This window comes from Plectropomus leopardus, chromosome 17 (assembly GCF_008729295.1).
Source record: "Plectropomus leopardus isolate mb chromosome 17, YSFRI_Pleo_2.0, whole genome shotgun sequence".
Classification (NCBI taxonomy): Eukaryota; Metazoa; Chordata; class Actinopteri; order Perciformes; family Serranidae; genus Plectropomus; species Plectropomus leopardus.
Genome location: NC_056479.1, coordinates 3,588,239 through 3,732,417, shown reverse-complemented (window position 1 = coordinate 3,732,417; position 144,179 = coordinate 3,588,239). Strand labels below are relative to the sequence as shown.

The 144,179-nt window shown below is 39.3% G+C and overlaps 5 protein-coding genes and 1 long non-coding RNA gene across 12 annotated transcripts; 4 read left to right on the top strand and 2 right to left on the bottom strand.

Moving 5' to 3' along the window:
• Positions 1–15,980: 15,980 nt before the first annotated feature.
• atp5mc1 (ATP synthase membrane subunit c locus 1) lies at positions 15,981–23,562 on the top strand. Its single transcript, XM_042504598.1, has 5 exons — positions 15,981–16,080; positions 18,066–18,113; positions 18,923–19,003; positions 20,516–20,694; positions 23,128–23,562. The coding sequence occupies exons 2-5, from the start codon at positions 18,075–18,077 to the stop codon at positions 23,240–23,242; spliced, it is 414 nt and encodes a 137-aa protein (XP_042360532.1). The 5' UTR covers positions 15,981–16,080; positions 18,066–18,074; the 3' UTR covers positions 23,243–23,562.
• A 2,415-nt stretch (positions 23,563–25,977) lies between these two features.
• Positions 25,978–37,835, top strand: ube2z (ubiquitin-conjugating enzyme E2Z). Its single transcript, XM_042504548.1, has 8 exons — positions 25,978–26,303; positions 26,392–26,859; positions 28,490–28,562; positions 30,491–30,678; positions 30,855–30,966; positions 32,089–32,201; positions 32,903–32,993; positions 34,021–37,835. The coding sequence occupies exons 2-8, from the start codon at positions 26,402–26,404 to the stop codon at positions 34,201–34,203; spliced, it is 1,218 nt and encodes a 405-aa protein (XP_042360482.1). The 5' UTR covers positions 25,978–26,303; positions 26,392–26,401; the 3' UTR covers positions 34,204–37,835.
• Positions 37,836–39,054: 1,219 nt separating this feature from the next.
• LOC121956339 (NACHT, LRR and PYD domains-containing protein 12-like) lies at positions 39,055–55,999 on the bottom strand. 2 transcript variants are annotated; one of them, XM_042504496.1, is made up of 10 exons: positions 55,894–55,999; positions 53,608–53,893; positions 53,442–53,534; positions 49,009–50,875; positions 47,286–47,459; positions 46,078–46,251; positions 44,360–44,533; positions 43,657–43,830; positions 43,485–43,531; positions 39,055–41,233 (listed from the first exon to the last, which is right to left on the bottom strand). In XM_042504496.1, the coding sequence occupies exons 2-10, from the start codon at positions 53,885–53,887 to the stop codon at positions 40,701–40,703; spliced, it is 3,516 nt and encodes a 1,171-aa protein (XP_042360430.1). In that variant the 5' UTR covers positions 53,888–53,893; positions 55,894–55,999; the 3' UTR covers positions 39,055–40,700. The 2 variants fall into 2 exon arrangements, with proteins under 2 accessions (XP_042360430.1, XP_042360431.1); XM_042504497.1 differs by lacking the exons at positions 43,657–43,830; positions 44,360–44,533; positions 46,078–46,251.
• Positions 56,000–59,383: 3,384 nt separating this feature from the next.
• On the top strand, positions 59,384–85,180 carry LOC121956458 (oxysterol-binding protein-related protein 6-like). 6 transcript variants are annotated; one of them, XM_042504680.1, is made up of 24 exons: positions 59,384–59,490; positions 68,996–69,215; positions 70,040–70,183; positions 71,710–71,763; positions 71,909–72,022; positions 72,751–72,918; positions 73,250–73,391; positions 73,605–73,723; positions 74,128–74,217; positions 74,347–74,497; positions 75,445–75,578; positions 77,096–77,188; positions 77,594–77,774; positions 77,867–77,941; positions 79,079–79,293; positions 79,389–79,526; positions 79,937–80,000; positions 80,092–80,170; positions 80,285–80,429; positions 80,606–80,756; positions 81,465–81,591; positions 81,737–81,859; positions 84,033–84,183; positions 84,399–85,180. In XM_042504680.1, exons 2-23 carry the CDS (start codon positions 69,048–69,050, stop codon positions 84,139–84,141), a joined length of 2,784 nt encoding a protein of 927 aa, XP_042360614.1. In that variant the 5' UTR covers positions 59,384–59,490; positions 68,996–69,047; the 3' UTR covers positions 84,142–84,183; positions 84,399–85,180. The 6 variants fall into 6 exon arrangements, with proteins under 6 accessions (XP_042360614.1, XP_042360613.1, XP_042360616.1 ...); XM_042504681.1 differs by adding an exon at positions 67,243–67,373 and having other exon boundaries at positions 59,385–59,490; positions 84,033–85,180; XM_042504679.1 differs by having other exon boundaries at positions 84,033–85,180.
• Positions 85,181–94,446: 9,266 nt separating this feature from the next.
• Positions 94,447–122,757, bottom strand: LOC121956088 (TANK-binding kinase 1-binding protein 1-like). The gene is made up of 13 exons (XM_042504184.1): positions 122,705–122,757; positions 105,095–105,338; positions 104,783–104,914; positions 102,573–102,677; positions 102,052–102,202; positions 100,703–100,896; positions 100,071–100,138; positions 99,874–99,980; positions 99,104–99,294; positions 98,732–99,013; positions 98,015–98,095; positions 97,671–97,898; positions 94,447–95,437 (listed from the first exon to the last, which is right to left on the bottom strand). Exons 2-13 carry the CDS (start codon positions 105,329–105,331, stop codon positions 95,309–95,311), a joined length of 1,905 nt encoding a protein of 634 aa, XP_042360118.1. The 5' UTR covers positions 105,332–105,338; positions 122,705–122,757; the 3' UTR covers positions 94,447–95,308.
• On the top strand, positions 108,162–108,499 carry LOC121956089. Its single transcript, XR_006106668.1, has 2 exons — positions 108,162–108,229; positions 108,308–108,499. It is a non-coding gene; the product is annotated as an uncharacterized LOC121956089 (long non-coding RNA).
• Positions 122,758–144,179: the final 21,422 nt, after the last annotated feature.

Genomic DNA, 144,179 nt, shown 5'->3' with positions numbered 1-144,179 from the left:
TGGCTTTCACCACATAAATCACATGATAGTCGTTTGGCTCCTCCAAAAGCTGGCTTCAGAGATCAAACATCACATCTTATAGCTCAAAGCAGTAGAAAACCTTGTTGATCGGTAGTGCATGTTGTAATGTTTATTTGATTTCCAACAGAGGGTCTATTGTGAAATTATTTGTCATTGCAATAATGATGCATTAGAAAGATTTTGTTTCTCTTACACTGGAAGATAAAAACACTCTTTTAGTAAGATCAAGTCCAAACCAAATAACACAACACTACAATTTTCTAACATATCAAATGTTTTACTGCGCTCCTCACCAGATGTGGATTGGATATACCGAGCCTTTACCTTCTTTTATAGTCAGACCACAAAAATTGCAAGAGAACGCTGATGCACGTTTCAAAGACGGGCCTTGAACTTTAATGGCAGTAAAAGTTGGAGAACGAACAAATAAGAATATGAACAATAAAACTGTGTGTTCATTGTGAAGGTTTTTACAATGCATCAGTTATGCTTCATTGACAAATCAATAGGAGGTTTATAGATTCAAAACAAAGCTGTAACTGAAGCATATGATCTCCGCCGATGTTTTGTGAGGTAATCCATTTCCTTTAGCGGAATGAATTCCAGATAGTTGTAATGTTGTGAATATATTTCTGAAAATATGCCAGTGAGCCCCGGAGTGTTTGAGAGATGAAACAACAGCAAAGTCCTGTCCTCTCTGCTGATTCCAGGCCGGCAAGTGTGCCTTTAAAGCCCAGACACTCTGTGCAGATTTCCAGCTCACCTGGACAGGTGTTCACCACAACAGCCATACTTGTGCAGGCTGAAACCAGGAGCATCTTGACAAATGCTGTGTGTAATAATGTAGGACATGAACAGAAGGGTTAATTACAGGTGAGTGTGTCTGAAGAGAGATTAGCACGGCGGGACACACAGAGGGTACCGAGAGGATAATAATGTGGTATAATCATGTGAGGCTGTAAATAGAGGGGGGAGACAGAGTGGCCTGTCTGAGCAGCTCAGGTGGGATGTAGAGAGGTAAGTGGTGAATAAAGGGCTTTCATGTGACATTATTTACTGTCTGATGGCCATGTTGGAGGTCCTCAGCTCAAGCAGCTGGTTGTTCTAGTGTCCATCTTAACAGAGTTGAGCAGACATGGTTTTGTCTCTTTCTGACTGAGAACTAAATAATTTTACTGCTAAATGTCTTGTTTTTGAAGCAACTGTTTCCCACGAAAAAAAAAAACGTTCTCATTGTACATTTCTGTAAAGCACAGATATGTTACATTTGTGGATACATTGATACTTTATGTTTCCCAATAACATTGTAGTGAAGGTGTGTTAGGTTTAGGCACAAAACCCACTGGGTAATGAAAAAAAACATCTTTGGCAGGGACAGGTGTGTGGAAAACACTCAGGTTCACTGGGCAGGTTTCCATTAACCCTTAAACTGTGCAAACTGAAACTGTTAATACAAAAATATGCCTTATGGAAACATGTCAATTTGCTCAGTGTTTCCTCCATTCAGTTGCCACATTGTCATTGTCGCCACAGTGTGCTCAAGCTCTCCAAACTTTTCTTCACGTTTGATTTCCTGCTTTTTGGCTCTGCTTGGCTTTATGGACTTTGTTTCTTGTGTGCTTTCCCTGAACTGATTCTTCTGCCTTCTCTGACTGCCTCCATGTGTCCCCCCCGATCACTACTGTAAAGATTTAGATTTGAAAAACTCTAAACATTTAGTTACACACCAGATCAACAGTTTAACTATCACCAGCAGAAAAGAGAAGACGTGTGGCTGAGTTCCTGGGCGACAGAAAGCAAGAATGAGAGAGATTGTCTGTTTATGTTTATGCTGGTGAGCTTCTCAAACTCGATCCTGGACACAAAAATATGAAACCGACATGTCAGGATGTCCCACAAGAAATGAGGAACATCTGGCATGTTGTGGAGGTTTTTGTCCAGAGCTACAAAATAAAATGTGCTTTAAGGGTGTTAACCTCTTCATTCTCCTCTTCTAATTCCTCACTAACTGCTGGTTTAGGCAACAGAATCACATGGTTATTGTTAAGAAAAAGATCATGTTTTGTCTTATTTGGTTTTAGGGCCACAATCTCCACTGGAAAAGCAGGGATGAGTCAGTTAAAAAAAACAAATAAACAAAAAAATGTTTTCTGAACCACTTTCCCAAGAGGAGATGCAGTGATGTCAAAGTTTTAAAAACTAAACTGTCTTGGCAGGAAATGGGGTAGAAATGTAGTGATTTTTTAGTGTAAAAAGCAAACAAAAAAACCCCAAAGCATTCAGTCCTATGTCTTGGCAGAAAATACAATGATGTCTTATTAAATAAATAAAAATAAAATTGATACCTGTTTCAATATCTTGACAGAAATGCAATGATGTCTTAGTATTTTTTAAAGGTCTTTGTGCCTCTATCTTGGCAGGAAATGCAGCAATGTCCTATTTAAAAAAAAAAAAAAGAATAATAAATAAATAAAAACAGTATTCATGTCACTATCTTGGCAGAAAATGCAACAGTCTCTCAATAAGAGGCTAGGCTACTATCCCAGCAGGAAAAATCAAGATGTCTCAGTGGAAAAATTATCTTCAAAGAAAATGCATTAGTTAAATACATCTGATTTTCAGGCCACTATCTGGGCAGGAAAAGTAGCAATGTCTTGGGAAAAAACCAACCACTTTTCCAGTCTAAAATGCTGATCGGACACTTAAGACAGGATGCTACAAATTAAGCAGGCTTGCTGTTTTTGATCTCAAACAGTAGTCTGCAGCTGGGTAGGCAGATCACCTATGTCTCAATCAATCCACCATCCCCTTCACTTCCCAATGACAAAGCCTGCGCATATATCACATCAATAAAGAAATTGTTTTATGATACATATGAAATGTAACATGGTTTAAAGAAACGTTTAATGCCAATAATTACCTCTGGGCTGGCAGTGCAAGTGTGTCACACTTTATGCACTCATAACGTATGGACAGTTATCATTCTGTCCTCAGATCAGCAGACAGACGGATCTTCTGTCTCTGTAGGAGTGAGGGATGTGCCTCTTTTAACCAATGAGGAAACTCCTCAGCAGAGATAAGCCCCGCCCTCCCCTGGCAACATCCCCGAACAGATTCACTTCACACTGTATCCTAATATATCTGTACTGCCACCTGTTGTTTACTAGGCTGTACTGCACCCGGTCACCACTGTGGATGACCTTTCATGATTTGAAAACACATCCACTTACGTCTTTCAAAATTCACCAAGTCAGCATTTTCTCACTTAAACTCACCACCAAATATGTTGTACACATTAATTTACTATTTGAAAAACAGTTACACTAACACAAACTCTGAATATTACTTTAAGTGTCGCTTTTAGAATTTGTTTTGGTTCTCTGCTATGTATTGTGTAGAATATAGGTTACCCAGTAAAATATTTTAGAAACTTTGGATCTTCAAACATATCGAGAACCGCCACATCACTTTGCCAACGTGTTTTGGTAAAAGGGACAGTGATGCTTTCTTGTTTTTCATATGGTTAAATCTACTGATCAAATCAGTCACTCATTTATCAAATCAGTGATGTAACTTGTGGTTATTTATTAAAAAAGGCTGGCTTGCTTTTCTGCCATGATTATTCTCTTGCTGCCTGTTTCTTTGGGTATTCATATTGTCTCTAATGGACATGCATGTAACAGTTATGGGTAATTCTGAACTCTTGCCGCTGACATAGACTAACTGCATCATCATCTTTTAAGTGACAAGAAATACAGAAAACATCTGAAATGTCACAGAGTGGCACACAATAGCAATAACATTGCACTAACATGTGTACATTTGTAAAGAGCCCAAGTTGAAACACCTTATTTGTCCCATTTTACCTGATCTCCCACATAACCTGACTTCACCCTAACATTACATTGCTGAACATTATTCATGCATAAACAAAGAATACATTAAAGCTGATCTGAAGTCACTTGTGCAATGCTACCACTGTTTACAGGTGTCTTGTTGGGAGCCAGTGTTTAGGTACAAGAATTGAACCTGAGGTGTGTGTATGTGTGTGTGTTTGTGTGTGAAATGTGAGTTACCAATAGTTAGTCAGCCGTCTGCTTTACTTCCACTTAAAACCTATTTTGGCGTCAGTTTTTTCTTGTGCTGAACAAGGTGTTTGACCCCTTGAAACCCAAGCAAATTGGTTTGATTTCTTTCAGAAACATGGAGAAAAAAGGCAATTACCAACATGGCAAGAAATTTTCCTAATATTTATAATCATTTTTAGGTAATTTTCTTGTTTATTTTTGTTTGTTTGTTTGTTTTACTTTTATTTATTTATTTATTCACTTATTTATTTTCAGGTATTTCTGTTAAAGGTTTCTTTTTGGGATAAAGATTGCGTGAGGGATTTTTCTACAGACTGGCATAAGTCACCACTTCATTATTCTGCACAGAGGAAATGTGAACATCGTGTTCAGGTTGTCCTGGCTTATCAAACTGTGAACGAGCTGTTGGTCAGAGGACTGATCTCAGTGATTGAGTGTACTGTTTCCCAAATACTGTTGTCACAGTGCAGCTTCAGTTTAAGTCAGAAATAAACACTGTGGTGTTTTGGTGCTAATTACTGCAGCAATGAAGGTCAAATGAAGCAAGAAGAGAATTTTATTGGAAGTGTAGCTCGTGATAGAGACGGCTGCAAACCACGAAGCCACATGAAGGAACTGTAAACACTCACATCTCATATAAAACTCACACACAACCAACACATGTTTATTTTAACTAATAAAGCTGCACCAGTGAAGGAGTGAACTGCTTGATGAAAAGATTAGAAGGATTAATGAACAACAGGACTTGTGCTAAACGGTACAGTTTAATGCAAGAGTCTGTGAAGGGATGTTGGCTCTTTCAAGCTTTAAGTTTCTACGAAACACTAAATTTCATCCACATCCACTGCGTTAGGGTAGAGGCAAAAATACCAAAGATGAATATCTCTGAAACTGCTTGGTTATAGGTCCCACAAGGATGGTGTGAATTATGCTCTTTTTGTGGTTTGGAAGAATTGACTATTGAATTTACAATAATACTGACTTGATTTGGTGTGCAAATTATTTATGAAATAAAATTTGTATGATTAACCCTTTGAAACCTGAGCAAATTGCTGTGGTTTCTTCCAATAAGGCAATGAACAACTAAACAGACAGTTCTAACAAGAAAATTACCTTAAAAGAATAATAATGATAATATTGATAATAATTCATTTATCTATCTATCTATCTATCTATCTATCTATCTATCTATCTATCTATCTATCTATCTATCTATCTATCTATCTATCTACCAATCTAATGTGTATATATGTGTGTGTGTGTGTGTGTGTGTGTGTGTGTGTGTGTATATATAACATATATCCTGTAAAATATTTTAAATGTATAATTCTGATAATAATTTCTGGACATTTCCTTCCCTCCTTTCTTTATTTTTTTTAAAGTCTAATATTTTCCTTTCTCGCTCTCTCCCTCAGAGAATTAAACATTTTGACTCAGGTTTCTAAGTTTTAAATACTTATGAAAGGTGTCAATCCATGTTTCAAAAAGGTTAATATTTGAATAGAATGGTGAACATGTACAATGATGTGATGCTTTGATAAAACTGATGTATTTTTTAATTTTAGAGGTTTTCATTTTGCATGTGTTGTGCATTGTTTGCTTTAAATTAGTGAATGCAGCATTTTGTGTTTAGAATACCCCCAAAACTAGCAAAAACCACCCAAAATCCTGTAAATACTTTAATTTCAGGCCTAACCCTGCCACCAGTCTTAGACATTACTTCAAATTTGCTGTCCGAAAAAAGGGCATGTTGTGGTTAAAGTGGCATGCACACTTTTACAATCTTCCCTTTTGCATATATTTTCCTAATGTTTTACATTTAACTTTCACATTCCCTTGACAGTAAATTGCACATTAAGGCCTACTTGGCATGAAAACATTCTAATTCTGATTTTGAAATAACGTTTTACATTTTCATATGTTGTACTCATCTGTATGTATATATATATATATATATATATATATATATATATATATATATATATATATATACACCATATATAAACCAGGAGTAAAACCTTTGAGATAGCCACTTTAATTAATGACTCAAACAGTTAATACATGATCAAAATTGTTTTTGAATATTTTAATAGTTATCCAGAGAAACAAGGGCATGGTTTCTGAAATACTTGACATCAGGAGGTCACTTGGAATTTTTTTCATTTTGTGATTTACAACCAGTTGAGTCACCCCCTGTTGGCCATTAGGAGGGAAAAAAATCAGGTTTAAAGAGCTTCTGCATTGCCTTGTCTTTTCAGACCTGCAGAAAAAACCCTTAGGAGGCTAGCCCCCAAACACCCAGCAAAGTTTAATCTTGGTGTCTAAAAACCTGTATGCAAATGAAATTCCAAAAGCTTATGAACTCTGGGATATCTCAATTCCAGGTAAAGAAAACTAAAATTATAGGTCGGTGAAGCCCCACTGCACAAAAAACCTGCCAACATCTGGCTTTTTAAAAAAAAATTTCAATGAGTCTGCAGTAATTACAGGTATTTATCAGCTCCAGCTCCAATCAGCATTAATGGAAACACAGCACCTGGGTGAGCGCACAAATTTCAGCCCCCTTACCAGTGAGATGCAATGAAATGCCACCAAGCTGCGCTTAAACATCGATCCAAATCAGTCTGTGCTGATTTTGAAATGGAGACTGAATAAGTAGGAGCATCACATTCTCATCCCATCTCGTCACATGGTGCCACTCTGTCAGTGACCTTCTGCGTCTATTTATGATGTTTAAAGTATACTTCTGCATCAGCTGTTTACGCTCCAGGATGCTGTTACAGTGATGTCTTCAAATGCACATGGTGGGATGAAGCAGCACAGTCCTTATGTTTACACAGCAGCACATGGCAACAATTGCGGACCATCATGATGGTTGGGATTAGGCAACAAAGTCACGGATGGTTAAGTTTAGGCAACAGGGACAAATGGTAAGCAAACTCCAGACTTCCGATCAAAAGTCGGTTGTTGTGGGCCCTTCTACCTCCCCACCTACCTGCCCTGTAAGCACACTCACACATCTTCTATTACATGGTTACCAGCAGTGTTATTACCTGACGCTGTCCTTCAGAGTTTCATGTGCCATTAGTTCCATCAGGCTGCATTTTCAAGTCACACTCTAACGCCAAAAGTACTGACAGAGCGGACATATTTGACAAGTTTGGAATGCAACAAAAGAAGAAATGAACCTGAAAATTGGAAAACAAACAAACAAAAAAACCCAACCAGAACAAAAAGACACTTAAAAGACATGCCCCAACAACATAAAACATACAATAAAAAAAATGCATTTAATGTAAAACGTATTAAATAGGTTTCAGTGATACAAATTTGAGAAGATATAATTTAAAACAGAGAAGTAATGCTATTGAACCATATTATTTGTTGCAAAATACAAGTTGCTTTTAATGTTGGTGATGTAAGAAAGTAAAGCTCTTCTGATTAATTGTATATCTGGATGACAGAATGCGAATGAATACTGTATGAGTCTGGGGTCTCTCTTTAGTCTCAGACTCCAACCACAATTAAACTAATGTCTCCCCTCCACCTCCCCACCTCCCCACCCCACTACAGCTTCCTCATAAACTGAGCCGGAGAGAACTCAATACCAAACCACCCGGCCCGTATCATTCACATGGCGCTCTGTGTGTGTGTGTGTGTGTGTGTGTGTGTGTGTGTGTGTGTGTGTGTGTGTGTGTGTGTGTGTGTCTCTTTCTTTGCTCTGGTAGAGTAGTAAAAGTAGGTGTGCACCACACAAAGCAGTAATGTGTATGTGTGTGTGTGTGTGTGTTCCGCTCTTTCTTCACTGTGGTAGGGTAGTAAAAGTAGGTGTGCACCACACAAAGCAGTAAAGAGATTGCTTGTAAAACTCCCTCACAGCCACCACACACATACACACACACACACACACCTCTCTCACACACACACACACACACACACACACACACATACAGAGGATGTGTAATAAGCACCACATGAACACACACATTCATGTGCACACAGACACAAATGCTAACCCTGGCAATGTTAATGCACTGACACAGAAATACATACAAATGACAAAACCTTGATCCCTTTTTGTTTATTTATTTATTTATTTGTACTAACCAAAAAAATAGCAATTGTATTAAAAATTAAAAATGGGCCAGCTCATCTTCTACTCTTTAACCCTTTGAAAACCGAGCAAATTGGCGACAAGCAACTTTAAATAGAAGTCGCCCAAAATTTTGTAAGAACTTAGTAAGCCGTTACCAGAAAATGATGTGAAAATAGGCACCGATTTATTTATTTTTTTCAATAAATGAGCAGAGATTTTTTTAAAAAAAAAAGAAAATAAGCCAAACAAAATTTGAAAGAAATCAATTAAAATTTTAAGAAAATTCACATTTTAAAAAAAGAAGAAAATTACCTTAAACGTGTTTTCCCCATAACATAGTTTTACATATATAGTATGAAGAATTATAAATCTAGTTTTTTTGTATTTTTCCCTGTTTCTTGATACTTGAGGGTCTAATGCTTACATTAACAAATGAAAGTGAAATGTCATTTCCTGGATACCCCATAGCTCACTTGGTAGAGCGCAATACCCATGATTCGATTCCAACTCCTTGCTGCAACGCTCCTCTCTCTCTCCCTTCTCTCCTATTTGTATTATCAGAGAGAGGCTTAAAGGCTTAAAAACACAATCTTCCAATAAAGAAATGTCATATTTCCATCATTTTATCCACATGGCTTCCATTGTTTGAGCTTTGACTAGAACTTCTCCTAATATCTGTATTACAGTAGTGTATGGAAACAAACACTGATTCCCATTTTATTTTCCAACATGCCTATGTAAAGATGTCATGTGTCAAAAAAAAAAGAAAAAAAAAACAGTACTGTCTGATATTCCTCAAAGTGGGTACCAACAAAAGTTTGGCTTTGGAGTGATTAATGTTGAAACAACAGTCATAGAGAAATACGTTCAATGGAGATGATCTCATGGTGGGCACAAAATGTGTTAGAATAATGTTCCAGCAACATGAAAACAATGCCAATGAAAAGTCACAAATAAACGTACCGTCTTTGCATAGCTAAGTCCATAAAGTCACATATGTTGACTTTTGGCTCCACAAGGGACACAAACAGCGATCTAAATGAAAGTCCATGTTTGTTTGATTAATCCAACACCCCTATCAGATTGTTTTACTTATTATATTGTGTCAACAACAGATGTTTCTCACTCTCTATGTTAGACATTGTTTTTCAGCACATAATTTTAACATTTTGAACCCACCACCACTGTGTTGTTCGGAGGTCGTGTCTATTTCACGTATTTCTGTGAGACCGGGCCGATGGGAAAGGTGAATATTGGGATCAGTATTGAATTTTTAACATGATATACAGCCTTAGGCAAAGTGCATGTGTGAAAGTAATAACATTAATGTTGGCTGTGTTCCATAGATGTTCCACTGAGCCATGCAGGGAGCCAGCAAGCATCACACCACTGGATTGTCTCACTGGGACTGTAATGTGCTGTCTACAAAACAAAAACTTATTCCATCAGAGTAATTTGAAATGCGTCCATCACAGACCAGAGCCTGATTAATAACTCAATACGCCCTGAACCATTACATCACAACAGCAGCCGGTCTTTTTCTGTCATGCTCAGAGCAGCTGTATCACTGAACTGAATCACACACAGTTATGGATGATTGCATGAAATGAACTGCAATGATGTGACGAAAACAATTTCCACAGTTTCATTTAATTATGCATCCTGTGACTGTGACATTTTTCATTAAGATTATAGCAATCAAGAAATTCTACTTAAATGTCAATTTCTCATTCACAGACTTTGTGTGAGCTCAGATACATTCGATTAACCCTTTAAAACCTAAGAAAATTGTCTTGATTTCTGTCAAAAACATGGGGAAAAGGCAGCGAGCAAGTGACCCAAAATTTGCAAGAAATTTGTACAGTGAAAAACAATTACCTGAAAATCGATTAAAAAAATAAATAAACAAATCAATAAATAAATGAAAGGAAATAAAAAAAGGTAAACAAGACATAGAAAAAGTACTTAAAAACTAACAATTCCATGACTTAAAATAATAAAAAAAAGTTACATTTAAAATTATAATATAGTTTTTTCCTAGCTTTTTTTCTTTTCTCCCTAAAAGTTTTCCCCAATGTTTTTTTTTAAAGAATTATTTATATATTTTTAAATCTTCTACTTTCTTGCAAATTTTGGAACATTTCTTGCCAAGCTGCTCTTTCCCCTTTTTTTCCATGTTTTTGAAAGAAATCGCACCAATTTGCCTGCAATTCAAAGGTTTAATATCTTCAGAGTCCAAGTTTCCGGGCTGATAATTAGACTATTTGGGTGTGTCTTATTAGCACAGTTTATAAGACACTGATATTCTGTGTCACAGCCTCTGGTGACATCAGAGGCCGACAGCTTCCCAACAAAGAGTTTATTAGAACACACACACACACACACACACACACACACACACACACACACACGAAAAAGGACACACGTGAATGCAGAAAAGGCACAGTGAACTTGTCATAGTTCATATAATGATAATGGAATTGAAACAGACACGTTTAAGTTGGCAAAAGGAAAAGTACAGTAGAAACACAACGCAAAGCAAAAAGTCAAGTCAAGTAAAGTCAAGTTTATGTATAAAGCCCATTATTGCAAAATATGGTTTGCCTCAGAGAGCTTTACAGCATACAACATCCCTCTGCCCTTAGACCCTCACATCGCCTCAGGAAAAACTCCCCAAAAAGAACCCCTGCTGCAATAAGTTACCTCACTTGTTACTGTGTTTACTTATTATTTGACATAAAAAACAAACTGTATGGCTTTGCTAACAGAAACAGGAGAGGATATCTGAAAGAATAGTTTGACATTTTGTGTAATAAGTGTAAAAAACATGCTGTGGTTTTACTGGGAGATGTGCCGGACAGAAGGCGTAGTTTTTTACTGGAGTCCCTGCTGGTTGTCTGGCAACCTCATGCCAACAGCAAGACTGTAGGAGGGGAGTTATTCAGGCCGGTTGCCTTATTTCCTAAAATGTCAAACTATTTTTCAGAAAGGGGAAATATTGCGGCCAGGGTTAAATCATCTAATTTAATATGTTTACTTTATTAAGATTTACCCACAACCTGTTCTCATTCCCAGGTTATCAACTCTTTGTAATGCATATGTAATAGCATCTCATAGTGATGCATAGGGCATCCTTTTGTTTGTGTGTGTGTGTGTGTGTGTGTGTGTGTGTTTACAGATTTACACAGTGCGAAAACACAATACATGCCTATTATTTTGTGAAAATTAAAGACATTTTACACACCATCTTGTCACAGTGACAAGATGGACAAGACAAGTAGGACGGGACTGAACAGAAAAGACAGGAGAGGACCAAAGAGACAAGACAGAGGCAGACATTGTGATGTCTTGTAGCTTTGTTACCAAAAAGAAAGAAGTGATGTGAGACATATATGAGGGGCCATTTTTGGAAACAAAGAGGAATCACTGATAAAGGAATCGCAAAAAGGGGGACCAGTTGCTCTCACAGGATGTGATGTTATTTTTTAAAGATGCACAGGGCATCTTTCAGCGTATCTTTGTGGCGCACTGCTGAAATACACTGTTAGACATGGTTTAAGGAACAAAACTACTTGGTTAGGTTTAGAAAAAAGATTATCTTTGGGGTTAAAATAATTATTTAGTGTTAACAGTGCATTACATTGTGATATCATGACACGACTACCAAACCTAAATAGCCCAAAAGTCAATGAGCGTCTGTGATTTTAATGGCAGTGGGAAAGAGCTGATCAGCCATTTGTCCCTCTTCAAACATGTTGAAACATGTCGGTCATTGATGCGCTTCTACCTGAAGTCACAGGCTGCAGTCTCTTCTAGCAAGGTTCAATATGACATCTAAACACCCGCTTGGAGGTAGATCAGAATCTCATTACCCAGCATGCCTGTTAATAGAAACAATGAAACAAATGAACATACAGTGTGTGCAACTTTGGTGAACTGGAAACCTGCCTTTTACCCATTGCATTCTGGGATAGGCTCCCAAACCCCGTCACCATAAACAGAGGAAGAAGTGCTATAGATCTCTCTCAAACACACACCCTGCTATCAGTCTTGTAAAAACATTATTAATTGCAGTGTGGATGCAGCTATCCATCTCCCTGAGCAAGACCAGAGCGGCAGGATGAAGGGGGGTGTGTGTGTGTGTGTGTGTGTGTGTGTGTGTGTGTGTGTGTGTGGGCACGCTAACCAGGCTCATCTGTCTCCAGTCTATTGATCCCACTGAGGTTGGTCATTATTACTAGGCTACTGTGAAGTGGAATGCTGAGGTGTGTGTGTGTGTGTGTGTGTGTACATGTCTGCTTCCCTTCTGCTTGCCAATAAATCCAGAGGCCACATTGGCACTCAGCACTAATGAAGATGGCAGTCTCTCTCAGTGTGTGTGTGTGTGTGTCTTGCCTGGATATGTCTGGATGGTAAAAGAAGAATTTTCTTGCTTGCTGACATACATTCAGTTTTGATTTATTATCGTATATTGACAGCACAGCCCTAAGATTCATACTGTAATTTGATGTGTGCACAACAAACCGCCATCATTTCAATTCCAGCATTCAAACAGGCAGCTAACCAACACTGAGATGCATTCAGACACAGCTGCTATTTTGCCCCAGTGGCAAACTGCAGCACCTTTGCCTTACGTTACTTCAAAAGTTACACTCACACTTACTCTGCACCACTCACTCTGTGCGTTGCTTTTTTTATTTATCTGTACGTTACTCCCCACATTACTTAAATTATTCTGTGCGTTACTCCATACATTACTCCACACCACTTAGCCCACTCCATGCACTATTTACTCTGTATGCTACATTACTCTGTAGGTTACTCTGTTGTACTTCATTCTGTATGTTACTCTTTACATTACTCCATATGTTACTTTATATGTTACTCTGTGCTGAGGTCACAAAACTACCTATTTTAACTAGTTACACTGATAATCCCATATGTATTTATTGATTTCAGCATCCTGGTCTGATAGGTTATCAATTTAACCAGTGATGTGCTGCAAGGTTAAAGGCTGTAAATAAAATACAGCATCTCCCAAATCATAGTTGACTTTGTTGCAGATGACACTGAAATTAGTAAAATGTACAAGAAAATTACCTGAAAATGGGATAAAACACACACACACACAAACAAATAACCTGAGAAATGTGCTCAAAAACTGTAATTTTTGTAACTTAATTTTAGATTAAATAATTATGATAATTATAAATATAGTTTTCCCAAGTTTTTTGTTTAAATTTCTCTATAATTTTCTAAATCTAATAATTTCTTGCAATTTGTGGAACTTTTCTTACAAAGCTGCACATTGCCTTTTTTTCTTGTGTTTTTGAAAGACACAGCACCAATTTGCTCAGGTTTCAAAGTTTTAAATACTTGCAAAGGGATAGAAAACTGTTGTCGCCCCAGGTTTCAAAGGGTTAAATGAATTCAAATCTCTGTCCATGTTGTTGCATTGAACCCAAAGGCGGTGTATTTCTCCTGAAGTTCGACCTTTTGCTCAATCTTTCTCCATCCTGTTTTCTGTTTAAGTCTGTGACTGAGGCGAGAATCACCTTCAGCTCATGTGTAGGAGGACATCTGGTGGACGGCTGGAGGACAGTTTGAAGGCGACAGCTGAAGGCAGCATGGGGGCTAAAGTCAACGTCATTATGGAGAAACCTGTCAACTCAGCAAACTGGGCATTTGTGGAGTTCCTGCTTTTACCAAATTATCTACAGAAGCACAGAGATACATAAAAAGACAACTAATAATTAGCATTTGCAGTAGAGACATTTAATTTAATTTGCACTAATTTAATTATTTTCAGGTATACTCTCTACATTTTTATATGCCCCGCCACGTATCACCTGAGATGCCAAAGACCTTATGATATGTTTTTTGTCTTTGCACGTTTACCTTCATTAGATAGTAACAGTATGCAAGACCAACAGGAATGTAGGGGGGAGAGAGATTAACCCTTTTAAACCTAGGCGTAATGGCTTGATTTATTTCGAAAACATGGAAAGAGGACAATGAGCACCTTAAGAAAAAAGATCCAAAGACTAGAGAGAATAATAGTACTACAATAATAAGAGGAAAATACAACCCTGTAGAAATTATCTTTGTAAGTTGCTAAACTGTTTTCTTAATCACATTGTTGTGGCAATTTAATTGTTGGATTGAGTTGAGAGGCATCATTTCTTTCTGGTAATAAAACACTACATTCATGTCCCCTGTAGACTTTGTAAGGATGGGGAGGATGGCAGGCATATAAAATGCCTAAAAAGTAAGGTGCCTAAGAGTCAATGCAAGCAGGAGTCTTTAAACTATTGGGAGACAGCAACATCCATTATTTTATGATTCCACTCAAGTCACAATGTCAGCCCTCTTCACAGACGGACAGTGTACTTTCTATCTGTGTGACGAGCCAGATTCAAAGAAAAAAACATGAGCACATTTACAAAAATAGGAAAGCTTTTCTTTGCTTTATGTTTCCAGTTTTTGTTACACAGCGTCTATCTACAGAAATAAGGAACTCCTGCTCCTGTAGGTTATTTTGACATGAAACCAAATGTTTAAGTCGGCCTAGCCTAGAAAGGTAGTCTATACACATACTCCCACACAAAAAAAAACAAGAAGGTATATGTTATAGAAAATTATTATTTTATACGATTAAATGTCAATGGAAGCACGAACAGACTCCTTCACTGTCTCCAGTGTGTTAGTGCATGTGTTGTTCCAAAAGCTTCTCTGATCAGATTTGTGTAATAAATAAATAAATATCAAAATGAGGACCTCCCAAGAGGACAAGAATCTCTGAAACAATTTGGCATTGTCAGCAGGATACCAACAGAGACAGACACTGAGTAAGTAAATAAGGAACTCTTTTCTTGTCTTGCCTGTGTTTCACTTGTAGGGATTATAGAACAAGAGTTGTCTCTCACAAGAGAGTCGATTGTTCTAAACTGAATATGTAACAAGTAAAAGTGAATCAAAAAAGTGCTGTAAAGTGGGCTGTTAAAGAGGCAAAAGGAAATAGCAAAATAATATGGAATAACATCAATAAATTAAGACTGAAAAACAGTATCGTGGAATGGGAAATGAATTCAAAATACAAGGAGTCTTAACTACAGATCCTGGTAAAATTGCCTCCTCTTTCAACAATGACTTTATTGATTCAGTACAAAATCTAACATCTACATTTGGTATACCAGAATAAAAAACACACTGACTCCAGATCCCAACAAAACGGTTTTCAACATAGGTGAGGTCCCTCAGGAAAACATCTGTAAAGTCCTGTGCTCTCTGAAGACCTCTAAGGCGAAAGATGTTTTCCAGTGGGACTCACTTTTTTCTCGACTGTAGTATGCAATATGCCGTTTCGAACACAGCCATAATCTTTTTCTGGCATACTAAATAGTACGGTAGTATGGGTATTGGAACGCAGGGAGTATTTGCCTCTGGATTTATAACCATGGATCTAGTTTATAACAGTGAGGGGTATAAAAAGGTGGGACTTCCCATGGACCAACCAATAGGTACATAGGACACTGGATGTGCTTTAAAAGGTCGCTCATAGTAAATTCGTCATTCCCGGCAACATTGTCCAATCAAATTAATGAAAGTTCCTTTGGTCCCGCCCTTTTAAACCTCCGGGCCAGTGATGAACATTGTAGTTCAGAAACGCTGCATACAATAGGCTAGAGTGATGGACGTCACATGGTGACAAGCCAATTATGAATGAAGGAGGGTTCCCTCCGGCCAATGGGCGTTTAGGACGTATACGCTGAGCTTATAAATGACAAGGTGACAGTTTCTCTCATCCTACACTCATTGACTGCCGCTGTGCGCGAGAGCAGCTAATCCCGGACCCTCCGAAACCGTAACAAACCGGTAATACTTGCCTTTCATTGCTCCTACACTCCATATACATTCACTGTGGTTCGTGTTTTAAATGCATGTTCGTCTCAAATTAAATCATACCGTTTTAAGTCGTCGGGAAAGGTTTTTTAAGCTAGCTGTCATTGCTAACATTCGGTAGCTATCAAGCTAGGTCGGCCATTCAATGACTTGGTTCCTGGGAGTGACTGAAGAGGCGACTAGTATGTGTGCCCCTGGTTAACCTGTGCGACAGGTACAGGAGCAGTAGTCACACGGGGAGGGTGTTTCGGTCGCCCGCTGTGGTTGTCCTGCTGGAGCCAGCAGAGGCTCATACCCATAGCACAGCGCGGCCAGCAGCCCTGTCAGACAGAATGTAAAATGTCTGACGCTCTGGGCCTACCGTGCTCCGAGTCAGTCCGCTGCTACAAGGACATCCCTGACGGAGATCGTGGGTGTCATGTCACCCCTTGTCATTGCACTACAGCACAGTTAGGCTGTATTGTAGCAGAGGGTGCACTGGCCGTCTCTCCAGGCCCAATGTGACCGTCTGTGGCTCGTTTTTGACCTTCAAGTCTGCAGACTGGTTAGCTTAGCAACTTAGCTTAGCTCCGGCGCTTCCCCTCTGCTGCGAGGACGGTCAGGTTTTAACAGGTGACCCAGTCGTGCGAGCTAGCTTTCCATTTGGTTTTGTGAGATTTCAATTCGCATTGGAGTTTCTTTCAAAATATGTACCAAACTCAACATCATGCTAAACAGCTTCTAAGCAGAAATGCCCTCGAGGTTTCAGCTAATGGCGTCTCATTGTGGGAGTGTTAGAGCCATTCATCCTGCAGCATGTGTGGATATTTAGCGGTTTATCTAGAGTTGATCCTTGAAGTAGTCTATGCAATTGGATTAGCCTTCTGGATGAGCGTCAGGACCAATAGACAGGAATTGATCTCCTGTCAACTGGTTGCCAAACTTGACCTATGCATACTCTTAAGTATTTCTCGCTTTTACCAGGGTATTTATCGTGAAATTGTTTTATGTTATATGTTGGAGTTGTATGCATTGCGGACATACCTACATGTGTGTGTACTTTGACCCTGTGAACCTAGGGTAATGTGTCTTTACAGTAGAGCTGTCAAAGCTGCAGGTCAGTAAAGAACAAACTGGCACAGAGCTGCAACTTATTTTTATATTCACAGATACTTCAGACAATATGCAAAATACACTGGGAAGTTACAAACCTGAAATCCATTTGTCCTTGGGAAATGGATAGATTATTACTGACATCTTGCCGTCAAGATTAACCTCACTAAGAATTTTAAGTATCTAACATGTATTTTGGACAAGTATCTGTCCTATCAACTTGTGTCTTAAAGCTATTGGTGGCTTAATGGCTGTAGTGTTTACTTTAAAGTTTCCAGGTTTGTTCTCTGAAACAGGCTTTAAAACCTTAGCAACTTAGTTTAATTTCTGTCATGGGAAGATGGCAATGAGCAACTCAACAAGACATGGCCAAAAAATTAGTTTTTTAAAAAATGACAATCACCTGAAAATAAGCAAAAAAGGTGAAAAACAAACATGAAAATGACAGAAAAAGTACTTATGAAATAAATATTTATTCAACAAATTTTTCTGTAACACAATTTTAGATATAAAATTGTTTTATAAATAGAATTTTTAGGACATCTCCCCATATTTATTTGTTACATTTCTATTAATCCATCCAGGTTTTTAACTAATTTCTTGCAGTTTGTGGGATATGACTGCTCAGTTTGTCATTGCGTAATGTTCTCCATGTTTTTTTAAAAGAAATCAAACTAAGTTGCCCGGGGTTCAAAGAGTCAAAAAACTTGTGAAAGGTGTCAAAATGCAGCACAAGAAAACTTTCAGTTCAGGTTATAAAGGGTTAACAAGTGAACCTGAATCAGTGAATCTGCTACTTGGTCAACCAGAAGTGACTGTGCACGAGACCACTGACCACACATGTTAACAGTTTCTTCTCTCTCCAGCTTCCAGCCATGTATGCCTGCGCCAAGTTCATCACTTCTCCCGCTGTGGTACGTCAGCTTTCAGAAAATACTCATATGAGGTGTACAAGAAGTGATGGGAGCTTTTTGGATCCTTTTTTGTTTTCAAGGACACAGTAGATACAAATTCCAGCCATGTTTTGTCCATGCTCTTTATGACTGTTGCATGTTACATGTCAGCTGGCCCTGCAGCATGCAAGGCATGTCGGTCATGGGGGGTGTCATGCAGGACAGAGTTCCATATTTACATGGGACACTGTGTTCAGCAGGTCAAGCTGAACATCATATGTAGACATATTGACCTGCTGTGCTTAGAGCTAAAACTACCTGTATGGGACTTTGACACGTTGGGTATCTCATCATAGTCTTAATTGTATTGTACTGATTAAGTGCAAGTACAATTTGTTGTGTCCACTCATCATATTTACAGAATTCAGTGTGTAAATCTGTTACGGAGTGTTGTGTAAGTTTTTGCTTAAATTATAGTTAGACATTTTACTAGATTTCATTTGGTAAATTGTGAAAATGGAAAACAAAATTATATTTGTGCACCTCCTTATATAAAGTTTACATTGTAGCTGAGCCCTTTCCAAAAATGACACAATGGTTTAATGTAATGGTATAATTTCAGGTAATTAGTATGCAGTAAAAGGGAAACATTAATATTGTTAGTTTTTTTTTTTTTTCCTTTTAATTAGTTTTTTGTATGTTTTTTTTTTGTCTTTGCAATTGCAAAGTGAAAAATTGTTAAAAGATTTCAAACCTATTTTGGTTTTTGTTGTGTTTTGTGTGTGTGTGTGTGTGTGTGTGTGTGTGTGTGTGTGTGTGTGTGTTTGCAGCTGCGTGGGGGGTCCAGAGTCCTCGCCCGGCCAGTCTCAGTCTCCCTCTTCAACAGACCTGAAGCCACAGTGGAGCAGCAGGTCAGTTCTTTGAACTTAAGCGATCCTGCACCGCTGTTTGTTTGTAAATAGCTTTAGCCTTCTTGATGCTACATCTGACAAACACTGAGATATGCACAGGGATGTTGATCATTTCTGTCACACTGTATTGCTTATATCAGTGTTGACAATGTACATGAGCAACAATTTTCGGTGTTTAAAGAGGACCTACACCCATTTTCATACAATTCATACATTTTATTATTCCCATGGTGTAAGTCAGTCCAAAAATATTAGTAAACTGGAACTCTCCCACAATAAAAACCTAGAGTGCTAAAACTCAAATTTGTGATGTCTTAGGCTATAAAGTCTGGATCTGCTCAGTGAAATGGGAAAGATATTATGGATAGTGAGAGCAGCCAGGGGAAGGTTCTCAGTATATGGGTACATTTTCTGTTTTTAGTATTAATATTATACTGATAGTATTATCAGTATACTATAAATGTAAATGGTGGAACATCTGACTGAAGTATTATGGTTTCACATCAATCAGGGATAACTAGGCATGTAACATCTCTGGGCACATATCTAGTGGTTTATTAAAGATGACCAATTTTGCACATTTTCAGTTTCATACTCAGATTTAATGTTCCTCCTAGAACATATTTACATGGTTTACTGGTCCAGAAACACTTAATTTTCCTCATAGTGTCTGTGCTGAAACACCTGTACTCACCCTCTGTCTGAGACACTATTTTAGGACCTGTCTCTGTAAGCAGAAAGCCCAGCCTGCTGTGATTGGTCAGTGTTTTCTGGTCTTTTGTATCTCAGCGTCTCTGCACCCTCATTTTAGCTGGGTAAAGACTGTATGAAAGCATTTACTAGACATGTTTTGACAGGAATCTGATCCAAAGTCAGAAATCAACAACCAAGTTTACATGTTTTCCTGATGTTAGCATGTAGCTTTGTTAGCAGTGTTGGTAGCAGCATGCGTGGAGCAGTTGAAATAAATAAAAACAGAAAGTAGAAAGTTGAAAAGTTGAGTTGAAAGAAATCCAGCACACTATGACAAACTGTTGCCACAGTAGAAAAACGGGGTGTTCAGAACGGTAGCAACCTGCGGATGTTCTCACAGGGATTACTTTTACATATGTCATTATTTGAAACTTTTGCCACACTTAAATATCAACAGCTTTTATTGCAACACTATATGTAAGACACAGAGTAAGAAAAAGCATAAAAGGTCCCATTTAATGGTTTGTAGCATTAGAGTTTATCTGCCAGGTTACCTGTAAACTGTATTTGCTGATTAGGGGTATTAAGTTTTGCCAGCACACAGTTTTGGTATGTGCAGGCACCCCTCACATCTTGGTCGAAATATTACTGTAAATGTCTGTTGCACATGTGTACTATGGCTGACTTAAATGGCTTATATGGCTGAGTTAAATTAACATGAATTAAATGCTATGAACAACTCTAAAAATCAGCTTAGCTCTTGACTGATGCGATAGTGGCATGTGCTGTAGTTGTTTTCTCCTCTCCCTCCTCTCACAGGCCCTGTTGCCAGTCAGCCAGTCTGCAGTCCTGACCCGGTCCTTCCAGACCAGCGCTGTCTCCCGGGACGTCGACACTGCCGCCAAGTTCATTGGTGCTGGTGCTGCAACAGTGGGTGTGGCCGGCTCAGGAGCTGGAATCGGAACAGTGTTCGGCAGCCTCATCATTGGCTATGCCAGGTAAAGTTTCTACCCATCAGCCATTTGGATCATTATATCCAGTGTCTTAAAGTGTTGCTTAGAGTTTACATCAGTGACCATCCCTTTATGCCACTGTCATTTATGTTTTACAACAGTCCATTCAGAGGCAGCCCCTGACAAATTGTTTTTTAACGAAATGGACACAGACGTCAGCATGAAAGGCTTTCCAAACCTTTACCTGAGATGCCAAACATGTTTACACAGGACATCCTGCTTCCTGCAACACCTACAGCCACTAACACCCTGAATGCCCCCCTCAAACTATTCAGATAAGAACTGCTTTGTTTTTTGTCTCCTTTTGTGAGGCACACACTTTCTTTAATTTGGGGGGCCCTGTCTGCAGCCATGTTTTGATTTTCTATTTTTGGAGCTGTATAGTCTATTAGGTGTGCTTTTGGAATATGTATACGGTTCAGTTATTCATTGCACCACAATCTGGCAGTGTAAAGCGCACTGTGGTCACAGACGAGGCAGAACAGTGAAAGTAAGAGGGCACACAAGCTATATCAAGGCATCAGAACGCTCTGTGGAGGTCACTGCTCCAGTTAGCTGCAATAAAGTTTTTGGGTTTTTTTTCCAGGCTACTGATTGGTCAGTATTTTCTTCTTTCTTTGGCTTTATTTTTAACACATATATTTCCACTTGTTGATTTTATATGCTCTTGAAGGTGCCTCAATTGTAATGCATTTTCATTTGGACAGTTTTGTTGTTGTTTTTTTTGGGGGGTTTTTTTTAGGACAAATATCGATGCCTATGTGGACTAGGCCATGGACAGATGTCACATTTTAGAAATCCAGTAATTTCAAACAAATGAACATCTACAGTATGTGCCTAACTTCCAGTTGGATTAAATTAAAGGAATTGTAGGAATTGTTTGACATTGTGGGAAGCACACTTAATTGCTTCCTTGCAGTGAGTTGGGTGAGTAGATTGATATGCTCATATGTGCACCAAAGTGTAAAAACAACAGTTCTGTTTCACGGTGGGCTTTGCTGGGCTCTTTCTTGGCTGGGCCTAGTAACTTCTTGCCGTCTCAAAGTGCATTTTGTTACCTTTGGACTGAGCCAGGCTAGCTGTCTAGAGTGTTAATGCTAAGTTAAGCTAACAAGCTGCTGGCTCTAAATAACATATTCACTGTACAAATAGAGCTTTACATTCAATATGAAGGCGGTGTCGCCTTGTGCATTCCCCAAAATGTCAGAATCTTCCTATATCTTAAAACAAAATATTTTAGAGCGAATGCATTTTGGTAGAACTTCAGGCCACTTTGTTAACAAGTAGACACATTTTATTTCAATCAGTGTAGAAGTCATTTTGGACCTGATCCAAAAGCAGACCCAAATGGAAGGAACACAAAAAAGTGGCTAGGTGGTATGTAATATTTCATCCCTCCCTGAAAATTCACTGGGATGTGCAGTATATGACAGAGCTAACTCCCTCCCCACAAAGTGCTTCAGACTAATAAATAGAATAGAAGAATATAGAATATATCTTTATTGTCCACCAGGGTGGACATTTGTCTTCAGCCCATCAAACACAGAAGACAGAACAAAAGAGGAAAAAAAGTGAAAGTAAAATTCTCACAGCTATTTTTCTTATATACAATGAGTTTAAAACAAAGAGGAATGCCTGTATATGATGTGCCTGTATGCCTGGTATACTTTACTACCGTGACAGCGACTAACCCTTTGAAACCTGAGCAAACTGGCTAGATTTCTTTCAAAAACATAGGAGCAAGTTACAAGGCAAATTACCTGAAATTTAAAGCCCCCAAAAAAGAAAGTAGAAATAAATATGTGCATGAAATACTTTATTTATAACAATTATAATAAAAATATAGTTTTCTGGACATTTCCCCCTATTTCTTAAAATTATTTTTGACTGTTTAATAATTCCTCTCCCTCTTTCTCTTTTCAGAAAATAATTTCAGTTTTTTTCTACCTTTTTCTAATTTCTCGCAATTTGTGGGACACCTACCAAGTTGCTCACTGCTTTTTGAACACAAGTCAAATCATTTTGCTGAGATTTTTATAGGTTTAAATGCTTGTGATAGGCATCTGAATGCAGCATGAGAAAGCTAATGTCATTCCAGATTTTAAAGGGTTATTGCATTCACATGTAAATGGCTTTGTATTAATGTTATGAAGCTCTTTTTAAGCTTAGGACATGAGCCGCACCTATCCATTGAGGTGTTTTAGCTCATTTGGTCCTGATAATGCAGAGTGATGTCACTGGGGCTTTCAGTGTCTGCACAAAGATCTGTCTGACATTTTTGGGATCATTTTTAATGTCTGTTTCTTGTTGAAGAGCAGAAGCTTTGCGTCAACCCTTCAAGATTGTTTTGCTGCTGCCTGTCTTTGTTTCCAGTGGAATGAACATGTGCTGTGTATTTACCTCTGCCCCCTTCTACAGGAACCCCTCCCTGAAGCAGCAGCTCTTCTCCTACGCCATCCTGGGTTTCGCTCTGTCTGAGGCTATGGGTCTCTTCTGTCTGATGGTGGCGTTCCTCATCCTCTTCGCCATGTAAACCCGAAAAAAACACACCCACAGCTCCGGCTCCCTTCACTTCCCCCTTCTTCCCCGTCTCATTTCCTTCCTTTGCTCCCTTCTCCCTCCCTCCCTTCCATCCGGAGGGGGGTTTCCAGGATGGGAACTCTGAATGAGCTGATAGGCCATTCCAATCAGAAAAATATAAATGGAAAGAATATCTACATCTGAGGTTAATAAACCTCCAATCCTACATTTTTATGTTCCTGCGCTTATTTTTGTTTTTCAGGAGTTTTATGTAAGACCTCACTTCGGTTAAAATAATCTGTCCAAAATAAATGGTTGGGATAACTAAAAAAACAGTCTGCAGTGTTTTTAATTTTTTAAATTTCTAAGAAAGTGAAGCATTGCATATGGACTATGAAAAATATATAATGGGTAGTTATTTAAAAATTTAATGTGGATCACTCTTCATATAAATGACACAAGTTGGCACTGAAGTATTTAATGTTGTCTTGTAAACAAAGTTTCCCCTTTGACCTATGAAATAATTTGCAATCATTTTTTTTTTATGGCTGCTATTTAAATGAGCTGAAAGTTGTAATGAGAACCAAAAAGTCCTGCTTAACTAAATGTCCTGTTACCCTCAAAAATGTAATTAGTAGATTCATCAAATAAGAGCTAAGAAATTAATCTAGTAACTCTTTGAAGCCTAAAGTGACTTCACCTGTACTGCTTTGAGATGTCTGACAAGTATTTAAATCTTTGAAACCTGAGCCAATTAGTGTGTTTTCTTTCAAAAACATGGGACATTGCATGAACAACTTTGTAAGACATGTTCCACAAATTACAAGAAACTAGTACATTTATTTAAAAAAAAAAAAAAAGCTATACTATATAACTATCATAATAACATATGTAAAATAATATAACAGAATTATATTTTAAGCATTTTTCCAAGTGATGTTTGCCTTATTTATTTTCTTTTTTACATTTCCAGATGTCATTTCTAAAAGTAAAAATGGTTCAAATGTACTGTGGCATCTTACATGTGTATTTTTATGTTTAAGTATGTTTACTAAAAATGACTATTTTTTTTTCCTCTTCATTCTACTGGCAGCCTTTGGTTTCCTTTCTTTCAATATACTATGAAAAAAACGCTTATTTAACTACAGTATTATGCTAATACTGGCAGTTTAGTACAAGGTTCCCAAAGTCATGGAAAACCTGGAAAAATCATGTAATATCACAATCAGGTTTTACAGGCCTGTTGAAGTCACGGAATAAGTTAACTTTGAGTCAAGTTTTGGAAAAGTCATGGACTTTTGTTGAGTGTCATAAAGTTCTTAAAGTAATCTTCCACCTAATGTGACATGACAAAATTTATTTTCCCAAAATTTAATCCATTTTCTCCCACGTTCTATCTCTCCCTTTTTGTTTGCCAGCTAAATGGAATTATGTTTGAACAGAGTTTGAGTCTGATGTGCTTAAACAATGGCAGCATTGCAGCAAGACAAAAAAGTTTATGGGTACTTGAAAAGTCATGGAAAAGCTTTGAAACTGAAAAATTTTAAATCTATGGAAATCTTTTTGACCCCAAAAGACTCCAAAAAAAGTAAAAACAACAAAAACTGTTTCTCAGGATATATGCAGTAAATAAACTTAACACACAGTGCAGTGACAAACTCTTAAGAAAATTAACAACATAAATTATGACTGTGTTACTGCTCTTGTATGTTTTGTAAAACCTGTTAAAGGGATAGTACTTTTTTCCATTGTCAGTGTATTACATATAGTAGATGTCAGTCCCACCAAAAAACAAAACAAAACAAAAAATCAGTATGAGCTTAACTGCATGCTATATGAAGAGTATTTTCAATGCTTTACCTTTCCGTCAGCACATTCTGACAGGGAAGCCATTCACGACTTCAATTCTCTATCTATGAGCTCGTCAAAGCCACCAGACTCCATTGAAAAGCAAGATGTTTTCTCTTGCTGAATATGGAAGCAGCTGGTTTGATCAGTTAAGTACAGTCAATTTGTGTTATCTTATGACTTTGGTGAATCTGAAGTAACCCTTTCAAATGCTAAATTCACACAATGACACGAAAACAAAGCTACTGTTAGAGGCTGTGGTGGACCAGCAGCTTCTGTATGAAGTGATGATAAATCACTGTTTTTATCAATGAAGTCACGTTTTGAAAAGCGATTTAATTGTTCATTTTCCCACTGGAAATCATAACAGAAAGGTAAAGCATAAATACTCTCAATAAAGCATGCATATATTTATATAGTTATATATTTTTATATTTTGTTTTTTTTTTTTTGTTGGGGGTTTTTTGGGGGGGGGGGTTGTTTTTTTTGTAGTTTAACATTTTTTAGGTGGCTAAAATACGTTTTGCTGCTGGCCCCCACTCACAACAGTAGATTGCTGAGCTTTCAGACTCCTGCCTGCTTCTCCAAATAGGGTGTCCCGACGGACATCTCGTTTATATACTGTCTAGGGATAAGTAACCCATAAAACCCTAATTATAAAAAAAATTCTGAACTGTCCCTTTAAATTCACTGAAAAATGGCTGTTATGGGTGATAAAAAGAATAATTCAGCGTGATTTAAATTTATCACCAATTTTTCCATAAACACTTTGATTTAATAATTAATCACTTAAGTTTTCACCATGCCAGTTTAGATATACTTATTGCTGACACACAGATGTGTTTTACTTTGAAGTTCCCACCGGATATCCCGTGTCAGTGCAACTTGACTGGTGGAGAGAAATCAGATCCTGAAGTTGCGTTACGTTAATGGAGTAGTGGGGATGTGGTCGCTTCAAAACCCAAATATTCTGACACCGTATTTCTTCAAACCGACAACAACCGGACAGTGAGCAGCGTCACAAGCCACAGCAAGGTGGACGGGCGAATTTCGCTGACGACTTGATACTTTTTTGAGGGCCTGGGGGAAAACATACAACGTTGAGCTAACGATAAGTAGCCACCATGTCGTGGGAAGAAATGCCTTGTTTTGTGGCCTCGCCTGTGTGCTCGCCTGTCCCCCGCTCGCCTGTTCTCTGAGCCCACTGGACAACAACACAAGCACAGGTAGTTAACTTCGCACTCAGCTGTCAATGCAGCTAACAGTTAGTATCATAAATTAGTCGACACCGACGGTTTTACTCTTGCTTGTTAGCTCGCGAGCCATGGCGGACAGCTTTGGAGAGCAGTCCAGCGGCGGTGCCCTTGGCTTAGGCGTTACCGGACAGGGTAGCGGAGCTTCGCTGCTGCCTACTTTGGCCAACTCTCTGCCGGGGGGACACTCAGCAGCCAGTGGTGCTCACTCCGTCTCTAACCCGGCCTCCCCTCCTCCCGCCGCGGCCGCGCAGAGTGGCCTAACCGCTCTCGTGGCTCCCCTGTCCGCTGTCACTGCTACGCCAGCCAGTTTCGGGAGCACATTCACCCCCGGCTCCTCGCCACCGGTCGTGGCCGTGTCTCCGACCGTACACGCCTCCTCGCCTCTCCCCGGTGTTGGGTTAGGGGTCGGCGGGGTGGCAGGAGCGGGCCTTCTGTCTCAAATCCACGCCACTTCCTGGGACCCGACCCTCAGCACGGACTGGGACAACGAGAAGGCTTCCCAGCAGTGCATCCTGAGGATAAAGAGGTAAGAAAAACAATGATTCTCACAGCTGTACGTGTTTTTTTTTGTTTTGTTTTGTTTTGTTTTTTTGCCAAGTGAAGACCTAAAATTTCATTGTTGAGTAAAAATCGAAAGTGAAAGTTTTCCGTAAAGTTCTGCTATTACTGTAAACCTCATGATATGATCTGGAATTTCAGGAAACTTGAGCACTTAATTTAAGGCAACAACACACAGACCACATGCTGAACCTGAAAGCTGACAGGCTCATTAGTTTAGTTTGGCTTAACCAACACTTTTTAATCAGTGAAATGTATTTAAAGGGTCAATTCACCCAAATTACAAAAATACATATTTTAATTCCCCTTTGTGCTATGTCACCTGGTATATTTTTGTATTTACCTGCTGCTCATACAGTTGATGTTGGTGGGATTTTAACTGAAACATGACAACAGAAATCATGACAGTGGGTCTGCACCATTTCAACGCTGGCATACGCCTGCAGTGCATTAAGTGGGCTGAGCCTGCACACCATTTGACGTGTATTGTAGCTGGCAGATACCCTGGATCTGCTTCTAAATTTGAGCCTCGAGTGGTTTGTATGTCACCATGACCACATGTCCAAAACGAACAAAAACAAGTCAAGAGAAATGAATAAAACAGAAAACTGTTAAATATCGTTCAGGATTAAATGAAACTAAATTGTGAACATTACTTTCCATTTATTTGTCAACCATGACAGCTACCAGGGCTTTTGTCCTGTAGGCTGACATTGTTGTTTGTTCTGTCAGCTGACAATTATGTGGTTGCTGCCGGTGGCTGACAGATTTCACTCCATCTAAACCGCTTTCTTAGCCCTCGCTTTAACATTACATGTTAAGTGATATACCAGCTCACTGAAATGGAAAACACCCAGTGTGTCGAGCAGTGTCACAAGTTTTAAGGCTCATACACATCAAACCAACATCAGAGAACTGCTGCTTTGTCACACCTTGCTGTGTCTCAGCCAAAAAGTTGCACATGAAAAAAGCAAAACAAGGGCCAACTTGCATGTACATTCTGAAAGGAAATAACCCTCCATACCAGCAGATGGCGGTCGTCTGCAATCGTCATTCAGAAGGGGAAACCATAAAACCGTGCACCAAGTGAACAACAACACAAACCATGTGGAAACATTTCTGCTAAATAGCTCAATGGCGTAAGAAAAATAATCTCAACTTATATAACAAGTTTATGTTGAGCTCATTTCCTCTTGACTTTAACTCTTTGTTTACATTCCTCACCTGCCAATCAGGGCAATTTCATTCAGTGACGAGCTAAGTCGTCACCACCGATTCCACATGCTGAATCACTGGGAAAAAGGCTGATTACCGCCTACCAGGGCCAACAAAGCAGGACACACCACATTGATGAGCCCAACATTAACCAACAGCTGTATGTCGGCTTGGTGTGTCAGTGTGTAAAGATAAACCTCAGAATTCACTGTGGACAGTTTTCTCTGGAACTACCTCCTCCCAAAGAAATAGTTCCTGTTAAATTTGTTTCGAACCAGGTTGTGTCCAGTCCAGGGACGGATATCTCTGTAATAGCTCTATCTAAGATTGTGTTGTCCTGTCAGGAACCTCATCTGTCTTCCTGTCTCTGTCTGTCTCTGCAGGGATATCATGTCCATCTACAAGGAACCTCCACCAGGGATGTTTGTTGTCCCCGATCCTCAAGACATGACTAAGGTAAATGGCCAGGTCCCCTGGAACAATGTTGTGATCCCTTTTACACTCATCATGTCTGGATACAATCCAGAGCCTCATTCCCACTGCACAAAAAACCTGCTAACACCCAACTCTTTAATGTAATGAGAATGACTCTGCAGTAGACATGGGTTTTTATCGCCCCCAGCGCCGATCGGCATTGATGGGAGTACAACGCCAGGGTGAACACTGTAATTTCAGCTCCTTAACTGGCGAGATGCAACAACGCGCTAAAGCAGCGCTTAAATCCAGATCCAGATACACCTGCATTGAGTTTGAAAGTGGGACTTAACAAGTAAGAAATATAAAAAGAAGAAACCACAGAAAAGTAAAAAAAAACAAAAAAACAACTTTGTTTGTTCTGCTCTCTACCTTTACTCCTGCCTGTCTGTGACGTCACACGGACACACCAACGAAACAATGCATACACACACACATACACACCAGCTGACAGAAAGGCTGACTCACTCTTAAGCGGTGAGTTCAGTGACAGTGGGAATGAAGCCAGTCACTCATATTAAGCAGCTTTGTGTTTAAAAAAAAAAAACCCTTGTGCACATGCAAATTTTAGTGAGAAAGGGGTAAATATGACATTTAATTCAGTTAGCCACATATATGCCTCTCCATGCCTAATCTTTGTTTTCCCTACATGTAAATCAGAGTCTGCTCAGTTTCAGTCCACAAGGTCTGCTCCTGAAGCTGCTGGGTTAGAGCTAAAAACACCAGACACAACAACTTTAACACATCAAGTAGCCACAAAGTCAAACACATGGATGAATTGCATTTATAGACTACACGTGAGGCAATATTGTCAGTAAACTTAACTTAAAACAAAAAAATTATTGTATTTGTGTGTTTTCCCTCCATAAAGTCAGACAATTTTGTGTGTCCATGTATGCAGCGCACATGGAACTGGTGATTTCTTTTTTCCCTTAGCAGCACATTGATCTGTGAATTTGAAAAAAAAAAAAAAAAATCAATACATGGTTGCAGATATTTTAATCGTTATGCGCTGCCACAAATAAATGATTGTTTGGGAATCCCCATATAAACACCACAGCAGCTCTGTTCACCTTTGTTAAATCACAGAAGCTTTCTGCCCGTTGTTTAGGGGGAACAACCACTTATTTTAATTCACGTTGAGCTGCTGTGATCACAGGGTACTTACATTTGGAAAGAATTGCGATCTGATTTCCATCTAACTTCTTGGATGCATTTACACTTGGCTGTTTTGATATCCAGTAGCTGTCCTATCTGGGCCAAGATGCATGACGTGACAGAGTAAATGGGATCTCTGACCACTTTGATTATTGCTTTGTTCTGTTCTGATAGTGGCCTGCATCTGCAGAGTTTCAGCTAAATGGTATTAATACTGACCTGGGTTCGCTTTTACTAAATTGACAGTGTGATAGGGACTGTTGTATCCAGCTATCAACTAAAGGATAATTCTGATTTATTACAACGTGGACTGCCCCCCCCCCCCCCCCCCAAAAAAAAAAAATTAGATGTTATTATTATTTTTTATTATTAATCATGCACAATGCTGGACCTACCTTTGTTTCATTTTTAGCTTAAATATATTTTCTTGTGAATGTTGTTGTATGGTGTGCATGTTTGGCAGTATCAGGGTGTTTTCCAGCATGAGTCACACTTTGACGCAGGGTTTCCAGTTCAATCACACTGGAAACCACCCATTAACAAACAGGGAAGGAGTGAAGTTTTTAGGTCACACAATAACTGAAACTTGATGTTCCATCATTTGTACATTTCTCCCTCACAGCGGGTCTCATGTCGATGTCGTCAGTTTTTTTCTAGGTCAGATTTTCTGCTCTGTGGTCCCTTCATCCACAGCACCCCTCTCTCCCTTTGTACATCTCTCATGATCTCTCTAAACATTCTCTTTCTCTCAGATCCATGCCCTGATCACAGGGCCATTCGACACACCGTACGAGGGCGGCTTCTTCCTCTTCTTGTTCCGCTGCCCCCCTGATTACCCCATCCATCCGCCACGGGTCAAGCTCATCACCACCGGACACAACACGGTCCGCTTCAACCCCAACTTTTATCGCAACGGCAAAGTCTGCCTCAGTATCCTGGGGTGAGTCGGATTTCATTCTTTTCAAACTTTGTATTTGTCTCCTCTGGAATACATCAAGGACGGTCTGTTTTTGTGAGAAACAGCATGTTCGAAAACATACATGTGTTTTTTTTTCTTACAACTTAGAGTAAATGCAGCGTAAACTATGGTGCTATAAGCTTTATATTTGTGTGTAGGACATGGACAGGCCCGGCATGGAGCCCAGCCCAGAGCATCTCCTCTGTCCTCATCTCCATCCAGTCTCTGATGACAGAGAACCCCTATCACAACGAACCTGGCTTTGAACAGGTACTCTGTGTGTGTGTGTGTGTGTGTGTGTGTGTGTGTGTTTATCACCATGCACACCGAAGCGTGCAGATACTCATGGATAAGAGGCCTGTGCTTGTGACAGCATGAGATGTAAACATTTATGGCCCCCTCCTCGGCTGAGCTGGCTAACTTTAACTAGCTCAGTGGTGCTAGGTTAGCTCGCAGTAGTTGCACGCTTCCTTCTGCACAGTGATATGGTTGGCAGGTGTAGTTTGGTAAACAGAAAAAAGTTCCTACCCCAACTCCTCTGATGCTGTGCAAAAGGTAAATAAAAACAGAATGCAATGATTTGCATTTTTATCCTATATTCAGTTAAGTACAGGAAAAAGTAAATTTACAGTCATTCTGAATTTGATGCTAACAACACATTGCAAATAGTTGGGACAGGAGAATGTCAACTACTGTGTGACATCACCTTCTCTTTAACAACACACAGTAAGGATTTTGGAACTGAGGACATTAGTTGATAAAGTTTTGAAAGTGAAATTCTTTCCTTTCATGCTTAATATACAACTTCTCTTATGTGACAGTCCGGGGTCTCTATGCCGGTATTTTGCACTTCATGTGTGCCACATATTTTCAGTGAGAGACAGGACTGGATTGTTGGCAGGTCAGTCCATGACCCACACTGTCTTATACAAAACCACACTATTGGAACGCATGCAGAATGCAGCTTAGAAGTGTCTTGCTGGAATAAGCAGAGAGGTCCCTGAAAAAGACGGTGTCTGAATGGCAACATATGTTGCTCCATAACCAGTATGTATCTTTCAGCATTATTGGTGTCACCACAGAAATCCAAGTTACCCATGATGCCATGGGCAATAACACTCCCCCATAACGTCACTGATGCTGACTTTTGAACTTTGCACTGGTAACAGTCTGGGTGGTCCTTTTCCTTATAGCCCAGGGGACACTTCCTAATGTGATATCAAAAGCCGGAGAAATCTTCATGAAAATGACAATAAAGTTACTGTTAATTCTAAAGGTGTCACGATACTAAATCACAGTCACAGTCAGAATGAATTGCAGGTCATCTTTTGTTTTAATACACTGTCATTCACATTTCTCTAAAAGGCTACGGTCTGTCTGTGTGTCTCTCAGGAGCGCCACCCAGGGGACAGTAAGAACTACAACGAGTGTATCCGCCATGAAACTATGAGGGTGGCTGTGTGTGACATGCTGGAGGGCAAAGTCCCCTGTCCTGAAGCTCTGTGGTGAGACTAACATAACTGTCTTAGTGTTTCTCAAGGGAGAGGTAGAAATAGTTTTAAAATTTTTAAAAAGGGGGACGTTGAGGTGTTCTCGGGGGATGTTTTTTTGTGTCTCCATGTTTGACGTTTCCAGATTTTATGGTTAGGCCTGCTTTTACAAACATCTGCTGAATTTTTTTTTTCCAACAGAGAGTTCCAAACATGGCTCTGTGTCTCTCAGAAGATCTGAAGGGAAAACTAGACTATAGGACATAACCATTTTTACAAAAATATTATGACTTCATTCTCTACTTCTCAAAAATCTCAGATGGGTGGGCTAGTTTTGAATGTGCAGACCAATTTTATTATAAGCAGAAAAGTTGCTGCAACACATGTGAGTTAAAGTCCAGGGATTTATAAATGAATTATAATGAATTAATGTGCCATTGATGTGAATAGGTGCAATATGCACATTTAAAGAGGTGACTTGCCCAAACAAAAGATACAAATGTGTATATAGATATAGATATAGATAGATAGATGATATAGATAGATATTTGTATACATACTGATCTAACTAATCTTTGATTTGCCCCTTTTTTTCCATTTGTCTTCAACATCTTTTCTCTGCACTCCTAACCTGTCCTTGTCACCTCCTCTCTCCTTTATATTCACTCTCTCCTCTTTGTGCCTCTCAGCTGATTGATGTGTGCATTTGTTTTTAGGAGTGTGATGGAAAAGTCCTTCCTAGAATACTATGATTTCTACGAGGGCGTCTGCAAAGAGAGACTGCATCTACAGGGCCAGAACATGCAGGTGAACATACAGTATTTCTTAATTATATTAATCCACTCACATTAACTCTCCATTTGTAGGTGTACATGCCAACATGTGTTTGGTGACTATGTAAGCAACTCCTGTGAGTGGAATATTCACCATGCAAAGATTTACTAATATACGCATACATCAAAGGTATGAAACAGTACCATATATCTTAGGAGTCATTAAAATCGAATTTAAAATGTTTGGGCTCACCTTTCAGCAATAGCGATTCACTCTGAGTCAGTACAGTTCAGGAGCAATTGCACCATCTAAATTTTAGATTTTCAAATGCTCCATCCTTATTACAGGAAAGCTGTATATTCTAACATATTAAGAACAAAAAAAATCTTTTTAGAATCCCAATAACACAAATGTAGCATTGTGATGAAGTTAAATAAACCACCAGAGCAGGGGTCATCAACCTCTTTGAGACTAAGAGCTACCTAAAGGGTGAAGTAATATGGAAGGCTGCTTTTTTGAAACAGATAAGGTCAGCAGTGAAACAGGCTGGTTTATAACCTTTGGAAAAATGTTGTGCTTCATGGGCTTCATGCCACCAGACGGCACTCTCTGTTCAACAAAAGGTCGAAACGCACTAAATTGCTATTCCTTGCATATCTAATAACATAAACCGTGTCTAGAGCCAGCGTATGTCCACATCTGACTGCGTCAGTAAAGGGTTTATTTCAACCAAACCAGAGTTGTCACTGTTAGCCCAGCAGTTTTGCTGCTGTTGGCTTCAGCGGTCGGTCTCACTCAGTACTGAACCAATTTCGAAAATAGTTGTTCCCATAAGACTCTTAGAAAGGAACACATTGGAAAATAGGGCCCAGGTTGAAAAACGCAGAAGTTATTTTAAACGCTGAAAATGAATATACAGATCTTTTCTTGATAAAAGCGGATACAGATGTTACGCCTCCACTAGTGAGGACTCATTAGGACAAATACACACACCATTACAAGCTTTATTTAAGTGACATACTTAACATGCCTGAATTTAGCTGTCTGTTGCTTTACCCAGGACCCATTTGGTGAGAAGCGTGGGCGCTTCGACTACCAGGGCCTGCTGGCTCGCCTCAGCGCCACCCACAGGCGAATACGCGAGAAAAGCTTGGCGGAGGACGACCACAACGACGACGATTCAGACTCAGACACCAGCTCCTCAGGGACAGACCCCGACAGCCAGGGCAGCTCCCAGCCCTGACTCCCTGGACAGTGCTGGACTCAAAACCAGGCTGAGAACTAAAGACAAAGGGACACCTTTTTTGTTTTTGTTTGCAGTGGAGGAACAAAATCACAGAAGAGAATGCCACGCCTACGTCAACGTTTAGTGAGTCCAGGGTTCAGGGTTTGAGTCAAGCGTCTGTTGAATAGATGATTCAGAGAGAGAGAGAGGAGTTGGTTGTGCTCTCCTCACATTAAAAAGTGAACACCATCCGCTAGTCAAAAGCAGGCAAATCTGGCCCAGTGTATTGTGCTACTACTGTAGCTAACCAGCTGTCATTTTGATATCCTGTTTGATTCTAGAATTTGTCGGCTGCCTAAATGCCCGGTAGATGATGAGATTAACCAGCCGCTGTTGCTTGCGGATACAAAAGGCTAGTTTCATGGCTCAAACCTTTGAAAGTATATATGCAGATAATGCAGCACTCTAAGGTGGTAGTTCCACTTTGACTCACAAGCCCAAACAGACGGCCAGTCAATTTTTTATACTCTTAACCTAGGAGAGACTGTCCTAGGGAATCGACAAGGAGAAGGCTTGAAGCTCACTGGCTTGGAAGTCGGGGCAGGTTTGGGCCAGGCGAAGGGACCTGATACTGTGATAGTTGGGGTGATTGACTGGAGTCAGCTGGAGCAGTGGAAGGTGATGGTACTCCTTCAAAGTAGCTCTGTTGTCTTTGGATACGAGGTAAGAAGCAATGATGGACCTTTAACAAATGGAGAATTGCCGAGGCTTTACAAGTCTCCTTCGGCCCTGGTGAGGCCAAGCCGCAGCTCTTTCAGACTGAACGTCAGCCGCCTCTGTGACCAGGCCACATAAAACATCAGCAACTCTCGAGCCTGAGTAGTGATTCCTGTGTATTGTACAAAAAGTTCTGCTTAGCTTTCAGTTCTACTAGTGCTGTGGGAAATGACAGTAAATCTGTTTACCAGAAAATAAGCCGTTAGAGATATGTCACTTTCACTGACATCCACCTTTCTACCCTTTTGTTAAGCTGTTTTCTCATTGTCGTGCGGAAACTAACGCTAATTTGCAGTGTGTAGGGTGTTTATTTGGAAACCCTGCTGTTCTTTGGGTTGCTAGCTCTTTCGATTAACCTTTCAAGATTAAACTGACCTGTAATTTAGATCCAGCTAGGTCCACCAGGGGCTCAGGGGAACTAATGGATGCAAGCAAAGGTACCTTTCCATGTGTTCACACTGCAAGTATCTCAGTCACCCTGTTGTGTCTATATGAGGGGCCCAATCAAAGGATTTGGTTGAATCTGAGCAGAGGTATACACAGAGGGAACTTTACTGCTTTGGAATCAGTTACTAAGATTTGATGTAATACTTTGAGATATTGCCTAAGTAGCTTGTTGGGTTTGATGTTACAAAATCACATTATAATGGGAAGTAAGGGAGTGAAGAAATCTGATTAGCCTACCCTTTTTCTTTAGTTTGCTTTGTCAGAGTGCACCTTAAGTTTCACTCATTAGCTGCGCAGGAAATGAATGGACTTGTTGATGACATCACTTGCAGTGTGATCATAGTGAAAGGTGTTCTGCAGGGAGAAGAAGAGAGGGGAGCAGAATTTGTAGGGTGTTATGAGTGATGAAATTACTCAAAGATTACTCAAAGAGAAAAGGGTTCAGAAAGACTTCCATCCAAGTCCATCTTAAAACCATACTCACATGCCTTACCCATGTTGCACCTGTTACTCCACCTGTTCAGTAACTCTTCCAAAGTACATACAGGATGTGAGCTTTGCAGAGAGGCTAATTAGATTGATGCCATTCTCATGTCTGTCTGATAAATATGAAGCTGCAGCCAGTTAGCTTATTAGTTTTTTTTTATTTATTTATTTTTTCCTGATAAAGTGAATTTGTACAAAACATCAAGCCTAAGTTGAAGTATTTCATGTCTCCATCAGCTGGTGTGCCATCACGATTATAGTACACATAATATAATGTTAATCTCACAGAAGAGGCTTGATGATCACTAAAATTAGGTGCATATATTTATCAGTATTGGTCATGGGTCCATTGAGTTGTAATATATCAGCATATCGGATATCGGAAAAAAAATCCAATAGTGTGCATCCCTTCTCCAAAGCTCACTCATACACATACATCATTAGCTGAATCTGTGCTAAACCAGCTGTACAAATGACAATTTGGCATTATACAGGGGGATTATGTGCCCGGAAATAATCCTGTATATAATCAAGTATAAACTTTATTTGTAGACTTTGGTTTTTGTACAAAATAAACAAGAAATAACATTTTATTGTGAGCATCAGGCCTGATGGTACAATGGGTTTTGTTTTGTTACTTTTGCAAAGAGGCAAGCCAGCTGTTTTCTTTGTGCTGAGCTAATATAGCTGCTGGCTGTAGCATGTGGGTATAGAGTGCCCCAGGGATGATGTTTTTGTTTTTTTTTTTTGTGTAGGCTGACCCCGAGGCATCACCCTAGTTTCCACGTCAAAAAGCTTAGGGGTGTATTCCATTGGATCTTGGGTACAAAAATTTATGATACTTTAATGTTCTATTCAGCAAGATGATCTCCTCAAATGAGCACTGCTGCCAGTGAGAACACCACAAGCACGAAACATGCTGCGCACAAGCAAGCTGCATGACTTACCCACCAGCAGTCCACCGTCAGCTCCCTTTGCCTCTTGGTCCAGATGAGAAAAACCCCCAAAAAAATCTATGTTAGCATTTAGATAGCTATGAAATGTGGCGTGAAAAGTGAGGGGGTTGAGGTAAATCAAAGTAAATGGATCGATTATTGCTACAATTGGTCCTATGTTTAGTCCGTACAAGCAGCATTGTAGCAGAGTTCAGCTAACCGTGGAGTTTGTGTGTTTGTCTTGTACCAGCAGTGGTCACGGTTTGCAGTGGGCATGTCATGTAGGCTTTGAACTATACATATTTTGTTTTTGGTTTTTTTTAGATTATTTTTGGGCTTTTGCCTTAATCAGGTAAAGGGGGGGTCCTAGCCTCTGTACATTGGAAGCCTGCTCCACTCACTGAGTTACTGAGTGCCCCAGCTATACGTGTTCTGGCTGCAGCCACATATTTACCTCATATGAGAGCGGTATCAATCTTAACATCAGACTCTCTGCTAGACATGGAACAAGTATTTTTTTCAAAAATATTGAATTACACCTTCAATCCAAATACGAACTCTTAAAATTCAGCATACCACCCTTTTTAAATCCTGTTTTAAGAAGCTTTTCAACAATGGTGTGCTTGTAATATTTCCTTTCTGCCTTCCACTGTCCTCCAGTGTCTCTACAGCCATGTTGATGGAGAGGAGAGCAGAAGCAAGGTCCCTAAAGATTGAAACGGGATTACTTATACAGGGCATTCCTTTTTATTATGTTATAGAATGGTTATATGAGAATCAGCTCCTTGCAGATTAAATGTGATTGCCAAAATGTTGATTGCAGCACTTCTTGAGGTGGAAGTAAAGAGATCATATCCCTGTTCAGCTGTGTTGTGTTGTGCTTAAAGCAGGGTTCTTCTGTGGCTCTATAAAGACCGGATCACTGACTCAAGTGATCATTTCCTGGTCCACAAAATGTTGGTATTGTACAGAAGATCTGGAATAAAATGTTGTTCAGTCCTGAAACACATGACAAGTCTTTTATTTTTGCATTATTTTGTAAATGTACCTCTCCTGTCAATGCGAACAGACTGATGATTGCTTTGAGCGGTAAATTCAGATAGAACGTGCAACTATATGGACGTTAGCTGTTTCACTGTGTTTTACCCCCAGTGACTTTATTGCACTCAGCTTTTAAAACTTTGCAGGACATCAATATCATCTAACATCTTTTTATTTCAAACAAAATTAAACATTTTCTTTAGCAAAAGGAAATAGCAGCATCATTTTGCTTAAGCCACTTTCAGATGCCTTCACAAGTATTTAAACCTGAAAACCTGGTGCAGAAAAAACTATAATAATCACAATTCCATATTTAAAATCGTGTTACAGAATTATTGTGTCTGTACTGTTTGAGTAACTGTTGTTAAAACTACAGTGTCCAGCAGTTTTAAGAAATGACTGAGCCATGTTTTTGTTTTAAGGCAATATCCACAAATTCATTTTAAAACTATTGCTACATTTATGCCTAGTGTCCAGCATTTTCAAGCTACTAAAACTGAGAACTTTGACAACTCTGCTGACCACATTTCAGTTAGAAAACTTCTGTGTGGCCTCATAGTGTTGGCGTGCAAACACAGACTTTTTAAAATAATGACACAGCCATCCATGGTTTTATCGAACACAACTTGTTAAGCGAAAACATAGCTTGACCTACGTACTTTGATCCTTCTTTTGTTGGCAACGTTACGTCTTTCCCATCGCCATGACTTCTTCTGTCTGATTTGTCACTATATTCATGAATGAGTCTCAATCTGTTTACCGCTACTTGACCTTCTCATTGTTGGTCAAATCAAAGAAATAACTTGTCTTACTTTTTTGCCATCTCTGTACTATCTTCTGTAACTAAGCAACCAATCGCAGAGTAGACGATTTGCTTCCTGTTTGCCAGTATGTTCATGTCCCATGTACATGAATGGCCATGTGCCATGTATTTTTTTGTATTTTTCCATGTTGTGGATTATTACTGTGGTAAAATGCTTGTGTGTACGGTGATGATTTTCATAGGTATTTTTTTTAAAGATTTATCAGTGTATATGTGGTCTGAGACACAGACTGACATACTGTTGGTTTCAATCTTTTCGGGAGATTTGGTGAGAATTCTCCAACTGGCAATTAGACATTTGAAAACCAAAATTCCGTAGGTTGAGAGTTTGACATTGAAAAAAAGACACCAAAGAAATGGTTCATGAGAAAGATATTCAAATCTGTCAATCATATTCAGACATACGACTTGAGTCGTTTTATTTTCAACGTATGCTTAAATAACGTTTTGCATCATATCCTACGAATCAGCGCCACACAAATTATATTAAGTACTAACACAAAGTTAAACACTTAACGCAAAGTTATGGATTTTAGGTTTAGGCTAGTAAAGTTACTGTGGTTATGTGTAGGAAAAGAAATATGGTGGTGACATACCTTAAAATGACTCATAATTCACCAAAAGTTCAAACAGTTCCAAACACTGGCAAAAGTTCAGGGTGAAAGTCCTGTGTTTTGTGATCCACTAAACACTCCAACCTATCTCCAAACAAAACTGCACACTTCCCTTGTATTCCCACTTCCCTCTTTATTCTTTACTCCCATCAGCATATTGGTAATGTGATCGCAGCTTTCCAAAATACATGGATCAGGCACAATTTACTTGTCCATAATTACATAGGATATATACAAACTATTACTTTTTGTAGGAAAATTAGTGTATGAGCACAGCCTGGTTATTTTATAACCCTGTTAAGTTCCCCCCATGTACAGTACATTAATAAACACTGTTCTTGCCTACTCCCCTTTCTCAAGTCTCTGCTTGAAAATTTCCTTTATTTAGGGTACATTCCAGCAACTACAAGGCCCATATGAATAATCAAAGTCTTTAACTAAACATAAATGGGAGATGAACTGGAGAGCTATAAGTATCGGTGTAGATGCTACTGGGTCAGATTTAATGAAGGAACATGACAGAATAAAAGGACATTTTTTGTCCTTGCCTAAAAAGACATTGCAGTTTTAGAGTGAATACATCTTTGAAATAATAAAGCATTTGCCCAAAAGCTCCACTGAACCATAAAACAACATCTGAAAGTCACTGGTACAGAGATAGACACTTATAAAATGATGTATGACACAATAGATGAGCTCTTGATACTGGCATTTTTAGATACATTTGTTCACCCTATTCGGCTCAAAGATCACATCAAAACTCATTTGATGTCACTTCAACTTATTAAACCCATCTAAAAACAACAGTTTGGGGCTTTATTTTGAAAAATCAGACCTCTTTATGTTTCAGTTCATAGGAGACCACAGTAAATGCACTGAATGGGCCTTTAATTGGGTCAGTAGGCCATAATATGCTGATACATATCTTTTTTGTGGTACTGACTCATTCAGCTAGCAGATGGTGATATAGACCATGGAAAAACTATAGGGAAAAACACAGAATTTCTCGACAAATTTCCAGGATGTAACTGCCCCATTGTTTCTTCTTCCAGCCATTTAAACCCATGTATACCTCTAGACGCCATGTTTCCATGGACTGAGAAAGGCAAAGAAGTGTCAGTTACAAATGCTCTAGCAGTTTTATGTGACCAGACACAAATTTTGACCAAATTGTGGTTAAGGTGGAAGTGGCTGAGCCAGATGGCTTGATGAGGTCTATTGGAAAAAATGCCTTAGGTGAGAGGTCTTAGGCGAGAGCTACATTGGCTGTCATCATTGCATTGTGACATGAAAATACACAAACTGCACACCATTTTTGTGTGTGTGGTCTTGTACAGTCTTGTTTCAGCAATAGCGATCGTCTACAGGAGGCAACTCTTTCTCCTGCATCTTTCACAGAATAACTCTAGAGTTAAACCTAACGACATACTCAAACCCAAATGCAGGATAGAGGGGTTCGGTGAATGTGCAGTGGAAGGTGTAGAGGTGGATCAGTGTATCAGAGGAGACTCTGTAGAAGGACAGAGTGCCGGCAGGCCAGTCCAGATACACTGCTACTCTGTCACATATACGGCTGGTCGTGCATATGGCTGCAATTCTGTTGTTGTGTAAGGAAGAGTAAGGGCTCCGAGAGCAGCACATGCTCCAGGATGTGTCACTAAACCCGAGGCAGCAGTCAGCACCTTTGCCTTTTCTTCCGATTCCTCTGTAAGTCACTCCTATAGACACCCACCCTATCTTCTCCACCTCCCAGTAACAGCGGCCAGTCAGACCATTGGTACACAGAACCTGCTTCCAGTGGTCGAATCTCTCTGGGTGATGAGGATGTGGCTGCTCTGCTCTCACCAGTGTCACTGTTCTGTTTTCCTCTGACAAAGAGAGGTATCTGTTTGCTGTGTTTGGGTCCAAGGTGACTTGACAGGCATCTGATGGAGAGAACAAGACACAGTTTTAAAGGTATCCAACGGCCTTATCATTAACCGTGATTTATTGCATGTTGAGACCAAACTGCTTTCCTTTGTTTGATACATAGATAAATGATGAATGGATGGATAGCTGAGGGACAGACATAGACAGGTAAGCAATCAGTCTCTGGCTGATCAGTCTCACAAACTGGAACAAATACTTGAATATTCATATTGAATAGCCAAGGCTGATGCGACTGACATAATTCTAGGGCTTGTGCAACGTGTCGATGTAATCAACGTAATCGATTACGTGAATACGTCGATTCACGTAATGTGTGTCGACGCGTCGCTGCGTTTCACACAGCACGCGTAATAAGAGCGTGAGCAGCGCCGGGCATGTTGTTTTTTTGGTTCGGCGCTGGTGTATCTGGTTACAGCGTGCACACTGCTCGCCTGAGCAGTGCTCCTCAGGCACTGCAGCACAACTAGAGAAACGGTGGCTTGCCGTTTTTTAACATGTGATGCTCGCGTTTGTTGACTCTATACCACTTTATACTTCAGTCTAATACAAAGATGTTTGTTTTACCTCAACTTCCTTGCTTCCCTTTCAAAACAAAAGCTATCTGACTGTGTCTCTGTGGACAGAATGCTATCAGTTGCCGATACAATGCATTTTATTTTGAAACATTTACAGGACGGGGTTGTCAGCTGTGCAGGAGCTCTAATAACTTCATAAATGAGTGGAATATGTGCTTATAAATATGAAAATACAGCACTCATATCAGCAGGCCAAGTTAGGCTGGTCTATTTTGATGCAGAAAGAATGGACAAGTTATAATTATTTCTGTTTTCTGAGAAAAAATAGAGTGTTATTCAAATTGCACTAATTTTACTGTAAGATGTTTTGTTGGAGTGCTAGATTTGAGGTTTGTTACTTCAACAAAGAGTTGTAACAAAACTGTTTTGGTAAGTGACTTGAGTTTTACATTGTTTTATTTATTTTGCTGTGGGATTGCTAAATGTAGATTACACTGCATTCCTTTTACTTGAATGGAACAAGCTCTTGCATTAATTTTATTTTTGGAGAGACTTTATATCAGACTGTAAAACACAGATTACCGGTTAAGACTGGGCTATTTTTGTTGGAGAATAATGCCCTGCAGAGTATGACAAGTTTTAAAATGTTATTTTCTGTAAATTTGTTGTTATATTAATCGAGTAATAAAAAAATAGTTAGATCATTTTTTAAAAAATTTGATAGATTAATCAATTAATTGAAAAAATAATCGATAGATTAATGGATAAAAAGATAATTGTTAGGTGCAGCCCTACATAATTCTGAGTCAGGTACAGCCTTAGGAAAAAAAGCAATGTTTTGGGTTAAATAACATGTCACTAATGTAACTTAGGATAGACATAAGTTACATAAGATTCTGTTAAAACAACATTGATTTTATGATAAAACGACACTGGCTTTTGGTTTCATATGAGGGTTTCCCACACCTTCCTTTATTTGTGGCGGCCTGCCACGATTAAAACATCTGCTGCCTCAAATAGATTTTCTGTTTTTGGAGCTGAGCTGTTTATTACAAGGTACAAGGTAAGTTTATTGTCATTTTTCTTATGAAATATGTTTACCGTTATCACTGTTATATGGTTATTTGTAGCACCACACAGATAGAGCAGCAGAATACCAAGTGCTTTAAAAGTGAAACTTAACCTTTCATTCTGCTGGGTCTAAAAGTTTGCATTAACTTGCGGCAGCTGCTTCTCTCGTATAATAATCTGATGTGATCAGATCTTAATGGCTCGACAGATCAATTACACACCCCTTGAGTCTGTTAAGGGAAAGAACTGCATTCACTGACCATTAAAAAACTCACATATTAGAGAGCTGACAGAGAAGGACATTAGGGGGACAAACACACATTAAAAGAAAAAAAGACTAGATGAAAATTTGCTGTCAATGTACTCATATACCATTGTACATGAGGTTCATCTCATTCTAAAATTGTCATTGTTTATTTAACTAAATTCTGTGTTATATGACAAGTGTTAAATGGTCTGTATAGGGTCTTATTCCTGCTAGCAGATAAAAGATTTCCATTTTTTTCCACATTCAAACTTGAATAAAAAGTGACAGCCCTGACAGGCCCAAACCCTATGTCCCAAAGGTATCATAGGGTTGAATTCAAACAGAATCTCTATCCATCATCGAATGCACAGGAAGATTCTGTCATTTTTTGAGTCAAACTGAACACATACTTACACTTCCTGAGACCAGATTTCAACCAGCACATTCCAATATGGTCCAAACTGGAGATATAAAGAAGACATATTTTCTTTTCAGTAGCAATATCAGTCCTAACTTTGTCAATATGAGAAAATACCTCTCAGCTTGTCAGTGTGACTTAGAAAATGTGTTAAGTTTGAAGCTGTACCTGAGAGTTTCCAGTCTCCACTGTGGATCCTTGAGTCCAGCAGAGAGCAGCTTCACCCCTGAGTCTCCTGGATGGTTGTAGCTCAGGTCCAGCTCTCTCAGATGGGACGGGTTGGAGCTCAGAGCTGAGGCCAAAGACGCACAGCCTTCCTCTGTGACCAGGCAGCCTGACAGCCTACACACACGAGACAGGGCCACAGTCTCACTCCAAACTGTTGTTGTATGTGTGGTGTTGTTATGTTTTAGACAAAATCAAATTGCAATCTCTGCTGTATAATTTTTCTTCTGCCTGTATTTGCTCCATTTGGTAGTTCTTGAATAAGCTTGTTGGATAGCCTAATCATTTTAAAATGTAATTTAGGTCTCAACCATGGACTGTATAGAAAGATGGACATGACAGCTTCCCCTAATTGTAGCTTTTTAATTTGGATTGCCCCCTGGTATCTGACTGCAGTATAGGTCATAAAGCTTGCCCCTCCACGATAGTGAATAGATATAAGCCAATCTAAACCTCAAAGTAAAGGCAACATACATTTTTCCCAAGGATGGTTTCTGTCACTGAAGGCAGTGCTCTCTAATTAATAAAAACTATACTGATAATATGCAGAATGTAATTCAGACAGTAGATTGCTGTTTAGATTAATTCCCTGCCACAAAGCTTTACATAAAGCAAGATATAAATAGACAAAGTGAAGATTCCTGACTTGAGACTTTCAAGTCGACAGAGTGGGCTCTCTAGTCCAGTGGAGAGAAGCTTCACTCCTGAATCCTGCAGGTCATTGTTACTCAGGTCCAGCTCTCTCAGACTGGAGGACTGGCAGCTGAGATCTGAGGCCAGAGCTTCACAGCTTCTCTCTGACAGGTTGCACAAATTCAACCTGAAAAATGTAGAATAAACAAGGCTAATATGACACATCTGAAACCATAAAACAACACTTAACAGTGACTTGTGCAGTAATAGATGCTTATAAAGTGAAGCAGGATACAATGTGAGCATATTAAGTAAAGAAATGTTTAGGTGAGATCTTGAAATTGGAATTTTAAAGTACATTTGTGCACTCTACTTGGCTCCCAGATAACAGTAAAACTCATTTGATGTCACTTAGATGTCATTAGAAGTGTTAAACCCATCTAAAAACAACTATTTTTTGCTTTATTAAAAAAATCACTTGATCAGACCTCTATTCATGTTTCAACTCATAGAAAACCATGTAAAGTTGGCCGTTTCTAGGTTTTTAGGACGTTTTTAGGATTTTAGAACATTTCTCCCATTTCAGGACGTTTTTAGAATTTTAGGACGTTTCTGGGATTTTAGGACATTTCTAGGATTTTGGGGTGATTCTAAGTTTTTAGGGAGTTTCTGAGGTTTAAGGACACTAGGGGCTTAGCTAGAACCTCTGTCAGGGGGCGTAGGGGAAATGGTTGGGGGGTATCAGGCATCCTATCAGGGGCCAGATTTGGCCCGCGGGCCGTAAGTTGAGTATTACTGACCTATAGCCTACAAACATGACACGAAAAGGTTTCCCCCCTTTTTTAAACAAGCCCACATAGTAGCAGTTATGTACTATTTCCAGAAGTTTTACATTTAAATTTACATTTGTTGAACTGTATTGCATCGTACATAGGTGTTCCCGCTTGCATTTAGCACTCATTTCTATAACTGGGATTTACAAAATCTAGAGGTTAAAAACCTGGTGGTGTCTCACTGAAAACATGAACATGCCTATTTACATCAGTTAAGAATGTTAGAGTTTCACATTATGTGGTTGTTTGTTTAGTTTTTCTTCTAATTGAAAGACATTTTTATTCATCCTTGCTTGTTGTCCCCTACTTGTACTAACACATGGCTGAAATAGTTTTGGATCCAGTATTTACCAAGCTTCAGTTCATGTCCTTTTAGTCAGTGTTGGTTGATGTTACGTTAATGCAAATAATGTGTCAAGACAATTCTTGTGGATTGTCAGAAACATGCTAACTTCTGCTCAGGTGACATATATGCCTCTGTGGCAGAAAACCTTTATAAACTAGCATATGAGTATTATTTTCTCCTGCATGATAAAGGCTGTTAGTGCATATTAGATATTCCCAAAATGTAAAGTTCACTCATACTATGTGTTTTTCTGTATCAGATAAATAAAGGGTTTGGTGGTGTCAATAGAAAAAAATGAAATGGTTAAGTTATACTTGCTATAAACACTTTGGCACGTGTTGCCAGGTCCTGAAAACAAAAAAAAATCCTACAAAGACCCCAGAATTATCATATTTATTAGTTCATGTTAACATCCTAATGTGAAACTGAATTTTAATCACCTTCTATTCAGTGCCCTAACATTCCTCCTCTACCCTCTTGCCTTATAGTATTTTAACAATTAAAACTCATTCAGAACTCACAATTAAACTGCACAATGTCATGAATGTTAACCTGATTGTTTCCAGTTTACAGCAGGGACTCTTCAGTCCAGTACAGACCAGCTCCACTCCTGGATCCTGCAGGTCATTGTTACTCAGGTCCAGTTTTCTCAGACTGGAGAACTGGGAGCTGAGAACTGACGCCAGAGTTTCACAGCTTCTCGGGGTCAGTATGCAGCCGCTCAGTCTGCAAAGGAATCAGAAACTCAATTGGCTCACAATAAACTTATCTTTAAAACTCTACCTCCATAACAGCAAACACACAAATACATTATGTGTCTTTGATGTAGTAAAACACTATATGATTTTAACCTGCTTTGACCCGATTTTTTAACCTCATTTGTAGAGTCAGGACAAATTTTAGCTTTGTGGGGCGTTGTTTGCTGTGCAGTGTACTGGGGAGAGCGAGGACCAATCATCTGCTCTGGAACAGCCGTTGGATGTAAGGATAAATTTCTGACATCAGAAATTTTGGTTTGCCAATGCAGCCTCTCAGAACAGCTGAAGCAGAGGCACGAGTCATTTCCCCCAACGTCAATGCCTTTTTTTCTCACTGCGCCAAGTGGCAAACAGAGCATCTGAAAACGCCATGGCAACACGATGCTGGATGTTCCCTGATAAAACTAATGTTAGCAACAAGTAATCATACCATTTATGGCTGGTAGCAACTGCACAACAAGAAGCATCAGCTGTCAAGTTAACAACAGTAAAAATAGCTTACCTCCAGTTCTTTCTGTAAAATAGACAAGACGTGCACATTGTGCAAGCCATCTGCAAGTCCATATGTGCCGGCGGCTCTTTTTCTTGGAGGTTTTGGCACAGATTATCATGCTTCTGCCTGTTGCTAATACCTGCCTAAGAGCTGAACTAATCTTTATTGACAATTGTCAATAGCCAGGATGGGTCACAGGGACCGACGGGCCATTTTTACACATACAGTGTGAACTTTCAGGCCTTGCTTCACAATGAGACCGCATAGTGTGAGCACATTAATTGTGAGTTTTGGCTTTACATCACAGATTATGTACTAGTATGAGTTGGAATTAACTCAGCAACATTAATACAGCAACAGCAACGTTTCTAAAATCGTACAGTGTATGCCCACTTTAAGGTATTGCTACAAAAGAGACTAAAGCAGATCATGAAGATGAAACATGTAAAAGTGAATTACAAATAGCAAATGGTTATTGTATTGACAACTGGAAACTGAGCTGAGCTGACCTGAGAGTTTCCAGCCTGCAGTGTGGACTCTGCAGTCCCACAGAGAGTAGCTTCACTCCTGAATCGTGCAGGTTGTTGTTACTCAGGTCCAGCTCTCTCAGACTGGAGCACTGGGTGCTGAGCTGTGAGGCCAGAGCTTCACAGCTCCTCTCTGACAGGTTACAGCCGTTCAGTCTAAACAAGAATTATGACAAAGTTAACATAAGCACTAAAACACAACAGACCTGCTTTCACAGCAGACATCTCACCATATCATTGCAGGAAGAGCACAGGTGTAAATGAAGGTTCTATTGTGCATACTGGCTTTTAGTCATAGGTACAAGGTAGATTTAAGGTAGGTAGATAAGTCATTTTTAAAAATTACGTCTAAAAAATAAAATCTGTTTTTTTTCCATAGCTAACTAAGACCAGAGCTTTTGTTTGGGGCACATTTTTATTTTACTCCCAGCTATTTGGAATCAGTAGTTTTTGAAAAAAAAGTCCTCATATGGGGATATTAGGTCTATTTTAAAATAAATTATTTTCAATAGGCACAAGTGTTAAATAAGGTATAAAACTTTATTTTGATGCCTACAACTTGTGCAAAAAACAAAATTGCAAAGAACAGCAATTTGTTCAGTGTTTTGTAATTCTATTGGTTTTGGGTTACTGTTAGACTCTAAAACTGCTTAAGTCTGTTCGTTTTGATACCTGCTTGTGGCTGTGCAAAAGCAAATTTAAAAATAATGCAGCATCTACAAGCCTTGTGATTTGATTATTTTGTAACTTCATATGAATTTTCTGTGTTCCATATTCCAAGCTAGGAATGTCCTCTTGATTTGTAGAAACAGTCTGCACCTAATTTGCCTGTGTGAATTGCTGCAATATCAATCATAAAGTCCCCATGTCCTCAAATGAGTACTTCCTATTTAACAGTATCTTAGCTCGTTACTATTGACAGAATTGTTCAAATTCATATGACATATCAGGCTACAAATGTTGCCAAGCACCAAGAAACAACTCTACAATTTGATCAAGTTTTGTGCCTTGTAACCTTTTGTGTCGGGAACTCTATAGACTGACCTGGCAGAGATGGCTGCAATAACAACAGATGTAAGTTAAGCTATTAACTAAGGCACAGCAATCGCATAATGTAATGTCCTCATATGAGGGTGCAGGGTTGCATGAGAATATCTTGGGGGCTGTGTCCACCAAAGAAAGCAAAGGAAATGCTCAGCTGGCAGCATGTAAGAGCGCATTTGAGGCACAGCATTTTTTCAACAGAGACACTTTGGCTGAGCCTGGTTGCTATGGTACGGAATATCTGCATATATGAATATGTCGGCACCAAGGAAAACATAGATTATATTATATTTTCTTTGATCAAAACACAGTAGAGTACTTATTTTGGATGAGGGGAAGGCTGAAGCCATGCAGGGATAGAGGACTGACCTTCTGGTCTGTGTACCTTCATGAGGTACACAAAAAAAAAAACGCTTTGGTGGACACAGTCCCTTATTGAGACACCAGATGGAACTGAGCCGTTTTTAATGAAATATGTCTCACCTTTCTGAGAAAGTTCTATGAGCTGTCTGTGATCTGTGATGATATTAGTATTGTGATGGCCCATTAGTATTGTATTTAAACATTACAGGCTTAAAAAGAGATCAAATGAATTTGTAAAATCACCATCTTCTGTCAGAAACTCATTTCATAAAGTTATATATTATGCCTTTACACCTACATGAAGACATCTGAGTTCTTCACCACTGGCAGCAGCCTCAGGAGACCTTTCTCTGAAGCAGAGTACTTCCTGAGGTCAAACACATCCAGGTCTTTTCCCGATGACTGTAAGATGAAGACCAGAGCTGACCACTGAGCAGGAGAGAGTTTGAATGAGGACAGGCTTCCTGAACTCAAGTACTGCTGGATCTCATCCACTAGGGAATGATCATTGAGCTCATTCAGACAGTGAAATAGGTTGATGCATCTTTCTGGAGAAGGATTCTCACGGATCTTTTTTTTGATGTACAGCGCTGTTTCCTGATTGGCCTCTGAAGTACTAATCGTCTGTCTCAGCAGGCCTTGTAAGCTATCCTGACTGGTCTCTAGGGAGAGACCTAGGAGGAAGCGGAGGAACACATCCAGGTGTCCATCTGGACTCTTTAAGGCCCTGTCAATAGCCATTCTTTGGACCTCTGCCATGGATGCTTTTTTGAAAAGTGTTTGAACACTTTGGAACATGAGTTGTTGCGCCAGTACATTTTTGTTTTTGTTAATGAGTGACTGTACCACATAAACAGCAGCCAAGAACTCTTGAATACTCAGATGGACAAAGCTGAACATTTTATCCTCATCCATGTCCTTCTTCCAGCGGTGTTCCTTTTTAAAGATCTGCGTGAACACACCCGAGTACACCGAGGCTTCGTGGAAATCAATTCCACTCTCTTTGAGATCTTTCTCATAGAAGATCAGGTTCCCCTTTTTCAGTTGGTGAAAAGCAAGTTTTGCAAGTGACTGAATGTACTGAATGCTCCTCTCTGTGCCGTACTTCTCTTTTGTCTGTCTGATCTGAAACAACAAGAATTCTGTGTATAACTCTGTTAGGGTTTTCGGCAGCTCTTCTTTGTCACTGGTTGTCAACACGTCCTCCAGAACTGTAGCAGTTATCCAGCAGAAGACCGGGATGTGGCACATGATGTGGAGGCTTTGGGATATCTTGACATGAGAGAGGATTCTGTCACAAAGGCTCTTATCTCTGAATCTCTTCCTGAAGTACTCTTCCTTGTGTGCATCAGTGAACCCTCTGACTTCTGTCATAATGTCAACAACGTTAAGAGGGATCTGATTGGCCGCTGCTGGTCGTGTGGTTATCCAGAGGCGAGCAGAGGGCAGAAGATCCCCCTTGATGAGGCTAGTCAACAGGACATCTATTCCAACTGCCTGTGTCAAATCAATGGTGGGATAATTGTCAGGAGTGAAGTCAAGTTGAAGGCGGCTTTCATCCAGCCCATCGAGCACAAAAAGAAGTTTGAATTTACTCTTGTCATAGTTGGTGTTTCCCGAAGCCTGTAGTTTTTTGAAGATGTCATTAAGATCCTCCTCTTTGATGTCTTTGGTTTCCCTGATACATCTGTGAATGAGCTCAGCGAAACGAAAACTTCTGCCCTTCAGTAAATTCAGCTGGCGAAAGGTGAAGGGGAATGCAAGATGCACATCTTGATTGGCTCTTCCTTCAGCCCAATCCAGAATGAATTTGTGTACAAGGAACGTTTTGCCAATTCCTGCGATCCCACTCGTCAGCACTGTTCTTACAGGTGTGTTTTTTCCAGAAGGGTGTGTGAAGATATCACTGGGATGGACTGGTTGCTCTATTTCCCTTAGTTCTCTTGATGCCATCTCAATCTGCCTGACCTCATGCTGCCTGTTGATATTCACACAACTCCCACTGGTGATGTAGAGCTCTACGTAGACGTCATCTAGGAGTTTTTTATCCATCCTTTCCGTCCACCCTTCTTGTGCACACATAAACCTGTTCTGGAGGTGTGATTGGAGTGTGCAACGGTTAATTGCAATGAGTTCTGGAGGGTGAGGTTGTGGTTCCAGCAAATCTATGCAAAACAAATAAACATGCATTAAAAACAAGGCATCAGTTTGTAAACAGATTCTGTTGTGTACATGAGGCAGTGTGACAACAAGAGAAGGACCCCAATGCAAACAGTCAAGGCAGCAGGATGAATTCAGTGGTTTATTGTACTCAAGGTATGGACTGACATACGGGCAGACAAAAGCAAGAGTCTAAATTAGGTGGTAGGCAAGATAGGTGGGTATCAGGCAGGCATCAGTTAACAAGTAACAGAGGCCAAAACAAGCTGATTTAGCATCTTGGCTCTCACATGATAATGTTCCAGTCTGGACAGGTGTCTTTCTTACTTGCCTTGGAAATAATGCTAGGTTACTACTTTTGATAAGATAATTAGCCAGGCAAGCTAATGTTAGCAGGCCAGATTCTAAACACTCTCAAGCAATTCTTAGGCCGCACTGTATTAAAAACTGACATGATTGTATACAGGTTTGCTGCTGCAAATGCATGTTAAGACTCTACCATGCGAAGTGAAAACCATATATCAACAACATCCAGAAACACCACCAACTTCTCTGGGCCTGAGCTTATCTGAGATGATCTGACACAAAGTGGAAAAGTGTGCTGTGGTCTGACAAGTCCAAATTTCAAATTTTGGGGGGAAATCAAGGACATTATGTCCTTTGTACTGAAGAGAAAAAGGACCATCCAGAGTCTTATCAGTATGGTATGGGGGGATGTGAGTGCCCATGGCATTGCCAACTTGCACATCTGTGAAGGCACCATGAATGCTGAAGGTTCATACAGGTTTTGGAGCAACATATGCTGCCATCCAGACAACGTCCTTTTCAAAGATGATTCTGATTATTCTAGCTAGACAATGGCAATCCAAACTCTGCTTGTATTACAAGAGTGTGGCTTTACTGTCCAAGAGAGCAGTTACTAGACCGCCCTTCCTGCAGTCCAAACCTTTGTCCCATTGAAAATGCATGTTGCATGATGAAGGATAAAATATGACAACTGAGAATTCAGACTATTGAGTTACTGAAATTGTATATCAAACAAAAGAAAAGGTGATGTCACACAGTGGTAAACATGACCCTGTTCCAACTTCTTTGGAATATGTTGCAAGCATCAAATTCAGAGCAAGTTTATATCTAATAAAATATTTTTCTCAAGCCATAACAAAACACAGACTAAAATATCCAATTACTCAGCACATAACATACTTAAAATCTGGAGAAGAATGTGTAAAGAAGCTTAAGTCATACAACAAGAAATCATCTCCCTCACAGAAATAGCCCAGGACCCTGACTTTACTTCCAACAGTATTGACAATGTCTTTAAGACATGGAAATGTAAGGGGCTCACAAGATTTTGTCAACTTTACGATGATGAAGGAGAAGACTCTTTTCAAATATAGCAAATAAATCTGGCCTTCCTAGTAGTCATTTCCATCGATATCTGCAAGTGAGAAGCTACCTGAGAGAAAAGTTCAAAATTAGAAATCTTGGAGACCCCCATCCCCTTTTGAAATTCATAGTAAAAACACAATTAAGTCATAGCCTCAAAAACAAATCTATAAATTATTCCAGGAAAACAGTAATGAGGAAACCTATCATATCAAAGATAAATGGGAGAGGGAATTGAAAATAATTTTATCAGAAGATGAGTGGAGTGAGAGTTTCAGAGATATTTTTCTTTGTGTTAAATCACCTCTTTGGCAGGAAAATGCTTGGAAGATAAATATAAGGTATTTTAAAACACCACTGATCATATCTAACTATGCACAGGAAACATCCAGTTGTTGGAAGGAATGCGGAGAAGGCAAAGCATACCATACTCACGTTTTCTTTACATGTAGAAAAATAAAGCATATTGGTCAAATATCTGAAGTCTTCTAGAAAGGATATTTGGGAAAGTGGGGATATTTGAGAAACATAATTTATTGCTGGGAATATGTCCTAAAAGTCTACAAAAAGAAGGACAGTATTTATTTTGTATTCTCAGGCTTACAGCACTCACATAACGAGAAATTGGAACTTCCAAAACCTCCCAAAGTAAATAAGTGGTTAGAAATGGTAGAGAACATATAGAATGGAAGAGGTAACTTAAATTATGTAAATATTAATTATGTGTATGGGATGAAATATCAAATTTTCAGCTTTTTTTAAATCTATCTATCTATCTATATATATTTTTAAATTTATTTTTTAAACTTTCTTTCATCTGTTAAATATAATGTTACATTGAAGCACTGTGTTTTTATGCATGAGGAAAAAAGTTTTAAAAAAAGGAAAGTTTGTGTGAGAATCTATAGATAACTGTAAATATACTTATGATTTGTTAAATACTGACACAATAAAATATTAAAATTTATACATATATTTAATAAAATTTAAAAAACTACAATCAAGTTTATCAGTTTGAACTAATATCCTGTCCTTTAATTGTATTTCATTCAAGTTTATTTGAAAAAAGTTTTCACAAAATCTCCCAAGTTTTATTAATCAGAGGTGTATATGTTTTAGATTAATTAAATTAGCAGGCTTGGTAAAAAGACAGACAGGAAGAGAAACTAAGAGAGACTTTACCTTTAGTCTGACTGCCGTGGATAGGAGGGGGAGGGGGAGAAGCATAAGATGCTTCACTGCTTCCTGAAATTCCTCCAACGTCCTGCAAAATCTCTGAGAGACATAAAAGATTCATATTGTACAAGCCAAAACTTTCATTTTTGACATAGTAGATGTGATGACTTACGTTTGGGTCCCGAACTGATGTGGGACAAACTCTGCACCAGATCATACCTGTTGATCTTTGTCAGCACCTTTTTGGTCACCTCCACAGACTGGTCATTGTAGGTCTGCACTATCAGGTCCAGTGTGTCCAGCTTGTCAGCCTTTTCCACACGGCTCTTTGGGATGGCAGGGAAATCCTCCAGGATATCAGCATGCTGTAGGACCCACTTGAAAGTTTTAAGTTCATCCTCTCCCAGATCATCCAGTGTATCCAAAAGCAGCTGTGTAACTGCTGCCATCATTGGTTCCTGGTAAAACAAAGGATGTTTGCAAAGGTCATGTTTCACACTGGAAGGCCAAAGGTACGCTATGAAGGACTTGCAGGGATTGGACCTGCTGATTGTTATTGTAGGGTGAAGTGAAGATTAAGACTTTCCTCTCTTAGCTTCAGCCAAAGAAGTGACAGTGGTTTTCAGTCTCAACTTTCCGTCATCATTTTGGGGTGGAGAGGAGGGGCAGGGTGTGAGGAGAGTGCAATTTACATATAATCTGCATAGAGTGCTCCAGAAAGTATGTTTTTCTATAAGCCGACACTGAATTCGGCATTGTCCTGGTTCCCTCCTTCTGTTTATGATACTTATATGTTTTGTTCAGCAAGGTAATCTTCACAAATGAACACATCTTGTATGACTTTTGAAGCCTAACTTCAATCAGCACAAGACAAAACCTAATGTAAGGCAATTAACAAACGACACCATGATCACATGACTTAATATCCTTACCAAAACAAGGTCGTAAAGCGGTGTTCAGCAACCACCTTTTTAAGACACATAGAAGCTTCAAAGTTTGTGAGTGGTATATTTACTGGTGTTTTTTATGTTGTAGGACCAAACATGAAAGTCTCTTATGTTTGTGTTAAACACAGACCTTATTTCAGGCTTCTAACCAAAAACCCACCTAAAAACCTACTGAGTTCAAGACAAGGAAACCGGGAGTGCTAAAATGTTAACTTATTTCTGGGTTTTAAGACTTATTCCTGGGGTTCTCGATATAAGCAGGCATTGCTCCAGGCATTGGGGGTTATGTAATATTTCACACCTTCATTCCTTCCTGAAATTTCAGCGGGGCATACACATAATGATGGTATAAGTGTGCGGAACTACTCCCCCCAGTCTTTTCAGGCTAATAAATACACAATAGAAACCCCCAAACTGTTAAGAAAAGTAATATTGTCACACCCATTTTTCATACTATACGCAGAAATACAATTATAAACCTTTTGAATTCAACTTTCACTTTTGTTCACAGAAGACTTAACTGCCTCGTTAACTCATCATAAAACAAACTTCATTTATTTAAGCAGAAACAAAACAAAACTCACCCAAACTATCTTGGTTACCCTTACTAGTAATCTAGTAAGGAAGTCCACTGTTGTAAGAATTTACCAGCTCCAGTTTGGTCAAAAGCAATCAATAATTCACCAAGTTAGATATATTTTAGGATTTCCAAATACCCTGGTATTCTGCGATACCGCCAAATTGTCCTGATAAGATAATCCATAGCTTTTTCTTTTCCCCACACTCAGAACATATGAAATGCTTGAACAGGTCTCTAGTTTTGTAAAGTACTTATAAGTATGTAATACGTAATTTCTAATAAATGAAAAACAAAATCTCCGGTACTTCTCCTTTTAAGTTTCAGTTCTGTCAGAGGTTACATTTGGGGAAATAGAATATAGGGAACTGAAGTCACTATTACAGTATTTGGACTAAAACATTTCCGTCAGTAGATTTCACACTGTCTCACATAGGTTTAAACAGGTTTTGAGGCAATGTTCAAGATAACATACACTTTCAAACAATCACCACATTCTTGCTGTTGCCACACCTTAACATTCCCAAATTGTCGACCGCATTTTTGTAAGTCAACTCAAGTCAAGTCAGTTTTATTTATAAAGCCCATTATCACAAAACAGGGTTTGCCTCAGAGAGCTTTACAACATACAACACCCCTCTGCCCTTAGACCCTCACATCACCCAAGGAAAAACTCCCCAAAAAGAAAACCCCAATAATAAACCCCATGAAGAGTGGCATAGGATGATGAGAGATCCCTCTTCCACGACGGACAGACGTGCAATAGATGTTGTAACAATTGAATTACAATAACAACATGCAAAAGGCATTCAAAAAAGTCCCCCAAATCACAACTCAAGTGAATATTCAGATATACAACTGTCCTTGCGGCCATCCTTATACATAATTTTAGAGTAAATGGCAATAATTTGTGCACTTAACATGAACAACTCACATCCCCATGGAGAGATTTTATTCTTCATCTGTAGAGGAAATTCGGTTGATTGTGTCTCAGTCGTCTGTATTAATTTTATGTGATTCGGCTGTCATATCCTCAAAGCTCTCCGCTTCAAACCCAAATAGGAATGTGTGACAAACTGCAAATCTGAGGTGGGAAATATTTGAACATATTTCTGCCCTGAGTAAAACCTTCCAGGCAGTATTTCCTTGCTCGCTGATTGCAAGTCTTGCCTTGTAAACCTGCCGTTCAGTATGACTGGCAGGCATTCTAACACTAATGAGTTAAAGCCTGAACTTAACCATCTGCTATATTAAATATTTCATTACTATTTATCACGGTTTACTATTATTATTTTGCTGGAAGCACAGAGAGGAACATCGCCTGAGAGGCTGAGCTCAGGCAGAGAATAGCACCCACGATAAAGTTTTAGTTTTTTAGTTTTACTTTTTGTCCTCTAGATGGAGAGCTTTTTCTAAATATTTTCTAAATGTGCATGTAGCTTTCCTTTCATCACTGGTGGTGGACTTGGGGTCAGCTCCTCGTGGTGGTGGAATAAATGATCAAATGACTATTCTAAAAACTTGGGGGTTTTTTTTGTTTATTTTATGAGGTGAAATCTATTTTCAGATTTTTATTATATAACATTGAAAACTTTTTTTAACCATACACTTTAAACAGTTTTTTAATTTTATTATTTTTTTTTTCTCTCTTTGTTTTAATTTTTTTCTAAATTATTGTGTACATTTATTGTATGAGGTTACTTTGATTTTCAGATTTCTATTACATTAAAATGTCTTTTGCACTTCTTACAATGCTTTACACTGAGAGAGAAAAAAAAACAATAAATTGATGTATTTTGTGGTCTAAAATATATATATATTATAGGCATTTCTTAGTGTGACCGATAAAGGGTTAAAGCATATTTAAATAAATAAATGGTATAATTAACGTGGTGTAATGTCTAGAAGCCTTATATTTATTTTTTGTTTAATGGTAATATCCCATGAGGCCTCTAGGGGGCGTATTGTACCGGCAATTAACAGTAAACACATTAACATAAACATAAACATAAACATTAACAGTCGCTGATTGAGGGGAGGAAACCGTTTCCGATTGTGCTCAGATGTTTTTGTCTGGCCGGATTTATTTTAATAACTATGAAACTTATTGGAAGTTGCACGGACACGCTGTCTCTGCGGGAAAAGAAACAAACACATTGTATTCGTCCAGACAAGTCAACAATTCAGCCATTCAAATATCAAAGACACATAACCCAAGCAGGAAGGGTTTATTTTTCCTGCTGAGAACAAGAAATACTTTGGTCAAAACTTGAAGTTTGTGAAGAACTCATATTTCTTCTCTGCTAGCAACAATAAAATAAAATAAAATAAAATACAATGCAAGACGAGACGAGACGAGACGAGACGAGACAATAAACATTTCAATTTGTCCCGAATCATTCTTATTGAGTGGAAGTGAGTGAGTTTACCATGTAAAAGTAAATCGTTACTTTCTGAGGATATTTATAAATAAATAAATAAGTAGATTTAAAAAACGTTGGAGATGGAGCAAAGTTGGTCTGTGTATCATCAGTTCATTGAATTATTCAATTCCATCTGGAAAACTAAAAAACATTATAATACAATGAAATGAAATAAAATAAAATAAACATTTTAATATGTCTTGAGTCTGGCATTCTTATCGCCTGAAAGTGAGTTTACCTTCTAAAATTAAATTATTTTGTGAGGATATTAGTTTAAAAAAAAAAAAAACTGAAAAAAACTTTTAGCACAATGGAGCAAAGTTGGTTGGTGTAGCATCACTTCATTTAATTATTTTATTCTATCTAAAAAACTAAAAAAAACAACAAAATTAATGAGAATTTCAGGTGCCTCTTGAGAATTTGGTTTGTTTTTCTGTATAAACCAAATACCAAAAAAAAAATACTTGACAGGAAAAATGAAATACATAAGCAAACACAAAATAACAAGTAAAATTTACGTTGTTCTTTATTTGTTATTTATTAGATTTCTTATGTCCTATGTAGTCATTTTGCTGCACATCCGCAAAGCATGGAGCCACAGCAGAATGACACCATTGGAAATAAGAAATTAAATAAAAAGAATATTGTAGGCTATTACATAATATGTTTTTGTTTTAAAGTTTTGTCTTTGCTGATGTGTTAGTTTATGTAATGTAGCCTTAGTGGTGGAAGAAGTTATTAAAATTGTTTACTTATGAAAAGGTAGGTTAGATATCATGCATGCAAAATTTTATTCGAATAAAAGTACAAAAGTATCAGTATCAAAAATACTTTCATGGTAAAAATGCTTATTATGTGGAATGGCCCTTTAAAATAATTCCTATTATTGAATGAAAATTATTGATGCATCACTTCCATGTCACAACCCAGGCCCCCAAGAAGTGTGCCACATTCTGATGCAAAATTTACATCATGGCTGAAAGTAGAATTACACCGTCACGTGATGCACACTGGCCCAGAAAGACTTTTCCTCATTTGCTAAACATTGGGAAAGAGACCTTCTTAAATCACTGGATTTAAAAAAAAATCTTTTTTTGACACATTAACTTTTAGGAATGTATTTTTGAATTTAATTTCTTGCCGGGTCACTCTGTCGATTAAGCTGATGGTTTCGGACAGATGTGAAGAGGAAAGTGAACATGATTTCATTTTTTTTTTTTTCACGGACCATCTGGCTTATATGATACTGTGTCTGTGTAGTTACAGTTTCAGCAAATATAACACAAAATCGTTGTTTTTTTGAAGTTACTCCTCTGTGAAAGCTCTCTGTTTAGTGGCTCCTGTGATGATAAGCAGTACCTGCAGTGTGTGTACTGCAGACTAAGTTTTGAAACCAGGCTAGTGAATTTAGTTTGTGGTTTATCAGACATCCAGCTCCTAATACTGCAACTGCGCGGGCTTTCATTGGTGGACCACAGGCTCAGTTAGCATTACGTTCACCTCATTCAGTGAGAGATGGTGACCTTCATATCTATGAAAATCTTTGATATCTGCTTTGATTTGAACTTTTATCACTTTATAGTCATAAAGGCTTTCAAGACTCAGTCTTCCAACATACACAGTAATTATAGTTTATTGCCATAGGTGACCCCAAACCTTTGTTATTGTCATTTTAAACATTTTTATTTAATATTAACAACTAGCCTATTAGGGCATTTTTACGGGGATAAAATAGGATTTTCTTTTATTTAAATGTACCTTTCTGAAAGTGTAGTGAAATATCTACTTTATCAACTTTATCATTGTAATGGTCAAATAAATCATATGCAAAATATAAATGAAAGTATAATTATTTGATCAAAAATATCCCAATCCTACTAAAAGGTTTCTGACAACACAAACTGAAGGTTTAATCCAGAAAAAAAGAAAAAAAAAAGTTTTCCCGTGATGCACCTGTGCTGCCGCTGCACCTGCAAAACTGTAATCTGTGCCACGCGCGCTCAGAGACATCAGAGCAGAGCGCGCGCGGCTCCACGCAGGTTTGAGGAGGTGTTTCATCAGTTCAGCCGGTGGTTTGCAGTCCGGACGCCACTTCACAATTAACACCGGTGAGTTTAGAAAAATGCTAAAAAATTGTATCTAAATGTTTGATAGCAAACTGTCTTTTTAAGCGGAAGAAACTTTTAAATTGTGTTTGATTGGACTGGGGCTTTTGTGTTCACGCGCGTTGTGACGCTTCTTTTCGGCTGCAAGGGAAAGTAAGATGGCGCATGTTTTTTTAACTTTATATTTATCTTTTTAAAAATGACAAGCTGTCACATAAACGACGTATTAAGACATTTAGGCTTGTCCTGTTTTCGTTGTTTTTCTGTATGAAATTCAACAATACAAAATATCTAAAGGTAAGAAAAATCTAAAATGTTTTTGTTTTTTTGTCGCTCAAATTAACTGCGTTATAGAGTTTTCTCACACAGTTCTTGTGGCGGTTCTTGGGGTGTTGTTCACGTGAACCAAACCTGTTTCTAAGTCTCCTACCTGTTCCCATCACTCACACACACACACACACACACACACCCTCCCTCCTGTCTGACTGCCTGTGTGCTCTTCAGGAGTAATTTGGGTGTGTTGTCTTTTTTGGTGGATTTCTACACTGTGTTTGCTGCTTAACTCACACTGAAAAGTGCTCTGTTATTAAAACGTTTTATTAATTTGTTCTGCTTAACATATGTACCTCAGTTACATTAGAATCACAAAGCTAAGCATCTCTTTTCACAAACAATACTTGGTGATTTTTCAAAAACCCAGATTGCGGTTCACTCCGGCTACTTTAATTTCCAGAAACCTCAAAACCTTTTGCTATTAAAATGAAGACATGGTCCGTCTCTTGTACAGAATTAAATTAATTTCTAATCCAGCTGGTTTGAAATTGGACATTTTTTTGTAAAACTTAAGCTAAGTAGACTACCATAAGACTTCCAGGCGATTATACTTATATCGCTGAACTCTTATATATTTGGGACAGAGGTCTATATATGAAGGGCTTTTAATTCCTTTCATGCACAACTTGCAGATGAAGATGGAAAGATGGAAATACTATCAAATTACTTATTTAGCCTTTAAAGACCTGGGTTTTTTACAATTCAAGAACATGAGCAACAGAAGATGAAATGACTCAGAGGTTACCAAGAAATCCATAAGAAAGTACAAGAAAATTTGCCCAGAAAAACACACAAACAAATGATGAGGCTAAAAAAATTACATTAAAGCATTAAATGATTCAGCATGTCCATATTGACAAAAGTTCAACATACACATTGTATGTGTGATCTAAGCAGCTAACTAATGTTAACTCAAGTAGCCAACAATCTGGTTTTATATACTTTATAAACTTTAACTGTATAAAAGTGAACTGCATGGTAATATGACCAGTAGAAGTGCCTGGGCATTTAATTGTGAGAGGCTTATTTTTTTCAGTTTAACGGTACATGTTTTTTTTTAAGGCAAAATGTATAAAATTGGCTCAAGACCTCAGTGTAGCCTTATACACAACTAGGACTGCACCTGAATTTTATTTTTTTATTGAATAATCTATCAATTATTTTTTGGATTAATCAATTCATCTTTGATTTTTTTAAATTTCAGTTGATCTATCTATTATTTTCTTATTACTCGATTAATATAACAACAAATTTACCGAAAATTACATTTAAAACTTGTCATTTATTTTTCAGTATTTTATTCAATCATGTTCAGTCATGACAGAGTATGCACTGCAGGGCATTATTCTCCAACAAAAAATAGCCCAGTCTTAACTGGTAATCTGTTTTACAGTCTGATATAAAGTCTCTCTAAAATAAAAACTTGTTCCATTCAAGTAAAAGGAATGCAGTGAAATCTACATTTAGCAATCCAACAGCAAAATAAATAAAACAATGTAAAATACAAGTCACTTTTAGGAGGAGTAACAAAACAGTTACTCTTTGTTGAAGTAACAAACCTCAAATCTAGCAGTTCAACAAAACATCTAACAGTCAGATTAGTGCAATTTTCAAAACACTATAACTTTTCAGAGATAATTATAACTAGTTCATTCTTTCTGCATCAAAATAGACCAGCCTAACTGGGCCTTAGGCCTGTTTCACACAGCGTGCATCATGAGAACGTGAGCAGGTTGAGCGTGTTGTTTTTTGTTTTGGCGCCCATGTTATCAAATGAGAGCGTGCACACTGACTGCTTGAGCAGCGCTTGTCAGCTGCAGGACATCTACAGAAACGGTGACTTGTCAATTTTTTGCACATGACGTGCACATTTGGCAGCAGAAATAGACTGAGAAGATGATGTTTTGATGATTATATTGACTCTTTACCACTTTTTACTGCAGTTTAAAAATCGTTCTGTCACAGAGATGAGGAAATACAAAGACGGCTGTTTTACTCCAATGTCCCGCTTCCCTTTTAAAGCAAAAGCCATCTGACAGCACCTCTGTGGACAGAATCCCATCAGTTGCTGATACAATGCATTTTATTTTGAAACATTTACAGGACCAGATTGTTGGCTGTGCAGGAGCTGGCACGACTTCATAAATGAGTGGAATATGTGCTTTTAAATACAGAAATACAGCAGTCATATCAGCAGGCAGCAACGGCGAGGCTGACATCTTGCGCTCATGCGCTGAGTGAAACGGACCTTACATCCTCCTTGCGACGTGTCGCCGCACATTACGTGAACTGCAGTTTTTCGGTAATCGATTGCGTCAACACGTCGCCCCAGCCCAATAAACAACATTGTTCACATTGTACAATTTCAGAAAGGACATATGTCATTTGCCATGTTTGTTTGGATATAGAAAAAGAGGTGCAGCTTGAGCTGAGAAACTCTTTTTACTGTGCAACAGATGGAATACATTTTCCTCAGGACGGTCAGAGGCAGGGTTCTGATTTTTTTATTTTTAAGTTTTTTTTATCCACTTGCCACTGTGAGTGGTGGATTCCAAAATCTACCACCTACTTAATAGATTACCATTATTGTTTTTGGCTGGTGAGTTTAGCAAATTTGGCAGCCACTTGCATGTTTTACCAGTAACTGGCTAGTGGCTGGTGCTGATTTCCAACCCTGCAACACACACTCTCCCTAAAAAAGAGCATATTTGCAAGTTGTACTTGGTCTTTGAGTTAGGATATTTGGTCACACTGTCTCCAAAAATGATTGCATATTGCTGCTAAATACTCGCAGTCTGGCGCCCTACATTTAGATATTAATTATATTATAGGCTTCTAGAGGTTTATTTTGTGGAGAAGGAGGTCTTGATGCCTGGTAGGGCTGGGTGTTGTTTAAGTTTTATTACTAGTGCAAATAAAATACTTGTGTTCATCACCAATACAATACCTTTTTCAGTACTTATTTTAAAAATGACAGCCATCATGGAAAAAAAAACCCAAAACATTGTAAGAAATGTATCAAAAGAAGTTCTCTTATGTTTACTCAGTGGTCTAAATTAAATAGTCAAAATTTTCCACATTTTTATTTATATCAGGACTATCCAATTTGGTTGTGAAAAAATTTGTGAATTAGTCAATTGACAGAAAATAAATATACGAGAATTTGGGTAGTCAACTAATTGGTTAAGGGCAGTTATCAAGCAAAAATCTCAACATTTGATTCCAGCTTCTCAGATGTGAGCATTTAGTCTTTTTTTCTGTTGTGTATTATTGTATTTTTGTGGTGAAATTGTTGGTCAGACAAAACAAAGCATTTGAACCCATGACCTTGGGCTCTTGTTGTCATAAGCATTTTTACTGTTTAAGACAAATTATACACTAAATGATTTTACTTAACTAATTTGAAAAAAGAAAATCTGTCAAATTAATTGATAATGGAAGTAGTAGAACTCACCTTTTTGCATGTGGGTGTAAGCACAGTTTTGGAAAAGTAAAGAAAATCAGTCACATGTGGCCGCACAGCCTGAGCATGTTGCTCTGGCACATTCCTGGGAGAAGGGAGGGAGTGAAGCTGGAGATGGAGAGCGAAAGAGAACCGGTCTGATCAGGTTTTAGAGGTGACATCACCTAGACATGAATGTGAAAGAACAGATTGTTCGTGACAGCAATTCCCTTAAAGAACATACCATGATACCATCTGCCTCTGTTTTAAATCTGATATTTGGTTTAGTCAGGTTGTACCATTCTTTATCTGCTATGTTTGGTGACTTTCTGCAAGTGTTGCTGTAGATCTGGCGTTCCTCTTGTTTTTTTTGCCTTGTGTCATGGTTCCTTTGGTGACCTAGTCTGGTCTGCCATCATGCAGGATGTTTCAGCTGGTTTCTGCAGGGCTCCTGGAGGAGTCGTAAGCAAGTCATTCTATACATGAGACCGTCCTTTTGAGGACACCATTGTTTGACAGTGTTTCAAACTGAAGGATTTGAAGTGGAGCATCTTGTTCCTGACAACATCTTGAAACCGGCAGTGAGCTATAGGAAACCTATTGTTGAATGAGTTCCCAGAATTCAAACGGTAAATTCTTTAGCTGACACATGGCCTTGTTTTGTGCTCCAGGCATACAGCTTTGGAGGTGCTTGTTAAATTGTGCTCTCAACGCTTATCTCAGTCCCTGCCATCATTCTGGTCTACTGGTCAGACCACATACCTCTCATGGTTGTTCCAAACTTCTTCCCCGGTCCTTAATAATGACTCAACAGAAGTGTCTTGTGCTATGACTTCAAATGGAGGTCAGTTAGGGCACATTGCTTGCAGTGTCTGAAATTGTTTTGACTCACTGGTCACTGTGGCTGGTAGATTTTAAAAAATCCACCGGCCAAGCATGCTTTTTTTTTTTTTTTTTTTCCTGACCTAAATGATGAATTGTCGTTTTTGTTTCTCATACACCTTTGTTTCAGTATGTTCCATTTGAATATTATATGTATGTATTATGTTGAATACAAACTGAAATAAACGACTAAGCAAAATTATTTAAACATATTGAACAACTGAATTTTACAGATTGAATATTATCTGGGATAATTACCAACACACTTATCAATCAGCTGTGATATAACAGCAGTGTAAAAACAGACATAAGTGGTGACTGTATGGTATGATTGGAAGTAGTTATAGGCCATTTAATGTGAAATTAACATCATCCTGATTAAACATATATAGTGACCTGTTCATTTATATTGTGATCTGTGGTTTTATAGAAGCTTCTTTTAAAGCCACTGTGGAAAAATTGACCACAAAACACCACAGACACATTGAGTAGTTCAGTGAGAGCCACAACCAGGCGAATAAGTTAAAAAATATTCTGTCTCAGAGTTTCTGCATCACTGATAAACTGTGGGCTCCTGTGGGGAAACATTTTTTTTGCAGTGCTTAGAAATATACTGGAAATGCTTGATGTTGTTAGGAGGCGTTGATGTAACATTACAGCACAAAAAGTTGTATCAAGTGTATTTATAATGCTTTCAGCTCATGTGCTGACACTGATTATCGAGTGACGCTCCTCAAAGATGCTGAAACTCAGAATATAACCTGCTCCTGACCGGGTTAAGTTTGCCACATAAGTTACCGTGGCTTTAGACTCAACACACCTCGCTGAGGCACTACTCTTGCTCGGTGGTACACCCCCATGTTTTCTGTGACATCATGTATGCTGCCTTCAGGCACAGCACAGTGGCACGCAGAGAATTATATTTAACAAGATTTAAGCTCTATGTTTTTTTGTTCGATTGCAATATGATAGCTCATCTTATTTTTTTGTTTGTAATGCGTACCGAGCCAAAAGCATCGCACCGAATGATTCAAAACAAATACATGCATTGTTACACCCTACAAACAGATACTGTATCTAAGGACCCAAAATATGTGCAAGGTGTGATACCAACAAGGGTAAATTTAAAAAAAAAAAAAAGAAAGATTATTTAGCTAAACCAAATTTTGAGCCATAACTTTACAGGAACTTTACAGTATTATTGAAAGGAGCCGTTGTGTCTTTAATTTACATAACAAAACAGATCAAATATTTGAGCAAACGGAGCATGTCAGTGATCTTCGTACGGGTGTACATCAACAATACAACAATGCTCATCATTCCATGTTAGGAATGTTTTAGTGCGTGAGTAACCACGATGTAATCACATGGTGATGTGCAGTGCAAAGCATCTAGCGAATGTTTTGGCCCTCTCTCTGCTCCTCCTCCTTTTTCGGCTCTAACAGTAAGGAGAACTCCCTCCAAGAACCAACCAGTTTTCTGGATGTTTGGCAACTAGGAATTAATTCCAGATGTTTCATAACCGTGGCTCTGATTGAAAGCGCATACCATCATTCCTTTCATACTAAGTGTGACGTAAAATTAAGCACTTGGTGCGTTCCAGCTGCATAATATGCGGGCAGGAAATGCCCGGATGTAAACTAGAAAAGCAAGAATTTCTGAGTATAAGACATGAGCTTACTGGACAAACTCACCCACCACAAAATGCATTGTGGCTCCTCAATCTGCCCAATGGTGGACTGTGACGAAGAGGGTTCAAATAACTAACTGTTGGATAAAATAAGTAACGCTGAGGTAGAGTTAGGAGGAAGAAAGTGGGAGCTCTGGTCACAGCTTTGTGTGTTCTGTCTTGTTGCATTTAGTTGGGTCAGACCACATGCAGATCTCAGAAGAGCCTGCGGTTACTGAGAGTAAGAGAGTTGGGTTGTGTTCAAACACAGCCCAACTCTCTAAAGTGCTACTGTCCAAAGATGTAGAGGTCAAACAAATTGCTGAATCACCAGCATTAGAAGTAGCAAAGATATCAATGGTCAGGTCACAGTAACTATTTAAGGATTGTTTTCATATCAGTGAAATAATTAACACATAGATGGAAGGGAAGCTGTTGTTTTTTTTTCAATGAATTCATGGTATTTTGAAACAAACCCCTCCAGACAGCTTGCAGAGCACACTTTCTCCTTCTACCTGCACCATGACAATGGGAATACCTGGCATGATTGGGATTTTACAAATTTGCATGTTTTTGTTTTCTGGCTACCAAAGCCCGTGAAAAGCCCCAAACCAAAAGTTGTTCGGTCTGTCAATATTTTCTAATTTTCCTGCCCTGTGTTAGATCCCAAGCTATAGCCTACATGCTCATAAACAAATGTGTAGTTTCATTTTTTAAAAAATGTTTCATTTTTTAAAAAATGAAACCACAAACTACAGTTCAGATCAAACAGGTACTGGTGAATTTGTTGGGGACTTTTTTTCAGCAGCAGTTTAATCCACTCTTGGGGACTCTTGTTGGATTGAATCCAAATAAACTGTGTGTTAATGACACTATGAAATGGAGGAAAAATATATTTTAGACTTTGTATACACACAATACTTGTTAGTAGTCTGCAATGAAAATATATGTTGAATATCACTAGACTTATGCCTAAACCTTTGTTTCTTTGTAACTTTCCTAACAAAAGTAGTTTTACTGTAATATAAAATGTTTATTGTTGATGGTATTTAAAATAGTGTGATTTAGTCTTTGACCTTTTTAAAGCACCCTCACAGCTAAATTTGCTACTTTTTGCCTTTTGTGGGGCTCTTATTTTTCAAATGCAGCCAGCATCTGCTGAAAACACATCTGTTTGAGATCTTGTCATCTGCTGAAAACAGATCTGAACCAGATCTTGCCGTCCTTGTGATGACAGAGCTGGCAGGCCTGTTTGGTCAGGTAGAGAGAGTGCTGCTCCTCCAGCCCCGCCCAGATACCCGCTGGCTTTGATATGCACCAGTCTGACAAGTGCATCAACAGTCAGGTGTGACTTTGCTCTCAGTGTAACACAGTTTCTCGGAGGATTTTGATGCTGAAGGAATGTTACCTGGAACTTTTCTTTTTGCAGTGTGTTTTTTCTGTTGAACAGGAACTGTGAGGGGAATTTTTGTGGCTCTACAATTGGTCTCAAGGGAAATTTAAAAGCAGTTTCCTCTGGACTACTGAGGGAGCAGCTTGTTAGACACCAGGCCAACACAGGTGTGTTTTCTTTGTTATTGTGTCACCAAAACTTTTATAATTTAAACTTCTGCCATCAGGTGGCTTATTATGATTATGCTATGGTCATCAATAATACCACTTTCTGTAGTTGTGCACTCTGTTTTATGTTAAGTGTTGGAGTAGGCCATACAGATATATAATCTTCTCTATGAAATTTAACCTCAAGTTAGATCTATAAATATATGTATGTGAGTGTGTAGTGATATTGTAAATTTGAGCAACATTGACTGCAATTCCCTAATTAACTTAGAGATATTGCAGTGTAAATGGTGAAGTACAGTTGGCAAATTCACATTTATGTTGTCATAATGTCCATATCTAGTTAAGGGCAGCAGGTCAGTATCATGTGATCATGGCTGCCAGCCATCAACAGTATGCTGCCACGACACGAGAATCTGGTCAGACTTCTTGAGATGTTCCACTGGACTTTACCATTAAATACTTCCCCTTACTGACTCTTTCCACCTGCTGAATGAGAAAAGGAAAGGCCAGCAAGGGGGAGTAGTGAGGGGGTTACTTTATTGTTCCAGAGGAGCAGGAAAAGCCACTGGATTTTCAATGGGCCATCTGTTGATCTGTTGACTTTGGTTTCATGCTAATGATGCATTTCATTGTCTGTCTGTCTGCTTGTAGGAAGTCTGAATTTCTAACTTCCTATATCAGCACTGACTAAAGTTAAAATTGAGTTTTTGTGTAGTTGTTAACTTTTATGAAAATACCTTTCTTTCTCCATCTTTTCTGAAACTATAGCCACACAGCACTAAATGAGATGGACTGTTTGGGAAAAAAATCACTCCTCAGCCCCATTGTATTGCTTCTAATGGCATACCCGCACATGAACAAAAACAACCAATCAGAGCTGAGGGCTCTCCAACACAGTTGTCAATCATGTCAGGAACTGCAGGTAGACAGTCAAACTTTAAGTGCATTGTTTAGCTGTAAAATGACAATGTGGGTCTGGCCTTGCTTGGAACTTTGCTTGTCTGTTTTCAACATGGCAGCCGGAGTCACAAACTTTCTCATTTGACAGCTGAACATTACACTAAAATATGTTTCTGAAAACATTTGAGTTGAGGAAAAAGCAATGCAGTAGCAGAATGTTGATTTATATTTGTATTTGATAGTTTGACTGTGGTTTACTTTCTATGATTGACAGCTGCGTTGGAGACGGATCGGCTCAGATTGTTTTTTAACTGTGAGCCGTGGTAGATGCTAGTAAATGCCATTAGAAGCAATAGGAGGACTATCTGTTTCATTAATGTAGTGACAGTTTCATCAGTTATGATGAAAAGTTACTTTCCGGAAGGTTACCAACTGAAGCCAATATACAATGACCAAGCTTTAGAACTTAAGACAAATAAAGTGCCTTAATAAAGGCCTTATCATTTGTTGAGTGCATCCATCAAGGCACATCTCATATGATGCAAACAGCTGAGTAAGAAAATGGTTTTAAAAATGTATTTATTTACTTGCTTTATTTATCGTAAGATGGCTGATAACATCATCAGCAAGGTGTCAAAATACCCTAGACTGTTGTTTTTAATTCTCAATGTCTTTATGATTATCGTTGTCCTGACCCTTTTTGTTGACTCTGTCCTCAGTGCTTTGTACTTTGAGATGAGAGACAACCTGTCCTGAAGGTCCTCTCACTCCATGCAACGCTATCCTTATCCCATTGTACCAATGGACCCTCAGGTGTGTCCGCCACCTCTAAGCAGCAGCCAATCAGTGATCAGCGGTCTCGACAAATCCCCAGCTAGCACATTCAAACCTGGCCACTCACGGAGCAGCAGTACCGGCTCCTCCAAACATTCAAAACAGGTAGACCCACAGTTGCACAGCCTGACTGGACTGTGGTGGTTTCTAAAATTAAGTTCATGATTAACAATCTACTGGGTGCTAAAACCTGAGCAAACTGGCTTGATTTCATTCAAATACATGAGAAGAAAGCAATGAACAACCTACGAAAAAATGACCTAAAAAGTTTGCAAGAAATTAGTAAAAAGTACAAGAAAATTGCCTGAAAATAAGTAAAAAAAACAAAACGAGGTTTATAAAAAGAGGCAAACAAAACTTAAAAAAAAAAATGTTCTAATAATTCTGTAACATAATTTAAAAAATGTAATTGTTATATCTAGCTCCCCCCATTCTTTCATTTTGTCGATCGTGTCTTCACAAGTTGCTTATTGCCTTTATTTTTCATGTTTTTGAGAAAAATCCCACTAATAGGCTCAGCTTTCAAAGGGTTAATCTCTATTTGATCTATTGTGTTTTGTATCATTCTACAGTGACATTCTACAGTACACTGGTGACAGATCTATTCTGTCACCAGTGATTCCTCAGTTTTTTAGGTCCATTCCCATTAGAAAAATGTTTCCTTTCAGTCTGCCTGCTAAAGTTTTGATAATGTTTAAATAGAGCTTTGCCATATGTCAACTCCACATGTTCACACAATGAGAAAAAAGGGACACTGTATATACTTTCTTTGTCTTAACTTCAGCCTAGCATGAAATGCTGTTAAACATCACAAAAATGGATATTCATTTTCTTTTGATGCCAAATTCACATACATTGGAAGTAAAATCTCCAACTGCTCATCGCTAAATTTCTTAAAAATTAAAGTGTTTCCTCATTGTCTTTGTCAGTCTCGTAACTGGGAGGTGATGGATGACTTGCAGCAGCTGGACATGTATTCGGTTCCGGGCTCCACTCTGGACCTCAGTATCCCTGGGATCTGTGAGGGCTACTTGATGAAGAAGAGGAAGTACCCGCTCAAAGGCTGGCACAAGGTGAGCACAGCTCAAAATGAACATTTTATCTTTTCTGCTCTGTTTACTCTGGATTCTAGTGTTATTACAGGAAATCATGGTTATTCAACATGTAAATAATTTCTGTTTAACCTAAGTTAAACTGTAGCGGAGATGTTTTACCTCTTTAACCAATCAGCGTTATGCAATTCCAGTCTACACTGCATCTTTTTTTTTATTTTTTAAATTCCTCAGCACCGACTGTTGCTGGTGAGGCCAGAGCAATATGCTTTCAGGCTGTCTGTCCATCCCATTTTCATCAACACACTATCTGGGAAACGCTTTCAGGGTGCTTCTTCAAATTTGGCAAACATTTGGACTTCAGGATGAACACATTTTCCCACGAATTACACCATTAATGACAAATTTCATACAAATGTCTAATAGAGTAAAAATATGAGGTGATGACTTTTTTTTTAATACAAAAGGTCAAAGGTCAACTTCACTGTGACATATTGTTCTCCAAAACCTTTATATTTATTATTTACTGTCACATCTCTGTAACAAGCTAATCTGGGGCATCCACCTTGAAACTGTGGGTCTGCGGGGTTTTCTGAACCTTGTTGGTATAGAGGGGTAATGTATTGTTTCTTGATTAACAACTTGAAATTGCGACATTCACCATGTTTTCTTAGTTGAATAGTGTACAAAGTATTATGACCCTTTCTTTATAACAAGTAACAAAACTATACTATTAGTACATTGATGTCCCAGTAGTTAACTAGCTAGCATGCTAATATTAACTTGTTTCTGCTGACACTCCAATATTTTGACATATTTTCTTGTCACTCTCCACCACCTCCATTTGTTGACATGTGATGCCTGAAATGTGAAATGACCTAAATGATGTCGAGCAGTGAAGTTGCTGCACTTGTTTCTGCTCCTCTAAAATCTGACAGCGGCAGGGTGGGAGCCTGGTAATGGTGCAGTGTTCATTTTATCTGATGACCTGTTTGATTGATGGATAGCATGCAACTTGAGATGTGAGCAAATCACAAGTGTCCATGCTTTTCTGTCTCCATCAGATAACTGGTAAATATCATCGTGGTAATACCACTGATACCATAGATGTGTCCTTATGTAAACGCCATCGATGTCTACTGACATGACAGGTTGTCCCATTTCATAGGAGAAGATTTCAACTTGTTAGTTGGTTTAAAGGGGTAAAGGATCATTCAAAAACAAGGGTGGAGGTAAAAATAAGAGGGATTTGGGTTCAATACATTTTTAAAGTCTAACTACATGTATTACACGAGTCTGAACAGACATGGATGTAAACTGCAATTTTACTAGCTGGTGCGGCAAACAACCACAAGGCCATGATTTTGGATTTACAATAGTTTGGGCATTGCTGCTTTTGTTTGTGACAGTTAGAGACAGACAGGAAAGGCAAGAGAGGGTGAGGGGATGACTGGAAGCAAAGGGGCCCAGTTTGTACCCCACTCGTACCCTAACGGGGCACCCCTTTGTTTTCTTTCTGACATCTCACTGTTATTGTTCCTTTTCAGAGATACTTCCTGTTGGAGAAAGGAATTCTGAAGTACTCAAAGACGCAACAAGATGTAAGTCATAAACAAAAATGTAGCTGCCACATAGTGCAGTGACGGAGCCGTCTGCTGTGTTCTGTTGATTCTAGTGTGGTCTGTTTGAATTGATTAAATAGGTAATAAAATTCTGTTTGAAACATGCTTTGTGGTTGTGTTTCAGATTCAGAGAGGGAAGCTCCATGGCTCCCTGGACGTCAGCTTGGCTGTAATGTCCATCAACAAGAAGTCCAAAGGCATAGACCTGGATGCTGGAGACAACCTTTACCACCTCAAGGTACCCTACACAACATTGTTCAGAGCAGTTTCAGGACCTCTGAGGTGATTAACCCTTTAAAACCTTGGTCGTCATCACTTTTCTTGTGCTGCTCTCAGATGTCTTTTGTAAGTAATTAAACATTTTTAATCTGAGCAAATTTATTAATCGTAGTAGTATAGTTATATATATATATTCAAAGCAATGGAAAATTGTCCAGAGACCTATATTTATATTTTTTAGAATAAGATATTTAAACATATTGTACAGAATTGTTATAACTTTAAGGAGATTTCAGGTCATTTTCTTTTTTTTAAATTTAAATTTTTTTTTTCAACTTTCCCATTTTTGTTTGTTTTGGTATCTTGCTCATTTGTAGGTAGTTTTCTTGCATTTTTTAAAATGTATTTTATTGTTATTATTATTATTATTATTACTCATTGTCTTCTTCCTATGTTTTTTAAAGGAATCAAGCCAATTTGCCCAGGTTTTAAAATGTTAACAACATTCAAGGCATGCTGCAGCAGGTTGTCATACGCACAACTAAACTTCAGAAGAATATAGTTACTCATGCTTCACTTTCAGTAAAATCTAGAGTGTCCCAATGAGGTTAACAAGCAGACATCTGGGTATTCTTCAGCCAGCAGTAAACTTCATATTTATTGCTTTCCCCCTATTCTTCATTCTCGATTGTATTGTCCTCTTTTTAATTTATTTTGTTGTTTTCTCTCTCTTCTCCTCCCTGTTAGGCAAAGAGCCATGACATCTTCTACATATGGTTGACCAAGCTGTGTGCCCACCGTGTATTTAGGAAAAATGAGGCAATGAGTGTCCATCATGGTGTTCTTCACGCTCTCTCCATGGGCCCGAGCACCATGCCAGCCATGGCCACTCTCGCCCAGACCAACAGAGCTATGGTCAGTAAAGAATCCCACTCAAGTTAATGTCGCACATTATTAAAAATGGTAACAACCACTTAGCACAAATCATAGTGTGATATGCTCGATTGTTTAATGGCAATAGCTCTTTAACACCATTATATGTTAGGCTTAAATTGAATATCACCTAACTCTGACGAAATATTTTTTGATTGGTTAGTGAGTGAGGAACCATTCCAGCATTATTTATTGTATTACCCACAATAATAGTTGTGTGATCGCTGTTTAGAAGAAAAACAGACGTAAATGAGAATTGATTTTTCTGTCATTGGTTTAAATATGACTAACTGTAGCCTGTTTGATTGCTCAGCCTGCTCACTATGCAAGCTCAGCTTCAGTGTACCACCCAGAGATGGGAAGCCCCGCCCCTGCCTTCAGCACCAACCCAGCAGTGACGAGCAAGGTGTCAGCCTGGCTGCAGCAGACCCACGACATCGATGCAACCTCCAATGGTGAGAAGCATCTTTAGCACTGAGCCACAGAGTGAATCCTGGCTGAGAGCCCTATTTAATCAGATTTAACAGTGTCAGACTCCATACATACTAGATATTAAAAAACAGAAATATGTGTTGACTCGATTTTTTTTTTTTTAGCTGTTGATGAAACAGATACAAACTTTATTTTTAAATTTACTTATTCACTAAATTTTGACGTTTGACCCTCAGAGCTGGTACGTTGTCAGACGGAGCTGACAGAACTTGCGCAGCTCATCCAGCGCCTCAATTGGCTGGAAGGTGGCCTGCCAATCACAAACACAGACCTGGAGATGCGAATCAGCATGCAGGTCAGTAGTCTGGTAACATCTGTCAATGTGTGTAATTCTTCAAATATTATTTCACTGGGACAATAATAGTAGGTTGAGTCTTTGTTAAATGTAATCTAATTAATTTTAAGGCTTTTTAAAATTAACTGACAATGTTGATTAAAATAAGATAATATAATACTCAGTAGATCCTCAGGCACAAGAAGAACTTGATTAGAGATAGGGAAAGATAATAGTTTGAGTAAAAAGATTACTTTAAGCATGGAACATGAAATCTTGCAGGACTCAATCACTTTTCAAAGCAACATTAATGCAAACTGACATCCCCAGATAAAATGTATTGATGGCATCAAAGGCAGATGATATATTTATTTTTACCTCCTAGTTTTGTAGATGAGCTCTGATCCTGTTGGTCTCTGTTTTAGAATCTCTCCCTGGAGAAACCCAAGAGGAGGGTGGGGAAAGGGTTTGGTCACTCCAGGACTTTGTCCCGTGTTGAAGCCATGGGGGGGGTGGTAAGACTGACTTTAACTTCATATGCACTGATGCTATTAATTGCATTTTGTTGCATCCTATGTGCAACAAATGAAATCTTTCAGGCAGATATTATACCATTCCTCTTCTCTCTGTTTTGTCATTTATAGTTCACTTCCAGTCACCTGAGTGGCAACTGCAATTCATCAGCGTCTGTTCAGTCCATCCCGGACTACGTCTACTCTCAGCTGTCCAACCCTCAGGTCACCTCACCTGAAGCTAAGAAGCTTCACCAGGACATTTGCGCTGCTTCTCAGAGGGGTACGGCCCTCCCACCTCACAGCTGTCCTTCTCTCAATAGGTTCAGTTGAGTTAGTTTTAAATGACAGTTGGCTGTTTTCAAGACGGGGCTCGATACCATGACATTTGTCCGAATAAATTTCTTAAATTGTCAGTTATATAAATTATGAATGTAAGCTAAAGAAACTGTCAAAATCGGCCATTTCTAAATGTCTTTAGGTTCTAGATACTTTAACCCTTTGAAACCTGGATCAACATCAGTTGTATTGTGCTGCATTCAGATGCCTTTTACAAGATTTTTGACCCTTTGTGACCTGAGAAAATAGGTTAGATTTCTTTTGAATACATGGGGGGAAAAGGCAATGTCTAACTTGGCAAGAAATGTCCCATAGACTGCAAAAAAAGTAAAATGTTTACCTACAAATTAGCTTTTAAAAAGAGCAGAGCTTATTAGAAAACTACCATAAGTAGGGGAAAATGTCCTGAAAACTGTATTAGTAAAAGTATTAATTAAAAGTTAATAATGTTATATTTAAAATGATCATAGAAGAATTACAATAAAATATATGAGTAAAACCCCCCTTTTTTCATGTTTTCAGGTCATTTTCTTGCTTGTTTTTGTTTTTTACTTTCATTTATTTTATTTTTTGCTGATCTTCAGCTAGTATCTTTTTGAATCATTTTCTTGCTCATTTTTGGGCCATGTCTTGATAAGTTGCTTGCTGCTTGCTGCATTCTCCCCATGTTTTTTATAAGAAATCAAACAAAATTGCTCTGGTTTCAAAGGCTTAAATTAAGATCAGTTTTTTTTCTTTTACATTTTACTAAATCAAACAAATTTGAAAGTAAAAAAAAAAAAAAAAAAATCCTACCCTAATACCCACTACTCTGCAGCTTTCATGTTTGGTTGCATCATCAGCTGGACTTTGTCTTTGTAATTCATCAAGTTTCTGATTGTTGTGTTACAGTTCACGCTTCTCTCAAGTCCATTCATGAGGTTTTGACCTTGGAGAGAGAGAGACTGAGGCAGGCCTGGACCAGCCCAGACCTGAGGCACAACACCTCACAGCAGCTCGCTTCACTCTGCAGTACACTGTCTGAGGTAACACACACACACGCACACGCACACGCACACGCACACACACAAACACACACACACACACACACACACACACACACACACACACACACACACACACACGGAGGGGAGATGGGCAACATAGAAACAAAACTGAAAAGGACTGTTGTTCTTCTTAAAGTTATAAATCCGATGAGAAAAGACAACCATGCAGTAGTGTTTATGCTTAACTCTTTCTTTTACTGAGGCTCCCAGAGTTAAAAAACTGATTATTGGTACAAAACATAAGTATCGGCCTGCAAAAACACAATGGAGGCCAAGCCCTCGCTGTCTGTTGGTGAGGTGCTGTGTGAAACTGTTGAGCAGGTTTGGGCTGTTTCTAGGTAAGACAGGCACAAGTTACCACAGGTGCTTCCTGAAGAAACACACCTCAAATCTAGCTCTCCCTATTTCCACACACACAAAAACACAAATGACATGATCACCCAGTGAAACAGTGCAGACTTGTCAGTTAAGGGGGTGGTTAATTCCTGCTGTCAAATTGACGGCACCCTGTAACCCTTCTTGTTTGGTGTGGCATGAGGTGTCTTCTTAGGTGCCTGCTTGGTGTCTGTCCATGCTGCATGTGACTGTCTTTTTCAGCCATTGGGACATCAGTTGCTGTGACTGTTTTTTTTTATTTTGTTGTTGGTTGCCTAGCAGGTGGCTGTCACTCCACATTCTCACAGTGAGCAACACAGGAAACATGTAATCCCTTACAATTTCTGTATTTAGAAGAGAAGGAAGGAATATCTTTTACATGACAACAGAAAAAAATTTTTTTTTTAAAGGAGCGCTCCACCAATTTTCTCTTGCCTGTTTACTGTTAGCTCTGTTTGTTGTCATGAATATGTTGTACACAAAGTTACTAGTTAACAGTTTGCAAGGCTGGTGTCGAGATGCCTGCCCGAAAGTCATGGCGACCTTTTTAAGAAGGTGGTAGAAGGAATGTAAGAGGGAGGCTGTGTTTGCACGGTTGAACGAGTCCGCTGTGCAACATTTTGAAAAAACCTTATTTTGATGCAAAGAAACAAAATAGCACAAGCACCTCCAGACGTTCCATTTTTCCATATTTTGATACAATAAGTGACACATTAGGGTGTGTTAATTTCAGTATGCACGGCTGCATGCAAACAGTAATATTAGTGAAATATTCATTTTCAGTAGCCATGTAAATAGCTTAGTGGAACTATTGCTTTTTTCAGAATGAGGATACAAAAGGGACAATTTTGTGCATTTATTCTTAGTCAGTAACACATTTAGATACAATAGTAGGGGTAGATAATAGTAATAGTGGCAACATAGATGCAGTTTGGTCATCCGGCCCTGCTAGCAGTTGGACAATCAAGTAACGCATTGATCAACGCGACGTGCTGTGTGAATGCTCGGGAGTCTGCATAACATTCTGACTGTTTATTTTTATCTTCTGTGTTTTCCATTTCCTGTGTCTTGCATGGCTGGTCTGTGAATGTGTGCATGTGCATGTGCATGTGCATGTTTAGCTTGACATACAGTCACGTCTGACCAAAGTCCACTCGCTTTCCCTGTCCTCTGACTCTTCTGAAGAATCCTTCTGCACCGTCCGTCCTGACCAGGTGTGTACTGCGTTGTGTGTGACAGACAGTTTGTATTTTTGTGCTTGTCGACTTCATTATCTCGCTGTCTCTCATTTGCATTCATTTTTGTGTTATACATGAAATTCAGTAAAAACGGTGGGGAAAATGTTGACAATGTTGACAAAGTGACTCTTCCCTCACTCTGTTAAAAATCCAAATGAATGACAGCATCTTGTGGTTAGTGTGGCTCTGGCTAGTCACTTTACGCTCTTCACACATCTGTAAGAGCGAAACAGCGCATGTAGACATTTCGTGCAGGTAACAAAAGTAGCATGTTTCTTTGTGGCTGATACTCCTCATCATACTCTTACTATGTACAAACTGTTCACTTGAAAAACAAATATATCATTTGAACCACAAATTCCTCCCCGCGCTCCCCGACAGAGGACACCATCTATGGGTCGTCACAGCCACCGCGCACCCTCAGTGGCAGATTCCATGGCAGAGTATTTTGATGCCAGTGAGGTGATTGTGTGCGAGAGCTCATCAGAGGCTGAGGCATCGGATGAGTCAGGCCTCAGTGACATCACCACCACCAGCAACTCAGAGCCCGAGGAGGGACACAGTGAGTTTGTGCCTACCATCCAGTAGCACTGAGACCACATCACCCAAACACCAGTCCCAAGATGAACTGACTTTCTCCTCTCTCCTCCTCAGCCACTGCGACCCTCAATTACCGGGCCAGTCTGAACAACGCTCCTGACAGACCCAGCCCTGTGCCCGCAAATACTGGTAACACCATCTTTGCGTTGTCTCCCATCATATGTTGAATGAGTGCAGTAATGTCTGCTGTGTATCCAGGCCACCACTTTGGTCTGGCCTCCTCAGTTGTGATTTTAGATCATAGATGCAGAATGCTGCTTCCTGATGGCACAGTGAGAGGACACGCTCAGCAGTGCTAATGGTTGACATTTATAAACAGTTAACACTTTTGTTGTACAAGCAAAATAATTTAGGCTATTAAGCTATTTGGTGTCACTTTCAGTTTTAGGCAAGCTTTTGATTGTAATTAATTTAAACACAATCAAGTCTTTGTCATCCAGGTTGCAAACAGGGCTCAAATAATTGCTGATTTCTGCATATTTTTGTTTCTATCTGATGCTAAGGAATATCAGGGTAGGTATCACTGATTTCCAACAGGTATATAGTATTTGCAGTAGCCAAATGCATGTCATTAAACTGCTTTAATCTCTTTTGCATATGAGTTTTGATTCAGTGCTAATTTTGTAATTCTATTCCCTGTTTGAAGTGTTAGAGAAAATATTGTTGACTATGAATTTATGTATTTCATTTTAGTATGGACCCCAGTAAGAGTATTTGGGATCCAAATAAATAAATAATAATCATAAACACGCACAACAGTATAATGTAGGAGTCTTCTAATATTATCGGTTGCATGTGGTAAATAATAAATAAACTTCATACACTTCATGTGCCAGATCTGATCTGAATAATTAGAAAGCTGAATAGCAACTTCATTAAAACAGCATTACAAAGTGAGACACAGAGTTGAATAGAAAAAGTTTTTATGAGTATCAGTCTGCCCAAAGAAAGCATGGAAATACAGAATAGCGATGATATAAAGTTTGCAAGAATGACTGTAAACTATCAAGTGCAGTGCTGTTCAAGTACAAATTTAAATGTAAGGCTCTCCTGGTTCAGAAACATTGGGGAACTGCTACCATAGACTATGCTTCTAAAAAAAGCAGCTCAGTTAATAAATCTTAGGCATGACATGTTATATTCCCATATTGTTTCTGTTTATGTGATTTTACGTTGAGCTTCCTCTATGCATTGTTGACCTATGCAAAGCCTTTCGGGATGTTCCGATGTCCTTTCATTAATCTGATTTGTCTTGCTGCGATCCAGGTCGTCGCACTACCCTCCCCGCCCCAGGAACAGACAACAGCCACATTGGCATCATGACCATCCTGTACAACAACATCGGTAAGGACCTGTCCAGAGTCTCCATGCCAGTCGCTCTCAATGAGCCAGTGTGTTTGCTGCAGAGACTCAGTGAAGAGCTGGAGTACTCTGAGCTGCTGGACATCGCAAACCACATTGATGATCCATTTGAGAGAATGGTGAGTTGGTTTACTTAAATTCTCAGCCAGCTGGAGCTGAGATACAGTTGACTTCAGTGGCAAGGTCACCAATAAGAAACTATCTGTGTTCCCAGGTTTACGTGGCAGTGTTCTCCATCTCTGGATATGCCTGGGCATCTTGGAGGTATCGCTACAAACCCTTCAACCCTGTTCTGGGAGAAACATACGAGAATCACAGAGAGGAGCGAGGCTTCCATTACGTCAGTGAGCAGGTAACCAGCACACGGATATACAGACATCACAACCAAATCTTAACCCCTTAACACAAGAGCAAATTGGCTTGATTTCTGTCAAAGGCATTAACAGAAGAAGGCAATGAGCAACTTGGCAAAAAATGGCCCAAAAATTATCAGGAAATTTACAAAAAGTTATGAGAAAATTAACTGAAAATAAGCAACAAAAAAGAAAAGTTTAAAAAAAAAGACGCAAGAAAATGACCTAAAGAACGTGGTTAAAAAAAGAAAAATGTTGAAATTATGCCGAAAATATGTTTGCTTTTGTAGAATAATTCTAGAAGTACAATGATCAGATTTCCGAATGAAATTTTCTTCACATTTATCCCTTGATTTTTCATAATATCACATAATATACTGGAATACTGTGTAATAATTTGTGCTTTCAGGTCAGCCATCACCCACCCATCTCTGCCTGCCATGCAGAGTCCGAAAACTTCACTTTCTGGCAAGGTAGGAGCTGTGTCCTCAGAGAGGCGTGCTATATCCATCTGCACTATATGAGTGGAGTCAGCTAATGGTCTGCTGTTCTGTCTGCTCTCAGATCAGAGATGGAAGAACAAGTTTTGGGGGAAGTCGGTGGAGATTATCTCCTCTGGAATGGTCAATGTCATGCTGCCCAAGTGAGACCCAACTTCATTTAACAACAGTTTAAACTCTGTAAAGCCTAAAAACATGTGGAAATATACAAAATATATAAGTGAAGTTAAATTTTCTTGTGTCAATTGTGTTTGTAGGTACGGGGATCATTACGAATGGAACAAGGCAGTGACATGTATCCACAACGTGCTGAGTCAGGACCGCTGGTTGGAGCACTATGGTGAGGTGGTCATCAAAAACACAAAGAATGATGCCTGCACCTGCAAGATCACCTTTGTCAAGGTCAGTGCACACGCACACATGCACGCACACACGCATACTCACACCCTCATTTAAGCAGTTCTCCAGTCCTGATTGTATCTGTTACTGCTAGTTCAGTTAAAGTCAGAGTAATGCATATGGACTTTTCTTGCCCTCTTCTCCCATTAACCACTAGGACCTTTCCCTCTCTATTCCAGTCTCGCTACTGGAGCTCAGACAACAGTAAGAACGAGGTGCAGGGTGTGGTTCTGGACCAGGCTGGAGAGGTGGTTCATCGTTTCGGAGGCCTCTGGCACGAGGGCATTTTCTGTGATACCTTGTCCACACCAAAGTGTATCTGGAAGCCCAGTGAGTAACATCCCCCCCAGTCTCAGCACTGGAGAGAAAACATGATTGAATTCCTGATTCAAATGTTTCAACAGCAACCCCTACAGAGCAGACAAGAGGGAGAAGCCTGTGTGAAGTGAATAGAATAAACATTGACATTACATTGGTCCAATGATCATTTTCAGATTACATTTACAGTTCCACCACTGTATTGTACACGAGCACAATAAAAGCAATAGATTCATACCGTAGCATAGAACAGAAGTTCTAACAGTTATGACAGAAATTATACAATTTGCAAACTCCTTTTCATGCCACACAAACAATCATAGGCCTTTTCAACAGAGAACAAATTTCTTTTTTTTTTCTTTCAGATTTACATTTCCAATATTTTTAACTAGCGCCTTGTGTTAGGGATTATGGTAGCATGTGCATGTGGTGGCCCAACATGCTGCTGCACCCGGGACTGGATCCCAGTTTTGGCAACAGACTGCCACACAGGCTGTAGCTGCACATTTTGCAAACACAAGATCCATCCAGAGCCTGCAGTGACTGTTTTTGCGAGATCATGCAAGCAGCTGATTTACTGCTTAATTATTTTTAACGCAAGAAAGGTAACATAAGTAGCTAAAAAAGTGTAAAAACATGGCTCCCTGGGTTTGTCGTCCTCTTGTCCTCCCCAATTTTTTGAATCCACCGCTGACATGCATGATGTAATTTCCTGTTTAGATGTGCAGCCTGATGACCACGCTCAGTTCTACGGCTTCTCCAGTTATGCCAGAGAGCTAAACGAGCTGACGCCTGAGCTGCAGGCAGTCCTTCCACCTACAGATACACGCTTCAGACCAGACCAGAGGTACAAACCTTATTTTTATTTGCTGAGACTGACATATTTGTTACAATATTTAATATTTCGTTACATTTATCTATAATAGTAATGTTTCAGCCCAGTTTCTGTGGCGATCAGTTGTTTAATTTTCTGCCTGTCTTCTCTCCATCAGGCTCCTGGAAGAGGGGAAGGTAGCAGAAGCAGATAAAAGGAAGGATGAGGTGGAGGAGAAGCAAAGGGAGAGAAGAAAGGAGATGGCCAAGAGAGGGGAGGAGCACATCCCAAGGTTCTTCAGGTGAGGAGCTCTACTTAAGAAGCGTTGGAAAGGAAGATTTAACATTTAAATGCAACCAAATGTTGCCTCATCCCTTATCAGTGACATTTTACAGGATAACTCAAGTGATAAGGGACTCTCAAGAGACAGATAAAAAACTAATCACAATAAAAACAGAGATATCCTGACCTTTAATGCCTGATACGATTTAAGATGCAGACAGTTTAGAAAGATCTTGGAAAAAAAACACAAAAGACGTAGTACATTTTAAGAAATATTTTGTTGTTTGAAACTTGTCAGAGACATTCCAAAATTGAACTTAGATTTTTATTTGTGATTTTTAATGTGATTCCAAAAAAGCTGGGCCAAAAAAAAAAAAAATCAGGGCCATGTTTACCACCGTGTGACATTTTTTTCTTTTAAAACTCAGTTTTGGGAACTGAGGACACTCAGCCAGTATTTTTGCTCATATTTAATAAAACCCATAATATTTTTATGTTTTGATTATGTAATCAATAAATACATTAAAATAAAGAACAGATCATCTGTTTCATATATGAAAATTCATTCTATTCTAGCTTCTAACATTCCTTTTTTATCAACACCTGAATTTGTGCACTTTCATCAAAATAACATTTCGGACAAAGAGTGGAGAAAATTGCATTTTTTTGAAAGAACGTCACTTTCAAGAGCGAAATCAATTTATTTTATCCTCTTTTTTTCTCATGTCAACTTGAACTGCACAAAAATGAATACTGAAAATAATATTCAGTTTAAGTAGTGGAACTTTACCAAAACTCTGCATATTTACATATTGTCTAGCTTGTTGGGAGTTGGCAGGAATCAATTATTTAGATATCGGTATATTCTTTAGGGAGGTTAAGCTGACAGTTGCTGACAGTGGTGTTCTGCAGTTACTGTGAGCAGCGAGCATGAGAATAAATGACGATATATTTGTCCCTAGTTCCCTGATGATCTGAATAAGTCGCTAAATGTGTCTTTTGTTGCTTTGTAAAATAACATCGCTGTGAGGCCGTGAAAAGCCGCTAATTAAGCAATATCACACGAGAGGGAGTGATGTTTTGCTGTATATCATCACGGCTGTGATTCGGTCTTAGAAAATAACCACAGCTGTGATGATATACAGCACAGCACACAACCTCGGGTGTGATATTGCTTTAATACAACAGTTCTACAAGCGCCTTTAATTTGTTAATATTAACAAGCGACAACAGATTATGTTTTTTTTGGCTCCGCCGACACAAATAGTTCTGCAATCGCTGGATGTGACAGCTGTTGCCTAGCAGCGCATAAACATTTTCCTGCACGCTGCTTGCTAATCTGTTAGCTCGGTCTTCATGTTCTGCACAGAGCAGATGTTTAGTATCATGAGCATTTATCTCTGTGTTTTCAGTGAAATCACAATCTGTTAACCGACACTTTGTGAGGTTCAGATGAGATGGTTTGATCAGACAGTTCGTTGCTCCAGTGTGTGTCCACTCACTGCCGTGATCTCCGTCACCTCGAGTCCCGTATCAGACAGCGTGTGTGTGTGTGTCAGTGTCTCTCAGGCTGTGGATAGTGTCAGACGAGTGTGCCCTGTCTCACTGCACATCCTTGTAACATCTGTAACAGCTGGTTTACTCCCAGTGACCAGTTTACCGAAACCCGTCTGTCACAGCTGCCCCCTCCTGGGCCTCCTCATAACTTTTAGTAACTCCAGTGCATGTACAGTCAGCTCAAACCACACTTTAATAATAATTTACACTAATTAACAGATTTTGAATGGCTACGAAAAGGAGTGATACATGCAGAGTTAAAAGTTAACAGTCCCAGTGATGTTGTACTCCTATAGCACTTGTGGAATGCCTCTCGACCAATCAAATTGCTTGGTCAGAACTAACTGTTGTATAAATAGCAATAAAGTCAGAAAGTTAGTAATCATCTCTTTCTGTTACCCTGGGATCATCTAGTGCATTTTTTTTGGACAGGGAAATGTTGTTATTTGAACAATATCAATAACAGCCCCCCCGCCTCTTGTATAACAGTGAAAACATGGATTGACAGAATATCCCGTCGACGGCGGGGAAGGTTTGTGCGGTGATTGACGGAAAATCTCATCAGTTGCAGGAAAAGTGAACATTTTCCCAAATATTGCTCAATAGTCACAGTTTTCTTTTGTTCATTTCTTCAGGAAATCTGTGGATGAGGCGGGCAGAGAGGTGTGGCTGAGCAATGGCACCTACTGGAAGCTCCGCAAAGACCCAGGCTTCGCCAACACTGAGAACCTGGACCTGTGGTAGAACACAGCACCAAGCTCTGCACTGAGGAGTGAAACCAGCAAGGTGCTAAACACTTAGTATATCATAAAGGGAAATAATACACCCCTCAGTTAGTAAAAATGATGAATTGTTCCCATGTTAGTCCAATAACCTGTGCATAGATATACTGTAGTAACTCGCCAAAGGAGATCTAGTTTACTGCTTTCATTACTGCGAGCATGTCGAGGAGCGTTTGAAGGCACACATGAACCTCTTACTGGTTTTTTTGTGCCATGCAGAGGTGAGGTGCCACTATGGAACAAATGAAGACTGAATCTGATGAAGCCGGATGTCCTTTCAGCCTTCGGCCTACCTCTGAACCGTGACAGAGACCTTAAATATAATCAATCATGATTCAAAAGCAAATCTGAACTTGAAATCCACTTTTTTAAACTCTTTATCGCAGCCCTTGAGAAGAGTTTTTCAGGACTGAGGGCTCTCTGTATGTAGTGTTTTGTATCATATTGGCGGGATAAATGTTATATAATCTGTTATACTTTTGTTAGTTTTAACATGTCGATATTAATATTTTTAGTAACTTTTTATGACAGTTATGATAAGTTCAGAAGCTTGCTTCCTGCAGAGGGATCCAGAACACACAGAGGGCTACTCTAGTCCTTGTGGGGTGTATTACAGGTGAACTGGTGCTGTCCTGCTTTCTTTCTCAGTGGGTCTTACTGTATAAACTTGTGTTCATTTGTAAAGCTGGTGGTATTTTGTTTTCTTTCTTTTGTTAGTCTTGACACATTGGTGGTAAATAGTTTTTCTAAAGTATCCTTTTGCTGTCATGTAAGCGTAACCTTCTCCAACTCTCGCCGGTATGATTTGTTGATGCTTAAAATGAGCTGACAGGCGAGGATTGTGCCTCCTGGACCTTTACTCTATCAGTTGATGCAATGAAGTATTTTTATTGATGTTTCAACAATGGATTTTAATAAGGAAAAGAGACAACTGTTAAAACCCTGTGAAATGTTTTTTTTTTCTTAATGGTTTTGTTTCAAATAAAAGGTTCTATAATCAATTATGTTTTTCCTCCTTTTCAACAGAGAGATTCTGTAAAAGCTTAGCAGAGCAATGGATTTCTGCTCATAATGTTCCTGCCTGACCATTTACAAGTTGAGGTGGTTTCAGTGTAAACTACTGTACAGGAAAAGATCGCTCAGAGTACACTGTAACACACTGACAATTTCCTCATATTTGTTTAACATTCTTTTGGCAGTAACTTTTTCACTCGTATTTGGCAATTTAGTGTCCTAATGAAAAATAATTTATCCAAACTTGAACTGGAATACATTCATCTTAAATGCACTGTGCATTAGTCCCATCTAGACAATTCCTTACAGTCCCTAACAAGACCTTTGTCTCTTTGGATGTTGACACACCGCTGGCACTGTTAGACATTAGCTAGTGACACTTTATATAAGGAAGTTTTTTTTTGTTTTTTCCTTTTATATATTCAGGGTGTATATAGGGTCTTAAAAACCATTGAATCTTGGACAAAAAACACTTGAAACCCATAAAAAGAATTTAAAATTCTCACCATTTTACAATGCACGATGTTCAGTAGCTTGTTTAATTTGTTTAAAGAGGTTAAATGTCATTGTGTAGGCGCTTAGCTGGATTCTGTGGTTTAAAAACCACCATCCTATCCAGGCTTGCAGCTAGCACTGGCTCCACCCTCTTGTCCAAATATGGTCTCATTTGGCTCCAAAAATCCAGTTGTGGAAAATAAGTGCATTTATTAAAATACTGTACTTAATTGCAGGTAACTGTACTTAAGTATTTCCTTTTCGTGCCACGTTGTCCTCTTACATCACCCCGTTTCAGAAGAAAATATTGTACTTGTTACTTCACAACATTTGTCTGAATGCTTTATTTACTTTACAATTTGGATTTTTGCAAAAAAACGAGTTCATATAATATGTTTTGTAATACATTAAATCAACAGTTTATACAATCACAGCTCCAATGATTAATTGATTAATCTCTCAGTTCACAGAAAAAAAAATCCAACTATTCTGATAAACTAGGTTTTTTTCTCTCCATTTTTTGTTGAGTTTTTTGGGTGTGTTTTTTGTAAAATAATAAAATAATTCAGTGTTTTGGATGTTTTTTCCTGCTACTTTTTATGATTTTTTGGGGGGTGATATATATATATCACCCCCCAAATAATCATATATATATATATATATATATATATATATATATATATATATATATATATATATATATTACCTGTAGAGCTTTGGGAGAATTCTTTTTTTCATTTTCTATTTTTTTTTAGGACTTTTTAGGTCTTTTCTACTTTTAATCAGTTTTTGTTTTGTCTAAATTTTATTTTTTGTCTTTTTAAAAAAATGTTTTAAGTTTTGGTGTTTGTTTTTTCTTAAAAGTATTTTATAGGTTTGGGGGTGTTTTTGTTATTTGTTGGTTAATTTTGGGGGGTTTCTTGTTCGTTTGTTTTTTTTTTTTTTAAATAATCTTTCTGCATTGGGTAAATTTAATTTTAACACTTTAAGAATATTTTTCTGTTTACGGAGTATTTTCACGGGTGGTATTAGTACTTTTACGTTAGTAATGGATTTGCATACTTTCACTGCTGCAAAAATCCAAGTCCGCGATGACCGATGCTTCAAAACGGAAGTCAGCAAAACCAGCAGATGACTTCATGGGGTCTACCGCCAATGACAGCCTATAATTTAGAAGTGGTTATTGATTTACGGTCAGCAGTCTTTTCAGCAATAGCCAATCAATGCATTTCCATTATGATGATCTCTCTATAAAGTAAAGCTCATTGTTGGTGCGTGCTGGATTTAAATTGCCCTCAGGATTGACAGGAAATATAACCCAGTATTACTGTTTGTAATTTAACTTTAATAAATAAACAAACTTTATCCTTATCCTGGGTGGATTAAGTTAGTCATTCAGTTGGGTTAACCAGTGTTAACCTAATATTTACAACTGCTCCTTCACATTAAAAGCACGTAAGCAGCAAAACAGAACGGCGACTTTTATTGTGAAGCAATCACAGGAAACACATGTGTTAGCAGTGGCAGCAGTGGATTATTCAAAATGTGTCATGAAAACGAGTCAGTGGTCATTTTTGGTCGTTTTGTTGTCAGTGGATCAGTGTGAAACAGGTCAGTAGTTGATGGATGAGAGGAGCCACAGTGATGAGAACACTGGACCAACCAGACTGGAATCAACAAGCATCAGGCCGAGAAGGAAGACGATGACCGAGTGAGTGTTTCTGTCAGCTCACGCTGTGTTTTGGCAAACAAAGTAACAGCTTTTGGCTGTGGTGGTGATACACAGCTGCAAGGTTTTGTAAAGCATGTTCGTTGTTGTTACCGCTACAGTGGAGACGCCAAACTCCACGTGCTGGGCAGGTTTAAGGAGTTTTTTGGTGTTGAGTGCAAGGAGCTCAGTGCAACCCTACCTGGACAAATTGGCCTGATTTGTTAATGCATGGGATGAAGGCGATGAGCAAGAAGAGGAAATGACCCGGAAATAAACAAGAAATTGTTAAATAAAAAACAAACAACCAAAACAAAATAACCAGAAAAAATCATAAGAATAATATTTTTCTGTGAAATAATTTTAAATATATAATTATGATAACTGGAAATATACAGTGGCTTTCTAGAATTTTTTCCCTTGCTTTTTTTAAAAAATAATTTTCTAAATTTACTAATTTCTTGCAGTTTGCTGGAAATTTCTCTCCGAGTTGCTCATTGACTTTTTTTTTTTTTTTTTTTAAATCAAACTGATTTGCTCCATAATCAAAGGTTTAAATACTTGTGAATGCAAGCAGTGAATGTGATCCAGGTTTCAATGGGTTAACACACAGGTCACACAGCCTTTTCCTTTGACCTGACATTTTTCCTCAGCCGCTGGGCAGCTGTTTGGGTCAGAATGTGCTGTTTGTGACTGTTATACGATCCACTTGAAATGAAACGTCATGTTGAAAACACTCAATACAGCGTCCACGTAGACTGATATTGTATTTTTTAGTTAAGCCTTTCTAAAGTGACTAAAATACGTTTTGATATGAAGGCCTCTGTAGAGCAGAGTAATGCTGAGCTGTGACTGTTTCTGCAAAGCGGGAGTGTGCTGACTGCCAGCTACTGTATGTAATACACCGACTGTACATAATAAATCTCATACAGCCCGACTTCAAAATTCCCAAACTATCACTTCAACTTTAAGACTTGAGACTTGACTTTGGACTCGAGCGCAAAGACTTGAAACAATGACTTGGTCCCACGTCTGCCAACTTTTTTTTTTTTAACTAAAGCAACCTTAGTTTGTTTGGCTGCACTGTAAACTGATACTCCAGCTGCTCCTCTGTTGTATTTCTCACCATGACCACCTGACCAAGGTACACTTCAGGTGGGTTTCCATTAACCCTCAAATTGCGCAAATTGAAAATGTTAATGGAAACGCCTCAGTTTTGAAAAAACTCCCATTTATTGCAACAAAGATCTTACGCTTGCAATGAGCTGGTGTTTCAGGTGATTGGAAAATCGAGGACTATCACCTCCCAGAAATCCCTCATATGTGGCCGCTCCCGAGTATAAGGGGCTCGCCTTTCCATTATGGCTCCATAACACGCCTACGTGGCCTTGGATTGGAAATAATGACAGCTTGTGCAGTGGCTGCAATAGAAATAAAGCTGATGAAGTTTTGAACATCCATCACCATGAAGTTGCATAACATCCCTCAGTGGAAATGCAGTCATCTCACAGTTGTGTTTTATCGATAATAAAAAAATATTGCTTAACTTTTGCTCAAGTCTTTAATGGAAATGTGCCTACTGCTTGCTAAAGTATGACTTCCTGTTACCACCAAGTCACCAGAACTAAATTCTTTAGGATTATATCTTAGACGCTCCATATAAGGCCTGCTGTTTCTTACCATTACACATAGTGTGAATCCTGGAAAGAACTAACATGCTGAATGCATGTCCCTCCTCATAAATATTTGCAAAGCAGATTTTTCCTACATTATTAATGTACATGTACTGTACTTGCTGGCAACCTCTCCTTCTCCTCTTCTTGTGCTGCCCATGTTGGCCATGTTTCTTGGTGCGCTGTCGCCAACAACTACTAATAGAATCAGTAGAAGACTAAAACTGTCAGCAGGACTGTGTTGCAAGACAAAACAAAACAGTGACCATAAAAACATTTCTCAATAACCGAAGGGCAAGGCGCAATGAATTAAACAAATGTGGGTAACAGCATTCATGATGTTTCACTCAGTTGTTGACATGGCCTTCACACATCTGGACAATTATTGCATTAGGTTATAAAAGCTGTTATAAAAAACGTTGGATGCAGCCCACCCAACATCAGATTTTTGGGGATTGGGTTTTAGACACTTACAGGTGCCTTTAGGGCTGAGCCAACATTTGTATGTGGGGCCCATAAAGGAAGTAAATGAGCTGAAAAATGGGCCCTAAATGGGATTGTCCATAGGTTCCAAAATGGCCCCATGCCAGTTTCCCACATGGCTGGTTTTACTGTGGACCTCTGGAATTTTGTATGTCATGTGAGCTGATGTTGTGACGAACAAGCAGTGTGTCTGTGTTGATTATTGATTTGTGTGGTGATAGTGTAATTAATGCAATGTATGCTCTTAAGTGAATTTTTATTTTTATTTTTTAGTGTCTACATATTTTTGGCGAGGGATTACTGTAACCCCCACAGGCATGTGGGCGTTTTTGCTGCTAGATGTTGAAATGACGACGTTCGGCTGTTGCCATATTAAAGGTGGAGTGTTGGTGCGGCGCTGTCCACGGCTCTGAAACAGTATGGCGCTATAGATGGACAGACGACATTTAGCCTGCACGCTGTTCTAAATCGAAAATTCGGCCCTTATTCCTAAATTAGAAGTAAAAAGAAGTTATGAGAGAAAGCGGCAAACTGTCAGCATGCGTCTCATCCTGCTGATTTTGAGTGAACAAATACTCTGATTAATAAATCTATATAAATATTGCTCTGTTTGTGAAGACAGTGTTGTATAGGTTTGTTCGGCTAGCATCCCATGCAGTCCAATATGATGCATACACTTTGGATTTTGATGCTTTCCGTGATCAATTAGCAAGAAATTAGAAAAAAGTAGAAGAAAATTACTTTCTTCATTGAAAATGTGTCCAAAAAAAGATAAAAAACAAACAAGGCAGACAATACTTTTAAGAAAGTGCGTAAAAATGATAATAATTTTATAAAATAATTTAAAATATATAATTTTGATATTTTTCTTAATTTTTTTTTAACATCTACTATTTTCTTGCGTTTGTGGAACATTTCTTACTAAGCTTCAGCACCACAGGTTTAAAAGGGTTAATAATAAAACTGTAGCCCCCAAACTAGATTCTGAGATCTGGGAACATTGCAAAAACAGTTCAACGGGGAAATCACGTCAGTGAGTACAATAGTATGAAAACGGAAAAAAAAAAAAACAATGGCTGAAGCTCCAAAAACAACAACAGCAACAAAAAACATGTCGAAATAAATCAGGTATGTTTTAATGCAGATTCTAAGTCATTCACTTCACATTCACTCATTTCGTTAAAAGAGAGGCAGCTACATAACACACAAAATAACCGAGCCAACTGCTGACTCTTTAACATTAGCCTACTAGAAAAAAAGAGGTTTTTCAGAGAGTTTAAAGTGACAAAGAGTCAAACATTTTGGAGAAACACATCAATAAAAAGGTCTCCTGAAATAATTCCTCAAGTTATAGCCCTAACCTAGTATTTGTACTGTATGTACAATGTAGCAGTGTAATATTGTACATACATGTTACTTTGTACACCAGTGCTCCTACACTTCAAATCAAAATGTCCACATTTTCAGTTTGGGACAACACTTATCAGTAGAGTAACTCCACTGTGTTACTGAAAACTTAAAATAATGTGAGTATGAGTTCTCATCAATACGCAGAACAGCAAATGTGATCTGTTTAACACAGAGAGACACGTTGAGAGAAAATCCGATGCAGCAGCACATCCAGCTGTGTTTGTCTCTGCAGATGTTTTAATCCCTCCACCAGACACAGATCACCACACTGAGGCTCATGAAGTGCAAAGCATCCAAACAGCCACCGAACATCTGTGACAAGGTTTTGTTTTTGAAGAAGTTTGTGTGGCTTTATTCACACAGTCATGTTAGCTTACGACCTAGAATAAGCTCAATATTCTAGGTAAATATTTTGTAATAGCTGTCTCAGAGATTTCTGCCTCCACCCCGATACAGTGAAAATGACAGGAAAAACACATCAACAATTTCCCCACCAAAAAAGCATGTCCTTGTTGCTCTGAATAATCAGCAGAACACTCCGTCTTGTTTTTGGGCGGCTTGTTGTTATGAACGGAAAAAAATGTTAGTTGTATGTTTCTGCAAACCATGGATACATTACATTTATACATTATTTTGTAGTGGGTGCTTTTCAGCAATGCTTGGTGCATATGTGGTTATATTTAGGCACAACACCCTGCTTGGTTATGGTTATGAAAAGTTCATATTTTGGCGAGGAATACCCATGTTTGATGGCACAAAAGTCCATGGAAAAACATGGACTGGTTGATGTAAAACACCCAGATTCAGTGGCTTGAATAGTGCTGAAATGTGTTGTTTAAAAGCACCCAGGTTGATGACTCAAACGCTGCTGGGACACCATAATGTATTGTTAAAAAAGAATGCTGCTGGAAAATGTTGCACTGTGTCGGGGAATAACACCCACTTCATTGCCAATCCTGGGAAATGCCATGATGTGACAGTTAAAATTGTCCAGGTTTAATGACTCAAACAACGTTAGGAAATGCTGCGATTTGAAGGTTAAAAATCGCCCAGGTTCATTGACGCAAATGCTGCAGAGACGTTGCGCTGTGTTGGTAAAAAGCACCCAAGTTTAGTGGCTAACATGCAGCTGAAAAATATGCTGTGTTGGTGATGCTCAGGTTTGGTGGCTAAGATTATCGGGAAACGCCATGATCTGTCAGTCAAAATTACCCAAGTCTGGTGTCATAATGGTACTGGTAGAGGTCGCAGTGTGTTGGTGAATAATGCACAGGTTTGGTGGCTCAAACAATACTGGGAAATGTCACCATGTGTCGGCTAAAAGAGCCCAGATTTGGTGGCTCAAATGCTGCTGGAAAACACAGTAATAAGTCAGTTAAACTTGCCCAGGTTCAGTGACTTGCAGAGATCTGTTGATTAAAATTGCCTGGGTTCAGTGACTCAAATGACGCCGTGGAATGTTACGAGCTGTTGTTAAAGACCCAGGTTCAGTGACTGGAGAGGTGCTGGAAAGTGCCACGATCTGTCGATGAAAATCGTCATCAAAATCATCAGTTTGGTGATTTAGACATCACTGGGAAACCTTATGATCGCTCGGTAAAAATCGCCCAGGTTGACACAAACACATTGTTAACTGGTCTCAGTGATCTGCAGCTCAGCAGCTGTCTGGCTTAGGTGTCCATCCCCATCACCCTCTCCACCCCCCAAAGATAAAATCAGCTCATATGCTATGCCACTATGAAATGTTGATATGCTATGCATGGAATATCCAAATGCAAGGTATTTGTGGTTTGCAAAAACGTATGATGCCAACATTTTCTTCTGGTGAAAGGGCTTGTTAGCATTTAACTCAAGGCAGCCTGACAGTTACGACGGGTTTACATGCTGCCTTTGAATGATTACTAAGGTGGAGGCCACAATCTCGGAGACAAAAATCCTCAAACAAATTAAATCATCCACTTACAATGTTATTATGGGTCTTTAATACATATCACATGGTCTTCATCTGCAGATCGAGTTAGCAAAATCCATCCATCGTATGACGCAATCTGGAATCTGATATGGTTGAAAGCTCTGGAGAGAGCTAAAAATTAAACCATTTAATATTTATATATATTTTTCTGGAGTCAGCTTTGCTCTCCCGTAGCTTTCTATTGGCTTCATGGAAAAAAGTGCCTCGGCTTGATTTTCCAACAGCCAGTGTGCATCCAGCCAAGTGTTCCGGTGAAGTGTCCTTGAGCAAGACAGCGATCCCTTCACCTGTAAATCCATTTTTTTGCTTCAATAGTTTGGCTTTCATCCTTGTAACAGTGACAGCTCAGAAAATCAGTTTCAGTCAGTTAAAGATCTGTCCCCTAGTTTCTCAAGATGATCCAGGTTTTTTTAAGCAAGGTAGCTCAGATGCAACAGAAGTGCTAAGTTATGACGAGTGTCATACTTCTCGTGGTTTTGCTGTCATGTTAGTACCATGGGAAACCTGTGGAGCTGCATTTCTTAAATAAAATAAAATACATAAACTCATGAGTGTGGAATGTTTCAGGGGTAAGATGTCAGGTCAGACTGGAATGTAAAACATTGTATGCCTTATGTTGTCATTTCCTGCAAATGTCCTTAAAGATCCACACAAGTCAAAAGGCTGGATTTTAGAATTTCGGACTCATTTATAAATTACATGTGATAAAATGCCAGTAGCGTTATGAAATATTAAGTCAAAATTATAAGTTACATCAACTGTTCTATATGTGATAAAATATTTTTTTTTCTTGTAGGTCACATTTTGTTATCCATATTTATGAGGTACTAAGTGATAACTTTAAGACATTACATCACAACAATTATTAAATATTGCCACATGATTAAAAATACTATGTCATAATTACTGGATAAGTCATAAATTACAAGTTAAGAAATAAAATTTCCCATAGACCCAAAAGGAATCTGCAAATTATTATTATTATTATTTTTTTTTTTATTATTATTATTATTATTATTTAGTTTTCAGCAGTTATTCATAAAGAAAATCTGATGAATGTTTGTTACTTGTAATGTCATCATTTTTTCTTAATTTTCTTTTCAAATCTATGGAAAAACTGCGTCAGAATGCTGAGGTCAGAGATTGTGTGTGGGCTTGACTGGGATACTGTGTCATTATTACAATTTTCAAAAATTGTACAATTATAAGAAACTTTCCCATGATTATGAGATACTAAATCATTAATTATTGTGAGATAATTAGTAACAATTATGAGGTGTGAAACCTTTCACAATTTAAAAAAAACCCAATGGAAACGGGATTCCATGGATGCCTGCAATTTCAAAATAAAGGTTGTGATGTAACCAAGGCACTTTCATTACCACACCAAGAGATGGCAGTAGGTGCGTTTTTGCTGTAGCTCTTATTTTTTTAAATAATAACTGTGGGAGCATTTCACACTTGAGTTTACATGTAGTTTGGTTTGGAACTCCAGTAGCCTGTAGACTCTCACTGTTTCACTCTCATCACTGTCCTGACTTGTTTGCTGTATCCTTTAAATGATCCTTTCAACCATATATGGTGCCTGTGTCATATATTTAGGAACTAGCTATTAGACCATATAGTGTTCATCTTATCATCACATCCAAACAAAACTAAATCAGGCTGCCTCTGCAGATTATTCTGACTGTTATCAAACTTCTGAATCATTTTACCTCACTATAGTTTATTGCAGGTCTGGAAATACTTGAAAATAATCACTTTGATCCTTCAGAATCCCACATGAGAGCAATTACATCTAGGTGGTTTGTTGCTTGAAGGGACAATGAAAAATAGATGCTCCTGACATTGCATGTGTCAGATGTTTTTGAATACTGCTTCTGACGTCCAGGGCTGTTCTCAGACCAGCATACATGATGTTAAAAATGACATGTATCCTATCTGTAACCTGCTTTTCCTTTAGCACTCAGGTCTCTTTGTATAGTTTTGTTGTGGAAGGAAAAAAGAAATTCAGATATGGAGCTTTGTGATGTTAGGAAATGTACATATGCCCATAGTGAACATAAATTAAGAAATATACAACCTGGAAATGGAATGTTGAACTCTTAGCATTGAGTCTAAAAAAAGCAATCTTGTTCTTTAACAGAAATGTCGCTGGTTAGATTCCACAATCCGGATGGAAGGGCAGAGGGAAGTGCCCCTTGAGCAAGGCCTGTACCTCCTGTACCAGAAGACTGTGGCTGTAATGGGCAGGTTCCATAGAAAGAAGCATGCGGGCTCATCAAATCATTCCTGGACAAAGCCTAAACAGAAAAGAATTGAGACGATCTGGTGTCTGTCTCAGGTGATGGGTGTAAAGTGCTTGATAAAATAGTCAGATCTTGCTGTTCTCCAAGTGGGAGTCGATATGTTTGATAAGGGCGTCGTCGGGGTAACCGGTCGGGAAGGTCAGCTGACACAGAGGGCAGCTCCGAACAGCGCTCTCTTCTGACTCCATCCATAACTACCGACAGAGAAAGACACAGGCGTCAAAATACTGAACCTCAAGTTATGACAAAATAAGAGATTCTGATCCTATTTTTCAAAACCGATTCTTTTACAGCTGTATTAACCCTTAGGGCCAACTATAATATTACACACACTTGCATCACTCTGTGCACAAAATGCGCTTTTCAAAATCAAGCTTTAAAAAATCACATACAATAATATTATTGTCCACTGTCATTGGGTTCAGTTTTTAACGAACATCAGCCCTAATCATAAATATCAAATATTCATTCATTTTCTGAATTTTAACCCTTTAAGTGCCAGTTTTTTGTCATGATGCCACTATCTTTTCTAGTTTTTTTCATGGTTTCAGGTTACTGACATACACCATACATTTACCATATAAATACACTCACCAGCCACTTTATTAGGTACACCTGTTCAACTGCTTGTTAACACAAAAAGCTAAAAACTCAGTGCATTTAGGCATCTAGACATGCTGAAGTTCAAACCTAGCATCAGAATGGGGAAGAAAGGTGATTTAAGTGACTTTGAATATGGGATGGTTGTTGGTGCCAGATGGGCTGGTCTGAGTATTTCAGAAACTGCTAAACTACTGGGATTTTCACACACAACCATCTCTAGGGTTTACAGAGAATGGTCCAAAAAAGAGAAAATATCCAGTGAGCAGCAGTTTTCAAGGCAAAAATGCCTTGTTGATGCCAGAGGTCAGAGGAGAATGGCCAGACTCGGTCAAGATGATTGAAGGGTAAGAGTAACTCAAATAAACATTCGTTACAAACAAGGTATGTAGAAGACCCTCTCTGACCGCACAGCACGTCGAACCTTGAAACTGATGGGCAGCAGAAGACCACACCGGGTGCCACTCCTGTCAGCTAAGAACGGGAAACTGAAGCTACAATTCACACAGGCTCACCAAAATTGGACAACAGAAGACTGGAAAAAACGTTGCCTGGTCTGATGAGTCTCGATTTCTGCTGCGACATTCAGATGGTAGCGTCAGAATTTGGGATAAACAACATGAAAGCATGGATCCATCCTGCCTTGTATCAACAATTCAGGCTGGTGGTGGTGTAGTAGTATGGGGGATATTTTCTTGGCACTTTTTGGGCCCCTTAATACCAATTGAACATTGTTTAAACACCACAGTCTACCTGCGTATTGTTGCTGACCATGTCCATCCCTTTATGACCACGGTGTACCTCTCTTCTGATGGCTACTTCCAGCAGGATCGCGTGCCATGTCACAAAGCTCATATCATCTCAAACTGGTTTCATGAACATGACAATGAGTTCACTGGACTCCAGTGGACTCCACAGTCACCAGATCTCAATCCAATAGAGCACCCTTGGGATGTGGTGGAAGATTCGCCTCATGGATGTGCAGCCAACATATCTGAAGCAACTGTGTGATGCTATCATGTCAATATGGACCAAAATCTCAGAGGAAAGTTTCCAGCACCTTGTTGAATCTATGGCACAAAGAATTAAGGCAGTTCTGAGGGCAAAAGGGTGTCCAACCTGGTACTAGCAAGATGGCCAGTAGGTGTATATTGAATTACAATTCTTAACATTCATCTGTCAGTGATCAGAAAAACAACTATAAATAAAAGCTATGTTGTCAAGTGCATATGTAAACAGTTATTTGATAATTTGTTGTCAGCTTAGAATTATATGGTTCTATATAATATAAGTTATTCATTTAGTCTAATGCTGTGAACAGTTATTAACATGATGTGAGGTTTTTTTTGAGTTATATGCCTTTTTGGAATTTTTATTGAGAAAACTAAAAGGTTCATATTATGTAAGCTATTGCTATTAGCCTCAAGGTGGCGATGTTTGTTTTGACATCATAAGGTGATAATACAGTATGTCAGTGTTGTGTGAACACATGGGTCAGCCCCAGCTAAAGGAATTCACTTCCTTTTTTTTTAAACTGCCCACTCTAATTTATGTATTTAGTTTGACATGGATATTTTACACATTTATTTCTTATTTTTACTGACACAAAATAAGTTTTTTTCTCTACTTATGGTAGTATGCTATATACCTTCTTTAATCTTAAATTGATTTTTTTAAAAACTTTTAATTATACATTTCTGCTTGCAGAGCAATAGTGTTTGGTCCTCTGGTATGAATTGTCTTTTTGGCACTCTAAACTTTTTTACATATATTGTGAATCTATAAGCTGCTTTATATAATTATCATCATTGTTTTTTTTTTACTCACGTTAATGGAGGGCCATGACTGAGCATGCTCAGTGTTCATGTAGGGAGGCAGATGGCAGGAGAGGGTGGTTGGGCCCTCGGGGGATGAGAAAGAGGGATGGTGGGGCTGTTTCCTAGGAGACGGGAAAGAGGGGTGCAGGGGCTGTTCCCTTGGCGACGATGAGCCAATCCCAACTGCGCCAAGCGTCCGAGGCGGGCTGGCAGCCGGCGACAGATATGTACATACATCCTGTAAATTTACAACAAAAACCTCTTCATTTTGAATAAACCCAGTGTTACAGCCATGAAAAAAGCCAAGCACATTGTTATTATCATCATTGTCATCATCATCATCACCATCATCACCTCTTCGTCATCAGAGGACTGTGGTGGCGTCACCAGTGGGGTGGGCTCAGGTGGGTTGTCAAGGCGACGGAAGTGATGTACCTGAATGAGAGGAGGGGCAGGGGAAAGAATAGTGATAATGGTTCAAAGGATTATAGAATAGTATGTATGACATATTGAATGCAGTGTGTGTTTCTGCACATGTTGGGTCCTGTTGTGGTCAGATGTAAATGGTCCCCCCTATAAACCCCTGCTAACATATTTTTAATGAAATGGAAATGGTTGTAATCAGTATCCAGACCCAGTCACATGACTCTGCAGTAGTCTTGGGTATTTATCAGCTCTGGCTCCGCTCGTAAGTAATGGAAGCACAACACCCTGTTTAACACCGGTTTCCTGTTTGAATGCGATTTTTTTTTACACCTTACCATGTACCTTCTTCCCCTAACCCCAACCATCTATGCCAGCATGTGCGTTTGTTGACGTCTCTGTGTTGGTTGCCATGTGCTGCTGTTGCCAAAACATAACCACGTGCAGCGTCATCCCACCATGTGCTTGTGTTGACATGACGGTGGCAGCATCACAGAATGTAAAGAGCAGATGCAGAAGGATACCTTAAACGTAATGTAGATGTAGATGAAGGAGGTGGCTGCAAAGCGGCAATAAATGATGACATGGGACGAGAATGTGTTGGACGTCCCTGACTTAATAAAAGTAAATTAAAGCTCTCGATCTCACCTCAGGGGTCAGAGGGAAGCCCAGATCCAGAGCCGACTGATGCGGACTGCTGCTCAGACTGCTCCCACCACCTCTCTCTCCTCCCCCACCTCCTCCTCTCTCCCCTCCAGCTCCATGAGCCGAGGCCGGTCTGACCAGGCCCACCAAGGAGGTACGGAGCTGAGGTTTGGTTTGGCCGTAACCCTGCATCTCCCCCAGGAGAGGCCTGGGCTTAGGGAGGGTGGATACTGAATCTCTCATCAGCCGAGCCGGAGGCCTGTGGAGGCCTGACGGGTCAGATACCTGAGACAAGGCATGGAGGTCAAAAGGTCAAAGGAATAGTCATTGTAAGACATCTACTTTTCACTGAACACCAAAACTTTCCAGCCTCACCTCTGAGTAACTTCGGCGACCCTGGAACTTTGCTCGTAGACGGCTGCAGGTTGGCTGATGGGAGTAGGAAGCGGGGCCGTCGCTTGGAGACAGAGGAGGAGAGGGGGTGGGGAGAAGCCTGTCAGGAGAGAGTGAGGGGTGCTGGGGGGAGGTGGGGGAGAGACGCTGAGGTGCAGGAGTAGGACGAGAGACTGGAGGAGAAAGAGAGAGAATGTTAAAAGGATGTAGGTCCTGCTAGAAGAAATATTTTGTTTTATGCACTCTGGCACCTCATGTACACTAAAAATACAAAATAACTTCCCATTACAGTTCAATTTATTTTCATTGTGAGCTAGAAAATGGTTGAGGGACTACCAGACAGTCTGTCGGATTGGCCCGGGAGCTGTATGTTCAGTATTGCTGGTCTAATGTGTAGGATTTGGGTGGACATAATGGCAGAAGTGGTGTATAATCTGTTTTTGTGTGAGAATAGTCACCTGAATATAAGAATTGTTGTGCTTTCACTACTTTAGAATGAGACGTTAATATCTGAATATGGAGTGGGACTCATCCATGTTTTTTACAGTAGCCCAGACAGATAACTCAAACACTGGCTGTGTTTTTGCTTTGGCCACCATAGTTCTCTTACACGCGTGGCACACAGGAGAAGTTTTAGTTGATTGCAATCTGCAAAATCATTACTAGATGCCACTAAATACTACACACTGGACCTTTAAAATATCATGTGATACCATGAAGTCCTTAAATTACAAAGCCACTCATGTTCCTACCAGGCTCCTGCGAGACTTGTCGCAGAAGGTCACTCTGTTTCACAGCCAGATTGCGAACACGACCCAACTCCTCAGTCAGCTCAGTGTAGGCTAATGCCAGGTTCACCCTGCAACACAAAGACAGTCACTAAATAAATAAATACATACGTTTGTACAAATAACAAACTGACATAGACTGGCTTCGAAATAAGACTCACTGTTCGTCCCCAGCTTTCTTTATCCACTCCACGTTACAGTGCTCACAGTGTGAGGACAGCTCCTGGGACTGACAGAGACACACAGCTGTGGTTTGGACTGTAGCACTGAAAAACCTGGCTGATTTGTTTTTCTACATGTGGCCCAGATATAGTGTATTTATTTTGTATTGTTTATTCTGTAGTGTATTATTCTAACATGCACAAACTGTGTGTTAGAGTCCTCTTACACGCAGTGCAAGAAGGCCCAAATAAGAAACCACTGATGAATTTCAGAATCTTTGGTTTAAGAAGAAATTTCCTTTTAAGAATGGTTGATGAAGGCATGCTGCTGCATGCATGTCCGCAACTTCAAAGAGTTGCATGAGATGCAAGAGCATTCACTCCACAGCAAAATCTGGGGACCAAAACATCTCTAGAAGTACACTGCACAGAAAAATAAGCTTGACTTGAATTAATCTCAGTCAGCTGAGGGGTCTCTCACTGATGAATGGAGTCACCACCTGTCAAAGGGCAGCCCCTAAATGTCTCTATCTTGGCCATCAAGTGTGACAAAGTGGTCACACTCTGAATAATGTAGAGATAATGAGTGTGATAGTGTAACAGGTGTGATCTCCAGTCAGCATCAGGCCTACCTGTCTCTGTGCCTCCTGTAGCTGTGCCACCTCCTGCTGCAGCCTCTGAAACTCGGCCCTCAGCTCCTTCTCCCTCTGACAGGCTCCTTCGGCCTGCTGCCGGGCCCCCTCCAGCTCGGCCTCCAGGCGCTGCAGCTTCAGGTCTGACAGGGCATCCAGACTGCGGGAACTCTGCAGCGTCGGCCCGCGGCCCTCTGAAAAAAAAAAACCACACACACAACAGCTTCAGTCTGTTTCATCTTTCCTCGTTGCTGCCAGTTTTATTTTTTTCTTTCACTAGCCTACAATGACATCAGTGGAGGAATACACATTTGTTTTGGCTTTAATCGGATTGAATATTTGTTGTTAACTCAGCATGCATTTTCCCCATTTTTATATTGATGCAAGTCAGTGAACAGAATGTCAAGTTAACAGAAACTGAAATTTGAATTGGAATTTAAGTTGTGACATTGGGTGACCAAAATTCAATTTCAGCATAACGTTAATGCCACATGAATTTGACATAGAATACTGACGACAGAATAAGCCTGCCTCACACTTAATGCATGAGCAGCATGTGATGGCAACCTTGTCGTGTTGCACGCTGGCGGTGTTCCTGCTGGCAGTGTTGTTCGTGCGACGCTTCTGCAGAGTTGCCTGCTGCTTTGAGTACTACATTTCCACAATTATAAGCAAATATTCACTCATTTATGAAGTTGCATTGTCAACAGCACGGTCTTGAAAATGTTTCACAAAAAAAAATGCCTTATGTCAACAAATGAAGGGATTCTGTTGATGGACATATTGTCAGAGGGCTTTTATTTTGAAATGGAAACAGTTCCGGGCATAAGGCAGTAGTAAGGTTTGTAGAAATAACAAAGGGTCTGCAAATTGTAATGGCGTTAATGTCAATGCAATGTGAAATTCTACCAATGTTAGAAAATTAAAGTATCATCAAGCAGATTTTCATTCCTGACGAATTTTCAAAGTCCAAAGTCTCTCTGACATCATATTAATGTCCGATGCCAGCTGGGAAGCAGCTGTATATTATGTTGCGATAAAATAGTCTGATCTTTCATTCTCTCTTATTATAATTACAACACTAGAGCTAACTAACATGATAACACAAGGAAAATGCAGTTTTTGTATGTCTGTGTTTTCTTCATGGATCAAGAGGTGAGAATAGGGACTTGACTCTTGAAAATGACTGAAACTAAGTCTCGTGGAACTGTAGGAAGAGATATTCAGGGCAATTTGGGTGACCCGATGCTTGGAGCAAGTGGTATTAATTATTATCAGAACTGCTTCTTCTATTCCGGCTAATGCCACCATGATCAAACAGAGTCTGCTGCTGATCCGGCAGCACCCACCTCTGGGTACGTCCAGGCTGGCGTGCAGTTGAGACTGATGTGCGTCTTTGCTGCGGAGTTGAGCGCTGAGTTTCTGAAGGGAACTTTCTCTCTGCCTGAGAGCCGACTCCAGGCTGCAGATCCGCTCCACATGCTGTTCTGCCAGAGTCGTCTAGCACACACACACAAACACGCGCAAGAGCTAAAACCTAAATTGCTTCTTAACCCTTTGAAATTTAAGCCATATTTTTTCAAGAAGAAGTAAAATTCATTGAACATCTTTATTATATAAGAAAAGACGCCCCCCCCCCCCCCCCCCCCCCCCCCCCCCCCCCCCCCAAGTAAAAGATTGAAATGAAAAATTTTACAAAACAATATAAAACAAGAAATGACCTGACATAAACAAAAACAAATCATTAAAATAATATAACACTGACATCTATCCAGGTTTCAGAAGATTAAGACATAGAGTATTATTACAAGTAAGTGTGTGTGTGTGTGTGTGTGTGTGTGTGTGTGTATGTGTGTGTATGCATGTTTACCATCTTGTCTAGGTCTCTCTGGACATTACTTTTCTCCATGTGAATCTTCTCATAAGCCTGTATGACCTCCTCTAGCCTCTCCTCTCGTTCCTTACTCTTCTGGAGCTGAGACAGAGAGGGAGGAGATAACCTCAGATTTTATTTTCTGAAATCTGCAAAATTACTGACATGTCTGTTGGCCCCATTTACGCTCATCATTTCTAATATCTCTCATACAAATATAATCCAGATGAGTTTAGGGACACTTTACCAAAAAAGAATCTCCTTCAAAACATGTACAAGAAAGCAAATCAGACATTTTCAAAGTGAACTGACTGTACTGAATCACCATCAGCGCTGATTCAGTCAGTAGCTTTTAGCAGTGGAGCTTCGTCAGCTCAGCTGTGACTCACCGTACGTTCTGAAAGCAGCATGATCTGATAACTCAGTTGTAAATAATGCTGCTGAGCTCTTAACCTTACAGACGCAGCCACCCAGAAATTACCATTCCCCGACCAAAGGCCTTTTTTTTTTTTTTAAAGATAATTTTTTCGGGGATATTTTCCCTTTATTGATAGGACAGCTGTAGAATGACAGGAAATGTGGGGGAGAGAGGGAGGATGACACAGCAAAGGGCCGCAGGCTGAATCGAGCCCGGGCCGCTGCAGATGCCTCAGGATATGGGGCGCACACTCTCGCAGGTGAGCTAGACGCTGCCCCAGACCAAAGACCTTTTGGCTGCCAGTCGACTGGGTACCAGCTCTTAGCTGAATTCCAGCCACTGGGAGTCTCCCCCCTCCTCCTGTTCTGACAGTGTGACTAAATATTACTGTCAGCATTCACTCAGTAGCAAGCTGTCACCATGAGAAACACAAACTAACATGTGATGGAGGTTGACCAATATGAAACTATGGTTATCGGCAAAACTTGGCCGTCATAGTGGGCGACTGGTGACATACTATACACACAGCTCCAACCATAGCTGAACAAGAATGGTTGTGTTAAATGGAGCAAAAATGACCTTGATCAGTGAGAACAGCTCCATAGAAGGACTGTGTGACTGTCTAATTTAATATCCCTCATTTTATTTGAGCATGTAGCTCGAAACATCACCTCTGTAGTAACTGTATTAAATAATATGGGCGTGCAGACTTTGTTAATTCTACACTTGAGCCGCAACAGCCTAATAGCGCTGCATCGAAAGTCCCTGAGCCTTTCCCAAACCGCACCCTACCTACTCCTACTACGTCCTGGAGTGTAACTGTTTGTATAATCACCTTTACAGCAGAATGAAGCACCCTCCATCAAGGTGTAGGTTATAAGTTAGGCTTGAGCAGTGTCACAGTATTACGGGATACCACAGTATTTAGAAATGCTGAAAGTATGTTTTTGTCATATATACAGGCGCTCCTCTTTCTATTAAACGCACTGTAGTGCGAAGCATGCACCACCAGAGCTCAGTCTCCTGTCTCTACTGGTGAAACAGACAGCTAAGCTGAAGGACACAACAACACCTAGTGGTGGAGGGAGAAGTTACAGGACTGTAAACAGTCGGCGACCAGCAGGAAGTAATGACAGTTTTTTTAAATCTAACTTGGTGAATTTAAGATTTATTTTGACCAAACCGGAGCTGGTGATTGTTGGAACAGTGGACTTACTCACTAGATTACTAGCAAGAGTAACCAAGATGGTTTGGATGAGTTTTATTTTGTTTCTGTCCATTTGAATGACGTTTGATATGATATGTTGAATGATATGTTTTTTAATGAGTTAATGAGGCAGTCAAGCCTTGTCAGTCTTCCATGACCAAGAGAAAGTTGAATTCAAAAGTTGTGCTTCTTTGTTTAATAAGGAAACTTAGTGTGAGAATATGAGTTTTTGTAATATTTTGTGGGTTTCTATTGTGTATTTATTAGTAAGAAAAGCTCAAAGTAAGTAGAAGTTGTGGTGGTGGGGGGCACACACTTCATCATATACTGTATACCCTGGTGAAATTTCAAGAAGGTATGAAGGTGTGCAATATTGCATACCGCCCATACGCATTACTCATACACTTTTCCTGTGCAATGAGGGATTATTAGCAAACCTGAGGTTTTTAAAGTTTTGGTTTTGCCTCTTTAAAAGTGCACTGTCTGCTTGGTGTCTGACTGTCAGAATGCTCGAGAATGCTGCTTTTACACTTAGCAATATCTCCATCTCCATGTTCCCAGCTTTGTGTAATCGCAGAGTACCTCCTGAGTGAGGGAGTTGATCCTCTGCTGTAGGTTGGTGGTCTCTGATTGGATCACACTGGTGTCCTTGATGATGGGTTCACAGGAGCAGCACAATATCCTCTCCTCTCCAAATTCACTGATCATCGGAAACTGAAGCAGAGAACAGGAGATAGACTTTCCAGAAAAGAATGAATTCACAAATTACAAAACTGTTATTGTATCCAACTTCTTTGTGTGTATGTGTGTGTCTGTGTGTGTGTGTGTGTGTGTGTGTGTGTGTGTGTGTGTGTGTGTGTGAGTGTGTGTGTGTTTGTGTGTGTTGCTCTCTACCTTGACCTCGTAATGTTTGAGCTTCCTCTTGATACTGCTGTTCTCTCTCTCCAGACTCGCCAGCCGTGTCTTGATGTCATGGTAGGCGGCGGCCAGGGCCAATCCCGATGCCGGGTACATGTCATCTGGCAGCCGATTTGCCGACCAGCTGATCCCAGGAACGCCCACATCATCTCTCAGCCCCTCTCCTCCTCCTCCCAGAAGCCCTAGCTCTCCTCTGCGGAATAGATCCATCATCAGTTAGCTGTAGGAGAGGGAGAGCAAGAGTTGCAGTTTATCTCTGGGAAATGTAGTGCGTGAAAAACACAACAACAACAAAAAAAAAAAGTTTAGTGTAGACAGACAGGAAGGCCAGCAGCCATGTCAGCTCAGCAAGTCACTTTGCACTCTCCACCTTGCACAGCAGGGGCACTAATGGCAATCAGTCTGCCAAGCCCCAGGTCCTGGCAGAGGTGACAGTTGCAGTGTGTGTGTGTGTGTGTGTGTGTGTGTGTGTTTCTGAATTGCAGCCAGGAGCCCACTGAGCCTCACAGGTTTGCCTTTTCCCATCTGCTGCCGTAAAGTACTTCCTCTCTTCCCTGCCCCGTCTCTCACTTGCCGTTTCCATGGTTATAGCAAAAAACTGTTCCCCAACTACACAAACGCAAGAATTTAATTTCAAAACAAATCTGCCAAAGATAACGGATTAATGGTTCCATGTTTTGTGGGGCATGGCTTTACCAGCCATTCACCATGCCAAAAGAAATGGTCAGCCAACATGTGTTTTCAGAAATTAGAGCTTCTCCCTTTCACCGCTTGTTAAAAGCCTCGGACCTCCAATATGGTCGGCATGTGTGGTGACATGAGGGTCACAGCAGACTGGATTTGTCGACAAGAACTGCAGTCACCGTCTCGCTGTTGTATGCTTCTGTAAACCAGTCAAGATTCAGTTTTAGTTTGCATCCATGAATGAAAACACAGAGGAAAACAACCCCCCAAATTTAAAGGGCCCCCCTAACAGAATCTTAACCCTTTAAACTCTTTGAAACCTGGATTGACATCACTGACATCATTGACATCATTTGGATATTTTTTCTCTATTTTATGATAATATCTTAAAATTTACACGCAGTTATATTCAAGTCAGTTTCTTATCTCCTGTTATTTATTTATTTTTATGAAATAAAACCAATTTTCTCGCATTCCAGAGGTTTATATGCTTGTGAAAGGTGCCTGAACGCAGCACAACAAAACTGATTTTGATGTTGATGGTTAAACTGCATTTAGCCCATAAGACCTCAAGCAGAACAGTCACCAATTGCTGAGCAGCACTTTGATAAGAGCAGGATGGAACATGCAGCTCTGCAGTACATTAATATTTCATACATCTGCATGAGTTCACAACAGCCATACATCTTCCTTTACAGCAGCCACACATGCATGCATGCACCAGTCATCATGTACAGTGTTTAATAATGTAAAGGAGCACATATTTTTCATAAAGCAGAATAACTTGACACTGTCTTCAGCCATAGAAAAAGAGCTTGTGTAGTTGTGCAACACAAAACCTCTAAAGCTGTCTTCTGACTGAATGTGAAGTGAATTTTGGAGGCAGTGCGGGTGTATATAATTCAAAGACGCGTGTTGACACAAATAGCTGCAAATTTGCCCTGGTGGATGCTAACTGAGGCGAAGACATGTCCACCAGAGTCAAAAATGTTTCCACTTGAGCGAGAAAATTGCTGCTTATCCCAAGGCTTTATGACTCAACTGCATAAACATACAGAGGCAAGAGGAAAAAGAGACGGCTCCAGAGGAACACTACGAGGACTGGAGTCCCTGGCAGGCTACGAGATACAGGCTGGGCTGTCACAAGGCGACTTTCCATTAACCCTCAAATTGCGCAAATTGAAATAGAGAATACAAAATATCGCAGAAAAGTTTTTACGCTCGCATGAGGTGGTATTTCAGGTGATTCGAGAAAGCTGTATTTCGCAAAAAAACTGCTATGGAAACACTTTTTTTTGCTTTTATAGATCATATGATGCAACAGCGGGCAGCAGTAATGCGACTCTATGGATGCCAACCTCCATTAAACCCAAAGTAGCAAGTCATATGACATTCGACAAGACATGGCTCCATGTGTGGACGGAGGAAGAGACCAAGATCTTCTTAACTCTTATATGAGACAAAGAAGCGATATTAGATTGGATAGAAATAAACCTGCCAATATTTTTGACATCCATCACCATGGTTACTGGAATGTTACCGACAGAGGAAAGTCATGTAAAATCTTGAGAGAAGTCACAGAACATCACTCAGTGGAAACGCAGTCATCTCGCAATTGTGTTTTATCGAAATACTGAAAATATCGCTTAAGTTTTGTGCAAATCTGTAATGGAAAACCAACTAATCACAAAAACTGCCAGCAAAATGCTGGAGGGACTAGCTTCTCTGTGCTGGCCTCCTGTGACACTTAGAACTGATTTTTAGGTCCTCCTCCTTTTATAAGCTTAATATAATATTTATAAAGCTCTAAATGGGCAAGCTACGTTGCAATAACTCCCTTTTCAACTTTTTACTTTCATGAACACTGTGATCATCTGCTGCTGGTTTATTGGAGGTTACCAGCAACAGCCAAAAGAAAATGTCACTCACACTCCAAAGCTCTGAAACACTCTACCGATAGAGAAGCCAGCTCACTAAATATTTTTATTTAAAAAAAAAAGTTAAAAACTAATTTATTTACTCTCGCCTCAGAGTGCTGCAATTCATTTGAAAAATGAAAGATTTATAGTTTTATTATTTCACATTTTAAAACTGTTTTTAAATGTCCTTGTATGCTGAATTGCCTTGCTGACCTGTTTTATGTTAATTCTTTCTGTTTTCATGTGAAGCACTCTGTATAGTGCCCTTATTGCAAAGCACTTTGCACACACACACACGCACACACACACACATATATACATACAGTACATATATTATTAAAATTACTATGATATGTCCCCTCCCACCTCACGCATCACTTCCTCTCCATTTAAGGAAGATGCCGACACCGCAACACAGACGTGCCAATTTTCACATCCGCACTTTAAATACTCCGTGGAGCGCCCATGCAATGCGCGCGGTCACAGAAAGTCTGAATTCATATTTCAGGTATGTGTAGTGTCTATGTGTATCTCATTCTGAAACTTTGCTTGTTTGTGTATTAATTCTGTCACCTGATGACGACAGGTAGGCCTACACCTACCCACATGCAGCACTGAGCGTTTGTAAAGTGGCGGATGGGGTGTCCGAGTTGAAGATGCACGTTGGGCGTTTGGAGCTGCGGGAGACGGGGGACACACACCTGTACAGGTAGGAGCTGCTGCATGTTTTTATTGAGCGTGGTATTCCCGCATATTCTGCCTTAAAATCACCATATTCTTTATGATGTTGGTGTCCTGTGGACCTGCAGTTAGCAGTGGTGTGACTAGAGGAGCAGGTATGGTTGGGTATGGACATACTAATTTGAAGACCCCCCCTGGGAGATTTGGCTTTTTTTTTCTTTTTATTGTTAGGATAGTTTGCAACTGCTTTGCCTTCAGTATGGTTTAGAATTTAGCTTTGCTTTGCCTGAAAAAGACTTTGTTCATTGTTTTGCCTAGACTTATTTTACTTGACAAAAAAAACAACAACTTTTGGCCGTTGGTTGATTCTGCCTCGTCTCATTTTGCCAGGTTAACTGTTTTGCCTATAGTTCTGATTTTCTTTGTTCTGTGTTTTCTTTTCTTTTCTTTTCTTCTTTTTTTTTACGTTACTTGTTCCTTATTTGGTACTTAGGGTATAGTGTCTAAGTTAGGGTTCGTGTGTGATTTCTAAAACGTTCTTATTCCTCCAATCACAGTGTAGGAATGACCAGCTGTTGATAAATGTGATGGCAGAAAGCCATTATCATTTGCATACCACGCCCCAGTGTATTCTGGGTTTAGAGGCCTCACCCTGAGAGTTTACCACTTGGTGAGAAATAATACCGCCAAGATAAGGAACTTTACTGAGCTAGACATGGAAACACAGACATCCCAGCTTCAGTTTAAAAGCTTATAACTGACCCAGAGCTTGGAGCAAATGTTCATGCGTATCAGGGCTGCTTTTGTAACAGGTGGCGTCAGGGGTGCACCACCTGTGTCTGGGCCGGACAAGGGGAAAAATATAACTGCCTTGGCTGCTAGTATTTAGATATTTACACTACAGAGCGTGGTTATTCCCTTTAAATGATAAATATGCTTTGATTTGTCAGTGTTTAAAGTAAAAGTTTCAGATGGATTAGAGGTGGGCAGCATCCTGCAGTCAGTCCCACAGAGTCAGGCAACTGCAAGGCATAACAGAGATCACTGCAATATCTGCCTTTACAAAATATAACATTTTATCACATTAACTATACTTTTTTTAGTAATAATATGTGGCTGCAAATACTTAAATGCCAGTCAGAATATGGTCTCATAAAAATTCTCCAACTCCTCCACATTATTAAATATTGCAGTTTCATGATATTATTCTTATTAAATTATTATTATTATTATTATTATTATTATTATCAGTCAGAGCAGAAGGTTTGGTTTAGGTTGCTCAAATATTTAATCTGTATAATTAAGACTTAACCTTGTTTTTTTTTTAATGGATGTATTTGTACAAAAAGTTTCCTGTTTGAAAATAACCCAAAAAAAAGTGAGATTCTCCACCCAATTGCACTTTTTTCTTAATATGGCAGATATACAAATGTGCACAGTTTGATAATCATCAACTTAATCCCAGTATACCTTAAAACCATGTATATCACTGCAACACAACATCACCACCGCTGCACACTGAACATGAGCTGAGACCTGATGTGAGATCTGATTGTAGCTTCCGCTCATATCCACATTGCTAAATGCCGCTCTTTGCATTGAAATGACCGTGCACGCAGTTTTCTGTCGTATGTTGGTTTCATAAATGAGGGCCAAAGATTTTTTTAATGCTGTTCCAGTGTTTTATTATTTAGAAGTCGTGCGTGGCTGGTCACTGGGTTTGCTGTGCACCTGTATGCAGATCCGTTTCTCACCACACAGAGGGGTGTCTGCAGTGTGTGTGTGTGTGTGTGTGTGTGTGTGTGTGTGTGTGTGTGTGTGTGTATGTGCATGGTTTGAGGGAAGCAAATGGCGGAAAAACACCATGCGTTATAGCTGAAAGCAAAAGATGAGACTCTCACACTAAGCTTAAACGAAATGAGTGCCTCTAACTTTGGTAAATACACTGTCTCGTACTACATTTTTGTTTATGGAGTGTGTTGTTTGGTGGCGTAGCAGAGAGGAGAGACGAGCAGCTTAGTTTAAAAGAGTTGATGAAGGCTGCGCTCTATGTTGCCGTGCATGAAAGAAAAATCATCTGTGTGACAGCTGACATAAAGGATTGCATACTCTATCAACTAAATATTCTCAATCAGTCAAAAAAAATTCCCTGATTGGCCTCTGATCTGATGTTTGAAATTGAGACATTCCCCCGATACATACTTACATACATAATGGTGGCAAAAAACTGCCCTGTTTGTTTGATGCATCCTTACTCGCTGCCACAGTAAAGTGCTCAATCTGAAGTGAGTGATTTGGTTGAGGGCAAGAGCATAGTACCATGGAATAGAGTCATAAACCTGACACTATGCTGATCATTTAACTGAAGCAACACACAAATCTAACTCTTCCTTTCTCTCCTTCAATACACTATTGCTCCTGTTCTGTGTTGTGTTGTGTGTGTGTGTGTGTGTGTGTGTGTGTGTGTGTGTGTGTGTGTGTAACCTAAAGGCAGCACTAGTAGCAGCAGAGAGGGAGGGAGGTCAAAGCATCTCTCTGCAGATAACTCCCACTCTCCCAGCCCACAGACTCGGTCTCTCATTCAGCCCACATCCAGCGTCTCTCCTCCATCTCCCCAGCTCTTCCTCTATACCTCCCTCTCATTTCTATTGACTTTTTTATCGCTGGAACTTACACACAGCGCCAGCCAAGGGCAGATCCGAGCAGGACCATATGTCTTCATCACATGGTTGTTTCATTTATTAATGGACTAACGTTCCGCTTTACCCACAAGCCCCTGCGGTCAAACAGTAAACCCAGTGGACTGTCTCATCACCATAGTGTTAGCACTGTGCAGTGAGGATGTTGATATTGACCATATAGCTCTAGTAATAATGCATCTACCAGTGTTTAATTTCATTTACTGAAAAAAATTTAAAAAGATATTTCAAAATGAAAAGTGTTTAAGATCTAGTGAGTAGGATTAAAGGGGTATATTGGCAGAAATAGTATTAGTAGTGTTTTCCCTTCGTAAACTACACTTGCTTGGGTCCCGCAAAATACAGCAGCTACAATACCTTGGACATGCCATGCACTGTATAATTTAGATCGACTTGGTAAACAAGACAGATGAAAAAAGAGGTGGTGACTTCCTACCTTTGAAACTGTAAAAAAAATCTGAATGTGTCCATTTCTTGATTTATTTATTTATCATTTGTCTGTAAGAATCAACCAATCAAAAGAATCAAAACATTTTTTTTTAAAAAATTCACCCAAGTTGTGTATGGTGAGTGTGAGTCCATGGCTAACTGTATGCTAACATGATTCATCATATGCACTGCATTAATTCCACCATAAATTACAGTATATTCTAGGATTCATGAACTGTGTTTTTGGGCATGCTTGTTTTGGTTCCCTTGCTGGCTATAAAAAGTGTTGATCTTTTCTGCGTATTTTCAACATGTTATGAGGGGAAAAAAAGACAAGCTTGCAGAATTACTCATGCCGCACAAGTTATTGAAGAAATTTTGATCTTACTTTAATCCTACTTTTGACCTGACGAAAATCCAAAAAGGATTGAAACATTTCAAAGATCTTCATTGAACTTGTGTGGCATGGCGTGAATCTGTAGACGTTACTTTTTTCCTCATGTACGCTAGTTTTGGTACCTTGTACCAACGTAACATGTAAAAGCTGTCACTTATCGCAGCATTGTCAGTGGCCTTTCATGTCTAAGTTAGGTATCCTCCTGCATCTGCTTTTGTCATTGGGAGATACTGCAACCAACACCCAGATGTGAACAAAAGCTTGTAGTTAGGTTTAGAAAAAACATCATGGTTTGGCTAGACATTTTAGTAAAGCGAACACCGGGCTCCTGGGTGAACCTCCGCACCTGCCTGCCCTATAGGGGCTTCCTGATCCTTACATGACATTGTTAGTGGCTGTGTTTCTAACTGACGCCATCAAGCAGCATAACAGACTGATGCAACAAGTGCCACCTGGCCGCCCAGTGGTGTGTCATATCGCTGTGAAAGGTAGCTTTTGGCGTCAGTGTCCATGGTTCCCAAGTTCATGGAAAACTTGGAAAATTCATAGATTTTCACTGTCACATTTTTCAGGCTTGGAAAAGTCATGGAACTGTGTGGTGTGTAGGAAATTGAAGTACATTAATGTAACATAACTATGAATATATTCATTTAGGAAAGGTTGAAAATCCTGAGTGTCTGGCACTGAAATTACTGACAGAGCAGCAGTTTGACAACTTCACAATGAGAACAGGCTGGTATTTTTGACCTTGGGAAACCCCTAATGTACAGCATGCACTCCCAGAAGGCCAGTGGGTTCTTTCACATATGTTTGCAGCCAACCCACCTCAAATTTTGAAGCCTTGTCTCTCAAAATCATGGAAATGTAACAGTCATTGTGTCATTTGACTTAGCTTGCTATTATTTGGCGTATAGAAACAGCGCTGACATCATAAGAATACTGTGTATTGTAAGATCAGTGTAAAGGATTGAGTTTTTTTTTAAAAAAAAATAGGTTTGAGGGTGATGAGCAACTTTAACAGTAATGCCCTAAAAGTTAGCAAGAAATAAGTAAAAAGTTACAAGAAAAACTGAACATGGGCAAAACAAAAAAAGTAAAGAACAAAACAGAAAGTAAGAAAATGACCTCAAGAGAGTGCTAAAAATCTTTTTTTTTCTTTTTCTGTGACACAATTTTAAATATATTCAAGAGAATTATACATATAGTCTTCTGGACATTTTCCTTGTTTGATAATGTGTTTTTTAATAATATCCAATAATGTTCCTCAATTCATTTTCAGTTTTTTTTTTCTTCAGTTTATGGGACACGTTGTTTACGTTTTTTTTCCACAACAAAACTGATGTCTATCCAGGTGTTGAAGTGTTAAATATAGGGATGCACCTAACAATTATTTTCTTTATCGGTTAATCGATCAATCTATCGATTTCTTTTATTTATTGATCTTGTATTTTCTCATCACTGTAACAGAGAGAGACTTTTAAACTGCAGTAAAAAGTGGTACAGAGTCAATATAATCATGAAAACATAACTTTTACTGTCTATTCCTGAGCCACCTGAGCCACCATTTCTATAGATGTGCTGCAGCTGACTTGCAGGTTCCCTTTCAAAACAAAAGCCCTTTGACAGTGTCTCTGTGGACAGAATCCCATCAGTTCCTAATACAATGCATTTTACTTTGAAACATTTACAGGACCAGGTTGTTGGCTGTGCAGGAGCTTGCAGGACTTTATAAATTAGTGGAATTTGTGCTTTTAAATCCAGAAACACAGCACTTAAAGAAGCAAGCAGCAATGCAGCAGCAACGTTCCAACAACGCTGTATGTGTAACCACCACATGCATGAAACATGATGCTGCTCAGCGAGGCTGACGTCTTACGCTCATGACGCACGCTGTGTGAAACGGGCCATACACCCTCTTTGCGAGGTTGCCCCAGTCTAGTTAAATATATGGCATTTGTTGTGTTATGTAAATTTCAGATCTTTCACTTCACTTTCACTTAATTTTTTTTCCCAAAAAATTTTTGCATCAGAATTTATCCAGCCTTACCAAATACAAGCTCTAATGTGTGAAAATGTTTTGTACCGTTTGTCTTTAATTCCTTGCCAATTCTTTTTGATGTGGCCTACATAAAAAACACAGTTCTTACCAAATTTAGCTGTTAGATGGACCATCAAGTCTGAGTGATCCTGCGAAATCTGATAGCATTTCACTGTGAGAAACCACTGCAGAACATGTCTAATGTAAGAGGGCAACATGAAGTGGTCATGGGTCTCACTCAATATTTTTGTACAATTATTACTGTACAAAGCCCTGACATTTCCCAGGTTCTCAGCATCGACCAATCAGCATCCAGCCTGTCTGTCACAATATATATTTTCAGTGAGCGCTTCCAGTATTTATAACTGATGTAAAGAGCTTTGAACTCAAGTTTCACTTTTGATGGCAATATCTGAAGGTGAACCTTAACACCGTATTTACATTTCGAATCAAACAGAAACATCAACATTTGAAAAGGCATTTTTGGCAGTATTGCTTTGAATCAAGATAGAAAGAATTTTTCAATCATGATAGAAGTAAAGTGGAGATAAAAAAAAAAGATGAGAGAGACAAAGAGTCCTTAAGGACATGAGAACATATCTGAGCACAGCTGAAGGCTATTTCAGTGTGTGTGGGGGGGGGCACGCGCACGCACACACACCGAGTCAGCGGTTGGCTACAAAGCAGAGAGAGAAAAGGAGAGAAGACGTAAAATGATGTGACAAAGACGCAGAGAGAGGAGGACTGAGTAGGACATAGCGAGAGATTTAGGAAAGAGGGGGAGGCAGGAAATGAAAATGAGGTCTGTCCCACAATAGTCATGGGAACTTTTCAACATCGAACACTAGAGCCTGAACAATAATGTATTTTTGGGGCCAATGCAGATACCCATATTAAAGTGTAAAAAAAATCTGTTATTTATATATCAGCTGATACTACTGTGTGTGTATAAATATGTGTATATATACTATGTGACTATGTATATATAAACATGGCATCTGTGCACCAAAACTGAGAACTTCATTGGAAAATTATTTTCTTTCTTTTCATATCATGTATATTGGACCACATATAAGCTCATACCAATAAATCTGTGGTGGACTGGTATCGGTTGATGAAATGTGCTTGACTGATGTATCGGTTTGGTTCTATGTAACGCACGTGATTATGAGAATAGGGATATCTGTCAAAAACATTTAAAGTGTGTCAAAACTTGTTCTTGGAGATGTCAATCTTCCACTTGTCATTGTGCTGGCCCACACTGATGTGTGAGCTTCTTCTAGTTCCTTATTATGTAAGAAAATTGGGCTGTCAAATTATTATTTTTTTTTAAATCACAGAATATCAAAAGTTAATCGTGATGTATCACTTTTTTCACATTTTCAAACAGTTTTGAGGTCCATTTTGACAAGGTGAAGCAATTCTTATTAGATTGTCCTAATTAATAATCAAATGACAGCAAAATGCCATGCCGTTTTTTCCTTCGCCAAAATCTTTGGAGCATTATTCTTCCCAAGAAGTTAGCAGGACATGGTTTGTACCTCTGGATTCATTAAGTCCTCTAGTTTAACATGATATCAGTATCATCACTCCAGCTGTAAAACTCAGCAGGCTGAGTTTTAAAGTCTCTTAAAGACAGCAATTTCGGACAGCGGCCAGGAAATAACACCATTAAAAAACAAACAAACACATGTTATGTATAGACCTTAATCGAATCAAGGTGAATGCCTTAACTCTGACAACCCTAGTAAAAAGATCACTTTTTCCATGTAGGCTTAACAAGATTAGGACATCTTCAGAAACAATCAAATTTAAGTGAATAAAATGCCAAGATCTTTATGTTTGGATTCTTGATAAATTGTCCGTGTATTGGGAATATTAATCAGACAATTAATCAGGCTGATGTGATACATCACAACATCAGTGGAGGAGAAAAGATAGATAGAATTTGATTCACCATCTGGGTAAGGATATAAACAAGAGAGAAAAACATCTTCCTTCATTTATTAGAAATATTTTTCTCTTAATCTGTTATTTCCCCCATTAGCTTTTTATTATGAAGACAGTTAAAGTCTGAGAGTCTGCAAAGGCACTTTTTACATCAATGATTGTCATTTCTATTCAGTCACCTGAGAGGCTGATCACTCCTGATCATCGGGTTTGAGTTACAGAATTTTAGTTTCACCTCAAACATCAAGTCTAACAAATAATTTCCAGTGTTTAAAAGGAAACATGATCGTGTTCTGGGTTATTAAATAATAAAGGACATCTCTTTTCTCTGTCGACATATCTGTAGGTGGGTTACCAGTACGGATTTGCACAAAACTTAAGCAGTATTTGCGAAATGACGATTAAAACACAACTGTGAGATGACTGTGTTTCCACAAACAGCTTTAACTTTAACCGCATGCCCCAAAACTGCAAAAAACCTTAAACGGCAGGCATAAAAGTGTTTTCAAAACTGACATGTTTCCATTAGGCATTTTGATTTATTTGCAATTTCAATTTGTGCAATTTCAGGGTTAATGGAAAAAGTTAACATCTCTCTCTCGCATTTTACGAGGGCGGAGCTAAGAAGGGAGTGAGATAGGCAAATGAGGGAAACATGAACGCAAAATTTAGACAATTGGATGAAAGGCCTGTGTCCACCAGAGAACATTAACAAGTAGGCTATCGTTTTAAATAGTGAAATTCCTCCTCAACCCATATCATAATCCAATTCCTTATTACCCAAATTGAAGAAAAAACTTGAATTATGTTTTCACAATAGCTGGTTTCAGACAGTCTACAGAAGGTTGAGCTGTAGTTGGGACACTTCTTGACCTTTTCTTAACCCCTTCATAAGTGAAACTGATATTGAATACCCCAGCTCTCAGTTTTGTAAAACTCTCCATCATATTAAAAAAGTATCAGCACAACTGATGTGAAGACTTTTTGTCCTCCAAATCCATTTGCAGCTCTTTTTGTTTTTAAGAAGCCGACTGTAACTCATTTTTTCGTTACCTGTCATCATCTCTCCTCACTATACTTTCCTACTCCATCTGAGAACCTAAAACTAGCTGGAGGTGGGTGGTCTGCTCAGTCATTCTCCTGTACAGCAGCTGGATAAAGTCCAACAGGGCCGAGAGGAGCGGAGAGCTTTGTTTCCATGTGTTTGGCTTGAACAGCAGAACTGTTTGTTGAAGAAGGTAGAGGAAGATAAAGGGGCTCGGAGAGCATATTTAAAGCTGCTGTGTGTGTGTGTACATGTGTAGGAGGAGAGGGCAGAGGATCACCTACAGCACTACAAAGTGTGTACCCAAGACCTGACTACAATACACAAAGTAAAACAAGGAGAAAAGTGTGCCTCAATTGGCCTAAAATTCACCAGTGATTGCTCCCAATGAAGCATTTAATCAGATTTCTTGACCTCAGAAATAATTCTTAGCATCACCAGTGTTTAATATTAACATGTCACCAGGGCGTCCTTGTGTGAGCTAGAAGTGCAAGGCCCTCCTCATTGATACATATTTCTATGAGTCATAGTCACACTCACAGAGCTATTCTAGTTCAACTGCATGCGTAATCTATGTTTTTAGTAGAGTAAATAATATAACACATAGTCTCAAATATGACCTTTTGCTATTATAGTTGAGGCCAGGTGACAGGATGAAATGACTGAGGGGGCTGTTAAAGACTGCAAGTGGGGAATTTTCTTCTTTTTTCTGAATAGACTTTGTGATTAAAACCGGTAAAAACACTGAATAAAGCAGTTTCACGTTACAAATCGGTGTTTTACTGAAGCAGTCATCCAGAGAGGCTGCTAACTGGCTACTTTTCCAATGAAAGTACCTACCACTAGCTGCAAAGGTTGCTAAAGGTTGTTAGATCATACCCATAGACTCCATATATAGATGGACAACATGGCTGTGTATCTGTCCATTGTTCTCTTCTGCTCAGTTTCAGGACTACGGAAACTGTCAATGGCTCTGAAACAGCAGCTTCACTTCCCTGTTGTTTCCTTTCTGTCTGTGGGTTGCCAAAATGGGGGAAATGGATTAAAGACAAAAGTTCTTTTTTATACCATGAAAAGCTAGTGGGCTGTGTATCTGTCCATTGTTCTCCTCTGCTCAGTATTAGTACCACGGACAGCACCGCGGCACAGCCATCAATCCCTCACATAATTAACAGCGCTGTCCATGGTTCTGAAATGGCAGGTAAGTGATAGTTACGTGTATCTCAGCCAATAATTTTGTTGTTTTTTTAGTTTTTTTTTCTATACATACATGACAATTAAACAGTGGTTGATGTTACAACAGTTCTGCCAACTACTACTGCACTGTGAAGGCCTAAAAACCCACAAATGTGACCCCACTTGAATCTGACTGAAACTAATTGGTTACTGCCAAATGGGGAATGCAACTCAACCCTGAAACTCAAAGCTACTACTTATGTTTTGCTTAATTTTAATGCAATTTCCAAATGATATTGATTCATAAAAAGAGGAAGTCTCATTACAGTTTCTTATTACACTTTGTAAACTGTGAAAAAATCTGACCATAATGGAGACTGCAGCTTACAAAGAGGCTACAGTGTGACACTATACTGATACCAGGGTTGCATGTTTTTCAAAAATATTTAATTAGAATCAAGATGTCATTTGTTCTAATTATTTTAGATGCAAACCATGAAAACACTGTTGAATAACTGATGTTTTGTTCATCTGATTTGCTTGAGTGACAAGCTAATGTCACAGTAGGCAAAGAGCTTTAACTTTATGCACAGTTTTGTGAGTCCAGAATGCTTTCACACAGTATTTTTCAGATGGTTTGTTGACATGGTTATCCGCTCAGTGCAACCGGCTGCTATTTCTCCATAAGCATTAGCACAAAGAACAGTTACTACTAATGAGGCATGCAGTGGGCCTGATGGAGAGTGAATTTTGCAAACGCCCCACACTCGAGTCTAAGGCACGTGGTAAGACGGTTACCTATGAACGCAAACGTTAAAAATAAGTCAGCGCTTCAGAATGCATCCACATTGGGATCCATAATTACACCTCAGTGAGCTCAAGCTCCTTTGGCAGCACGGGTGAGGTGACGGTAGCTGAATTGTGGAACATTTCAGAATTGTTTTAGGTAAAACAGTTTGACCTCATCCAACACACAGTGCACACACAGACACACACTTTGAGAAGTGGCTCAGACGGCTGAATCGATCCCATCTTTTGCAGCTGTTAGAGAATGTCTGAGAGCCTGTGACCAACAGACAGCCCATTAATCGACCTGTGTGTTTGTTTGTGTGTGTGCATGTTTGTGTGTGTGCTAATACGCCTGTTCACAAATGCATGAGCAGTATGGTTAGGAGGTCACTGCACAAAGTCATCTATCTGATTCCCAACTAATCCCATTAAACAGTGATGTGGACAGAGAGGGGAGGAGCAGGTCAGCGATGGAGTGACAGGAGGTACACAGCAGAAGGGGATACAAAAAAGAAGCTTTTTTTGTGGTCTGCAGTCCAATTTGGATAAAATTAAAATTACATCTTATTCAATTTGATAATGGTCCAATTGTTTCATTGAAAATGTATTCTATAAATACTACAGTGGTAGCCCATGTCATTGTCCCCGTTTTTTAAAAGTGAGGGGGACATGTCCGTCCTCTCTCCATGTAAATTTTCTCTGCGTTGTTGGTGCTAAAAATGATATACAAGATGAATACAGTTCTGTTGGATAATACATGAGTGTGTAGTATCAAAGAGGATCAATTTTACAGCAATAAAACACAATAATCAGAAATTAAACCCTCTGTCAGTTGGATTGCGCTGCCTGGTTTGTATATATTTTTTTTAATAAATTCCAATTTTCTGCCTCTCGTGTTGACTTCAGTGACATTTAAAGAGAACGAATAGTGAAGATACCACTCACTATGCAGTATTTGCAGTCACTGTGCAGACTGAAAAAGATACGAGTGCAGATTCACACAAAAATGTGACAATTAAATGTGATAAGTGTCCTGGAGGAACGTGTTAGAAACACAGTGTTTCAGTCTGGCAGATTGTAACACTGGCTTAGTCTGAAAACCAACCCAGCAGGGACCACGCTCGTCTGGAGGGAAACGTTTCCATGATCAGGTCAGACTTACTTAATGCTGCTTTCTGAGACAAAAGTTTTTGAAGAGAACGGAATACCAAATGTCTCATTTAACTTCTAATCTAAGTACTTTATGTAACTCCCCTCTGTTGTCTCTGTGCTAATTTATAATTCATTGTTCAAAGTTACAAACACTTGTTAAACTTTTTGGGCAAATGTAAGGTAGGAAATGTTACTCTCAGCTTGAATAATGACTGGCAGTGGCAGATCTTCTTAGACAATGTAGGTGGCTGCCTTCCCTTACAATTTTTTAAAAAATTTTTGGATATAAAAAATATGATGTAAAAATGATCCAAAGATCTACTGCTAACAGTTGAGCTGTGGTTATTTCATGTAGCCCCACCATTGTCAGTGCTGTTTTATCATAATGTTATGCAATTTATGTATGGTTGCTGCGCACTCACGTGACATATTTTTGTACGTGGTGGAAACTTTAAATCATGTGACTGTAATGTAGTTCAGTTATCAAACATGAGGGAAAAATGATCCAAATATCCACTGGTTAGCAGTGGATAGTTGGTCTGTAGTAGAGATATTGCAAAATTATTTTTTTTAATATCCTGTAGACCAATGTCAGTGTTGCTTTTGTTGTTTAAGGTCATCGCACTATGTGGTGGTAACTTTAAATCATGCTACTGCAGTGAAGTTTATTTTTAGTTTAAAAAAATCAAACATGAGGAAAAAATGACCCAAAGATCTACTGCTAAAAGTTGGTATGTATTAGGGATATTGCAAAAATTATTTTATTTATTTATGTTTTTTTTATATCCTGCAGCCTTTCCAATGTCAGTGTCGTGTTAATGTAACCTTAAGCAATTTATGTATGGTCGTTGTGCACTCACATGACATATTTATGTACGTGGTAGCAACTTTAAATCTTGCAACTGTGGTGTATTTCATATAAAGCTAACATTAGCTTTTTACTCCTGGTGATTGCATTTAGGATTCAAAAATCATACAAAAGGTGTTCACTTGTAAAGATTATCTTGCTGGACAAAACATGAAAGTATCATTAACGTTTTTTCACAACAAAGCTTTTTTCTGTTTTTTCACGAGGGAACAAAGGCGATGCTAACTTCCGCGTCGGCCTACAGAAAACCATCACACCTGAAACAGTCTGTTGATTAGGCACTGCTACAACTTCAAATTTGTAAATGGTTTGTAAAACTTCCGCTTTAGTTTGGTGTGACGATGCAAGCATTACTACAGGAGTTGTAATGTATGGAAAAAAACGCACATGTGACAGTGAGTATTAGAATGAATTTGGAAAGACCTATTGACACTGCACTTGTTTTTCTTTAGACATCTTGAGCAGTTCATCATCTGTTTTGTAAATATATGAATGTTTTCAGAATGTATCTTTTAACAAAAGGGGGGGGGGGGGGGGCATTTGGAGGTGTCATTTATCACTTTGAAACCTGTCTAGATTTTTTTTTCAGAAACATGAAAAGAATGCAATGAGCATCAAAAGAAGAAATGACCCAAAAAAATAGCAGGAAATTGGTTAAAAAAAAAAAAATACAAATACAAATACAAGAAATTACCTGAAAATTATTTTTTTTTAAAAAAAAGGAAGGGAAAAGAGAACTGGAAGTTAAAATGGACATCACCTAAACAAATATATGATTATTTTTAATATGTTGTTATAATCATTATAAATATGTTTTTCACCAAAATGTTTTTTTCCCATAGACATGTTTTCCTAGCTTTTACACAGAATTTCCCAAATCTATTAATTTTACTGCAATTTGTGTAACATTTCTTATTAAGTTACCCATTGCCCCTTTTCCACATGCTTTATACTTTACTTCTTTATACTTGTAAAAAAATAAATACATAAAAAAGGCATATTGTTGCTCCTGGTTTCTAAGGCTTATTATGCAATGGTTGTACTGCTCTGGCCAACTTGAGATGAGATTGGACTGCATGTACCCAGAAACTAAAGCGAGCTTTACACCCCAGCTTTAGCGAAACCGATGGTCACCTCTGTGACCCAAATATATGCAAACACATAGAGGCTGACGTGCATGCTCTCTCTGATGCAGCATGTATGTGTATGTCAGGGGGCTTACATGTGAGCTGCCTTTACTCTCCTTATATTGTTTGAACATTGCGTAGATGTATTCCAGAAAACCGACGACACCTGAACGCATCCATGCTCTATATTAGCGTGGTTAAAGCCTCGCTGCCCCTGAATAAAAATATTACCCTTCTGTGTGTTACAGTCAAATAATCAGAGAGAGCCTGAAGCCACTGAACACTCTGCACCGTCCATCTTCACACAAAATTCCCATAGTGCATCTGATAGGGAGGGAAAAAAAGAGTTCACATCAACCTTATCGTCATATGTTTCCTCTGCATCATCTCTCTGTATGTCAGTCTAGCTCATCTCTGCATCCTTCCAACATGCAGCCCAGCGTCACCGCTCATCCTTTACCCCGACGGCATCCGCCGCTGCGCAACCAAAACATCCAGCTGACCCGCTCGGTAACACTCCAACCTTGTTATCACCGGGAAACGATGCTAAACGGCAGTATCATCATCATCAGCAGCCACGCAATGGGAAGGTAGAAAAAGAAGAAATAGATCAGAGGAATTGGTTTACTTACGTCTCGGTAGGAAAGCCATGAAGATGACGGTGCTGATGGTGCTGAGGAGGGTCGACATGACTGGAGTCTGACATCAGCAGTGTGTGTGTGTGTTTGCGTGTGTGTGTGTGTGTGTGTCCCTCCCCCTCCCCCATTTGACCGTACAACGAGAAAGGGAGGGTGATGGAGTAGATGTAGACTTTTTTTTTTTCAGAAGAAAAAAGCAGCTCACATTTACCCTTTGTTTTTCTATTTACGCAGCCTTCCTATTCATAGAGTAACTTTATTATGTTTCAAATTGTAGTCGACATATATATTTCTTCACATTGCAAGCTAGCTTCTTGCAAATAAAAATGTAGGCTACTGATATATAGTGAAGGAAGGGTCCGTATGGGATCATTTCTGCCCCCCACCATGGATGTATTAACATTTTCCCCACCATTATATTTTTGTTAAGTTCCCAGGCAGTGCCATATTGGTCATATTTACTAATCTTTCATGACTCCAGAAATATTTTTGAGTTTTGAATATATAAATAATGGATCAGTCAGGATAAAGAAAATATCCTGCTTTCATACACAAAAAAAGTTTTAATCAAGCTTCTTCTTCTTCTTTTTTTAATCAATATCTGACTTTGTACATCAAAAAAAAAAAAAAAAAAAAAAAAACAACATTTGGAAAAAGAAGTGGAGAAAATTGCATTTTTAACGAAGAAAGTCTTTTTCAAGAGCAAAAAAGATTTTATATCTACATTGGCCTGACAGCGGCTGACAGCAGTGTTCTGCAGTAATTCAGAGCAGCAAGACTGTGAATAAATGACAATATATTTTTGCCTTCCCTGATGATCTGAATAAGTCGCTAAATGGTTCTTTTGTTGCTAAAAAGCAATGTCAGCACGTTAGTAGTCCTTTCTTCCTGTTACTCTGGGACAATGTTGTCCTATAAATCCAACATCCCTAACAGCGCCTCCTACACTACGACAGTGAAAACACACAGAATATCTCATAAATGGCAGCGAAGTGATGTTGTAAATGACAGAAAATCTGGTCAATGGCGGAGAAAGTCAAGAAAACCTGTGTGTATCCATGGAGGTGGGGTCTTGTTCATTCCAGTGAGAGCTGCTCAGTAGCACATGAAGCATCAAAACCAACAAAAAACACTATGTCTGTGGTGTGACAGACTCAGATGGTGTATTTCTACTTTAGGCCACTATGTGAAATGTGCATCAATGCCTGGCACACTTGCTGGGGGCTTACTTGCAAAAAAACAAAACAAAAACAAAAACAAAAAAATTCTGAAGAGGGCAAGAAACAACTTAACTTAAATAGCCCAAAATTTAGCAATAATTTACTAAAAATGTATTTAAAAAACACCTTGAAAATAGGCAGAAATTGAAAGAAAAAACAAGCAAACAAAAAAAACAACAAAAAAATTACCCCCAGAAAGTGCTAAAAATACATTTTCTTTTACCTGTAACAAAATTTTAAATTTATACAATTAAGAGAGACAATGCAGTATTCTGCCTTTTTTCTGTATTTTTAATCACGTCTAATATCCCTCTAGCTAATTTTTTGATCTCTCTCTCTCTTTCTCTTTTTCAGCTTGCATGACATTTCTTGCAAAGTTGCTAATGATGTTTTTTTCCTGTGTTCTTTTGAAAGACATCAAATCCCCTTTCTTAGGTTTGAGAGGTTTAAATGCAAATGAAAAATGCAGCAAAAGAAAGCTAATGTCAATTCAGGTGTTGAGGGGTTAAGAGGCAGCTAGCATGAAGGTAATGGAATGAATCTTGTGAAACTAGACAACCAAAGGCATCCACTGGTACCAGCCATGTCTGCAAAGCTTGTCAGGAAAGGGGTAAATACTGCTCCAAATTTAGGCAAAAGTTTTGCTCCCAATTTATTCAACCCATTAATTAGAGAAAATATTGATATTCTACATTTCTACAAACAATGGATACATCATATTTGCATGTTATAATGTCACGGATACATTGAAACTTAACAACTTAACTTAACTTAACATTCAACAACTCTGTGGTTAACAGGAGTAGAATAGTTATGGTTAAAAATATCCATAGGTGAGACAGCCTCAGAGGCAAATTGGTTTGATTTCTGTTTTTTATTTTATTTTTTTAAGATTATTTTTCCCTTTATTTTGTAGAGGACAGTTGGAGAGTGACAGGGAAGGTCGGAGAGAGGTGGTGAATGACATGTAAAAAATTGCTTTAAAATTTTGCTTTTGCTTATACAAATAAATAAATAAATAAATAAATAAATTTTTCTTACTTTTGATTTTTTTTTTTTTTTTTGTTTAGTTTCAGGCAATTTTATTTTAACTTTCTACAGTTTTTTATTCAAATTTTTGGCCCAAAACCCATTTTGTAAATTGCTCATTGCTTTTATCCCCATACTTATTAAAAAAAAAAAATTATATAAATCAAGTCAATTTGCCAGAGTTTCACAGGGTTAAATCACTCCTCCATAAAGACCATAAAGACACCTCCCATAAAGAAATAAATCCAGTCCTTATGCAGCTTAATACATTCTTCAATTCTACAATTCTACAATTTCATTTAGCAGACGCTTTTATCCAAAGCGACGTACAACACAAGCAAGAATTTAGACTTAAGGAAAAAACCCTTAGTAAGTGCAAAAAGTGCAAATACATCAGTCACTGGACTCCGATTTCGTTTTCCCAATGACTCGAGTGATAAATTTGTCACTTTTACTGTCAGCCATGCATTGACACATTCAGAGCAGATGCTTCTGTGTAAACCTTGCTCTGTTTACATGACAGTCAAATATCTTCAAGTGTGGTTTTGGCAGCAAGATGGCAAGAATTTCATCGAGGTGTAGTCACTGAATGTTAGGGGTGTTTTTATTGTAGTGTACGTCTTGCTTCATGGTACTAAAACAGCTGATGACTACATATATTTACATATAAATAGTTATATTTAACAAAGTTGATGAGAGCTGTTGGAATTGGTAGGGTACGTACCTGTGAACCAAAAAACAGACACATTTGCATCTCAGTGTAATCAACAGAAGGAACTTTTGCAATACTGCGAGTCATTTTCATTAGAAGATGCCTGCTGATTCACAGTGAACCAACAGTTCATTGTGACCACCGTCCTGTTACTTTTTGGACTTTGTGCTCTGTGGATCTGCTTTCTTGTCAGCTTGACTGCTCACTGTCAACTTATCAAAAATGTGTCACATTGGTTTCACTGGCCCACATTTTGCTCTGATTCCCAACAGGATTTTTGCTTTCACTCCTCCATTGTTCACTTTATCTGTTGAGTCCAGAAGATGGTGCTCTTTGTGTTATGGAAAATTGACAAGGACTGGTAGTTCAGCGTGCTTTCAAATGCTTGTTGATCAGAGAGCACCATCTAGTGGGCTCAGAAAATAAAGACTGGTTCATGAAGCGTCATTTGGCCATCACTACTGTGCCCCAAAGTCTGCCTTGTATTGTATCATGTGAAGGTTGGGTTTATCTGTCAGTGAAAATGTGTTTGTGCAGATTTTATTCCAGCAGTTGTCAAGTTTCATGTTTACGTCTGTTTCCCAATTTGTCATGAGGAGATATTGTCTTATAATTGTTGATAAGTTTTTGCAATTTGGAGAGGATTTTAATAGGGGCTGTGAGTTCGGGTTTTTTTTCTGCTGGAGTGGATGTTTGAAAATTGCCTTGTTTTAAAAGTCTAGTGTGTAGAATTTAGTGGCATCTTGCATTTAAGCAATAGATGTCATTTCAGCATCACCTCTAAGCATTAACACTCATATGGAGGATTTATTAGCTACATCTGGCCCGGTTTTGGACCATCGTTTTTTTATTCTTATTTTTTTATTGTGAAATGCAATGATAACAGAACAAGTGAAAACAAGTACAACATATAAACAGTCAAAAGAGACAAATAATGAGACTTAATGAAACTAAAGACGGCAAAACAATACAATACACAACAAACAAGGATACAGCACAGGCTTTAACTGATGGGTATAGGAAATGTGATTTTAAAAAAACCAGATATAACAAAAAAGTACACAGGTAGATCTCGCTCTCTCTGTCTCTCTCTCTCTCTGTGTGTGTGTGTGTATGTGTATGCGAGAGAGAGATTTATGTAATGAGTGTTTGTAGGGTAGGATGAGGATATAAAAAAAGTTTTTTGTCCACACTCAACTGCACATATTCCACATTAACATCATTGTGTAATCATTTTAGAAAAGAAAAGGAAAATAAATAATTACATACATTTATTTATTACTACCATTATCATAAATAGCCAATAGTGTGTGTGTGTGTGTGTGTACATGTAAATGTATTTCTGAGGTAAGTGCAAAAGAGAATTTATTGATTAAATTATATAAACAGTGATAGTAATAATAATGTCTATATATGGTTGACAAACTTTATTTCTATAGCGTTTTTCTAAACTAGAGTTACAAGTGCCACACAATACAAAAGCATACATCAAAAGAAAACAAGTTTAAAACATCACATAAAATGCAATTAAAATATAACACACACAGATCCATACATACCTATTCATACACACGTATGCATATATACATATACAAACATATACATACACACATATTTAAACATTGATTATGTAGACATATATATACGTATGCACACACATGGTAAATGGACTATACTTGTATGGCGCTTTTCTAGTCTTATTGACCACTCAAAGTGCTTAACACTACATGTCACATTCACCCATTCACACACACACATTCACACACTGGTGGCCGAGGCTACTGTACAAGGTGCCACCTGCTACTCGGTAATTATTCACACACAGTCACACTCCAGTGACGCAGCATCAGAAGGAATTTGCCCAAGGATTCTTCAACATTTTGCCCGGAGGGGCTGGGGATTGAACCACTGACCTTCCGATTTGAGGAAGTCCCACTCTACTTCTGAGCCATAGTTGCCCCACATATACATAACTTATTCAGAATTACCTCTCGCATACACATATGAAACAAGTATCATTCACACACACCACTGAAAACCATACACGCACAAAGCTGAAACTTGTGTGTGTGTGTGCGAGTATGAATTTCAGTTGTGTGTGTGAGTGTAATGATTTCAGTTGTGTGTGTGACCAGCTTAGTGCCATTCCTTTAAGGCCAGTTAAGTGTTCCAGTCTGTGCATAAGATTTGATTTGAGAAAATGAAATTTGAGCAAAAAATCTCAGGGAAGACTAAATCTTCAATTTCGATGCCATACGCAAGAACAAGATCTATGGTGTGGCTGAAGCAGTGGGTGGGATTTTGTACACACTGACTGAAGCCAATTGAATCCAAAAGTGTGGAGAATGCAACTAGGGCTATCATTATTATTATCCACATGAATGTTAAAATCCTCTTCGATAATTATTTTGTCTGATTTAAGCACTAAACTTGATAAAAGCTCAGAGAATTCACATAGAAGTTCAGAGTATGGGCCAGGACGGTAAACTATAACAAACAGAATGTGCTGTAGTTTTTCAGGATGGGTGAGAGAATACGAAAAAGGATTTCAAATGAACTATGTTTGACTTTAGCTTTAGGATGAATTGATTTGCCTGAATCAAAAATAGCAGCGATTCCGCCTCCTCGGCCAGTGGCTTGAGAAACATATTTATATGACTAGGAGGAGTGGATTCATTCAGGAAAATAGTCATCAGGACAGAGCCAGGTCTCCATGAGGCAAAATAAGTCAATATGATTATCTGATATTAAATCATTGACTAAAAGAGCTTTAGGTGACAGTAATCTAATGTTCAAAAGTCTGCATTTGATTCTCCTGTTATGATGCTCTCTGACAGCAGATTTGTTAATTTTTATTTGATTTTCTCTTTTTTCTTTTAGATTTAAACAATTTAAGTGGTCTAGGGACAGACAGCATTCTTATTACACTATGAGTGTGTGACTGTGCTAGAGGAAGCTCAGAGAAGTGTGTAGGACTGCAACTCTGGCCCCTGGTCCCAATTCTGGATCTTCATGGCTTTGAGCCTCTAATAGACTGGGCCAGATTCCTAGAGAGGAGAGCGGCTCCATCCAAAGTGGAATGGATGCCGTTCCTCCTGATAAGACCAGGTTTTCTCCAGAAAGAATGCCAATTATCTACGAAGCCCATATTGTTGGCCAGACACCACCTCGACAGCCAGGGGTTGAATGATATGTGGCTAAACATGTCATTATTGGTCAGATTGGGGAGGGGTTCAGAGAAGATTACAGTGTCCGACATAATTTTTGCAAACTTATGTTCATTTTAGTGACCTCTGATTGGCTTAATTGGGTGTTACTGCCACCAACATGAATAACGATCTTACCAAGTTTACGCTTAGCCTTAGTCAGCAGCTCTAATTTTGACTCTGGCCCCAGGGAAGCATTTCACTTTGGCTGCTGGTGTCACTAACTTCACGTTTTGCAAAACAGAGCTGCCAGTTACCAGGGTTGTGTCCTTAATGGGTGTGTTGCTGAGCAGGGAGTACTTATTTGAAATGTGAAGGGGGAGTGGGTGGTAAACCGTGGGCTTCGGCTTACTGTGCTTCACTGGGACAGTGGATGATTTTTTTCCAAATCTCTTTCTTTAGACAACCAAAGACACGGTCAGTGGGCATGAAACTATGGCCACGGACTGGAAAGGTATACTTCATTCTTATCTCCTTGAATGTTTGCTTTCCTACTGCAAAAAACGTTGCTAATATACTAATGTTCTTGTTTTGGCCAGAGCAAGAATTGGAGAAAAGCCCCAGGTCTTTATACTCACAGAGTTCATCATGAACAACACTACCTAAATAATGTTGCAAAGCAGGCGCCACCATGTTGCTGTCTTTCTTATTCTCATTCTCTTACCACATATAGAGATGGATGTTCTCCCAAAAACATACTGGCCCAGCTGTATATAGTGCACAGGAGATTTCCTCATTTTAATGTTGGAACACTTTGTGCGTCTTTTTGACATTTAATCAGCGAGAAGATACTTTCTACTAGGTACACCACGGCAAGCATAATGGCTGGATTTACAAGTAAATGTCTTTATGTTGTCTCTCTCAATCTCCCTCTTGGCTGCTCTTTCCTCCAGTCCCTGAGCACCGCTGCAATGTTCTGGCATTGGCACTCCATTCTGCATCCAGTACTCTGCAATGTTGCACAGGCGATCTTTCTTGATGCGTGCAGTGAAAGAATAAAATCTGTTAACCATTGCCTCATCATGCAAAATTATCAGATAGTTGCAACAACAAGTCATCAACAAACCTGCCGTTAGTTATGTAATCTAAGAAAATGTAGTGTGATTCCGTTTCTTATGTAATAATTCAGTCTTTATTTGAAGAGTGAAAGTGGAGATAGTAGTGTGATGTGTAAAATAAAAAAAACAAACAAACAAACAATAAAATTTAAAAAAATATTTAAGTCCAGTGCTATGATTTATCAGTGGGCAAAACCTCATTAGAATTCCAGAACAAGAGTAAAATATAAATTAATGAGCTAACACAATGGTGGTAAAGGAAATAATCTGATGAAAACATAACCATGATTTAAAAAAAAAAAATCCCATAGAAAATGATAATTATTATTAAAAAGTGTAAATAATGAGACCGTAAGTCAGTATGACATAAAAACTAAAACTTTTTTTATCTTATAAATTCTGACTTATGATCTCATAATTTCAGTTTTTTTATCACATCATTTTGGCCTAATTTCTTTAGTTGTCATCATGAATATGAATAATACATAGAGACACACTGAGATCCAGCTGGATAACATAGACATTGCTTTAAATTTGCAGTTCATGGTTTATTTTTCAGATATCTGTTTGGAGTTTGTCTGCAGTTGGTCTGAATTTGCAGATTTTAGCACTTTATCTGCTTGTTTTATGGTAAATAAATAACTGTTGTCATTAGAGGAAGCAAAGAGTCATCGTATGGCCCTATGAAATGGTGAGACGTGAATTGTGGATTTACTTGTTTTTGCAGAAAAAATAAATGTAAAAAAAAAAAAACATAATTGAAAAAAAACCATTTTAATAAAGCTTTATTTTCTGAGATAGCTCTATTTTGTTATGTAATTTCTACTTAGTCAAATCCACTCAAGTAGTTTGATTGATATTACCTGGAGTAAGTTAAAACATATTTTTTGAAAATTAAAAAAAATGAGTTATCTGTTTTTGCAAATGAACTCTTCATGTGATCCTGCTGCTTGAAATGTTGGAATGTGATGATGTCATCCAGGGCAAGTGATGTCACAATAAATATCTGATGTCATCAGCTACCTTTGACCTTTTAGAATGTTTGTGTGTCAACAGATTCCAGTGATGTCATAAAGAATGTGATGATGTCACCAGCTGCCTTTGATCTGTTGTTAGGTTTAGAGATCTGATCAGAGATCTCACAATAATTCATGTGATTGCAGCGAGTCTGAGCCACGAGACACCACAAACCGATCGAGAATCAGTTCCCCATAGCAATGGAACCCCAAACCATGAGGCAGCAAAACACACAGGTGCAACAACCTGAACCTTTTGAAAGCCTAACTACCTGCAGAGCGACTTATGTCAGGCATCCAATGCAGCCTAGGAGACGCACGAAAAAGCCTGTCCTCAACACCAAAGATTTACTATTTATGAGGCCAAAAGAAAATCAAGAATTATTTATCACAGATAGCGATTCCAAAAAAATTGTCTCAGAGACAGAATCAGCTCATGTCCAAGCCAATTTTAAACCAGTCCCACCAGTTACAAAACTACAACCACTTGAAAGCATAACTACCTGCAGAGCGAGTTATGTCAGACATCCAATGCAGCCTAGGAGACCTGCAGAGAAGCCTGTCATGGACACCAAAGATCTACTATCATTTTCCACCATGTCAATGAGGCCAAAAGAAAACCAAGAATTACTTATCACAGATATCAATTCCAAAAACAATGTCTCAGAGACAGAATCAGCTCAGGTCCATGGCAGTTTTAAACCTTTTCCACCAGCTCAAAAACCACAACCATTTGAAAACACAACTACTTGTAGAGCGAGTTATGTCAGGCATCCAATGCAGCCTAGGAGACCCGTGATAAAGCTTGTCGATACCAAAAAAAGTGTCGCAGAGACAGAATCAGCTCAGGTCAGAGCCAATTTCAAACCACTCCCTCCGGTACAAAAACCACAGCCTTTTGAAAGTGTCACCACCTGCAGAGCAAGTTATATCAGGCATCCAGTGCGGCCAAGGAGACCCATGGAAAAGCCTGTCACCGACACCAAAGATCTACTGTCATGGTCCATCGTGTCGGTGAAGCCACAGGAAAAACAAGAATTACTTATGACAGATAGCAATTCCAAAGAAAGTGTCTCCGAGACAGAATCTGTACAGGTCAGAGCCAATTTTAAACCAGTCCCACCGGTGCAAAAACCACAACCTTTTGAAAGCGTTACCACCTGCAGAGCAACTTATGTCAGGCATCCAGTTCAGCCCAGGAGACCCATGACAAAGCCTGACATCAACACCAAAGATCTGCTATCATGGGCTACTGTGTCCATTAGGCCAAAAGAAAAACAAGCATCACTTATCATAGATAGCAGTTCCGAAAAAAGTGTCTCAGAGACAGAATCAGCTCAGGTCCGAGCCAATTTTAAACCAGTCCCACCGGCTCAAAAACCACAACCATTTGAAAGCATAACTACCTGCAGAGAGAGTTATGTCAGGCATCCAGTGCAGCCCAGGAGACCCATGAAAAAGCCTGTCATCAACACCAAACATCTGTTATCATGTTCCAGCATGTTGGTGAAGCCAAAAGACAACCGAGAATTACTTATCAAAGAAAGCAATTTCAAAGAAAGTGTCTCAGAGACAGAATCTGTTCAGGTCAGAGCTAATTTCAAACCAGTCCCACCAGTGAAAAAACCACATCCTTTTGAAAGCGTCACCACCTGCAGAGCAAGTTATGTCAGGCATCCAATGCAGCCCAGGAGACCCATGACAAAGCCGGTCATTGATACCAAAGATTTGCTTTCATGGTCTACTGTGTCTGGGAACTCTTGCAAGGAGTACAGTATGTGTGATCAGCTGCAAGGGTCACATGTCACTCTCCTACCGATTTTGTCAAAGGAAGCAGGAGAATGCTTTCTCCCTGCTGTGGAGAGGGGTCCCCACCATTTTTCGTACGTCACATTAGAGCAATTGCCTACATACCCAAATGGAAAAAACCTTGGCTACCAAACAGGACTTTGGACATGGCAAGGTACCACCCATTTTAAAGGAGAACAGTAAGGTTGTTGAGCAGCAGACCTGCCTTTCAAAGGAAGCAGTTGTAGTACCACGTCCTCCTCCTGGACGTCCCACTCGGCCCCAACACTGTTCAGTAGAGACTGATGAAATACTGCCCAGACATGCCAATGCGCAGATCAGGTCTACTAAACAGCATCAGAAAAGCAACAAGCTGCTGCCGAGGAGGCCTTGAGTGGCTCATCTACAACAGTCTAGTTCCAATCTTCACTGCTTCATATTCCTTCTTTCTCCCTCTTTACAGCTCTCCCTATTTAAATGTCTTCTTAGGCTGCATTTACACCGAACACCATGTGAATTCTTACGGTTATACGTTTATGGTTGTGCTAGCTAAATAACTTGGAGAGACAGCGAACAGCTAATTTGGTCTTCAGTGAAGGAAAAATGATAGCTGGATGTAAAAAGGTAAGGTAAGGTAAGGTAAGGTAGATTTATTGGTCATTTTCTGAGCAAAGTTTAAAAAATGAAACTTCATTGAAAAGGAGGCTCCAAACCCTGAGGCTGCGAGAACCAAGAGGGTAACAGTCATGATGATCCAACTGTCAGGCAGTGCATTATGTCTATGTTTATATCTTTGTATTTACTTTGTTTGCACAAAATGCGCACATTGTGTTCAGTTTATGCCAACATAATTCTGCCTTTTCCCTTTTTAAGTACACCATCAGTGGTGAGCACTGATGCCTCAGTCAGGTTCTGGTTCAGGCCAGACTTTTCTGTATGGATTACACTTTCCCCTTTTTATTTTGGGTTTTCTCCGGGGGTTTCTTCCGGTTATCCCACAACCTCAAAATATCAGGAAAAAAAAAGCTGCTGTTCTCACCAAACACGATGCAGATTTGTGCATTTAATGATTATGCTAGCTAAGTAACTGGAGGAGACAGCTAACTTGATTTGCAGTGAAGCAAAAATGATAGTTGGATGTAAATGAAAGGAGGCTCCAGGCCCTGAGGCTGTGAGAACCCAGAAGGTAACACTCATAATTGTCAAACTCTCATGACAGTGCATCATGGCTATATTCTATTGAGGACTTGAAATATTTACTTAATTTAACATTAATGTTTTTATTTATGTATCGGTTTATTCATTTACATATTTGCTCATTTATTTATGTACTATTTTCCACTTTGCATATAAATCCTATGGATTTAATTTCCAAATTTATTTTCCATTTTACATGTTAATTAATTCATTTTTTATTTTATCTATATGTGTTATTACTTATGCATGTATTTTTGTATTATTTTCCCTACTTGCCTCTCTCTCCTTTTATTTCCTCAAACATATTACCTCTGTTTTTCCTTTTTGATTTACATTTCCACATGCATTTCCACCTCATTATGAAAATGAGGGAGGCTGGTCTGTGTGCCATGGAGGTGTCAACTTTTCACCTATTGGTTGATCGGTATTAGAGTGCATGGATTTATTTATTTATTTTTTAATTTTGTAAGTTTCAGTTCTCCATAATATTTGCGTCTTTGTATTCACTTTGTATGGACTCTAGACACACAAAATGCTTGCATCACGTTCGGTTTGAACACAGCATAATTTAGCTTTCGTTTTAAGTTTCGTTTGAAAGAACACCGTCAGTGTTGATCACTGATGCCTCCCAGTTAGGTTCTGATTATCCCCAGACCTTTCTGTGTGGACTTACTTTTTTTTTTCAGGTTTTCTCCGGGTGCTCCGGTTTTCCTACAACCTAAAATTGGCAAAATCAATCAATCAATCAAAATTGGCAAAAATAAAAAATTATTTATGAAATCACACACATTTTCAATGTTTAATTATTGTCAATCTGCAGCAATGCCTGAAATTAATTGATCTTTGTATTCATTAAACTTAAGCAACATTTACTCCTTTTTAAATGTTCAAGTAGAGACCAGTATGAAAACTGCAGTCAAATCATGTTTTCCATAATGCAGATTTGGTTAACCTGTAGAGCTAAGTGAAGTTCATGGTCAAACATGTCTCATTAGATGTCTGCCTTTACAGTTGCAGTATATCATTAAATGTTGAATTAAGGAACTGAGATGTCAAACCAAATTATTTTGAGAATCTTTCAAAAAACTTTTAAATCATTGTCACTGTACACTGCAGCTATTTCAGAAAAGATGTCCACAGCTGACATCATTAAATATAAACTGTTTCTGTTCCACAGTGGCTATGGCTATGAAATTCCCCTATAAATCCGAATAAGACAATATTATAAATATGATGTGAATCATGTTAACAGGATATTCTGAATTACTGACAAAAACGGGGATATTTTGTGTATGTAAAGATATAAAGTATATTTACATAACATTTTGTGCATAAGCTTGCACAAAATGTTCTGTTTTTTGCAATTCTTCCAAAAAAAGACAGTATTTCTGCTAAGTCGTTAACACATCCAGTGAAACTGAATATTCCACTAATATGCCTGTTGACATGAAGAAATGTGGGCTTTTCTGCATTAATATTTTCACCAGCCTTGCAAACTTTTGGCCAGATGGCTTATGACAACATATCCATCCAATGCACAGAGGTGACTGTTTATAGACAAGAGGACATGAGTTGCATATTGCAGTACAATGTCCATTTGAGACACATATTCCATCTTTGCTGCACTCATGTCCAAATTAGCTCTTAAAACCTGAGTAATATAGTCATACCCTAGGAAAATGCTTAAATCAGAAAAATGCCCGATTTGGAATATTGATATGGATTATGCTGTTGACATGTCCTGCATCAAATTCCAAATGTTGTCATACTTGGAATAATAGGGGGATATTAGTGTGCAAATTAAACATTAGTGTGCAAATTAAACATGCTGATTGATTAGTGATATATACGAGGTGGTTACATTATTAGGAGCGTACGCTGCTGTAGCATTAGCCCTGATTACTGTCACTTAACTGTGGGTACTTATGCTATAAAGATTAACACACATGGAGGCGAGACTGTGAGCAACTCCATCTTTTAGTGGCAGGCCTCGTAACATCACTTTCAGACAAGAGTCATTTATGCTGAACACTAATTTATCCCTCAGCATATCATCTTCACATCGACCAAACTCACAGTCTTTACTTTTCTGGCGCAGCTCTGTGATGAATTTGTCCACCGAAATCCCTTGTACCATCACATGTGACCAGAACTGATGTCTCTCAAACACAACATTTTTCTGTGGGCTGCAGTAGTCTTTGAAAGTTTTAAGAACGTCTTCCATCGTTATATCGATGTGAGTGTGTTATACACTTCTAATGCTTCTTCGCCTCTGGTGTGAAGCAGGATGGCTATTTTAACCTCCTCTCCTTTGTCCGACGCACCTGAAGCAGTCATGTACAACCGAAAACGTTGTTCCCATCTGCGCCAGTTTTCAGCGATGTTGCCGGTGAGTATAAGCTGTGATGGCGGCTTGAACTGCTCCATGCTCAAGCTGACGAGCTGCACGGCGTTAGCTGTTAGCTGTGTGTTCAGCTTGTACACAGTACCTCGGCTCACTCCGTAACTCCGTCTTCTGACACCATGTTGTAGCTTGAGCCCTGATTACTGTCACTTAACTGCGGGTACTTATGCTATAAAGAATAACACACCCGGAGGCGAGGCTGTGAGCAACTCCATCTTTTAGTGGCGGGCCTCGTAACATCACTGACCCAAGCAATCAATCATAGAACACCCCCAAAGTGTGACAGCCCAATATAGAGGAGCACCGAGTGCTCGATCAAATACACCACATACGCATCCAAGGGAACCAGACTGCTTTTGTTGCTAATCACAATAGCAATTTTCCTTTAGATGCATGGATGTGGGCCAAATAAACACCAAAGATTTGGTTTGGAGGAAAGATAAAAGAAGCTTGTCAATAATTGCTTTGTCCTTTGTGAAAAAAAAAATGCAGTAGAAATTGACAGCAACTTGGATCATGGTCGAGGTAGGATCTGAGGACCTGTAGATTTTGTCACCTATCACTGACATTAATGTGAATGAATCAGAATAGGATCTTTTACAGTAATGGCTAGTATGACCATGAAAAGCAAAGCCTGTTTGGATGCTCATATGAGCACAGGACTTTTGCTTAAAAATGAAATTAAAAAAAAAAAATAGAAAAATTAACCCGCTAAATGTGGTAAAGAGGCGACAGGAGCGATGCAGCAGGATGACATTCTGTATTCAGCGACAGCAGGTACAGTCAAAAGAAGAATGTTCTCGGTTTGTTCAGTTTGCTGTATTGTGTCTCAAATCATCCCATCACGAGATGGTTTAATTGCTTTATTATTTATTTTGTCATGAATATGTAACGTTTAGAATGTCCCAGGAACAACTCCAAAAAACAGACAGAGTGAAATGGCAAGAGAGAGGGGTCAAGATGCAGTAAAGGGCCATAAACTGGAGTGGACCCCACGGTCGCTGTGGCATGGACATTGCCTTCATTAATGGGGCGCCTGCTCTATCCACTGAGCCACCAGACACCCCAGTGTTAGTTAGTTAGTTAGTTAGTTACTTAGTTAGTTAGTTTTTAGTTAGATGACTGAAATAAGTTCTGTGGTTGAACTTTTACAGTTGTTCTACAATGTAAACTATGTCAGTAAATACTCCACTCATGATGTTTGACACTTTTATGCATTTTAGAGAAAGCAGTTGCTAACAAGTGGCTAAAGGAGACTACAAGGCTCTGCTCTTTTCTTTAATCTGCGTATGAATGGATACCGGGAAATAAAATGAGATTATTAACTACATTTTAAAAGTTTCACCTCACTATTTCATTCTTTTAACTGTGTCTGGCACATAGTGTTTACCTGTGTATGAAGTGTGCTATACAAATGAAATCACCTTGCCTTGTTGAAACACATAACGAAAGATATCATTTAGTGTCTAATGACATGACATGAACAAAAGTTCCTCTTTGAGATTCAAACAGGTGAACATTAAAATGTCTCCGTATTACTGAGTCTCCTAAGTACAGTCACGTTACAAATAAGCCACAGTTGAGCAAGCTGCTTCACAGACGCAGGCAAACAAGGAGTACAGCAGGGGTCACCAACGCCCGCAGGCCAGTTCTAAAAATAGCACTAATCACGAACTAGCTCTGTCTAAAATTTTATTTAACTGTGTTGCTATTCTTTTTGAATTACATTTACAGTGATGTAAATTTAAAAACGAAGATATAAAAACGTTAAAAAAAAATCATAAAAAAAAGTTTAATATACAAACTCTGACGTAGTATGGGTCAGAGGTCAGTCTAGTGCGCATGACAAACCACAGCTTTGCTGAGATGAGCTTGTGAGCGCTGCGGAGGTGAGGAGACGAAAGCGGTTTCTACCTCCAAAAACATGGCAGAAAAAAGGAAGAAAACTTATCATTTTCACAGTGAATGGGAGGAAGAGTTCTTTTTTACTAACGTGAAAGAAAACTGTGTGTGTCTCATTTGCGGTGCAACTGTGGCGACGGCAAAGCGGCACAACGTGGAGAGACACTTCAGTACACGCCACAAAAGCTACCACGTTAACTACCCACCAGGCAGCGCACTACGGACGGAAAAAGCCCACGAGTTAAAGGCAGCTTTGGGCAAACAGCAGTCTTTTTTTACAAGGCCGGTGAAAAACTCTCAAAAAGAAACCAAAGCCTCATTTAGAGCTACACATTTTTTGTCTGCTATGTCTGGGAACTTGACAAAGCAGCTGGACCGGGTTCTGGCGAGGTGCAGATGGTTTAGCATCCAGTGCGACCAGTCTGTGGACAACAGCAGTACCACGCAGCCGATGATCTTTATTCAGATGGAATTTGATGATTTCTCCACAAAAGAAGAACTCCTGACACTACTGCCCCTGAAGACAACTACAAGGGGAGTTGACATTTATAACGCAGTGAAGAGTTTTTTCACGGAGAAAAAAGTACCACTGGAAAAGCTGGTATCTGTGACTACAGACGGAGCTCCTGCTATGACCGGCCGACCTGCAGGTTTCATCACACACTGTAAAGGTGACACAGACTTCCCACCATTGCCAGCATGTTTGGTTCAACCTATCTGTGTGAATCAGCCTTTTCTGACATGAACTTCATTAAGAACAAACACAGAACACGCCTTACTGATGCACATCTGCAAGGGTCACTCAGAGTTGCAGTATCAACTTACATCCCAGATTACAGCACACTGGTGAAGAGCATGCGATGCCAGGCTTCCCACTAACAGACAAAGAAACAAATGCCAGATGTTGTTGGTGGCAACATGTCAGTGCCATGGCAAAGATAAATTAAAATATTGAAAAACTGTTACAGATGTGTTACTAAGTGTAACAGAGATGATGATTTGTTTTAATGAAAATGTAGTGATTAGTACAAATGTGATAAGATTTATTTTAAAAGGAGTTGATTTTTGTTAAATCTTACATAATTGATCATTTGTACAAACATGGTTCAGAGTTCATGATTTGATAAAAACTGTTAGTAGCTAGTAAAAATTGGACAAGATTTCCTGCAAAAATGTTGTGAAAGTGATCATTTGAAAATGAAACAATTGGAAAGGTAAATAAGAAATAAAATATTGCATGTTGAAATGTATCTGCTCCCTACCTTGTTGAATCATTTTGAATAATTATTGTGATGAATCATTAACGATCAGTGTCTTCACGTAGAATATCATTAATAATAATATAAAATTAAAGTTAAACCGTGCAACTTTGTTATTTCAGAAGTGTGTTATCAAAGTGGTAGCCCTTTGCATTACTCAGTGCCCTTGAAGTAGCTCTCAGTTTCAAAAAGGTTGGTGACCCCTGGAGTACAGGAAGGGCAACCCGCCACCCAACTACAACTACCTACTTAGTCAAAGACCTGCCTCCCAAACATTTTTTGAAAGGGAGGAGGATAATGCTTTCTCCATACTGTGGAGGAGGGGCCCTATCATTGTGCTTATGTTACATCGGAACGATTGCTTACGTACCCAAATGCTAAAACCATCGACCTGGGAGGTGCAGGAATCGCAGCAGGGGACGTGGACTTCTACGTCTTAGCGACACCCGGGCCAGTAGAAACAACACCGGAGTCGATGTAGTTTCTTGGTGACCCTGAAGTGGCCCGACTCCACAGCACCGTGGACCAACTCGAGGACTCGAGGACTCGAGGACCCATGGACGTAGCTTGCGGGGAATTAGGAGCTGGTGGATTTGGCGGTGACCACTGGGAGACTGCCAGCGGTGGTAGACCAAATCAAATCAAATCAAATCAAACTTTATTTATAAAGCGCTTTTCATACAAAAAAGTAACACAAAGTGCTTTACAGGTTAAAATCATTCCCATCCTTCCCCGCTCCCCGCACAAAATCACATTCATACCCCAGCCCGCTTCGTACGCACGCGCCCAAGTACACACACCCACACACACACACGTACACACACACACACACACACACACACACACATACACACGCACACACCCCAACAACAGCAATAAGATATTGTACACAGGGCTGAATACAGATGAACCCGGCAAGGAAACGCCATCAGAGGAGCCATCTGCACCGAGAGCAGCTAATCCGCCACGGCCACCAGGAGCATCGACACAGGGCGACCAGAGGAGGCGGGGTAGAAACACCCAACCTCCACCCAGACACCACAGGACAGCACCCAGGCGGCCACGGCCGACCACGGCTCCCGGCACAGAGGGCTCCCCGGAGGAAACAGTTGGAGAACATAAGAAATATTAAGAATAAGTAAACTGTAGCATGAAACCAAACAATAGGATAAATAAAATAAGGCTATAGGCAATAAAAATAATGGTAACATATAAATAATCATAAGGTGCTAAGCTAAATAAGTAGAGATAAAATAAATAAATATCAGTTAAAAGCTAAGCTAAAAAGGTGGGTCTTGAGCCTGCTCTTAAAAACATGGACGTTCTCTGCGGCCCTAAGCTCCTCCGGTAGGCTGTTCCAGAGGCGAGGGCCATAGTAGTAAAAGGACGCCTCGCCGTGGGCATGTGTTCTGACTTAAGGAACGACTAGGAGGCCACTGCCGGAGGAGCGCAGGGACCGTGAGGGCTCATAGGGTAGAAGCAGTTCTGACAGATAAGAAGGCCCAAGACCATTAACACATTTAAAAACCATTAAAAGAACCTTAAAGTCGATCCTGAAACACACGGGGAGCCAATGCAGTGATTCTAAAACCGGTGTGATGTGGGCCCGCCTTCTGGTCTTCGTCAGGACACGAGCTGCGGAATTTTGTAATAGTTGTAGACCTGAGATACTCTTTTTATGAAGACCAGAAAGCAGGGCATTACAGTAATCGATACGACTGGTAATAAAAGCATGCATCAGCGTCTCCGTGTTGGCCCGAGAGAGAATAGGGCGGACTCTGGCTATGTTCTTTAAGTGATAAAATCCTATTTTTGTTATATTCTTAATATGGGGGATAAAAGTCAGCTCAGAGTCTAGGATCACGCCCAGGTTTTTTACTTGTGGAGATGGATTAAAAGACAGTGCCTGTAGTTTCTCTCTCTGGGCCTCAGGGCCGAGGACTAAAACCTCAGTTTTGTCCTGGTTAAGCTGGAGAAAGTTCTCTGCCATCCAGGATTTAACATCTAAAATACAGTTAAAAAGTGCATCCGTTGGCCTTGTGTCCTCAGGAGACATGGAGATGTACAACTGAGTGTCATCAGCGTAGCTGTGAAAGTTGACTCCATGTCTCCTGATGACACTGCCTAGAGGGAGCATGTACAGATTAAAAAGCACTGGGCCTAAAATGGAACCCTGAGGCACACCACATGTGATTTTATGAACCCTAGAGGAGCATGTATCTAAACTTACCATGAATGTCCTGTCTGTGAGGTAGGAAGTAAACCATTTGTGAACAGCACCGGACAGGCCGATGTGTTGTAAACGAGTTAAAAGAACAGTGTGATCTACTGTATTGAAGGCTGCGCTCAGATCCAGTAGAATCAACACTGTGAGCTTTTGTGAATCATAATTTAATCTAAAATCATTTAAAATCTTTAAGAGGGCCGTCTCGGTGCTGTGATTTACCCTAAAGCCAGACTGAAATTTCTCTAGGACATTGTGTGAATTAATAAAATCGTTCAGCTGAATAAGAACAAGTTTTTCTAAAATTTTGCTTAAGAATGGTAAGCTAGATACTGGTCTAAAATTGTTAAAATCATTAAAATATAAATTGCTCTTCTTCAGCAGGGGCCTCACCACTGCCCCTTTAAAGGCAGCAGGAAAGACCCCCGTCTGAAGAGAGCAATTCATCATGTTTAAAAGCTGATCTCTAAAAGACCCATAAAACAACTTAAAAAACGGGGTCGGGATTGGGTCCAATAGACATGTGGTGGGCCTAACTGAGGAGAAAACTTTATCAAGACTCTCAGCATTAACCAGAACAAAACTGTCCAGTGTTTCCTCCGGTGAAGACAGACACTCAGACGCAATTAAGACCATGTTGCCCTGGGAGGATAAGATATTATGTCTGATAGTGTCTATCTTCCCCGTGAAGTGGGCTGCAAACTCCTCACCAGGCCCCTCTGGAGGGCTAGAGAGGACCACTGGGAGCAGAGAGCTTTAGTCTCCAGGTCCAGTGGAGACACGGTTGCCCACTCTGGTCTCTGACCCACCTCCAACCAATTCCGTACATGAAAGAGGATGGGGTCTCGGTCCTGGTCCTCAGGGAGCTATAGCGGGTTGAGGCTCTCCAGATCGCCACTTGCCTGGTCACCACTGTCGTTGGATGGAGAAGTGATGTGCAGCACGGCAACCCTGGGGGACGCTGCCCCCCTCTCCTCTGCACGCTGTCAGTGTCAGCAGTCTTCCCCCTTGCATGGACGCTGGGACAGGGCGTCGGCATTGCTGTGGAGCTTGCCAGCCTGATGTTGTATCTCAAAGTCGTAGTCTTGCAGTATCTCCAACCATCTGGCCAATTGACCCTCAGGTTCTTTGAAGTGTAACAGCCAGGTGAGGGAGGCATGGTCAGTTTGCAGCAGAAAAATCTGAAGTGAAGATGTCAGAAAACAGTTCCAGTAGCTCCCGCATGTGGTGTCTTTGCTCAGGGTCCAGGCCCTCACAACTCAGCTGAACAGCTGAACAGCTGAAACAGATCCTCGATGTCAGCTCTGACCTCAGACGAAGGACTCTGGACTGGCAGTGGTGTGGCGACCCCTTTGGCTGGCAGCGACATGAGGGACCCTCGGGATGGTGTGGAGGACCCTTGTGTTGGTAATGGCGGCGTGGAGGACCCCCGGACTGGCAGTGGTGACGTGGAGAGCCCCTAGATGGTGTGGAGGACCCTGGGGTTGGGGACGGCGGTGTGGAGAACTCCTGGGCTGTCGTGTGGAGCATTACAGACACAAGGCCTAGGAACAGTACAGCTTTAGGGATGTTGAGGGCAGCTTCCCACTCTGTCAGGAGGTCCAGGCCGATGATGCAAGGGTCTTGAATCACAGCCAGCCAGAAGCTGTGGTTCGTGACAAAGCCGGCTACAGACACTTTGACTAGTCCTTTCCCCTTCATCCTGGCTAGTTTACCGGTCACTGTTGTTATCTGGTGTTGGGTGTATTTCCAGCCTTGCGGCCTGTGGCCCCTAGATTTGGGCAAGACCCCTGGCCGTATCAGGGGGATTGTGGAACCGGTGTCGATCAGTGCTCTGCATGGTGTGCTGTAGAGTTTGCAGTGCAGATACAGCCTACGACCTATGTCCAGCTCGTTGTTACCCCCCTCCATGCTGCATGCTTTGGCATGCATGTGCTCCTGCAGTCGCTCTGGACGAAGCCCCCGGATGAAACCTCTTGCTGCACACAGGGTCTGGTGCTACAATATCGTAATCACGACCAGAGAAATGAAATTAACAACCAAAAAGTATAAAAATGATGAATTACAGTGAAAATATCCATTACAGGCGGATATACAGCCGGCACAAAGCCTGTGTTGCGTCATGGACTCCAGAGTTACGTGTGTGCACACAGCAGAGTTTATGAAAAGTTAATGTGTCTCAAAAAAATTATCCAGTGATTTAAGGACGTCTTTTTCCCAATGTTAAGCAAATGGGGAAAAGTCTTTCTGGGCCAGTGTGCATTACGTGATGGTGTAATTCCACTTTCGGCCACTATGTAAATTTTGCTTTAGAGCGTGGCACACTTCCTGGGGACCTGGCGCTCTGCAGGTGGAGGCTTACTGACAGTTAGCTGGATCATGACCCAGGTAGGATCTGAGGACCTGAGGTTTTGCTTTTAATGCTCATACTGGCCAGGACAAAATCCAATTTGG

Coding starts and splice junctions, on each gene's coding strand:
- LOC121956088 (XM_042504184.1), bottom strand. CDS start 105,331: ATGATGGATCTATTCCGCAGAGGAGAGCTAGGGCTTCTGGGAGGAGGA. Junction 99,981..100,070: donor AAGAAAGCTGGGGACGAACA/GTGAGTCTTATT, acceptor TTTGTGTTGCAG/GGTGAACCTGGCATTAGCCT. Junction 99,014..99,103: donor GTCGCCGAAGTTACTCAGAG/GTGAGGCTGGAA, acceptor GCCTTGTCTCAG/GTATCTGACCCGTCAGGCCT.
- LOC121956458 (XM_042504680.1), top strand. CDS start 69,048: ATGCAACGCTATCCTTATCCCATTGTACCAATGGACCCTCAGGTGTGT. Junction 72,919..73,249: donor CCCAGACCAACAGAGCTATG/GTCAGTAAAGAA, acceptor TTGATTGCTCAG/CCTGCTCACTATGCAAGCTC. Junction 80,171..80,284: donor GTCAATGTCATGCTGCCCAA/GTGAGACCCAAC, acceptor TTGTGTTTGTAG/GTACGGGGATCATTACGAAT.
- ube2z (XM_042504548.1), top strand. CDS start 26,402: ATGGCGGACAGCTTTGGAGAGCAGTCCAGCGGCGGTGCCCTTGGCTTA. Junction 32,202..32,902: donor CCCTGTCCTGAAGCTCTGTG/GTGAGACTAACA, acceptor ATTTGTTTTTAG/GAGTGTGATGGAAAAGTCCT. Junction 32,994..34,020: donor TACAGGGCCAGAACATGCAG/GTGAACATACAG, acceptor TGCTTTACCCAG/GACCCATTTGGTGAGAAGCG.
- LOC121956339 (XM_042504496.1), bottom strand. CDS start 53,887: ATGATGGCAGCAGTTACACAGCTGCTTTTGGATACACTGGATGATCTG. Junction 44,534..46,077: donor TGTAAACTGGAAACAATCAG/GTTAACATTCAT, acceptor TACATTTTTCAG/GTTGAATTTGTGCAACCTGT. Junction 43,831..44,359: donor TGTCGACTTGAAAGTCTCAA/GTCAGGAATCTT, acceptor TCGTGTGTGTAG/GCTGTCAGGCTGCCTGGTCA.
- atp5mc1 (XM_042504598.1), top strand. CDS start 18,075: ATGTATGCCTGCGCCAAGTTCATCACTTCTCCCGCTGTG. Junction 19,004..20,515: donor AAGCCACAGTGGAGCAGCAG/GTCAGTTCTTTG, acceptor CTCCTCTCACAG/GCCCTGTTGCCAGTCAGCCA. Junction 20,695..23,127: donor CTCATCATTGGCTATGCCAG/GTAAAGTTTCTA, acceptor CCCCTTCTACAG/GAACCCCTCCCTGAAGCAGC.